At 42.3% G+C, this 144,179-nt stretch overlaps 3 protein-coding genes, 2 long non-coding RNA genes and 1 pseudogene across 10 annotated transcripts; 1 reads left to right on the plus strand and 5 right to left on the minus strand.

Moving 5' to 3' along the window:
* The first annotated feature begins 8,046 nt into the window (after window positions 1-8,046).
* Window positions 8,047-11,600, plus strand: LOC115518427. The gene is made up of 2 exons (XR_003970260.2): window positions 8,047-8,472; window positions 11,199-11,600. It is a non-coding gene; the product is annotated as an uncharacterized LOC115518427 (long non-coding RNA).
* Window positions 11,601-25,557: 13,957 nt separating this feature from the next.
* Window positions 25,558-28,263, minus strand: LOC115518666 (cationic amino acid transporter 3-like). The gene has a single exon (XM_032593922.1). The coding sequence runs from the start codon at window positions 27,734-27,736 to the stop codon at window positions 25,958-25,960; it is 1,779 nt and encodes a 592-aa protein (XP_032449813.1). The 5' UTR covers window positions 27,737-28,263; the 3' UTR covers window positions 25,558-25,957.
* A 6,891-nt stretch (window positions 28,264-35,154) lies between these two features.
* Window positions 35,155-35,948, minus strand: LOC115518425 (annotated as a pseudogene).
* A 25,344-nt stretch (window positions 35,949-61,292) lies between these two features.
* Window positions 61,293-101,438, minus strand: LOC116737740. Its single transcript, XR_004343868.1, has 2 exons — window positions 101,352-101,438; window positions 61,293-61,402 (listed from the first exon to the last, which is right to left on the minus strand). It is a non-coding gene; the product is annotated as an uncharacterized LOC116737740 (long non-coding RNA).
* On the minus strand, window positions 64,662-106,292 carry LOC115518420 (cationic amino acid transporter 3-like). 6 transcript variants are annotated; one of them, XM_032593924.1, is made up of 4 exons: window positions 106,250-106,292; window positions 94,322-94,416; window positions 83,671-83,801; window positions 64,662-66,929 (listed from the first exon to the last, which is right to left on the minus strand). In XM_032593924.1, the coding sequence occupies exon 4, from the start codon at window positions 66,668-66,670 to the stop codon at window positions 64,898-64,900; it is 1,773 nt and encodes a 590-aa protein (XP_032449815.1). In that variant the 5' UTR covers window positions 66,671-66,929; window positions 83,671-83,801; window positions 94,322-94,416; window positions 106,250-106,292; the 3' UTR covers window positions 64,662-64,897. The 6 variants fall into 6 exon arrangements, 4 of the variants coding, with proteins under 4 accessions (XP_032449815.1, XP_032449816.1, XP_032449814.1 ...); XM_032593925.1 differs by lacking the exon at window positions 94,322-94,416 and having other exon boundaries at window positions 106,250-106,289; XM_032593923.1 differs by lacking the exons at window positions 83,671-83,801; window positions 94,322-94,416; window positions 106,250-106,292 and adding exons at window positions 67,418-67,483; window positions 88,174-88,304.
* Window positions 106,293-129,388: 23,096 nt separating this feature from the next.
* Window positions 129,389-131,698, minus strand: LOC115518667 (cationic amino acid transporter 3-like). The gene has a single exon (XM_032593774.1). It carries the CDS (start codon window positions 131,696-131,698, stop codon window positions 129,935-129,937), a length of 1,764 nt encoding a protein of 587 aa, XP_032449665.1. The 3' UTR covers window positions 129,389-129,934.
* Between the last annotated feature and the right edge of the window lie 12,481 nt (window positions 131,699-144,179).

The raw sequence follows: 144,179 nt of genomic DNA on the forward strand, positions 1-144,179 counted from the left end.
GTATATCTACAGATCATGTATTTTTTTCTAGAAGAGGGTACTGGCATTGGAAGGTGGAGAAGGAGTTTCCTGTGCTGTGTCTGTCTTCAAACCACATTCAGGTTGGCCTGCCTCCTGCTTCCAGGAGCTTCCTGCTTCCAGGAGCTTTGCTTCTGGTTTTCTAAGGATGTAAACAAAGACATTTAAGTCTTCTTACCAGTTGAGACGCCTTTCCTAAGCCATCCTGACTGGTCCCCATCTCCAAACCCTTCCTATCTGCCTGCCAGAACTTAGTGCCCATCCTGACACTTAGCTGAAACTAATTTTCCCTTTCTGTTAGCTGGTATCCTGGGTTTGTCATTTAAATTCCTTTAATGTCTAAAAGCTTCCAGAAGGGACAGGATCCATACACTTCCGCCTTCTGAATTCCACACTCCCACCTCCAATTCTCACTACTCAGACAAGGATCTGCTCATATTTGTACCAAGCAACCAAAAGAGACATTTAAGACATAGAAAATGAATATATAGTTATGTTGATTGACTATTACATCTTAAGACTCCAAGAAGTAGGATTTTTTTTTTTTTTGGAAAGAGAAAAGATATCCTCATTATTTTTCCCTGAATGCCCTTTATAAAGAAGCTTGACATTACACTTGATTGGAGCTGAATCCCACCCTGAATGATCCAGCCCCAAATCAGGAACTTTAGATCAGAGGAGTAGGTGGGAAGATAGAACTCTCTTGGTTTTGATTTATAACCACAATTGTCAGCAGTAAAAATGCCTGGAGCACCAAAAATGGCTCATGTTACCACAGTTTTAAAAATTCCATATCCTTACTGCCATTTTGTGGGATGAAAACAAACTAATAAACCAGGGCCCTAGACTTCAAATCTAGAGTCATTGGGAAACACGTACAGATTCAGGAAGCAGAGAAAAACGGTATCTTGAAAATAGGAGTACCAGGTATATGTGCAAGATTTAGGGAAACATTGAGGGGGACCAAAGAGACCCAGTTTTTGTTGAGCTGCAAGTAATGCACATATGCTATTTTATTTAATCCTCATAACAACCCAATGAAATAATAATTATTATTCCACCTTACAGACTGAGAGGTTGGACAACAGTCCCAGGCTCATATAGCCAGTATGTAGAAAAGCTTGAATTTGAATTTGGTTCTTTGTTACTTCAAAGACCATAATTTTTCTCTTGCAGCACCCTACCTCCATAAAGAGTCAAGACTGACATGGTTAGTAAAGGAGTATTTGAGCCAGTTCTTATCTTTGTGCCCAGGTCACCCTATGCTGATGTATCCACTTTCTTCCCAAGTAGATACTGATGGGCCAGAGTTAGAAGCACTGGGATCATTAAACCTGAAAGCTCCATCTAAACCATGTCCTGCTAAAATCAAACCTAATCTAGGGTAAAAATGTCTTCAGGCCATCCTTGTAGATGCCAAGAAAGATTCTGAAGCATCCCTATACCTAATTCAGTAGTTTCCTAGAGATTATTTTACAGCTAGTTGTAATTCCTGCCCACAACATTAGCCCATTCCCTTTTGCTTGGCTTTTAGCGGAAATATAGGTAATATATCTCTAGAGGCCAAATATAAGTCACTTTCCTGAGATTTCTTCAATCATCCTATTCTTTGATCATTCTATTCCAAATATATTCTAGTTACAGCCTCATTCTTAATAAGAAATAAACCACCTTCAGTGCACTTAGGGAGTGCTAGAGAAGAAAATGAAACCTTGGTTCTCATTGTGCAAAGGAAGATGGGGGTGGTGAGTGGACATTTTCTAAAATGGGAGCCCAATGGCAGAAAGATGGTTGCAATTTCCCTGACAACCTAACACCACCAGTCTTGGCCTTCCCAAACCTCAGCTATCATTGATGGCCAGCATACACCAGCATACACCATTGGGAAACATCTGTAAAACAGGACTGTCCCAAATGGGATAAAGGAGGGTAGGAAGACAGATGGTTCCAATTTAAAGGAGATGGTTTAACAAAACATCTTTTTATTCTTTCTAATTCACTTGGCCATTTGCTCCACGATTTGGCTGCCAAAGGGGAGCAAAATGTAAATATTTGTCAGATAATGGCAATCTCCTCTTCATCCTTAAACCAGAAGAACCAATACTAGAAAAATGTCAGTTTGCCAGTAACTCTAAAATGTGATTAACTCAATTCCAGACCTGAAACGTCAGGGTCGTGCTGGAAAAAAATGACTTCAGCGATATCAGATTGATTATTATGTCTTGGTTATTGTTGACAACCAGAGACCTGACCTAGTATAATATAAAAATGGGCATTAGTGTTCCCTAATGTAACCCATGTCTGTGACCAGCTCTGACCTCACAGCACCTAGAGCAATGTCGAACATGAGCACAAAGGCATCAGGCATTGGTACAGACTCTTTGTATATTTTTGGATCTCCTCAATATTTTTTAAAGTTATTATGGGCATGAGATAAGGAATAATGGGTATTATGTACATGGTATTAGCATAGGAAGATCAACAAAGAAGATAAAGGTTTGTCTTTCTATTTTAGTTTCAGAAGGAGGAAAATCCAAATATGTCCAGAAACAGGGGAATGACAGAGCAGCCTCCAAGGATCCTAGGTTTAATCATGGATATTGAATAAAAATTAATAACGAATGTAAGATTTTTAACTGAAATCATTGGTTTCATATATTTGGGGATCACTAACCTAGCCCTCAATTCAATTAAGCTGACAGGAAATCACTTAGACACTTGGCACTTTGTCTACACTAGATCCCTACCTAGTAGATTCTTATGGTTTACAAATACTGCATATCCAGGGCCAGCCTCCTGCCATACTCCCTGGTCCACCCTCCTGGTCCATAAAATTAGTAACTGTAAACAATGAGATCCTCTCAGCTCTCACTCAGATTCACCCAGTAGCCATCAGAGTGCTGTCCTTAAAGTAGAACAAAACCCTAAATCACATTCTTCCTGATCACTACATGCACCAGATAACTGAAGTGTGAGTTCTCTCTACCCTCCTTCTGGAAAAAGACATTTTTCTCAAGTCTTAAACACACACACACACACACACACACACACACACACACACACACACTTCCAACCAAACTTGCATTTTTCTGCTCTCTACTAAATCCAAACTTATAATATTATAAGATTGTATTTCTAAATCTTTTTCACTGTTGTTTTACAATTTACTCCTACTAATAACTTTTTCTGTGTCTCCAGCTTGAACAGGACAAATAATTCCCTACAAATGCACATTTTGCTGGCATTAACATAGCCCTCACATAGACTTTCCCTCCTTACTTAGAACACATTCTTTCCAAATTTTTTTCAACATGACCCTCCTTCCCTGAGCTTCACTGGGCACACCTACAGAAAGATATCTAATCTCACCAGTATGCTCTCCCTGCCCTCTGCTCTCCCCTCACCCCTTCACCCCCTCATTAATGCCCAGTGGTATAACTCACTGACCTAGAACTTTGCACAAGAATATAGAATCAGGGTGGTGATAAGTTCGTTCCCATGAGCAGAGCTTCTGCCTGATGATGCTTGAAGCTTCCCTTTCCTACCCCAACTGAAGTCTGAGGTGCAAGGAGTTAATGGGTGATAGCCAAGAAGTACCCCAGGATCTACAGCCCAGTTTGGTGATGTCAGAGATCTGACACAAGAACTAAGGTCCAAGTCTTTCACCACAACACAGTGAAAGTACAAAGGCAGTAACCTAAGTCAGCTGAGATAAAGTACAATGTCTGTCATATTTATGATTTACTCCACTGTTATCATCTTGATGTGTGACAACTGAACAGACAACACAGATTTTTATTATCTTCACTGCTTTACATTATTTAGAAAATAATTCCCCCAATGCTTTGTCATTAGGCAACGTGACACGATACTCAAACTGTAAAAACTAAGGTTGGCCTTCAGAAGGGAGGAGTGGGACAATAGTCAAATGATTGAATGGTGTGTAGGATAAGATTGCACTTGTTTCAGAAGGATAGGGAAATATCCGTAAAATGTCCTTGTAATCTCCCAGGAAAAAAAAAATCTGCATTGGCTACCATTTTTTCTGTACTCTCTATAAATAACTACCCAGATTGGTATCAACTTCGGGTTGGATCTAAAGTGAGAAATTGGATTGTCCCTCAAGTAGAAACCACAAAAAGTTTCTAAGCGAGAAAGACTGGATTGAATCTATTCAACATCAGATTCAACTAAATATAAATGTTAACAAAGGAAAATTCCAAATTAGAAACTTCAGGCACCACACTGATTCTTTGTGCAAAATAACTCAAGAAAAAGCAACATTTTTCTTCTCCTAAATTATCAACAGTACCACCATTATCCCAAAATCATCACACACTCAGTTACACACACTGTAAGACAATGGTAGCAAATAGAGAATTCTCCTCTCTGGGAATTTACAGTTCAGAGAATTTCATAAACACTTCTCCACTTGCCAAGATAAATAAAAGATACATAAATTATTAACCAGGAAGGGTATTCCTACTCAGAAATGAGGAGTCACAGCAAAAACATGTCAAGATTCCAGATAGCTTTGTAGTTGATGAAGATAACAATAGTAATAACCTCATTTTCTGGTGTTGGCAAAACTAGTGAGTATCTTCTGTACACTCTGGGTCAGCCTGGGAAGGCCAAATGGAACAGGGGGGAATTACCCCATCTTGGCATTATGTATAACTGTTTCCTAGGAAAACATAATTTCAAGCTACATCTTCTGCTTGGGCCATAATCCAATAAATAGAGTCTCTTTTAGGCCGTCCTTTCATGCCTCCCACCAAAGACACAAAATAAACCCCATGACTATATGAACAAGTAAATCCAGTTTGCCCAACTAGACAGATCCAGTTAAATAATTGCAAAAGATATTAATACAGATCTATATACTAGGATGTGATAATAATGATGATAATATGAATGATAATAATTCCCAGTCTTTGTGCAGAAAAGGAAAAGAGAGAGAAACCATTGCAGTAGTAATAAAATTGTATCTTCTCGCCTAGGAAAAGAGAAGTATATGACAGATAGCTTCCTTGAAAGGTTGAAAAGAAAGCTGATGTAACCAAATTCAGCTCATACTAAAGAAAATAAACATCCAAACTTATTCCCAGGAGTCTTCTGAGAACAACCTCACCAAATGGATCACTTACCAGGCATCCTCCCACCTGTGATCTTACTTTGTACTATATTCTGTTTTCAAGTTACTGGGAAGAAGCCTTTGTCTCCCTTTCTAAAATAAAAACTACTTAGGTTAGAATTGGCTTCATCTTTTCTCAGTGAGGCTGGAAACCCTAATTCTTCAAGTAAATATTACTAGGTGCAACCAAGTCTTAAACTTGAAAGCATGGCAGCCTCCAAACATTCTGCTCGTTACACCAAGAGGAAACACATCCACCTCCTCCAACTCACCTATCTACTTACTCTACAACCCCAGCTTGCACCTCTCAAATCCCATTCCAGTCTGGCAGAGGCTGAATTCCAAGTCACTGAAAACCCATCCTGATGCAAACTAACATGCTTCACACCAGTTGTATGTAAACCATATCCATCCAACCAAATATAGACCAAAATTTATGTAGATGTAGAGCAAAACATGTTTGCTTCCTTCTTACAATACCAAGAAGTCCCTGTTACATACACATACTTTACTAGTATCATTGCACCATTATTTAGGTAAACAAGCAGATAGCCAGAGCTTCTCTAGAGGCTGTATAGACTCCATATTATGTAGTATCATTCTGGGATGGTTGTGAACAAAGTACTTTTTTTAGTCCCTTTTGGATAACTCTGGAGAAGACACAGTTAAATGCAACATTCCTCATTCATGATTTGACACATTGACAGGTTTAGTTTCAGTCATAATCCAGTTTTGGAAATTCCTAATATTTCAATCACACTAAAACAAGATGATCAACTTGACAAACCAGAAAAATCTGAACTTCTGCTTCTAGAGTTATTCAGAAACTAGATGGGCTACCAGGAAGAATCAGAATTAGATTTTTCAAATGATAAACAGAAAGTCAGGAAATGTGTGCCATTAAGGGATTAGAAAGTGATATGATACATCAATGTCAACAGTGAAAATCAATTACTTCTCTATATTCCCCTATGATTCTCTACTGCCTTTTTTCAACCCTGAATCCTGTCAAACAGAATACCTAATAAAAGTCCTCAGGACAAAGCACTAGAAGGAAGTCCAAGTGTCTCACTACATTATTTTCCAAACTACAGCTGTAACATAGTTTTTGTCTACAGTAAACACTGATTTTCTCATATTTTTTCCAAGAAGTTTTGATAAAGAGCTATGCTTCTTTCCCCCCAAAATCCTTCCTTGCCTTGTAAAAAGAGAATCTAGAAGTCCATCCATTGGTCCCATGTATCACCAATACCCTGTCTCCACTTTTAGTCTAGCAGTTGTGCGAGGTCAGAGCCTACGGCTCCATCTTCCATGGACCTTCTCCCAACACACACCCAGAGTACTACACTGCACACAAGGTAGCTTAGGAAAGGCCAACTATGTCGCTGGTTATCATCTTTCATATCTTTAAATGTGTCCTTCTGTTTCCTGTGTAAGTACCAGGCTGTATTTTTCTCTGTTCACTCTCACCAGACTGTGCTCTTTTTCCTCTATAGACTCTAGGTAGATGCTCTACACTACCACCTGTTCCCTTTGAAAGTTAACTGTTTCATTTTGTTTTGTTGCAGGAAAGACACCAGATCATCTAAGTCATTTGAAAGCTGTATCATGCTTCAAAGTCCTGATTTCTTATCCAAATATAGATCCATATGACTTCTCCACCAAGACCCATCTGCCCCACTCAGATGGCAACATAATCTACCACAAAGAGCTTCAACCACCACTTTTTAAGGGACAATCATTATCCTTCTTCCCTCATTATTTCTAATCCCTACTCTGCTTTGCAATTTCTATGATACTGAAAGAAAAAAGGGATGCTGATAAATCAAAAGAATACAATCCCAGCTCATATTTATGAATTCAGGATATACTTAGTGAAAGAAATTGTCCTTTCCACATAATTTTGCTTAAATTAAGGTTACAATGAATCTATCTTCCGGAAGCATGTAACATTTGTCAATTGAAAATGTAGAGAAGTTACCCAAGAACTGCTAGAGGGCAAGATAAAGACAATTTAGGAATAAACATTTGCCATATATAATCAATAAAACAGGTGTCATGCATGGATAAGTGTTGTCTGGGCTTCTAGTATTGGGGTACAGCCCACAGTATACATGGCAGTGGGGAAAGGAAGAGGGTTGAGAACAGTTTAATACTCCAAGGACCTTTAAATTTAAAGAGTTACAAATATATTTTGTGATAACAGCAAACTGCCTCTTGCAGACCCAGTGTTTCTAAAGACCACTAGGCAGCCACACTCCGAGGAATTTGGTAATCTTTTTCTACAGCTTGAACTAGACTCTAATCAATCCCCACCACAACTTTTTAAAATTTGATAAAAAAAAGCAAGGAGATACCTTCAGCAGCTATAAAAATAGATATCTAGCTCCTTGAGCATGGAGAAAGAAGACCCTCAAATTCTTTCTGATGATGGGGGCACCACCGTATCAAACTGGACCTGCTATTCTGCAGATTCCACACCAATGTCCTCCTTAAGAAGATGTGACACACTTTCAGAATCTCCAGTGAGAAAGTGTGGCAAAACATGAAAGAGGAAAGAAGAGCCAGGTGGAAGAATCTTCATTAATTCAAAGAACATGTCTAAGCACACTATGTGCTGAGCCTGTGGGAAAGACAAAGATGAATAAAGCAAATTCTGTATTCAGCCAATAAGGAAAGGCCAGGAAGGAGGGCAGGGAAAAGAGGTGGGAAGGATGCTGGAGAAGTGCCAAGGAATAACCTCCCCTGCTTCATATTTTCCTCAACAGAGCTGATAATTTCTCTGGTGTGGAGGACCAAGTTACTGTGACCCCTGCAAACGTACCTGCCCTTCCCAACTTGCAGGGCCTCTGGTCTGCAACCCCAATCCACAGTCTATTTATGGTGCCAATGAAATACCTCCTGTCCAAATCCTACAGGGCTTGGACATCCAGGTGCACTTCGTGCCCGGCCTTCTTCCTCTCTGGCTCTGTCTCAGTTTTATTTCCAACCTCAAAAAGGAGAAATCACTTACCCATGGTCTTTTCCTACCTCAGAGGAGAGAGACCTGAGTAGAAAGTGCAAGTCAAACCCAGGGACAGGTAAGGAGGTTGGCCAAGCAGAGTCAGGAGTTGGAGTGGAGCTTAGAGAGTGTCAGACAGTTGGGGCCCTCAGGAGGTGGGGCCCTGGGGAGGCAGGACCCTAGGGAGGTGTGGCTTCTGGGGTTCCTATCTTGCTAAGGCCAGGGCAAGGAAAGGATGGGAGATGATGGAGGTGGCTTAGCTGGAATCCTGGAGGAAAGCTGGAGGTGGGCAATGGAAGACTAATGGGATCCTGTCTGGGTAAGTGGGTGGAGTGAGGACTTAAATGGGACTTTGTTCAGGACTTTGTGACAGCAAGATGTGAATTTAGAAGTAAGAAAGCTTCCTGGAGTCCGGGGTATGGAGGAGGTCCTGGTTGGCAGGAGGAGAGTGTAGGGAGCTACTTGGAGTCAGCCTGTGGTGATTTGGAGGCCAGTTCTATATCCAGCTAAAGAGAACACTCAGGAGTCCTTTAAACAAGGATAGAAGCACCCTCCCCAGCCATCTCTTCCAAAATCTCCTACTAGGTTCCTCTACCAACACCATTTATCCTACTGCCTCACCCATGTTTCCCATCACTGTATGAATAAAACTAAAAGAGAATTGGCTTAAGATTCACTAGGAGGTATTTCCTGAGACAATCTCTCAGTATTCATAGCACATTCTAACTGAATATGCATTGAGCATGGTGCTGGAGGAATAAAGAAAAAGATACAGTCCTTGCCTAGAGAGCTTCCTGCTCTAGGCATTCAAAACATAGAGCTTCCAAGACCCTGGAATAGTGACCAAAGGAAGGTACCTCCTCCTTCCCATAACATTAATCTTCAAATGGAAGCAAGACTTATCAGAGATGGAGAAGATGGAGCCTACTTAGAGTCTGGACTGAATACACAAATGATGGACCCAAGAAGCCATTAGTCTCAGGAAGAAGGGGCACTACTGCCTCTACTTGACAGTGTTGAAATCCCTCCCATACCAGAAATTACATCCCAGATAGGTCCCCTATACCATAAATTATCTCTGAGAAGTCAGCAGAATCCTTGACTCTGCAGATTCTGCATCCCACCTTTTGCAACCTCTATCTGTCCCTTCTCACTGCCTCCCCCTGTGGTCCCCACCACCTCCTTTTCTTTCTCTGTCTGCCTTTCCCTCCCTCTCTGTGTGCACTTCCCTGGCTATTTCCTCAGCCCTGGCCTCATGTTGATGGATCTGTCTTTGGCTCTGGGTGTATGGCTTTCAGACCCCCTGAGCCTGGGTCTAACTCTTGTCTCTGAGACAGTGTCTGTCTCTAATATCTCTGGCCTCTGGGTGTCACTTTGTATCTGTCTTTGATCTTTCACTCTGCTCTCTGGATATTCCTCTTTTTCCTCTCTTTTGTCTCTGGGTATGTCTCCCTGTCTTGTTCCACTGCCCACTGTCTCTGTTGACTCTGTGTCTTGATCTATTGGACTCTACAGGTGCTAAGACTGGCTCACCTTATTGATCCCATCTGTCAGTCTTGGCTTGAATTTACTGGACATTTCTGTCCCTGTATCCATTCTTCCTTCTTCTGCCTCCCCCTGCCACCCTGTGGTTACAGGTGTAGGCTGGCATGGAGGGTGGGAAGGGGACTTTGCCGGCAGCACTTTGAGTGGAAGATGGCTGGTTGGCAGGTTAGCCTGTAGCTTAGGCTCTGACTGAAGCACTCTCCTCACAGCACATTCTCTAGGACTCCAGATGTGGGTTGCCTCCCTTCCTGCCATGATGGCTGGTCATTTCTTGAGGTTTTGTCCTCCCCCCTCCCCCAGCCCATCAGTTGGGAGCCACTGGAAATTCTGGAAGGGCCCTATAGGTCCCCTTTTACTTGGTATCAACGTGTCTGGAGCATTCTGTAAGAAGAGAAATGAGGAGAGGCAGGAGGCCCACTGGAGGTGCTTTGCTGGAGGGGAGTGGGATGTGAATACAGAAAGCCTGTAATCTTTGCCTCTGCACCCTGGACAACAATTGCCCATGGGCTCCTTGCACCCCTCATATAGGAACACATGGGCAACCAGTCTAGGGAAGAGATAGGAAAGGGACCAGAAATTATGTGTGTCCCTCTTTTATTCCCTCTCAGCACCTATAACCCTTCTTATACATAGGAAGCTCTCAAAGTCATTGGATTTTATTTCACCAGGTCTCTCAAAACTAAAGCAGTGGAACCCAGTCTCTTTCAATATTCCCTCCCCTCCCCACACTTGCTCACTCCCCCAGCAATTAGTATCTGTTGCCAGGACAGTTTCCCCTGCCAAACTTTCAAGCACCCCAGTGACCATGGGTCCCCAGCTCTTGCCTCAATCCCCTCCTCTTGCCTCCTTTACTTGGTGCCTACCCTCCACCTCCCTCCTCTTGCCCACTCAATGCAACTTGACCCCATGGGTGTCTCCCCAAAGTCAGGAAGTCACTAATGAGCATTGAGTAGTAGAAGGGGAGGGCCAAGGGCAGCCTGGTGGGTGGGAGGGATTCCAGAGCTAGTAGATAAGAAGTCCTGTCAGCATTTTTCAAATATGCCTTTTCCCTCCATCATCCCTGTCTCTAACCTCCTAGCTCATGCTAATCCATCTCACTGCTGAGGCTGATGGACTGAGTTTATCTGCAAATTTGCAGAAGCCTAGATGAATAATGCCTGTTCTACTCCAGATCTATTTTCTCCAGGAATGCCATTAGCCCCTGCTGTCTGTGTTTGAAAACTCCCAGGTAGTTTTCAAAGGGTATCTAAGGCTGTAGATGGAACCCAAGGAGAAAGAGAAATTGCTCTTTTGGGTCAATATCTTGATCTCAGCCCTTGTCTCCACTGCATATCCCCCAAAGCAGAACTTAAAATGTCAGGTAATGGCAAAGAGGGTGAAATCTCAAGAAGACTCCCAGCCTTAGGAGGTCACGATGGCTCCAGAAACCAGGTGAGATGGCGAGAAGATGAGGTAGAAGAAACAAACATTATTTCTCCTGAAATGTGCCATTTCCACCAGCGGGGAAGGACCACTATGCTATGGGCTTGAGCAGAACCTTGTCAGCAGTGATGTGGGAAGAGCTCTGCATCCACAAGAAGCTGGCAGACAATGGCTCTCCCTGCAGAGCTGGCCCTGGGTCCTGGGGCTGCCCAGGCTGGGGGAGTCTTTGGCTCCAGCAAGAACCCATGAATTTCTGAATTCAGGAAACTCCTCTTAGAGTTCTTTCCACTGGCATCCCTTATTCCCTTTGGCTCCTGAAATGCCATCGCCCACTCCAGCCCCCTTCCCTTTCCTAGTCCCCAACACTGGAGGTGCTGGCATAGAAGGGTCGTGTGGCTTTTTGGTGTCATACAAAATGTTTTTTAAATAGCTCTTCTTAAAAATGTGACCCATACAATAAATGACCTCACCTGAACCAGACCACAAATTGGTGGAATTTATGTCTTCCAAGTCTAAGGACAAGATGCAAATTTGCTCTCACTTTTAGCTTGATGTGTTTGAGTTGACATGTTCAATGTCAATCATTGTTGCTACCAAAGATGATTTAATTGAAGATCATTTTGACAGCTGGAATTCTAAAGTAAACCTGAAAATATTTTCAACATTAAAAAGGAGAAATTTTCTAAAATTTTCATATAAATCTATCTCAGGTTAATGTGAACTTAAAAAAAAATAATGGGTAAGATGATGCAGTATTTGCAGTATTTTTTGAAACAAAATATTTTTTTTCTTTTTAAAACAGATAAAATTCTTTGATACAACATATTTCTAATGTCAGTATTTTATAACTAAAATAAATTATCCACATCTGTTTGATACCATAATTTAGTCTTCCTTTTCTTTTGCAAGAAAATGTGCTTTATTTTTTATACCTTCATTTTATGGGAACTACAAGAAATTTTAATAAACAAAAAGTATAAATACAAATTGTTGTTCCTTTCTTTTCCCTTAGTATAATAACTAGCTGTGAGAAATATTTTATTTATTTATCAGAAAACAATCTGAATTTTTCTTATCTTCACTATAACTGATGTTAAAATGTTGCTAAACTAAAATGGAAATTAGTTAAACATCAAGATAATTAAACAATAATTCAATTAATGACCTTTCCCCATTTCCTCTGGGACCTTGAGTTCCAGTCTGTTCTTCACTTTGCCTTCCCTAAAGGGAACCTAACTTTCATAATATACAGGAAGATCTTGACCCTGGAAAATGAATGAAAGGTCTTTAGGGGACTTCCAGGTAGTCTCATGATCCACCTAGTTGCTAATTCATTCAGGGCATTTACATTAAGCACTCATTATTAACTGGAGACTGGGGATACAAAGGGAAGCTAGTAATAATCCTTGAGATTAAGGAGTTTATGGGTTGGAGGTGGGGGACAGGTTGATATAAATCTAAATCCAGGGAATGACAAGGTGTTACTGGAACATATAGAAAGGACACATAGGTCAGTCTTAAGGACATTCAATAAAGATTCTTAGGGGAGGTGATGGCTTGTTGAAACCAAAGGTCTGTGAGGATTTAGCTAAGGGAAATTAGTTGGAGGAAAAGCCTCACAGAAAAAGTTATGTGCAAATGTTAAGAAAGAACATACCATATCCTGGGTTCTGCCAGTGTAGTTCAATGTAGATAGAGCACAATGTGAGTGAGATCATGTGAAAATAAGAAGCTACAGAAATAAACAATGGGCTGAAAGCACTAGTTCCTCCTCCCAGAAACGTTTTGTTTGGTTGTCCAAGCTAGAAATTAGGCAAAATTGCCTACTATTTTCAAAGCACAATAATTATTAGGGTATCAGTAAATATCAATAATTACATGGTAGGTTTTCCCATTTATATAAAATGGCTATTTCCAGAATTTAAAGAATTAAAGGGGGGTTGTAATTACCAGTTTTAGAGTGAGCCATTTAGAGAAATTGTACCTTCTTAATATTATAATACAACCCCAAGGGAAAATATCATTTGAGACAGTAAATGCAATAGTAAATAGCAAAATAATGAAAAATAGTGAATAATGAGAATATAGTAAAAAACATTTCTTAAAAAATTAGCCATTTCTTAAAACAAATGAATATTACAAAATGGTATTAGCAGTTAAATTAATATTGGGAATATTTAATTCAGCCTTCACACATGCTATTTACTGGAAACTTGGGAGGAATGTTCATTTATTTTGACAAAATGGCAAGCAACTTGCTATAATACTGGGAATTTTAGCAGAGGTCAAAATTGTAAATGGAAATAACTTCTCAGTGAATAATTCACTAGTATTGCTTTGTTTTAATATGTCATGAATAATGTGCTTCCAAAATATACAATCTTGGATTGCTAAGCAAAAGGTGGGGAAAGATAATATTGCCTAAAGCATGAGAGTTTAAAAACTGTCCCTATGCCAAATTTATCTCAGGAATGAATAGTGAAAACTTTGAGGCAGTTCATTTATTCTGAGACTGCTCTGTCCTGTGAGAACTCTGGTCTGTGTTTAGACAATTTGCCAACCTTCTCTTGGTAATCCATCTTCTTTACTTTGTTTTGATTTCTTTCTTTCTTTCTTTCTTTCTTTCTTTCTTTCTTTCTTTCTTTCTTTCTTTTTCTTTCTTTGTCTTCTCTTTATCAAATCTACATGGAAAAACTACATTCAGGTGTAGTGACAGTAAAATAAAACCTTGGAATCAGAGACATGTTTATGCTTCTGAATCACAGCCCAAACCAGTATGCAAGGACACTAAGTGTAAGCTGCTGGGCATCTGTAGTTCACATTCTCAGGATCAGGCACAGGCTCAGGACGCAGTCTCTCGGCTTGACTTCTGCTGGCAGAGTACAAACTCTCCCAGCTGGGCCACCCCTAGTCAGTAAACCACTAGGAGAGTGAGAGCATGGAGGTAGTGCAAATTCCTTTCACAGTGGGAAGTTTGTGGTGTTGGGGGTGGCTTCGTGGGTATTACCTGTGCTGAGCAAATAGGCTAGAGCACAGAGTTCCACCTCTTTCCCAACCCCAAAGACAGTGGCTCTGTAGGTACCCTGTCACCTCTCTCCATGTCCTTCTTCCAGATCCATCTTTAGCTCTTACTAACCGCCCCTCACCCCCACGTACTTTTTTTTTTAATTTAAATTTTAGTTAATATACAGTGCAATATGGGTTTCAGGAGTAGAATTTAGTGATTTATCACTTACATACAACACTCAGTGCTCACCCCAACAAATTCCCTCCTTAATACCATCACCCATCTACTAAACATCTCCTTCCATCAACTTACAGTTTGTTCTCTATCATTAAGAGTATCTTGTGGTTGGTTTACCTCTCTTCTTTCCCACCACCCCCTTCCCATATGTTCATCTGTTTTGTTTCTTAAGTTCCATATATGAGTGAAATCATATGGTATTTTTTTCTCTCTGATTGACATATTTCACTTAGCATAATGCATTCTAGCTCCATCCATATCATTCCAAATGACAAGATTTTATTCTTTTTGATGGCTGAATTATATTCCATTTTATATGTATATATATGTGTGTGTGTATATATATGTGTATATGTATATATGTGTGTATGTGTATATATGTGTATATATGTATGTGTGTGTGTGTGTGTGTATATATATATATATATATATATGCATACCACATCTCTTTATCCATTCATCAGTTGATGAACATTTGGACTCTCTCCATAGTTTGGCCATTGTTGATGATGCTGCTATAAACATCAGGGTGCATGTAGGCCTTTGAATCTATATTTTTGTATCCTTTGGGTAAATAACTAATAGTGCAATTGCTTAAGGATAGGGTAGTTCTACTTTCAGTTTTTTGAGGAACCTCTATACTGTTCTCCAGAGTGGCTGCACCAGTTTGCATTCCCACCAGCAGTGCAAGAATGTTCCCCTTTCTCCACTCCTTGCTAACACTTACTGTTTCTTTTAGCCATTCTGACATGTGTGAGGTGGTATCTCATGGTTCTTTTGATCTGCATTTCCCTGATAATGAGTGATGTTGAGCATCTTTTTGTGTGTCTGTTATCCATCTGGGTGTCTTCTTTGGAAAAGTATCTATTCATGTCTTCTGTCCATTTCTTAACTGGGTTGCTTGTTTTTTGGGTATTGAGTTTGATAAGTTGTTTATAGATTTTGGATACTAACTCTTTATCAGATATGTCATTTGCATATTTCTCTCATTCCATAGACTGCCTTTCAGTTTGTTGATTGTTCTTTTTTTTTAACCTTTATTTACTTTTGAGAGAGAGAAACAGAGAGAGAGGGAGACACAGAATTCAAAGCAGGCTCTGAGCTGTCAGCATAGAGCCTGATGTGGGGCCCTAACTCTCGAACTGTGAGATCATGACCTGAGCCAAAGTTGGATGCTTAACCGACTGAGCCACCCAGGCACCCCAGTTGATTGTTTCTTTTTCTGTGCAGAAGCTTTTTATCTTGATGAAGTTCCAATAGTTCATGTTTGCCTTTGTTTCCCTTGCCTTTGGAAACATTTCTAGTAAGAAGCTGTGGCCAAGATCAAAGAGGTTACTGCCTATATATTCTGGGATTTTGATGGTTTCCTATCTTACGTTTAGTTCTTTCCTCCATTTTGAATTTATTTTTGTGTATGGTGTAAGAAAGTGGTCCAGTTCCATTCTTCTGCATGTTGCTGTCCAGTTTTTCTAACACCATTTGTTGAAGATACTATCTTTTCCCACTAGATATTCTTTCCTGCTTTGTTGAAGATGAATTTCCCATATGGTTGTGGACCCACTTCTGTGTTTTCTATTCTGTGCCATTGATCTATCTGTCTGTTTTTCTGCTAGTATCATACTGTCTTGATGATTATAGCTTTGTAAAATAACTTGAAATCCAGAATATGATGCTTCCATTTTTTTTTCAGGATTGCTTTAGCTATTTGGGGTCTTTTGTGTTCCATACAAATTTTAGGATTGTTTGTTCTAGGTGCCCCCATACTTTTCTTGCTTTCAGATATTAGAGACTGTGTGGTGCCCCTTGGACCAAGTTCTTAGTACCTCACAAGTTTCACCTTAGGCATAGGGAGGAGGAGGGGAGAACAAGTTGTTAGGAGGAACCCCAAAACTGCCTGAACCAAACTCTGGTCCTAGTTATGGCAGAGCAGACAAGAGGACTTAAAACTAGTGATACTTGGTCAGAAAATTCACCCTCCTTTCTTAATTAGTGTATTGAATTCAGCTTCCAGATAGATGCTAGGTCCTTAGTTCATTTTAAATAATTGATAAGACCTTATGTTGTTTCCTATGTCTAGTAAGAGACATAGATAGATTAAATGCAGTTGGGGAATGCTTTTCTGATTATAGTGAATAATCAGACAAAATATATACATATATACATTCCAAAAAGGACTATTCTGTTGATATAAAGTAAACATAAGTTATCACTGAAGTCACAGAAATAGTGCAAGAAGTGCGAGAGTTGTTTTCAAACTTGTAATCCTTAGGTGTGTATTTTCCATTTTTGCACTAAGCAAACACCTGTGATCTAGACTGTACTAAGGGCTGATTAGTCAGTTATAAACAGACAGATAAATATATGACAGAGACCATAAATGCCTTTCCTAACCTCTAAGAAAAATTTCCTGGGCATCTGGGTAGCTCAGTCGGTTAAGCATCTGACTCTTGGTTTCAGCTCAGGTCATGATCTCACTGTTCATGAGTTCAAGCCCCACATCGGGCTCCACGCACTGACAGTGCAGAGTCTGCTTGGAATTTTATCTCTCTCTCTTTTTCTCTCCTGCTTTCTCTTTCTCTCTCTCTCTCTCTCTCTCTCTCTCTGCCCCTTTCCCATTCACTCTCTCTCTTTCAAAATAAATAAACTTAAAAAAATAAAAATAAAATAAGGAAAAATCCCTGTTATTCCTTTTCATAAGACCTTGTTGTTTTTTTTTTTTTCAGGCGTTTATCACACTCTGTACTTTTTCAACACTTGTCATCTTCTTTTTTGTCTATTTCTCACTAAGAAAAACTATATTTGAATGAGGAAAAGAATTAATGCTAAATAAATACATTATATAGGAATAAATTTACTGGTGGGACAAAAATTTCCTAATAATATGATCTATACCTGAAAGTATCATGTGGAGACCTATGTTAACAATATATCTTTAATTAATATTCATAATGCTCCTACTTCTACATGTCTACCCATGGCCTCTTTCTCTACAACTGTATACCACGAATGAAAGTTATTTAACAGTTCTCTAGCTCTGTGTTAAGCCCTGTGGAGAGAATATAAAAATATACAGGGCACAGTCTTCCCACCCCAGAAGCTTACAGTTGAGTGAGGGAGAAAGGGAAGACACAGGGTAACCACAACTGAAGACAGTGTGGGAAAAGACAGCTATGGTTAAGACTGAAACAAAGGATTAGAGGATATCAAAGGAAATAAATTGCTTCTGATACAGATTACCCAGGAAGGTGTGAACAGAGGTAACATTTAAACTGGACTGTGATGACTGTGTAGGATATCAGTACTCACAGACTGAAAGCATGTTTTTCCAAGGGAAAAACACAGTTACTAGGAAGGATTTCTTGACTTTGGGCATCATTTGATACTGAATTTCTGTTCAACATGAGAGACTGAAAAGAAAAGACCAGTGAAATTCAAAGTAAAACTGCAGAAGCTGGAGGTTATGAATACAGAAGACAGGAGCCAGGACCTGTGTCCCATATCAGGTTCCATTTATTCCCACTTCTCTTGTACCTGGTCTTCTTGAAGGGGTATGGGGTTCAAATGGTACAGGGTACCCATTATGCCTCCATCTATTTGCCTCTCCTCTCCTGTCTCCCATCTACTAAGTCCTTTCTTAATGAAATGATTTCTTAATCTCATTAATGAGGAGAGAGCAAAATACAGACAAGCATTAAGTACACAAATTAAGTCAGGAAATTTGCATACCCAGGGAAAGGGAGAAACCCTTTTTATGTCCATCACTATAGCAAATGTTCCTCATCTTCTGATGCTGTATGTCAATAAATATCTGTATTTCCTCCTTCTCTGGAAAAGAGATGTTGTGAAATATCAGATGTAAAGTAAAGTTTGTCATAAAAATCCCTCATAAAAAAGTCTCCCAGGTACTGGTATGGGAAGGTAGGGGAGGGGGTTCCTGTGTTCTGTCTGCTTTTAAACCAAGTGCAAATCATCCTGTCTCCTACTTTCAGGACTTTTGCTGAAGATTTTCTAAAGATGTAAACAGAGACACTCAGCTCCTCTTACCATCCCAGCTTCTGTCAAAGTTCATTGTTTTTTTTATGAAATTAGTTCCACAAATGACCAGTTTTTCACAATCTCAACTCTAGATTCCTAAATTAGTATAATATTTAATTCTCCTCTTTCTGAGATGGCTCAAATAGAGTCCCACTTGAAAGCAAAGAAGTAAATAAAATGTCTTCTCTTAGTACCTTCCATGAGGGGTTCTAGGAGAGAGGAGGCGGTTACATGAGTGGTGTGCATGCAAGGGCAGCTGTGAATTAGGCTAGAAAGTAAAAGACAAGAGATGATTGCCTTGAGGCTGCTGTTTCTCTTCCTCTGCAAACCTCTTTTGATTGTAGCATATTTATAGGGGCTCCAAGTAACCCAGAATCTTAGCCATAATCTTCCAAGAAAGAAAACTCATTGATGTTTCCTAGAGAAGTAATGAAAAGTGAATATCAGGGTTTGGTATAAAAAGACCAACCATGGCCAAGAGTGGAAGGCAGCTAGTTCTTTGTACCCCATTGAACTCCTTCAGGATTTGTACACACGCACACACACACACACACACACACACACACACACACACACATGTACATACCATACCCAAAAAGTCTAACAAACATCCTCATGTGTATAGACCTACCGAGAAAAACATACCCACTACTTGGTGCATATTCCATTCAGATTAAAACACATATGTCCATATAGTAGGCACACACACATGACTTTGGCTGTGGTACTTTATGAATATATTTACCCAGTTGCACTCTTTCCAAGCTCTTGACTGCAGGGTAGTGCACAGTGAAGGTGAATAAGAGAATGTTTGAATATAATCTTACATGTCTCATTGAGTGTGTGTCTGACTACATGCCACAAAAGAAATAGAAATTGTTTTCTAATTATTCACTATTTGTAATTATCCACTGCCTTTAAATTATCTCTATGCCATCAAGTTTCAATGATCATCTATCCTTACTGATCTGTTACTCTATGCAGACTATGTATAGCTCAGGGATTGACAACAGGAGACTTTGCTCAAAGTTGATACAAATCCTAGCTTCACTACTCACTTGGCACAAATTACTTAACCTCTCTGAGCCTTATTTTCAACTTTAGTAAAGTAAGCATAACAATATTCACTCATAGAAATTCTGTATTTAATAGATGATTATGTACAGTATTTGGAGAAAAGTATAGGGCATAGTACTGAACAAATGGTAACTGTTACTATCATCACCATTTTGGGGGCATTGGAGATATAAAGAAGTAATACATAAAAAAGTTTTTCTTTTCCCTTAAGAGGTTTTAAACCTCATCAATGAGACAAGATAAATACATGGAGAGAGAAGCACATGGAAACCTAAAGCTCTTATTTCAATCCTAACATACAATTTATTCCCCTAAATTCAAGCCCTATTTTAAAATTGTTAGCAGATTTCAAGGGCACCTGGGTGGCTCAATCGGTTAAGCGTCCAACTTTGGCTCAAGTCACGATCTCACTGTCCGTGAGTTCGAGCCCCACGTCGGGCTCTGTGCTGACTGCTCAGAACCTGGAGCCTATTTCAGATTCTGTGTCTCCCTCTCTCTCTGACCCTCCCCCGTTCATGCTCTGTCTCTCCCTGTCTCAAAAATAAATAAAACGTTAAAAAAATTTAAAATAAAATTGTTAGCAGATTTCAATGCTCTAAAAAGATTTTTTTTTTCCTTCTGCCACTCATCATCTCCATACCTCACCACCTTACATACACCACATATCCACCTCAGACTTTTATTTTGAGAGTTGACTGAAGATTTCTTGGGATAAAAAAAATTCAATAGTTCATTTTTTAGATTTCCCTGTTTCTAGGTAGGAGCCCATCTTAGTATTCCAAAGCCAAGTGAGACAGCCATGTCCTCGGTCAAAGATGCTGCACCCTCTCATCTCCCCCCATTACCCTCTAATCTCAGAAAATTCTTCCTTATGTTCAATCTCAATCTATTTTCCTTCAATATTGGTCTCTCTATCACTTATTCTGATTGTGAATGAGGTACACAGACCCTCAAAGGCTGAAGAAAATTCTCAAATGACCCCTGGTAACATTATTACATTGCTTATCAGTCCAGGGGTCTGGAATTATGTTCTCATATATTTTGTTATTAACTCATTAAAAATCATCAAAAGATCCCTTAAAAAGCATTAATTTGGTTGTTACCAGGGTATGCCACTAACACAATCATCTGGTCTCTCCTTAAACTTTTGAAAGATGAAAGGATCCTAATTTCTATGACAGTAAGTTAAGAACTCCTATTTCAATCCCCCCAACCTCCATAGTCTCTTCAATCAGTATCATCGCCTTATCACTCATTTCATTAAGGGACAGTACAAGCTGAGGTTGGGCATGACTGATATGACCTCCACAGACCCTTTCGGGCCATCACATGAAGTAGTGGTGTAACAGAATTGGCAGCAGTGGACCCATGCAATGCTCACCCCTGGGTAGCCCCTGAGGTCCAGTCACGCTCCAGCATGGGCACAGCAGAGATTTTCCCAAAGTGGGCATAGTGCCAAACCCTGGCACAGTGACTGTTGTGGGAGGCCAGGAGACAGGAGGGCAGCCAGGGCCCACATTTCTCCCTCTTTCCCAAATTAAATTTCCCTGGCCTAGGTGTCTCCTCTTGTGCTCCCAATTCCAAAGTTTTCAAACCTTCCTGAGTGCTCCTCTGAGGCCACACACCTATCATTGATTATCTAAGGCCTGTGCTTCTCACACCCCAAAGAGCATACAAATCACTTGGGAGCCTGTTAAAAGCACACATTCTGACTTAGTCGCTCTGGGTTGAGGTCTGAGATTCTGCATTTCTATGAAGCTCCCAGGTGACACCCACGTTGCTGGCCCATGGACCATTCTTTGAAGAGAAAGATCTAGATGACTGTAGAAGGTGCTACAACTGTCTCCCCAAAAGAGTCTGTCTGTCCACACCCTTCTGTCTGTCTGTCCTCCAGATGGTATGATAATCATATCTTAGCCCTTCCTGATTTAGGAATCTTGCTCCATGGCACAATACACAATACAAACCTAACTCATAAACACCCTTCATGTGTGAAAACACACATCCCGCACAATATTCTTATTCTTTCATGACTCTTAAAGGTGCCTGTAGCATAGAATTACTGTCCCTTTTATTTTCCAATTCACCTGACCCTCTTTTATTTGCCAATTTTCTCCATAGGCATCCTCCAACAGAAAGTGTCTCTTGATCGATACCTCTTTCTCAGTTTCTACTCCTACCTTCCCTTCCAAAGTAATGATGTCTCCATCCCTGTCCAGTTTCTAACTCCTTCTATTTTCATCTGTTTTTCTCCCCATTTGGGGTATAAATTCTCTCTTCCTAAATAATCTTAGATTCTCTCACAAGATTTTTGCACCAGTCTCAAAAAAGCATGTAAATTTAAAAAAATAAAAAAGTAAATTAAAAAAACCCAGAAAATTAACAGACAAACAAACAAAAAAGCATGTAAAGAAGTTGGTAAGTATATGGTAATCCTGCCTCTAGCAGGCTTCCCTGGAATCACCTACTTGGTTGAGAAAATGAGAAATTCTAAAGTAAGAAATTAGTTTCTTATTCCTCACTCCCAGGGCAGGCCCCATACATAAATACAATAGATAAAAACTGGCCTTCCTATGCCAACCATAAATCTCTCCTTCAAGAAAGCCTGTTATACCCACACTGGACCCAGTCTCATCTTCAGGGATCCCCTGGAGGCAGCTAGAGCTAGTTGGGCCTCCTGCCAATTTCACTACTTCTGGCCCCACCCCAGATCCCTTGGGAATAGATGGACTGGGACCAGGGGAGCGCATTTCAGGCATTCTCCTGCCCCAGAGCTGTACTTTCCTTATTGCTCTTTGAATGGACAACACTGTTCTTACTGTTGGATCTAGAGAAAGGGGAGAAAATATTCCTTGCCCTGTGCAAGATTCCACTGTGACAGAAGAGACAGTATAATCACCAAACTCAGAAATAGCCCCAAAGGTAAAACTACAAGTGCCTGGGAACAGGTCTAGATGCTGGGTGCAGATCTGGATACATTTCTAGATATAGTTTCAGATGGAGAGAAATGCTGTTTGTCAAGGAAGTCTCCCAGAAGATAATTTTATTTATTTATTTATTTTTTAGAGAGAGAGAGAGACAGAGCATGAGCAGGGGAGGGCAGAGAGAGATGGAGACACAGAAACCAAAGGAGGCTCCAGGCTCTGAGCTGTTGGCACAGAGCTTGACATGGGGCTGGAACAAACCCTGAGATCAGGACCTGAGCTGAAGTCAGAAGCTTAACCGACTGAGCCACTCAGGCGCCCCTCCCAGAAGATAATTTTAAAGAAGTAAGTAGCACAGTGCTAGCCTGAAAGGAAGGAGAATTTTCTGTGCCAAAAAAACAAAATGTGTAAGGCTCAATTCAATTTAACATGAATTTATTAAATGCTCATTATGTGCCTGGTCCCCATGTAGATGCTCTGGGGGAATGAACAAGATATACCCCTTACATATAGTCTATAATCAGGAAACAAAATGAAAAAATATACAAATAACTGTAGTATTTTTTTTTTAATTTCAGCTTTATTGAGGTACACTGCCATATAAAATTGAAAGATATTTAAAGTATACATTGTGGTGATTTGATATACATATATATTGTTAAATGATTCACTGATTTCCCCACTGTGAAAGGATTAACCATGATATTTTAATCTAAATCTTTCATTTAAAGAAGGCAAGTGATAGGGTGCCTGGGTGGTTCAATTGGTTAAGCATCCGAAATTTGACTCAGGTCATAATCTTGTGGTTTGTGAGTTCAAGCCCCAAGTTGGGCACAGAGCCTGGAGCCTGCTTTGGATTCTTTGTCTCCCTGTCTCTCTGACCCTTTCCCCGCTCATGCTCTGTGTCTTTCTCTCTCTCAAAAATAAACACTAGAAAGAAAGAAAGAAAGAAAGAAAGAAAGCAAGCAGGCAAGTGTTACAAGGGCCCTTTCATTTCCCTCCTTTAATTTTTACCTGTGGAGGGCCTTCAACTGGAGCTTTGGCTTTTAAAGTGGGGTGCCTGGACCAGCAGCCTCAGCCTTACCTGGGAACTTGATTGAAGGACAAGCCCTGGACCCCACCCAGAGTTACTGAATTCCAAACGATGGGGGCAGGGTTCAGCAATCTGTGTTTCCACAAGTCCTCCAAGGGAGGTGGCACCCAATAAAGTTTGAGCACCACTGAGCAGAGTACTAATCCAGTACTAATCCAGTCCTTCCTACACCCACTCTTTACTGTGACTTTAATTAGTGAGTCAAAGAGACATGCTCGCTTCAAGGGCTTCCGCGTTTTTGGAGGACTCCTTTTTTTATCCAGAACCAATCTGCTCACAGGACACATGTATTCCAACTTGCTCATACAGGAGAAAATTTAAGAAAAATCAGGCTCTCTCCTGTGATGGGAGGCAGGGGGTGCTCAGCACAACTTGTGATGAGGAATAAGTCTATCTAATTTAGTGATGTGCGATTGGCAAGCCAATTAGGCTGCAGATCTAAAGCTGATGGTTTGATCATCTGTCTCTGTCTTGATTATCAATTGGTTCCAAACATAGGAGAGGGAAATGGGGTGTTATTTATTGGACATTTGTAGCTTCAACAATGGGCTGTAGTGAAAAGTGGGCAGGATGTAGGTTCAGATTGCATTCAGTAGAGAGACCTGGCTGAGAGAATAACAGGACAGAATAACCAGAGGAAATCCTAGACTTTTTTAAGTAAAAAAAAATTGACCTCTCATATTACAGATAAATAAGCAGAGTATTGAGGGCACCAAGCAGCTTGCTCAAGGTCACATGCTAGGCTAGTGGTAGAAACAAGACCAGAACCCAGGATACTTGGGTCTCAGCTCTGCACTTTCTGAGCAGGTGGACCAAAGCAGACAATAATACAGAAATTTAAAGTCCAAGAATACAGATATTGCCAAGTAGATGAACCAACACCATGGATTTTCAGCATATGTAGTGGGTTCACAACCAAAATCCTTTCTTCTCAGAGGAAAGCTCTGGCTCCAATCCACCTGTGTGCGTTCTGTTGCTCACCCCCCCTTCACAGCAAGGCTCAAGCTAACAGCCTGTTCAGTGTGTTCTGAATACTGCTTCATTTTTCTGGGCTTTTCCTAGTGTTGTTCTCTGTGTCTACAATCTCTCCTTGCTGCCCACATGTAGCAAAATCCTATCTTTTCTTGGAGAGAGCCAATTTAAATGCCATTCCTCTACAAAGTCTTCTGATTTCACCAATCAATCCTCACCACTGTGCCAGCCACAAAACATCAACCTCCACTCTGAATTCCCAAGGCACTTTATTTGTATATTACTTATGATACCACACTCTTTTGTGTTACAGCTATGCTTTCCCTCCTGTACTAGAATATAAGCTCCTTAAGGGCACAGTTCATATTTCATCTTTTTATTTCATCTTTTTCTCTTTCTTATTGAAGAATAGTTAAGATACGGTGTCATTATATTACTCTAGGTGTACTATATAATGATCCAACACTTCCACACATTTCTCAGGAGCATCAAGATAAGTGCACTCTTAATTCCCTTTATATATTTCACCCATTTTCCTACCCACCTCCACTTTGGCAACCACCAGTTTGTTCATTGTGTTTAAGAGTCTTGAATTTTTTTTATTTGCTTGTCTCTCTTTTTTGTCTGTTTGTTTGTTTTATATCTTAAATTCCATATAAAAGTTAAATCATATAGCATTTGTCTTTCTCAGACTAACATATCACTTACACTTGTATACTGTATGTACATTCGTGTTGTTACAAATGGCAAGATTTCATGTTTTTTATGGCTAAGTAGTATCCCGTTGTTTGTATTTGTACATATACATACATGCACACACACAGAGACACACACACACACACAAGCCAATTTTAAACCGGGAAGAAGAATTAAATAGAAATTTTTGGAAAGAAGACAAACAGATGGCCGACAGACATACGAAAATATGCTCAGCATCACTAATCATCAGGGAAATGTAAATTAAAACTAAAATGAAATATCACTTTATACCGTCAGAATGGCTAAAATCAAAACACAAATAAAAAGTGTTGGAGAGGAAGTGGAGAAAAAGGAACACTTGTACACTGTTATTGGGAACGTAAATTGGTGCAGCCACTGTGGAAAAGAGTATTGAAGTTCCTCAAAAAAGTAAAATAGAACTACCATAAATACACTATTTCAACAACTGAATATTTATCCAAGGAAAACAAAAACACCTTTTCTAGTTTATTTTAATAATATTTTCTAAAGCCGGTAAGGAATTATGGATGCAACTGATAATGAAACAAGTAAAAAAAAAAAGAGGAAGGAAATGTAAAGACATATTCTTTGCTCCACAATAAATACATGACTCTATTCATGTTCCCCCAAACAATATGCCATGGGAGGCCTAGCTTTCCATGTGCCCAAAAGTATTCACCATTATTGTGCAGGGGACCGGACTGCATTCAGGTGTGATGATGTCAAAACAAATATGTACTGCATTCCTGAGTACAAGTTCTACAGTTTAGCGCTAACTTAAGTGGGATTCAGCAACCAGGCTGTATTGGATCCCATAGCTAAAGTAGATAGCAAACCCAATCAGCATCCAGAAACCAATTGGGGCCCAGGTGCCAGCTGTCATCCGCATCATAAGGTAAACATTCACAAAGACACTCAGTAGTGGGAGGAGAGGCAGAGCAGGGACCTTAAAGGGAAGGGGACTGGAGCTCTGCGGCTGTCTCCAGATGACCCCAGTGATCCCAGTGATGAGCACCAGGAGCAGCACAACCAATGAAATCCACACTGCAGTTCCAGAATGCAGAACTGGCCACTGGGCCAGCACCAGGCAAAGAAGAGTAAGCAGCAGAGCAAGCAGTGAGGAGCAAACATAGACAACCCGGCCAGAGAGTGGAGTGGGGGTGGGGCTGCATGGAAAAAGTAGTCCCTGTAGAGTCAGCTTCTCTTCTGCAGGTCCACTCTCATCCTGCACGTCTGCTTCATTTCCCCCTTTCTTCACCTCAGGCTGATACCTGAGGATGAGAACACAAAAAGCCACCAGGGAGTAAGCTAGCCGTGTCCCAATTGACATGAAGTCCAGAAGATCAGTGAGTCCAAAGAAGAATGCCATGATTGCTGCGATAATGCCAAAGATCACAGTGGCCATTATGGGGATGTATGTGCCAGTTTGGATCCTGGCAAGGACAGAGAACAGGAGGCCATCCTTTGCCATCGTGTATATCAGCTGACGTATGGGGAACATATAGCCCAAGAGGCTGGCAGAAAGACTACAGAAAAATCCAAAAGCTACTACATAGTAGGCAGGGGCCCAGCCAATATGGTGAAATACCTCAGGCAAGGGGGTCCCAGGTTGAAGCTGGTAGTAAGGAACCATAAGTGTAAGTGTTGAAGAGACACCAAAATACATCAAAGTGCTGATGAACAGTGAAATCACAATGCCCATAGGGATGGAACGCTGGGGGTTCTGGGCTTCTTCAACTCTGGTAACAATGTTGTCAAAACCTATAAATGCATACAGACAGGTAGCTGCTCCATGGAGAATCCCATTGAGGCCAAAAGGCACAAATCCTCCAGTGCCCAGAGGCCCCAAGCTTGAGGTGTCATTGAGTCCAGCCTTTACGTAGTCCTCTTCTGTGAGCTTCCAGTTGTGCAGGTCCCCCTTAATGAAACCAGAGATGATGACAAAACTGAGAACTAAAAGGCTCACCAATGTGACTACTTTGGTAAACAGTCCTGACTCTCTAGCCCTCAGAGTCAGCAATCCGATGAGCAACAACACAAGGGCCACAACACAGAAGCCTAGAATTTCTGCAAGGACCTGGGGAACATGCAGTAAGATGTTTTCATGCAGGGTCTGAGAGATCTGGTTCCCAAACAGGTTGTCAAAAGCTAAGCTCCAGGCAAAGACCACAATGGCTGTACCAGCAACATAGGAAAAGATGAGGTTCCAGCCAGTGATGAAAGCCCAGAGTTCACCTATAGTGACATAGCTGTAGAGATATGCAGAGCCAGAATGGGGAACACGGGCACCAAACTCTGCATAGCACAGCCCTGTCAGCACAGAAGTTAGGCCGGCCACCAGAAAGCAGATCACAATGGATGGTCCGGCTTTATCTCTAGCCACTTCACCAGCTATGACATATATAACTGCACCCACTGTAGAGCACACACCCAGGGCCACTAAATCCAGAGTGTTCAGTCTTCTGCATGGGACATCCTCAGTCACCAAATGTTCCAGCTGATGTCTGCGTAGCAGCTTTTGACCAAATCTGAAAAGTGCCTGACCCAGCATTGTAGCTGGAGTTGAAGATTCTAGGATCAGAGAGCTGCAGGAAGTGTGGAGAGCCGAGAGTCTGGAGCTGGATTCACTGAGTCTCAGTTAAGCCAAGTTGGGTTGTCACTGCTGAGTTCTATTGCTCAGGCTTGAAAGCTGATGCTTCATATTTCATCTTATATGTGCTATTCTTCCATAATGCCTAAGTAAACAATAAGTATTTACTGAACAATGGTGTACAACCAACGCTTAGAAGTCTCAGGTTACCTGTTGTAGCCCATTATCACAGAAACTGACACTAAAGGACATCACAGAAAAACCAACCTTGCTTTCCCCCAGAAAAGTGCCAAGTACTTCCCAACATTCTGCTTTTAATGAACTACATGACATATTTAAATTTGGGTACATCTCATGTAGCTTCGTGTACTAATTGAGCTATAAGACACAAGATGGCATGAATTTATTGTGCAACAATTCACATGTGGGATGTTGGGCCATGCTTGAGCATGAATTATGGCACATTAATTCATTGATTAGAGGGCCTGATTGCAATCACAGAACTATATTTTCAAATATCACCTGAGTTTAAATTACAAATATTGGCCCCCCAGTATTTTTTTTGATGGTTTTATTTTTGAGACAAAAAAAAAGCACCAAATGCAAAGGGGCAGAGAGAGAGGGAGACAGGAACTTAGTAGGCTCTGTGCTGACAGCAGAGAGCCTGATGCGGGGCTTGAACTCACAAGCCCTGAGATTATAACCTGAGCTGAAGTCTGACACTTAGCCTACTGAGCCATCCAGTTGCCCCATTGATCTCCCAGTCTTAAAATCTTTAGCCCCAAAATCAGCTAGCCAAAGTCAGATGTCACTTTGTCCCCCTTCCTCCTCACTCTGCATCTTCCATTTAACTGCAGTGATGACAAAGGATGTATAGTCCAAACCCTTCCCTTTACCCACCTAGGCCCACAGGGTGTTGTGAGAAGAGAGGAAGAGGGAGAAAGGGGCAAGACCTTTATAACTACTTCCAAAAAGGAGAGGAACAGGCTGTTTAGTAAGGAAACATTGGAGAGATAGGTGCAGTAGCCAACCAACAATCCATTTCTAAGAAGGGAGAAGAGATATAAAGGTGCTTTTATGAAGCAACCAGGCAAAATGTACTACAATTTTTACATCCATAGTTATGAAAGTATGATGGGTAGGAAGGAAAGAAGTAAGTCACTTAGCTCAGAAGCTCACAACCTAAACAATTTCTTCTGTCTCTTCCCTCTTTGGATTCCAGTAAAGAAGATGAGCTCATTTCTGCAGGAACTCTGCTCACTGGTCACACTATGCTCTGTAAACATCCTGCACCATCTGTGATGTCAGCTGCCAGCAGCCTGGAGAATCTACCCTGCTCTGTGAGCTTATATTAAATCACTCACTTGTAACTCCTATTAGTTTTTCATAAGTAGTTATTTTTAACTCATTCAACCAGGCTTTCAATATGCCAAATATATTTTCTTAATGAAGGAATTTGCATGAGGTTCCCTCTCCTCCCCTGCTGCTATTCAAATGGGCCCCTCCCCAATGGGAAGCAAGACTTTGAATGAAAAATTCATAGTGAAACCCTGGAAACGAATGGTGGAGAACAGAGAAAGCAAAGTCATGCAGCCCCCACTCTCCTCCCTACTCAGACTTGGTTTGAGAGAATTTTAGGAAATGTTGTCAGATGTCTCTAAAGATAGAAAAATCAAGTCAAAATTGAAAAGTCTTCTCTACAGATTATCAAAAGGAACTCCTGGGTTATGGATCAGACCTTTCATGTACAAATCCATCTACACTCCTTATTTGCCACCACCAGTTCCAATTTTATGATTTAATAACAAGTACATGAGATAGATAAGGGGAGTGGTCACTTCTTAATTCATGGAACTTTTCTACACTGTGAATGTGATTGACATGTCCCCCACCCACCCCCAGGCTTCAAATCCTTCAGTGATTCCCACTGATCTTCCTTCCTAGTCTTCCTTCCTTCATCATCTGACCTGTGATTATTCCTTCAACTTCATCACCTGCCCAGTTCCTGCTCTAGTGGTGATTTCTACACTCACCATGTTCCCTTGTCTCTAATGCCCTCTTGGCCCCTTCACATACTAACCTCAGCTTCTTCTTCAGCCCTCAGCTCAGAAGTTATTTCCCCAGGAAGCCTCCCCTAACTCTTATGCTACCCTCCATATGTGCTCTCATAGCACCCAGGCTTCCCCCATGTGCCATTGATCCTAATGAATCAAAATTCCAGGTCAGCTTCCTGTCTCCTCAATTAGGCTGTGAGTTGGGTGCTCAATATATATTTGTTGAACAAATACACAAACTGAGAAAAGAAACCTGAAAGAGCACATAATCCAGAATTCCTATCTACTTGACTTTGAGATACATACTTTGTAGCCAAGCAACATTTATAAACCTGGTTCAGGTAAAAATATAAATGGTATTACTTTCCTTGTAGAATGCAAGCAAAATGAAAAGTATGAAAGGAAAACCAACTGTGATAAAACCTTGACTGTACATCATTCATGGCAGGTATAAGGCACATGGGATGATAAAGAATTGTTTGCCTTTGGGGCGCCTGGGTGGCGCAGTCGGTTAAGCGTCCGACTTCAGCCAGGTCACGATCTCGCGGTCCGTGAGTTCGAGCCCCGCGGCGGGCTCTGGGCTGATGGCTCGGAGCCTGGAGCCTGTTTCCGATTCTGTGTCTCCCTCTCTCTCTGCCCCTCCCCCGTTCATGCTCTGTCTCTCTCTGTCCCAAAAATAAATAAATGTTGAAAAAAAAATTAAGAATTGTTTGCCTTTGAGGACACTTGTTTAAAAAAGATCAGGTTGCCTTGAGTTCTACACAGCCAACCACCAACACTCAATTAGAGAATTCTTACTTTTTGGAAGGCATCACACCCAGGCCCTATAATCTAGGTGGGATATCCTAAGGCAGAGGTTCTCACTTCAGGGAACAGAGGGAGGCATAATGAAGATACCTGCGCACATTTTCAAACATCCTCTCCCTCTGGAGATTCTTGTCCAACTAGCCCCATACTTCCCATGACTGCTCTAAACTACCCAACTGATAAGAAATTGTCCTCAATTTCAAAGGGAAGAGATTCTAAGAGCTTTCTTTTCACAATAAGCAAGCACATTTTGGTAGTTAGGAGTAAAGGCTCTGCAGGTAGATGGTTCAGGTTCAAATCACAACTCTACCACATACTGGGTGACTCTGGACAAATTTGTTCAGCCCTCAGAACTTTAGTTTCCATGAGTCAAAAGGGAACAAAAGTAATACTTCATATGGTTGTTGTGTGGAGTAAGTGAAACAATACCTGTAAAGTAGTACTTAGCTCAGTTTCTAACAAACAATATATACTTAATATACTCTACCTGTTTAATATTAAAATCTGACCCAAGTGTCCAAACTTTAAAATCAATTAGTCTTTATAAATGTCTAACCTTGAAATCATCCACTAAAACTCAAGTCTGTTAGCTGGTCCTCCTGAGACAATGAAAACAGTTTTATTCCATATACTTTGCCTTGAAACTTAATTAGACACCGGCATAGATGTTAGTGCTAAACACATGGGGGTCGTAGGCTTACTGAATTAGATCAAAAAGATCTAATCAAAAGATGCAAAGTTCAAATACAATGATAATAATAAGTATTATTACATAATTACAATAATTGTGATATAGAATATTATAACATATATTATGATAATTATAATATATTTATATAATATAATTATTATAATTAATATTATAACAATATCTTTGTCTACAGATGCTTCATATTATTTCTGGAAGAGGCAGTGCTGGGTGCTATAGTGGCAAGAACAAGGAACATTATGTCAGAAATTTTGGATTTCAGCCCTGGCTCTTCTTCTTGTCTATATAAACCAGGGTGATTTGTCTAATCTCTTTAAGCTTCAGTTCCAGGAAACTTACTTGACCTCCCTTACTGGATCAACATGGGAATCTGATGAGAAAATATAAACTATCATTCACTGTTGGTAGGAGTGTAACTGGGCCCACCATCCTGAAGTACAACCTGAAGTACAACCTTGGAATTAAAAATGCACACATCCTCCCACCCCACAATCCCTCTCTGAGGTAGCACTTAAAGGAAACTCCCAAGTTCATAAGGAGACCCACATGAGCACATTCATCACAGGACTATTTGTGGTAGCTGGAAGTTGGAAGCTATGCAAGAGTCTGTTACTAAAGGAATATGTAAGTAAAATGTGTCCTATATGCATAATAAAATATTATACAGCAGGTCAGAGAAATAAGCAAATTTACAGACAGCAACTTGGGTAGATCTCAGAAACAATGTTAGGTAGGAAAAGTAAAAGGGGAATGAGGTGTAAGGCACAATGCCATTTATGTACATTAAAAAAAAAACAGCCATGGATTTCCTGGGTGTCTCAGTAGGTTAAGTATATGACTCCTGATTTTGGTTCCGGTCATGATCTCACGATTCTTGGGTTTGAACCCCAAGTCAGGCTCCGCACTGACAACGTGGAGCCTGCTTGGGATTCTCTATTTCCCTCTCTCTCTCTGCCCCTCTTGCACTTGCTCTGTATCTATCTCAAAAATAAATAAACTTTAAAATGAAACAAAACAAACAAACAAAAACAGCCCAAAAAATATTGTATGTTGGTCAAGGATACACATATATCTGTTAAAAATGTCACATAATTCTTGTGCTCAAAACCTTCCACTGTTTCCCTTTTTATTCAGAGTAGAAGCCAATATCTGCATTTACAATGGCCTACAAAATCCTCCAGTATTTGTCACTGACCCAGCTACCTCTCAGTATTCTGTTTCTCTCTTCTCCCACTCATTTTTTCTCTAGCCACTAGCCTCCTAATATACCAGGCAAGCCCTAACTCAGACCCTTGGTACTTGATGTCCCCTATAACTGTACCACTTCTAACCTAGATATTTGGATAGTTGCTCCCTTAACTGCATTTTGTGAAAAAGTACATTTGTAGCACAGCCTTCATTAGTCACTCCACTCGTAGCCACCCACAACATACCTTATTCACCACCCTTTTTTTCCATAGCACTTAATATTTAAGGTGCTATATGTTTTACTTATTCATTTGTTCATGATTTGTTTCACTCCAAAAGAAAGTAAGTTCTATTAAAGCAGGCCTTTTTCTTTTCTCCTGGCTGTATTCCCTGTACCTACAGCTGTGTCTGACATATAGTTGGCACTGTGTAGTTGTTGAGTGGATGAATGCATCTAAATACACATATAGACCATGGATTGAAAGAGTATTTGCTAAATACACTAAAGCAAGTGCCTCCAGTGAGGAGGAGAAATAAGAATAGAGATAAGAATGAAAGGGGGAAAAATGCATTTATATACGGCCTAACAGGAAGTGATGGTGCTAACAGTCCACGACTGAGGGAGGGTGGACTCCACTCTGTACTTCAGATTCAACAAAGGAATTGCATGAGGTGATGTTGTGAGAGGACCTAGTTCATTGCCTAATAAATGGCAGGAACTCAGTAGATTTAAATTGAAGGAACTGGAATCATGTAATTGCCAGGACTTGGAGAATACAGAGAAGAAATACCTGCTAGAAAGAGGGTGGAGAACAAGGAATGATGGGACACCCTTCCTACCAGTTCCCTCTGAACCCATTTCCTTTTCCCCAATTCCTCTTTCTCCTCCAGCTCCTTTAACTGTTTCTGTATGCTTGTACCACATTTCTCCGTCTGTGGAGCTGTCTCCAGCCACCTACCTCCCAACAAAGACACAACAGTGATTCTTAACATTTGTTGAATCACACACCCTTCTGAGGTTGACCACCTCAAAAAAATGTTCTACACTCTCCTGAAGTCTATCCATGGACCATGAGCCAGAATCCCAGAGGAAGACCATCTAAACGGCAGGGTGAGAGAGGGGTAAGGCTTTTGATCATTTGTTTCCCTCAACTGTGTTGTGCATGGTGGTCTTTGTGCTCTTCCCACTTTTACTGAAGATGAGGGAAAGAGGGCTACAATAAAGTATGTAAATACCAGAGAAGCATCCCAAAGAACAAAACATCTGGGAACTAAATAATAATATTTTATGATTCCAACAGAAGCAGACAGAACAAGAGATGAACAAGCAAACTTATAGAAGGGAAAGCAAATCCATGACTGGGAATCCTGAGAAAGCCTACCACAAATCCAGTTGATAACAACAGAGAAACATCAGCCTCAAATACCATGATCAGAAATGCTCTTGCTCCGTGCAATAACCTGTGATTATTCCAATAGCTTATATTCAGTCCAGACTCTCTGACCCAGCTGTCAGAGCCCCACATTAATTCTCCCCCTACCCTCAGGTCCATCACCTCCTTCCTAACTCAGCTCCTCACATCCTTGTTTACTGTTCCTGGAATGAGCCTTTGGCCTAGGTAAGTTACCTGCCCTGCCAGGGATGCCCTCCTCAGTCCTGTCTAGTTATTACAGGACTATCCCTTCTCAACCTCATCTTACATTTCCCCCATTCCATGTCTAAAAAGACTTTCCTAAACTGATTCCCATCTCCAACTAACCTCCCCTTCCTGCCAGCACTTACAGCCCAACCTGATGCTCAGTTGAAACTAACTTTCCCTTTCTGCATGTTAGTGTCCTGGGTGTGTTGTTTAAATTCCTTTATTGCCTAAAAGTTTTCAGTGGGCAGGACCAGGATCCATATACCTCCTCTTCTGAATTCCACACTTCCAGCCCCAATATTCACTACACAGGACTAGGATTTGCTCATAATTTTGGGAAACAACCATACAAGGCACTTAGGACAGAAAAAAAATGAGTATATAGATGTATTCATTGACTAGCATATCTTGAGATTCCTATAAGTAGGATTTTTTTTTGAGAGAGAGAAAAAGAGAGATTGAAAAGGGCATACCCAGGTGGAAACAGGAGATTATAACACGCACTATCATAAACATTAAAAAATTTTAAAAAGGGGCACCTGGATGCCTCAGTCCATTAAACATCTGACTTCAACTCAGGTCATGGTCTCACAGTTTGTTCGTTTTGAGTCTCACATTGGGCTCTGTGCTCACAGCTCAGAGCCTGAAACCTGCTTCAGAATCTGTGTCTCCTTCTCTCTCTGCCCCTCCTCTGCTTGCATTCTCTCTCTCTCTCTCTCTCTCTCTCAAAAATAAATAAACATTAAAAATTTTTTTGAAAAGAATATGCACCATAATTTATTTCAAGAGCAATTCCTAATGAGGGCCCTGGGTCTGTGAATCTCAGTTTAATTAGGAAACTGTCTCTCCCAAAGGTGGTACTTCCTTAGGGGGGGTGCTTAAAGAATTGCAGAGAGGGACCAGAGGACATGAAGCCAGGTTGTATGAAATAATACCCCAGGCTTCCCCTTTCCTCCCTCTCCTCCCTGGGTTTCTCTCAGTATCTAAGCAACTTCCAAACTCCAAAACAAAAGTTCAATCCCATGTCCCCAAGAAGAACCACTGTCAAATCCAATATCCATCCACTAAATTAAGGCCTTTTTGCTTTCCCAGCCAACCCTACCCACTCTTCTTTGTCCTGGAGGTCATGTGTACACTCCTCTAAGAAGGGCACTGCCCTCACTCTGGACCTTTCCCTTTCAAAACATTTTTCCAAAGCAGTAAGTTCCACTGGTTCCCGTGGTTGGATGTTAACACTCCTGCCAATCAGGGAGTTGGCCTTGTGGCTTCTGAATAGCTTCAAAGAGAGTTTGGATACCAGCTGCTTCACTAGAAGTTTGATAAAGGCAAAAAAAAGTCATGAGACATTTTTTGTTTTGTAATAAATAAGGCAGTGGCCAACTATTACTCCTTAGTAGCTTTTTTGAGATAAGCTATCAAGTCTGCTCTTTCCCCTGCCTTCTAATGCCAGTGAAGATCATTTTTGTTCCAGGGATGTACTTCTTGGGATTTTCCAAATACTCCATCAGTGTCTCCTCTCCCCAGGTGATGCCTTTGTTCTTGTTGGCATCCATGTAAGAAAATCCAGGGGCTTGACCTGTCTTTCACCCAAATAAACCATGGAGATTTGGCCCAGTGTTGTGCTTGCATCCCGTTTCCACAGTATGGCACTGGGCACACTTCTGAACAAAAATCTTCTTGCCCTTCTCAACATCACCCATTTTTAAATCAGGTTCTGGCTGGCCGAAGTCCGGGGTCTTCACTTCCAGGCCTGCTGCACCCGCGTGGGCCCCACTTGCAGCACCTGGGCACTAACCTCGGCCCTAACCATATACCCACCAAGGCAACTGTGTGCCCCTATGGCTGAGCTTCCCCTGCCCCTGCTTCAGCCTCCCTTCACGGCTTTGCACTCACTGCTCTTTGGTTGTGCGCAAAGTGAAGGTGCCTGCTCACAAGCCGGAGGTCCAACTCTCTCCAGTAAGTGTGGTTTTAAATTCTAGTTCAGACATCTTACTTATATCTGTTGATTAAATCCTGGCCATCATTTCTTCCTATTCTTTGTTTTGGCATGAATTCCTCCATCTTCTCATTGTGGAGGAAGAAAAAGATTAATAAAAATTAAAAAATGAAAACAAAAAAATAAAATAAAGGAAGCTAGATATTAGGTGTGTTTTGGTCTGCTTATTGAGAAAAGCTTGATAGAATAGAGAAAAAAAGAGAAAGGGAAAATGTTAAAAAAATAAAAAAGTTTTCAACCATAAAGTAGAATAAAATAAAGAAAATGAAATAGAATAAAAATTAAAAAGTTAAAACAACAAAACCATAAAAAGAATTTTCTCTTTCTTTATACAAGAAAGAAAAAGAAAATAAAGAAAGAAAAAGGAGAACAACCTAACCAAAAATGGAAGTAAAGAAAATGAACAAATAAACAAAGGATCCAGCACACAGAATGAAACCTAAATGAAGTTACATCCAGTTTCTTCTATAACTGAAACTTTGCAGCACACTATAGTCTGCAGACTAATAAGTCTGTGAAAGGGGTTTGTGCTGGTCTTCTGGGGCTGTGCCTGGAGGGCACAGGTGGATGGGGCTTTGTGTGAGGGCTCCTTCTTCACTTGGTGGCACTACTTAGCTTACTAGGGTCATCTGTGTGTGTGCACACATGCACATGCTAGATGTGAAAATGGCTTCACCCAGCTCCCTAGTCTCTGGCACAGGAACCCCTTGCCCTCACCGACCTGCAAACTCCCTCCTTTGTCTCAGGTTTTCATCTGCTCCCCACCTCTTCCCTGTCAGTGTCCAAACTGTCTGTCTTCCAGGTGGCACCTTCCTCCAAAGTTTTATCTGAGATGGAACTGTGTTTCAAAAACCCCACACTTCAGAGACCACTCCACTTGGACCCATCCCAACTCTCTGGGAGATTGGTCTTGCCCAGCAATGTCCAGGTGCCAGCTTGTCCCAGAAAATATTAATGCAATTACACTGTGGCTCAGTGTAATCTCTGAGGTTCAGAGATTATGACACATCACAACACACAGCCTGTGCAACACACAGCGGGCAGTTTTGCTGTCCTTTGGCATCTTTGTTCCAATACCACAGCAAACATGGCTGCTCTCTGGGGTCAGCTTGGGGTTTTGCTAGTGGGGAGGCCATATAACCTCTATCAAATGCACTCTAATCAGGGAAAGTACTTCTCATGTGGCACCCCTCAGAACACATTGCCTGCTCCAAGGAATTCATCCTACTTCCTCACCACAGCACCGCCAGGCACTGAGCTCTGAAACTTCACACTCTGCACTCCACTGTTTATAGAATCCTGGCAGCAATGAAATCCTCTCCTTTTTCCCTGTCAATCGTTTCTGGGAACAGATTTTTTGTCCAGTCCCTTGCGAGTGTTTTCACTTTTTCTCTCCAGCTACTTCCAGGAGAGTGCTTTACTTGTGCAATCCCGATGTGCTTCACTCTCCCCCTTTCTCTCTGTCTTCTCTCCATGAAAATGCCTCCCTACACTCCAAGGCTCTGCAGCTTTTCTCTATACCAAATCACTTCTCCATACCACATACCTGGCAAGTTCTCTGGCTCCAATTATGCAGAATTAATTGTTCTGTGAATCCTCAGATCAACTTCTTAGGTGTTCAAAATGGTTTAATGCTGATATAGCAGTGTTTCAGGGATGAGACAATCTCAGGGTCCCTATACTACTCTGTCATATCAACATCTCCGTCATGAAAACCACCTATTTTTGAGAAATAACAAAGAGGCATGTGGGGCCAGGACAGAATAAGTAAGGGGGAAGCAGGAGAGGATGATCAAAGAGAGACGCAGGAAGCCTGATCCTTCACATAGGGTCTGAGAGTCACCGTGAAGACTTTGGCTGTTACTTTGGGTGTGATGGAAACCCTAGAAAAGCTGATAGTTTTACATGTTGCCTACTGATTTTAATGTTTGGTGAGCTAAGTATTGGGTTCTCAGTTTTAAAAAGGTTTTGTGAGCTAAGTATTGGGTTCTCAGTTTTAAACAAGGCATGAAAATAAGTTTTGCAGAGCTCTCAATAGATAACTTGTGGGTCTGAAACAAAAAATGAGGGTTGAACATGCTGTGTTCTTGCATCCGCCTCCCTGACTAGATGCCAAAGAAGAGATTCCATTCACCAGCATGGGAGAATAACATGATGAATTGACTTGACTGAAGCTGTTCACTTTCTGGATTATCTCTAGACAGGACTCCATCACTTATAAATCAAACAAAAGTCATTTTAGCATCACTCACTATTTAATGTTATTCTCTAGCATTATTGTGGATAATCAGGAGCTGATGTGAAGATAAAAAGATGTCTTTCTGTAACCTGGTGAAAATAAGGACTGCAAAGATAAGGGTAGGTAGACTCTCAGAAAGAGGGTAGGAATCATGTGAATCAGGCACTGCAAGCCTTGAAGAATTACATTCATGAATCCAGTCCCAAGCCCCAGATGCCTCAGGTAGAACTGTCAGAAATGTCTGAGATGCTCAGAGCTGGAGAGAGAAAGGGCCCCAAATGGAGGCCTGAATACACATTTCTGAAAACTAAAGAGTAACTTTCATAACCTCATTTCCCCCCAGGAAACAGGGATGAAAGCTTCTATATCCAAATGGTAAATCCAAAAGGTTATATATTTTCTTAACACAAATCAAGAAAGAATGGCCACCCAACCACCATTTATAAATGTTAAAAAAAATACACACTTGTGTGTGGGTGGGGGAGAGATGAAGTGTAGAGAAGGAGAGAATTATGGGGTTGTCCCAGCTGGGAAAGTAGGAGAGACAGAAGTCCGTTTTCACTATGGCATTCTTAGGATTCTAATGGGGGTGAGGGGAGGGAAATATAGTAAAATCTGGAAATGTAAATAACTAATTTCTCTTGGCAAGGAAACATGCCAGGTACTCCTAGTTTCTGTGTGCTGTGTTTTCCCAGCTAAGGACCATCTACTCATCCTCCACTCTCAGCACACTATGGTCACCACCCAGTTCTAGGGTAAAGAGACTCCACAGATTGCCTCACATCATAGTCCCAATCTCATTTCCCTTCTCTCTGGGATCATTACAGAGGTCCTGTGTTATCTTTAAGACTTCAAACATGTATAATTAAAATGGGAGTAGCCCTCAAGTAGCAAAATAATAGACCTAAGTGGCAGTGAACATCTTAGGTCATTCATTCATTTAATAAACATTAAGCACCTTATAAATGCCAGTCCTAGTGCATGATGCTACAAACACAATGGGGAAGAAAAAGATGTGCCCTCTGCCGACATGGCACTCATTGTTGTCAACAATGTTCTTATATAAATTGTGTAACCTGAATCTAATGATAAAAAATGATCAGTGTACAAAGCAACCTTCCAAAGAATATTGATTTGTTATAAAACTGACCTGTACTGTTCAAAACTGTCCATGGCAGGAATGACAGGCTGAGGAACTGTTGCAGATTAAAGGAGAATAAAAAGACATGACAATCAAATGCAATGCAGAATGCTGGACTGCACAGGGATTAGGCAGAAACATTCTGCTATAGAAAAACTGGACATTTAGTAAACTTTGAATATGGGTCATATTTTGTTCACACACACACACACACACACACACACACTGGAGATAGCAAACAAATGTGGCAAAATATTAATAATTGCTCAGCCTTGGTAAAATATAAATGGGTGTTAATTATACTATTCCTGCAACATTCTGTAAGTTGGATATTTTTCAAACTAAAAGGGTAGAAGAAAAACAAGAATGTCCCCATAGGAAACGTTATGGATTCTTTTTCCCTGAATGCCCTTTATAAACAATCTTGCCATTATACTTGTTTGGAATCGAGTCCCACCCTGAATGATCTAGCCCCAAATCAGGAACTTTAGAAGAGAGGAGTGGGTGGGAAGATAGAACTCTCTTGGCTTTGATTTACAACCAAAACTCCACAGCAAAAATTACTGGAACAAAACCACAACCATGGCTCATGTTAGCACGGTTTTTAAAATTCCATATCCTTACTGTCATTTTGTAGGACGAACACAGACTAATAAGCCAGGGCCGTAGACTTCAACTCTAGAGGCATTGGGAAACACGTGAATGGGCATGAGGCAGAGAAAAATGGGATCTGGCAAATAGGGGTACCAGGTATATGTGCAAAATTTAGGGATACATTGAGGGGGGACAAAGAGAACCAACATTTGTTGAGCTGCAAGTAATGTACACATGCTATTTCATTTAACCCCTATAACATCCCAATTAAATAAGTATTATTATTTCATTTTACAGACTGAGAGGTTAGACAGCAGTCCCAAGCTCATATAGCCAGTACAAAGAAGAGCTGGAATTTGAATTTTGTTCTTTATTATTTCAAAGATGATAATCTTTCTACTGCATGCAGCATGCTACCTCCACAAAGAGTCAAGACTTCAGGGAATAACTATTAAAGGAGTATTTGAGCCAGTTATTTTATCTGTGCCAGGGTTACCTTCTGCTAATCTCTTCCCTTTCCTCACAAATAGATACTGATGAGCCAGAGCTGCAAGTACTGGGACCATCAAATCTGAGAACTACAATTAAATCTTATCTTGCTAAACTCCAAACCTAACCCAGGGTCAAATGATCTCTAGACTATGCTTTTAGACGCCAAATAAGATTCCAAAGCATCCATGTAGCTATTCCAATAGTTCTGGGATACGATGTTACAGATAATTGTAATTCCTACCCGCAACTTCAGCCCATCTCCTTTCACTTGGCTTTTTGTGGAAATACAGGGTATTAGATCTCTAGATGCCAAATATAAATTGTCCTCCCACGACTTCTTTCATCATCCTATTCTTTTATCCAATTTTTTCTAGTTATTACCTCATTATTAAAATGAAATAAACTGCATTCATGCAGTTAGGGAGCGCTGGAGAAGAAAATGAAACCTTGACTCTCATTGTGTAAAGGAAGATGGAGAACAGACATTTTCTAAAATGAGAGCCCAATGGCAGGAAGATGGTTACAATTTCTTGGACAACCTAAATATCTCTAGTTTGGGATCCCAAACCTCAGCCATCACCCAAGTCTTCCAGACAACAGTCTGTTGGCACATAGTGTTAGGAATAATCTGTTACAAAGGACAGCTCCAACTGGAACATAGGAGGTTAGAATGCAGATGGTGACAGTTTAATGACTATAGTTTAACAAAACATTTTTTTAAGCTTCCTAATTCACCTGGCTATTTGCTCCCCAGATGTGGCTGTCAATCAGGCAGACTAGGAATGTGTGCCAGAAACTGAAATGTCCTCTTATCCTTAACCCAGAAGAACCAGTACCAGAAAAATGTCAGCTTGCTGATCATTCCAAAATTTGATTAACCACTTTCAGAGCTAAAATGGCAGAGTGTTGCTGCAATAGGACTTCAGCTATTTCAGAGTGATCATTCTGACTTGGTTGTTGTTGAAAACAGGAGACCTGATCTGGTAGAAAATATAAAATGGGCATTAGGATTCCCCATTGTGACCCATGTCTGTGACCAGCTCTGAGCTCACAGCACCTAAAGCAAAGTTAGTATTTATTAATCACCCATGGACATCAGGCACCAGTAAGACCTCTTTGTCTGTTTTTGGATCTCTTCAGTATTTTTTTAAGTTATTAAGGGATATGAACTTGAGATAAGGAATAATGGGCATTATGAACATGATATTGGTACAGGAAGATCAACAGAAAAGATAAAGGGTTTCCTTTCTATTTTAGTTTCAAAAGGAAGAAAACTTCAAATATATCCAGAAACAAGGGGATTGACAAAGCAGCCTCTAAGGATCCTGACCTTATTTGGGGAAAGTGCATAAAAATTTGGAACAAATCTAAAGAATTCCATCTGAACTCATTGGTTTCAGATATTTGGGGATCACCAACCTAGACCTCAGTTCAATTCAGATGACATGAAATCACTTAGACATTTAGAACCTTGTCCACAGTAGACCTGTATCTAGTAACTTCCTATGGTTTGCGAATACTGCGTGTCTAAGGCCAGCTTCCTGCCATACTCTCTGGTTCACCCTCCTGCTCCATAAAATTGGTAACTCTGAACAATGAGATGCCCTCAGCTCTCACGAAGATTCACCCTGCTGCCCTTGAAGCAGGATAAAGCCCTGAAATACATTCTTCCTGATCGCTACATGCAGCTGATAACTGAAGTGTAAGTTCTCTCTACCCTCCTTCTGGGAAATGACACTTTCCTCAAGTCTTAAAAAGACACACACACACACACACACACACACACACACACACACACCCAACCAACCTGCAGTTTCCTCCTCTCTACTAAGTCCCAACTTCTAAGATTGTATTGCCAACGTTCTCTTTTCACTGTTCTTCTACCACTTACTCCTACTGTTAACTTTTGTGGCTCCTGCTTGGACAGGACAAATCTTTTCCCACACATGCACATCTTGCTATCATTATTATCAGCCATCACAGAGACTGCCTTTCTCTGCCTAGAACAAGCTTTTTCCAAATTTACTCAACATGACCCTCCATCCCCAAGCTTCTCTAGGCACACCTACACAGAGATACCTGATCTCTCCAATATTCTCCAGTATGCTCTCCTTGCCCCCTGATCTCCCCTCATTAATGTCCACTAGCCAAGAACTTTGCCCTAAGTAGACACCCAGTTAAGGAAGAGGGTAGGAATAGTGGGTGGTGAGGTGGTACTGGGAGCAGAGCTTCTGCCTGATGGTGCTTCTGCTTGCCTTTCCTTCCCCAGCTGAAGCCTAAGGTACAGAGAATTAAACAGTCACATCCAAGGAAGTCCCAAGATTTACATCCCAGTTTGGTTATGTCAGAGATCCAACACAACAACTGAGGCCCAAGTCGCTTTCACCACAACAAAGTGAAAGTACAAAGGAAGTAACCCAAGTCAGTTGAAACAAAGTGTATTATCTGTGACCTTTATGATTTTCTCCAGTGTCATCTCTTTGATGTTTGACAATTGAACAGATAGACAACACAGTTTTATTACTTCCACTGCTTTACTTTATTTGGAAAATAAGCCAACTAATGCTTTGGCCTTAGGCTACATGACATAAGACTGAAGCTGCATAATTGCATTTAAGGCTAGCCTGAAGAAAGGAGGAATGTACAATGCTCAAATGATTGAATGGTGTGTAGAACATGATTTCACCTGTTTCAGGATTTTAGGAATGTATCTCTGAAATTCCTTTAGATTCTAAGTTCCTGGAGAAAAGAATTTTCTCTATTTGCTACCATTTTTCCTGTACTGTCTGTAAATAACTACACAAATGGATTCAATGTACTTTGAGCTGGGTCTGAGTGAGAAATTTGATCGTTCCTCAAGTAGAAGCCACATAAAATTTCTAAGTGAGAAGGACTGGATTCAATCTTTTAAAGATAAGATTTCAACTAAGCATAAATGAATACAAGGGGAAATTCCAAGTTAGAAAATTTAGGCACCACACTGATTCTTTGTGCAAAAGAACTCTAGCAAAATCAACATTTTTCTTCCCCTTAAATTATCAACACCACCACTATTATGCCAAAATCATAATGCATTCAGTTACACACAGTGCAAGAACAATGGTGGCAAATACAGAATACCCCTGTCAACCAAGGGCATTTCGTGAAGACCTCCACCCTGCCAAAATAAGTGAAAGATACATAAACTGTGAACCAGGAAGGGTATTCCTCAGTCACAGCAAGAGTATGTCAAGATCCCAGATGGCTTCCTAGTTGATGGAAGGTAAGAGTAGTAAGGACCTCATTTTCCAGTGTTGGCAAGACTACTGAGTATGTTCTGTGCACCATGAGTCAACCTGAGAATGCTGCATGGAAGAGAGGGGAATTACCCCCATCTTGGCCTTGTGTATATCTGTTTCCCAGGAAAACATCAGTTCAAGCTACATTGTCAGCCTTGGACTTACTCTAATAAATAGACCCCCCCCCCACCAAAAACACAAAACAAACTTCATCACATCTTGAACTAGTAAATCCATTTTGCCTAACTAAACAGATCCAGATAAATATTTGCTACAGATATTAGTAAAGATCTAGATACTAAAATATAAGAATAATATAAAAATATTCTCATTCTTGGTCTGTGCAGAAAAGGAAAGGAGAACCCATTGCAATAGTAATAAGTGTGTTTCTTCTCCTCTGGGGATAGAGAAGTAAAGTTCAGGTAGCTTCCCTGAAAAGTTGGAAAGAAAGCTGAAATAACCAAATTCAGCTCTTACTAAGGAAAATAAATATCCGAACTAATCTCCCAGGAGTCTTCTGAGAACAACCTCACCAAATGGATCACTTACCAGACATCCTCCCAACTGTAATCTCACTTTGTGGTATACTTTGCATGTTACTTGAAAGCAGCCTTTGTCTCCCTTTCTAAAATAAAAATTCCTTGGGGCGCCTGGGTGGCGCAGTCGGTTAAGCGTCCGACTTCAGCCAGGTCACGATCTCGCGGTCCGTGAGTTCCAGCCCCGCGTCAGGCTCTGGGCCGATGGCTCAGAGCCTGGAGCCTGTTTCTGATTCTGTGTCTCCCTCTCTCTCTGCCCCTCCCCCGTTCATGCTCTGCCTCTCTCTGTCCCAAAAATAAATAAACGTTGAAAAAAAATTTTTTAAATAAAAATTCCTTAGGGTAGAATCTGCTTCATTTTTTTTCTCATAAGTCTTGAAACCCTTATTAGGCAAGTAAATATTACCAGGTGCAACCAAGACTTCAGCTTGAAGGCATGGCAACCCCCAAACTCATTAGACCAGGAAGAAACACATCCACCTCCACCTACTCATCTACCTACCCTAGCACCCCCAGGCCTACACCTCTCAAATACCATTCCAGTCTGGCAGAAGCTGAATTCTGAGTCAGTGAAAACCCATCCTGATGCAAACTAACATGATCCAAACAAACTCTATGTAGATCAAACACATCCAGCCAAATATAGACCCAAATCTATATAGATGTAGAACAAAACATGTCTGCTTCCTTCCCACAATGACAATGGAGACCCTGGTACATGCACACACCACATTAGTATCATTTAACCATTATTTGGGTATACAATCAGAGAGCCATAAGTTTTCTAGAGGTTGTGTAGACTCCATATTTTCTAGTATCATTCTAGGATGGTTGTGAAAAGGCACCTTTTCATAGTCATTTTGGGATAACTGCAGAGAAGACAAAGTTAAAAGCAACATTCCACATTCATGATTTGACACATTTACAGGTTTAATTTCAATCATAATCCATGTTTTGAAATTCTTAATATTTCAATCACACCAAAACAAGATAATCAACTTGACAAATCAGAAAGCTTGAGCTTCTGCTTCTAAAGGTCTTCAGAAATTAGATGCACTACCAGGAAGAATCAGAATTATAATTTCCATACAAGAATAAGAAAGAGATCTGGGGAATGCCAGTCTGCACATGCAGTTAAGGGATTAGAGAGGGATGTGATACATTGATGTCAGCAGTGAAAATCAACTTCTTCTCTTCTTCCCCCTATGCTTCTCCATGCCCTTTTCTCAGCCCCAAATCCTGTCAACACAGAACACCTAATAAAAGTTCTCAGGAGAAACCAGTAGAAGGAAATCCATCTGGCTGTCTACCTTATTTTCCAAACAACTTAATGTAGGATGGCCTTTATCTACAGTGAGCACTGATCAAAAAACACTTTTTCCAAGAAGCTTTGTTGAATACTTTGTTTTTTCCCCCAAGCCCTTCCTTTCCTTGAAGGCACAGATTCTAGAAATCCATCTAATAATCCCATCTATCACTATACTCTTGTCTCCACTTTTAGACTAGTCATTTTGAGTGGTCAGAACCACTGGTTCTTTCTTCTGTGTCCCTCTTCCCAATATACACTCTCAATAATATACTGCACACAAGGTGGCTTTGGAAAGCCAACTATCTCTCTGGTTATCTTCTTTCATATCTTTAAATGTGTCCTTCTGTCCTCCCATGTAAGGACTCAACTGTCTCTTTCTCTCCATCCACTCTCACAAGACTGTGCTTGTTTCCCCTCATAGCCCTGCTGTACATCTTCAATATCTCCCTTGTAATATTAATTTGTTTGGCTTTGTTTTGTTTTAGGAATGTCACCAGATTATCTGAGTCATATGAAAGTTGTATCATGACTCAAAGTACTGTGTTCTTATCCAAATAATGGTCAATATGATTTCTCCATCAAGACCCATCTGTCTCACCCCAGCTCAGGCATTATAATCTACAACAAATAACTTCTGCCACCACTTTTCAAGGAACACTCTATCTATTTTTCCTTGTTCTTTCTAATCCCCACTCTGCTTTGTGATTTCTGCAGTAATAAAAGAAAAAAGGGATGAGAATAAACCAAAAGAATATAATTGAAAAACTATTTTGATTAGTTTGGAATATACTTGTTGAAGAAAAATGGACTTTCCACACGATTTTGCTAAACTAAGGTTAAAATGAATCTGCCTTCTGGAAGCACATATGTCTCAGTTGATAATGGACAGAAGTTGCCCAAGAATTGCCAGAGGGTAAGAGAAAGACAACCTAGAAATAAACATTTGCCACATATAATCAATAAAACAGGTGCTGTGCTTGGATAAGTGTTATCTAGGCTTCTGGTGTTTGGGTACTGTCCACATGTACATGGAAGTCAGCAGGAGGGTGGAGAACAATTTAATATTCCCATCTCCTTTAAAATTAAACAGTTGCAAATATATTTTGGGATAACGGTAAACTGCCTTTAGGAGACCCAGTGTTTTAAGACCAATAGGGAGCGAAACCCCAGGGGAACTTGGTAAAATTGCCTGCTACAGCCTGAGCTTGCCTATAATCAATCCCCACCACAACTTTTGAAAATTAGATAAGAAAGGCAGGGAGAGACATTCAGCAGTTGTAAAAATAGATACCTAGCTCTTTGAGCATGGAGGAAGAAGTCACTCAAATCCTCTGTCATGGTGGTGGAACACTTTATACAGCTGACCTACTACTCTGCAAAGTCCACAACAATGTCCACCCTAAGAGGATATGATACAGAGACTTAAAATTTCCAGTGAGAAAGCATGGCAAAACACGAAGGAAGCAGCAAAGCCAGATGGAAGAATATTCATTAATTCAAAGAACAGGTCTAAGCATACAATGTGCTGGGCGCTGTGGGAAAGACAAAGATGGATAAAACAAGCTTGGCACCAGGTCAGAAAGGAAAGGCAAGGGAGGAGGACAGGGCAAAGAAGTAGGAAGGATGCCAGAGAAGGTCAAAGGAATAACTTCCCCTAATTAATATTTTCCTCAGCAGAGCTGAGAAGGTTTCTGGTCTGGAGGAGAAGAGAGTGCAGGCTTCTAAACCACTCTGACCCCAGCAAACCTACTTGCCATTCCCAAACTCTCAAGGTCTCTGATCTGCACTGCCCTCCTCCCATCCAGAGTCTGGTTCTGGCGCTATAAAATACCGTCTGCTCTAAAGCCCAAGTCCACAGTCGGTGGAACTCCAGGCCAGCCTTCTTGCTCTCTGGCTCTGTCTGCATTTTCTTGCCAAACTCTGTAAATAGGAGAAATCACTTACCAGGTGCTTTTCCTACCCCAGAGGAGGAAGACCTGAAAGAAAGGGTAAGTAAAACCCAGGGAGAGGGAAGTTTACCCAAGCAGAGTCAGGACCAGGAGTGGAGCTTAGCTAGGCCCACAGGGAGTTGGGGCCATCCCAAGGCAGGGCCTTCTGGAGGTGGAGCCTATGAGAGGCAGGGCCTTAGAGAGGCAGGGCCCTCGAGAGGCGGGGTCCTCAGGAGGCAGGGCCCTCAGGAGGCGGTCACAAGGGAATGGTAAAGAGTGAAGGAAGTAGATTAGGCAAAATCTAGAGGAAAGCTGGAGGAGGGTGATGGAAGACTAGTGGGACCCTACATGAGTGACTTGGTGGACTAAGAGCTTAAGTGGGACTTTGTGGGGAGACTTTTTGGAGGCAAGATGGAATTTAAAAGGAAACAAGCTTCCCAGGGTCCTGGGTTTGGAGGAGGTCCTTGTTGGCAGGAGAAGAGTGAGGGAAGCCATGTGGAGTCCAGCCTATGTCATTTGGAGGCCACTCCCAGATCCAGCTAAAGAGTCCTCTAAGAAGCTCTTTAAAAAGGATGGAAGCACCCCCTAAAACTGCCTGTTCCAGAATCTCCTACTAGGTTCCTCTATCATCACCATCCATCCCCGCCCTCTCACCCATGTTTCCCATCATTCCAGGAATAAAATTAAAAGAGATCTGGCTTAGGCTTCACCATAAAGGACTTTCTGAGATAGTCATTCAGAGTTTGTAGCATATTTTAACTGAATATACATTGAGCATTGTGCTGGAGAAATATATATATATATATATTTTTTTTTCCCTGTCTAGAGAGCTTCCTGCTCTAAGTAATCAAAACTAGGGCTGCCAAGACCCTGAATGGTGACCAAAAGAAGGTGCTATCTCATTCCCCTTATTTGTCTTTCTCTGCCTGACTTATTTCCCTTAGCATAATACATTCTACTTCCATACACGTTGTTGCAAAAGGCAAGATTTCATTGTTTTTGATCGCTGAGTAATATTCCATTGTGTATCTTGCTGAGCAATGTCCTGGTACCAGCTTGTCCCAGAAAACATTCACCCAATTGTGCAGTGGCAAAGGCTCAGAGTTTATGGTAAATCACAACACACACCTGGTGCCAGGCTTTGCTGCACTCAGCTGGTATCTTTTCACTATAGCAGAAACGTGGCAGCTCTCTGGGGTCTTCTGTGACTTTTGTCCACAGGGAAGCTGTATGGCCTCTACCAAAGGCAGTCCAAGCAGGGGAACCACTTCTCCCCATGTGGCACACAGACCACTCATACCAAGCTGCCTGCTCCTGAGGATTCATTTTCCTTCCTCACCAGAGCATAGCCAGACACAGAGCTCTGAAACTTCAGACTCTGTGCTCCACTGTTTATAGAATGCTGGCAGTAATGAAACCCTTTCCATTCTCCCTAACAATGGTTTTGGGGAACAATGGTTTGGGGAACTTCCAGTTCCCTGCAAGTGTTTTCACTCTTTCTGTCTAGCCTCTTTCAGGGATAATGCTTTGCTTGCATGATCCCAATGCACCTCACTTCCCCCCCTTCTCTTTCTCTCTCTGTCCTCTGTGAAAATGGCTTCCTACACTTGGCAGCTCTGTGGCTTTTCTCTCCCCCAATTCACCTCTCCACACCACAAAGCTGTCGTGTTCTCTGGCTCAAATTATGCAGATTTTGCATTAATTCTCAGGTCAATTTCCTAGGTGTTTATAATGGTTTGAGGGGCACCTGGGTGGCTCAGTCAGTTAAGCATCTGACTTGATTTTGGCTCAGGTCACCATCTTTTTAGTCTCTGAGTTTGTTGTATTCCTTACCACAGCGCTAATTCTCACTACATTACCATGCATTATATCCTGAAGCTCCTATATTATTTCCCACATTTTACAGGTGAGTAAGTCCAGATGAAGAGGCTACATGGGGAAGAACATGGCTGGTATTCCAACTCAGCCCAAGACCTCTTGCTTCACAACCAGGGAGGTCCTGGCAGAGACTGGGAGCCAGAAGGCAACACCTGAACCTTCACAACAGGAAGGAGAGGAGGAAATAGGTCGAATTGGAGCTCTGGCATGTCCAGAAGAGCCCCCATGGAAGAGGGTGGGGGCAAAGGCCAGCAACCACACCTGAAACTGAGCAAGAAAAGAGAGAATCTGATAAAGAATCAGGGCAGAAACACAGCTAGGACTGGGACTGAGACTGGGAGGCAACATCAGCCTCAGGCAGAATGCAGAAGGGTGGAAGGAGGACCTGCAGGGGGAGACCAAGGCAGAGGTGACTTGGAGGAACCAGCCTACAGAGTCTAGGGTGCCAGGGAGGGAGTGATAGCCGCAGAATGGGGGAGAAATATAAAGTCCAGGCAAAAGTGTGAAAAGCCTGAGTGAAGGAGAGACCATGTGGAAGTGATGTGGGACTGAGGCAGGTAGAGGAACCCAGGGTGAGAGGCAGTGCTCAGAGAGGGGGAAGCAGGAATAAGCCTCAAAGAGCACAGAGGAGAGGCATAGGATTTGGGAAGGAGTGAAGACAGAGAGAGGGTGTGTGTGTGTGTGTGTGTGTGTGTGTGTGTGTGCATGCGCATACACACACACACAAACACACACACACACACACACACACACACACACACACACGAGGCTCTTATCGCACTGTACTCCCAGATCCTGAGAGAGCAGTAGAACCCTTGAAGCAGAGTCTGCATCCCAACCTCTGCAACCTCTACCTGCCCCTTCTCACTGCATTCCTCTCTGGCCCCCACCTCCTCCTTTCCCTTCTCTGTCTCCCTCTCCTCCCTCTCTGTGTGCACTTCTTTAGGCTATCTGCTCTGCCCTGGCCCTATGCCCATGTATCTGTTTGGCTCTGGATCCATGGCTTTCAAACCCTCTGAGCCTGATTCCAACTCATTTCTCTGCATCCATGTTTATCTCTACTATCTCTGACCTCTGGGTGTCTCTCTGTGTCTGTCTTGGACCTTTCTCTCTGCTCTCTGGATGATCCCCTCTTCCCTCCCTCCCATCTCTGGGTCTGTCTCCTTGTCTCTCCATTCCACTGTGGACTGTTTGTCTCCTGTTAGTCTTGGCTTGAATTTATTGGGCCTTTCTGTCCCTGTCCCTGTGTCCATCTCCCCCTTCTGCCTCCCACATGCTGTCCTGTGGTTCATGGGGTGGGCTGGCACAGAGGACATAAAGGGGATGCAGCAGGCAGCCTTTTATGAGGAAGATGGATGGCTGGCAGATTAGGATGAAACTCAGGTTTCCACTGGAACATTCTGTTCCACCCCTAACATTCTCCACAACTCCAGATGCGAGTTGCCTCCCTGTCTGTTATACTGGCTACTCAGGCACTGAGGCTTGACCCTATCCCCTCCCTAGTTTGTCAACCAGGAGTCACTGGAAATTCTGGGAGGGCAGTCAATGTCCCGCCTCATCCAGGTATGTATGAGTCTGGAGAATTCTGTGAGAAGAGGAGTGAGGAGAGGCAGAAGGCCCACTGGAGGTACTTTGCCAGAAAGGGGTGGGGAGTGCAGGACAGAAAACCTGGGAGTTTTCCCTCTGCATCTTGGGTGAAATCCCCCAAGTGCTCCTTGCACCTCTCAGATAGGCACACATGGGACAACCAGTCCATGGAGGAGATAGGCAGGTCTTCAATACTCAGAGGAGAATAGAAAATGTGTGTCCCTCTTTTATCTTCTCATGGCAGCTATAACCCTTCCTTGTACATAGGAAGCTCTCAATAAAATCATGGCTAATTTTTATCAGGTCTCCCAAAATAAGTGGAACTCAATATCTTTCAGTATTTCTTCACACCTCCACCCTCACCCCAGTTACTCCTCTTCAGCAACTCAGCATCTGCCCCCAGGAAAGATTCCCCTGCCACGTCTTCCAAGCTCCTGAGTGATCCTCAGATAGCAGCTCAAATTTCAGTTATTTCAACCCCTCCTCCTCCATCACTTACCTGGTGTCCCCTTTTCCCTACTCATCCTTCTTGCCCATCCAATACAATGTGGCCCATTGGATGTGTCCCCAAAGACAGTCACTAATGAGCAGTGAATACTAGAAGGGGAGTCAAGGGCAGCCTGGTGGGTAGGAGGGGACTCCAGAGCTAGTAGATAAGGAGTCCTGTCAGCATCTGTCAAATACGCCATCTCCCTCCAGCATCCCTGTCTCTTGACTCATGGCTTCTGGCAATCCACCTCCCTGCTAACTTGGGTACAATTTCACAGAAGCCTAGATGCATAACCCTGGTCTGCTCCAAACCCATTTTCTCTAGGAATGTCATTAGCCCCTAAATGTTTTCAAAAATTCCTACTACCTGGGAAGCTAAGGTTATAGATGAGGTTATAGATGGAACCTAGAGAAGAGAAGTTGCTCTCTTGGCTCAGTATCTTAATTTCAACCCCTTGTCTCCACTGCACATCCCCGAAAGCAGAACTTAAAGCCTCAGGAAATGGAAAACAGAGATAAATCTCAGACAGACTTAAATCTTAAGGAGGTTGTGAGTGCCTCCAGGAACCAGGGGAGTTGGGGGGAAAGATGAGGTTAGAGGACCAAAGGTCCCTTTTCCTGATATAGGCAATTTCCACCAGGGAGCAAGGGAAGATGCCCTATGGGCTAGAGCAAAACCTTCTCAGACCTACATAGTACTCAGCAACCACAAGAGGACGGCAGAGAACGTCTCTGGCTGCAGAGCCATTCCTCCATGCTGGGTGCTGAAATAGGGCTGGGTTGCCCAGACTGGGGAATCAGTGGCTCCAGCAAGAACCCATGAATTTCTGAATTCAGGAAACCCCTCATGCAGCCCTTTTCACTGGCATCCCTTATTCCTTTTGGCCCCTGAAATGCCATCACCCACTCCAGTCCCCTTCCCTTTTCTGGTCCCCAGCACTGAGGCTGCTGGCACAGAAGGAATTTGTGGCTTTTCCTTTATTTTTGGACAGCAGATGACATCCCATCTCAGAGAAGTGACACGTCATAGGGTCCCAGCTGATAACTAGGGCCAGAACTGGAACCCACATTTTCTTGATTCTCATGCCAGGGGTCTTCCCATTGGTGCTGACTGCTGCTCCTAACAGAAAAGCTTACTTTGCAGGCCCCAGTGAAAAGCCAGATCACAATTCTTGGTTTAAAAAAACCATGTCAAAGCTGAGCCCTTTCCCATGTGATTCATGTTTATGTACATGACTTGTGCCCATGGGATTGTTAACCACAGAGCACAGACATGTACACCACAAACACTGTGCTGTTCACACCCTCACCTTCAGCACACACACCCCTCTGCCCCTCAGAGTCCCACAGCCCCGGCACCTCTTTTCCTACTTCCTGAGCTGCAAGAGGAACATTTCTTCTTTCATAATTTGCTATTTATCCTGTGTTTCCACAGGCTTCTCAAAGCTGTAGTCAGGGAAACACATTCCCTTTCTAATCTGGTCCCTCCTACCATAGCCTCTGTTTCTGCTGCTTCCCCTGGCACAGCTTGGAATAACATGGGAAACAGGAAAAACTGTTGATCTCTAAGCTCCCGTCTCTGAATCTGCCCTGTTGATCATGGCCATTCTGCCCAGGAGAGTTCTGTGATCCACCAGCTTTAGCCCCACATCCTCTTAGTGTCCATATACTCTGACCCACTTCCCTATCCAGAAGAAACTACTTCTATACTTTTGGCTGAAGGTGATTGGCTCCAACTTAACCAACTTAGCCTGGGATTATGGGGCACAAAGTACAACCAGAAATTTGAGTTTAAACTCTGTAAGAACTTCCCAGCACAAGTGGTCTGAAGCCTTAGCTTGTATGAAATTCAGTAATAATGCATATTTGGCTTACCAGGTGCCTCCAAGAAACAAGGACTTGTTTTGGACCTGTCTGGGTAGTACTGACTAGAGACAAGTCTTCACTGTGATTTTGGTCATCCCAGCCTCAGAAGGTGGCACACAAAGAGTTCTGGAAACTCTAAGGCCCTTGGGAAGAATGGGTGGGGCCTAGAGGTAGGAATAGCAGCCTGGTTACGTCATTCCCAAATCCTGGGGGTGTGGATGGGGGAGAGAGTAGGCCTGAACCCTCCACTGTCTGGCCACACTCCCATCCTGACCCCACCTCTTTATGGCCCTCCCTGGTCAGAATAGGGTGTCTGAGTTCTTCCAGTGCAAGTCCTGAGTGAAGGCCTCAGGACCCAGTCTCCACCCAGCCTCAGACCTGGAATCCTGATGCCATCCCTCTGTACCTGCCAGGGCAGAGGCACCCATTGCTCAGATTACCCAATCCCCTCACACCCCAAGCACAGACAGCCTTCCTCTTCTGCCCTCCCAACTCACCCCATTCCATACCACAGCCTGAATCCTGCAAGAAGATTGTACAAATCACATCAAAGACATCTTCAGCTATGAGTCTTCAGCTCCCCTGCGACAGCTTGCACACATACACATATGCACACTTGCACCTGCACACATGCAGATACTACACACACCCAGATGTTCACACTCATACATACACACAGACACATACCCTCAAATACACACATATACACACCCATTTATCACAAACATTCCCACATGTTTCCAACACAAAGACACGTACTCACAAACTCCTACCTTTACAGACAGGCATGCACACCCAAACTTACACACTGTCATACTCTTATCAAATATACTGTGCACACATACACTCCACTCTATTCTTTTCTTGTAAGGAGCCAGTGCCCAGTCCTCTAGAGTCTAGAGATCTAGAAATGCCCAGGAAAAGGATGGAAACCCACAGGAAACCCATTTCCAGTTTCCTGGCCCACACTGGAACTCCTTTGCTATATTCTCCTTCCTGACACAGAGTCTCTAGAACTTAGGCCCACACAATGGAAGGTGAACCTGCACAAGTAATTCATTCCTTCATACAACAAACACTTTTGAGCATTTATCAGCCACAACCCACCTTGCTCTCCACCCCCAGGCCTGAAGCTGAGGCAGACACATAACAGAGTAAGACTTTCTGCCCAGTGGTGTTATGGAAGGATCAAGAGCTCAGGAGTCAAAGACCTGAGTTCAAATCCAGATTTGCCTCTTAATAAGCTCTGTTATCTTGAGTCATTGACATAGCCTCTCCGATACTCAATTTCATCACCTGTAAAGTTGGATTAATAAAATATACCTAATAATTGTGTGAAGATTAAGACAGTCCATCAGGACTATGTCTACCTGTGAAAGCCACCCCATTTCAATCCCCAAGCCTCTGTGGTGCATCACCCCAACACCCTTCCAGTCTTGTGTCCATGAAATAGAAACCCAGTCTCCTTCAGGGTCAGACCACCAAGTCCTCACTTGATCTCAACTTGGCAGGTTCTATCCCATTCCCCTTTCCCCACACCAGCCCCCACTCTTCTTGTTCCTTCAGTCTCTTGCTCATTTGCAGATTGCATTTTCCATAATAAACTTTATTTTATTTTATTTATTTTTTAATGTTTATTTTTGAGAGAGGGAGAGAGATGGAGCGTGAGCAGGAGGTGGGGGTGCAAAGAGAGAGGGAGACACAGAATGCAAAGCAGGCTCCAGTTTCTGAGCTGTTAGCACAGCTGAGCTGTCAGCACAGAGCCTGATATGGGGCTCGAACCCATGAGCCGCGAGATTATGACCTGAGCCGAAGTCAGACGCCCAACTGACTGAACCACCCAGGCACCCCGTCTTTATTTTATTTTTTAACATCATAATGATTTATTGATTCTTTATGTAAATTTAAAAAAGAGAAAAGAATAATGTAACACGCATATACCTAAAAGTTGAAAATATGAACATGCTATCAGATCTATATTTTAGATAATATAGCATTAGGGATCCAACTGAAACTCCTCTTTGATTGCATATTGTTTCTGTAATCAGCATACAGCATTGTTGTGTATCTGTACATGTTGGCAGTTATTAGACATTAGTAAATCTTTTATTATAAAAATTAAATATCTCTATAATTCTCTAAACAGTAAAAACATCATTTCACAAGCCATAGCAGGGTGGACATTCAGTACTAGAACTGAGTGAGACCTCTTGAGTTTCAAACTTCTGATCCCATTCCATAATAACCTTTAAAGCGACTGACAAAAGCTCAAATGTTCCAAATGGAGTGCTGGGCCGATGCATGAGATGGACATGAAGGGTTAATCATCCCCCATGGAGCCCTCCTGTAGAAAGTCATCATTACCTTCTCTGATTACTCCAATTCTGAAACATTCTTCATGGACAGTACTATGGACAGTTATATGACAAGACTAGCTGTGACAAGCAAATGTGGGAGAGATTTCTTAAACTCATGAATACTAAACAGTTGCTCCAAAGAAACCCCACTGGATTCTGAGCTCAGAGCTGAGAAGCAGCCCAGCCCACCCCCACCCTGATGGGCAATACCTGCAGGTTTCTTGGGGTAAAGGGAGCAGGAATTGCACCCCTTCTCCTGCTGTTCAGGTGGTTTCCTCAAGTCCATTCAGAATCAGGCCTCAGTCTGAGTGGGAAGTGTCTCTGGAGGTCTTTCCCTCGCCTTCTTGGGATCCTCCAAGGACCCACAAACATCCTTGTTTCCATGACACAGGCTTACTCTCTACAATCCTCCCAGGCTCTGACTGCTTCTGTACTGCTGTCTGCCTTCTCCTCTTCCCAGTGGGATCCTCCTCCAGTACTTCCAGCAACCTGCCACCCTGACCATCTCTGAGTATCCATCTGGCATTGTCCCATCCTGGTTCCTCCACCTCCCTGCCCTACCCACCTCCCATCCCTCTGACCCTCTGCACTGCCCACCTCCTTCTATATCCCTCCCACATTTACAACCTTCCACCTGACCCAGCCTGCCTCCCTCCCCTCCTTGCTCACCTCCCCCAGAAAACCTCAACTCCTAAGTGAGCTCCACTTTCCAATTACCTCCATCTCTCCAACCCACTGCATCCAACCATTTTGTCCCATTTCAAGTCATTTCTACATCTGCTTTCACACCTCTCCCACCCTTCAGAATCTAGGGAGAAAAGCAGGGCTCAGAGCCCAATGAAAGGAAGGACATTGCCCCATTCTCTCTCCTTCTGCCCTCTGCCTGCTGTCCCCCCCCCCCATCTTCCTGTAGGCAGACCCTGTCAGGTGTAAAGGAGAGCTGAAGAAACATCTCTCCATCAGCAAAGTGATGGGCGGGGGCTCACAGAGGAACAGGGTGACCAGGAGAAAACCTGGCAGGCCAGGGGATGCCCTGCCCAGCGCAACTAGACCCACACTTGTATAAAATGGAAATTCTGCTCTTCTCTCCATTAGAGGACAAAGTTTATTTGGATTTTTGGTCTCCTCTGTATAAGAAATTATAAAGTAAGGGTTCTTTTTTCTTCTTTTCCTTGCCCAGAAAACCAGTTTCCATGTTTTATCTTTATCAGGTCTTTGGTTACTTAAGAGAACTAAAACTTCTCAATGTTAAAGGAACTAAGTTTTTCTAACAACTATGACCTTCTGTAGAATCTTATTGCCAGCTTAAGTAAATAATTACATATTAAGTTTTTGCAAAGATCTGTAGTTATATTTAGGTGTTTGCTTTAGAACTTTCTGAGATTTTGGAGAAGCCAAGATGGTGGAACTGCATGGAAGTTTTTTTGTGTCTCACATCAATGAAATACAGCCAGGTCAACACTAAACCAGCCTGCACAACTGGTTTGCACAACTAGCAAACTGATTTGATGATTAACACAACAATCTTCACAACTTGAACCACAGCACTCAGCAAGTACATGGCATGGAGAGGTGAACTGGGGGAGAGAAGCCGCCGAGGGCAGGGAGCTATTTTTGCTTGTGGAGAGAGGATGGAAATGGCGGCGGGGGGGGGGGGGGGATATGCGAAAAAGCAGCTTTTTTTTTTTTTCAAAAAATAGAAATGGAAGGAAAACTTCCAAATTCTTGCTATGAAGCCAGCATTACCTTGATTTCAAAACCAGACAAAGACCCCACTAAAAGGAGAACTATAGACCAATTTCCCTGATGAACATGGATGCAAAAATCCTCAACAAGATATTAGCCAACTGGATCCAACAATAAATTAAAAAAAAAAATTATTCAACATGACCAAGTGAATTTATACCTGGGATCCAGGACTGGTTCAATATCCCCAAAACAATCAATGTGATATATCACATCAATAAAAGAAAGGACAAGTACCACATGAGCCTGTCAATAGATGCAGACAAATCATTTGACAAAATACAGCATACTTTCTTTATAAAACCCTCAAGAAAGTAGGGATACAAGGATCATTCCTCAAGATCATAAAAGTCATATATGAAAGACCCAATGCTAATATCATCCTCAATGGGGAAAAACTGAGAGCTTTCCCCCTAAGGTCAGCAACAAGACAGGGATGTCCACTCTCACTACTATTATTCAACATAGCACTAGAAGCCTTAGCCTCAGCCATTAGACAACACAAAGAAACAAAAGGCATCCATATCGGCCAGGAGGAGGTCAAACTTTCACTCTTTGCAGATGACATGATACTCTATGTGGAAAACACAAAACATTCCACCAAAAAACTGCTAGAATTGATTCATAAATTCAGCAAAGTTGCAGGATATAAAATCAACGCATAGAAATCGGTTGCATTCCTATACACCAACAATGAAGTGACAGAAAGAGAAATCAAGGAATCAATCCCATTTACAGTTGCACCAAAAACCATAAAATACCTAGGAATAAATCTAACCAAAGAGGTGAAAAATCTATACACTGAAAACCATAGAAAGCTTATGAAAGAAATGGAAGAAGACACAAGAACGTGGAAAAAGATTCCATGTTCCTGGATAGAAAGAAAAATACTGTTAAAATGCCGATACTACCCAAAGCAATTTACATATTCAGTGCAATCCCTATCAAAATAACACCAGCATTCTTCACAGATCTAGAACAAATAATCCTAAAATTTGTATGGAACAAGATCTCGAATAACCAAAGCAATCTTATAAAGAAAACCAAAGCAGGAGGAATAGCCAAAGCAATCTTATAAAGAAAACCAAAGCAGGAGGCATCACAATCCCAGACTTCAAGCTATACTACAAAGCTGTAATCATCAAGACAGTATGGTACTGGCACAAGAACAGACACTCAGATCAAGGGAACAGAATAGAGGATCCAGAAACAGACTTACAAAAGCATGGCCAACTAATCTTTGACAAAGCAGGAAAGAATATCCAATGGAATAAAGACAGTCTCTTCAGCAAGTGGTGCTGGGAAAACTGGACAGCGACATGCAGAAGAATGAACCTGGACCACTTTCTTACACCATACACAAAAATAAACTCAAAATGGATGAAAGACCTCAATGTAAGACAGGAAACCATCAAAATCCTTGAGGATAAAGCAGGCAAAAACCTCTTTGTTCTTGCCTGCAGCAACTTTTTACTCAACACGTCTCTGGAAGCAAGGTAAACAAAAGCAAAAATGAACTACTGGGACCTCATCAAAATAAAAATCCTCTGCACAGCGGTGGAAACAATCAGCAAAATTAAAAGGCAACTGACAGAATGGGAGAAGATATTTGCAAATGACATATCAGATAAAGGGTTAGTATCCAAAGTCTAAAGAACTGATCCAACTCAACACCCAAAAAACAAATAATCCAGTGAAGAAATGGGCGAAGACATGAATAGATACTTCTTCAAGGAAGACATCCAGATGGCCAACTGACACATAAAAAAATGCTCAACATCACCCATCATCAGGGAAATACAAATCAAAACCACAATGAGATACCACCTCACACCTGTCAGAATGGCTAACATTAACCACTCAGGCAACAACAGGTGTTGGTGAGGATGCAGAGAAAGAGGATCTCTTTTGCACTGTTTTTGGGAATGCAAGCTGGTGCAGCCACTCTGGAAAACAGTATGGAGGTTCCTCAAAGAATGAAAAATAGAACTACTCTATGACCTAGCAATTGCACTACTGGACATTTATCCATGGAATACAGGTGTGCTGTTTCAAAGGGACACATGCACTCCCATGTTTATAGCAGCACTATCAACAATAGCCAAAGTATGGAAGGAGCCCAAATGTCCATCGATGGATGAATGGATAAAGAATTTGTGGTATAGGGGTGCCTGGGTAGCTCAGTCGGTTGAGTATCCGACTTCGGCTCAGGTCATGATCTCGTAGTCTGTGAGTTCAAGCCCCGCATTTGGCTCTGTGCTGACAGCTCAGAGCCTGGAGCCTGCTTGGGATTTTGTGTCTCCCTCTCTCTCTGCCTCTCCCCCGCTCATGCTCTCTCTCTCTGTCAAAAATAAATAAACGTTACAAAAATTAAAAAAGAAAAGAAGTTGTGGTATACATATATATAATGGAGTATTGCTCGGCAATCAAAAAGAATGAAATCTTGCCATTTGTATCTACGTGGATGGAAGTGAAAGGTATTATGGTAAGTGAAATTAGTCAGAGAAATACAAAAATCATATGACTTCACTCATATGAGGACTTTAAGAGATAAAAACAGATGAACATGAGGGAAGGGAAATAAAAATAATATAAAAAACAAGGAGGGAGACAAAACAGAAGAGACTCATAAATACGGAGAACAAACTGCAGGTTGTTGGAGGGGTTGTGGGAGGGGGGATGGGCTGAATGGGTAAGGGGCATTAAGGAATCTACTCCTGAAATCATTGTTTCACTATATGCTAATTTGGATGTAAATTTTTAAAAAATAAAAAATTTAAAAAAATTCTTAAAAAAGAAAAGTAAAAAAATATATAAAATAAATAAACATTAATTTGTTTAAAAAGAAAGAAAGATGACTTTGGCAAATTCTTGAGTTCATCTGCAGGGACTCCCTTGAGTCAGGTTAAAGCGGGTGGGCCTTCTATCAATTTTACTACTTCAGGACCCTCCCCCAATCCCATGGCAATAGTTTTTCTTTGAATGAACAGCACTGTTCTTACTGTTGGGCCTGGGAGAAGGGAAGAATAACCTCCTTCCCTGAGTAAGATTCCACTGTGATGGAACAGACAGGACAGTCAGCAGAACTCAAGCATAGTCACAAAAAGGCAAAATCAAAAGTGCCTGGGCACAGTTCTAGATGATAGATATAGAGATGAAGAGATGATAGAGATAGAGATAGAGATGATAGAGATAGAGATAGAGATGATAGAGATAGAGATAGAGATAGAGATAGAGATAGAGATAGAGATAGAGACAGTTCTGAATGGAGAGAAATGATGATTGTTAAGGAAGTCTTCTAAAACTGAAGATAGTTTTAAAGGGTTAGCACAGTGCTAGCCTGAAAGGAAGGAGCATTTTCTGTATCAAAGAACAGTGTAAGGATCAAGTCAATTGAACATGAATTTATTAAAAGCTGTTTATATGCCTGACCCCCAGTTGGATGTTCTGAGGGAATGAACAAGATACACTTCTTACCTAAGATATAAATCACCAACAAAATGAAGAAAATAAAGACACCCAGATAACTGGTATTTTTTTATTTCAGCTTTATTGAGGTATAATTGACATATAAAATTATAAGATATCTAAGTATACATTGCAGTGATTTGATAAATATATACATTTTGAAATGATTCACCATGATTTCTCCACTGTGAAGGTATTAAGGATGAAATACTAACCTACATCTTGATTAAATAAAGGTAAATGTCCAAAGGGCGACTTTATTTCCAACACTTCATCATACATGTGAGGGGCTTCAGCTGGAGCTTTGCTTTTCAGTGTGTGGTCCCTGTATTAGAAGCATCAGCATCACTTGGGAACTTGTTAGAAGTAAAAGTTCTAAGCCCCACCAGATCTACTGAATTGTAAACCCTAGGAGTGAGGGCCAGCAATGTCTGTTTTCACAAGCCCTCCAGGTGAGGTGACACCTGCTGAAGTTTGAGCACCCCTGAACAGAGTACTATTCCTGGCTTCTCTCCCCTCCCCTCACCCACACTTTGACTTTGTTTAGTGGGTTGAAAAGACAGCAACTGAGAATAACCAGCTTAGACCATAACATGATCCAGTCTGCTGTGTTGTTGTTGTTGTTGTTGGTGGTGGTGGTGGTGGTGGTGGTGTGTGTGTGTGTGTGTCTTATCCAGAAACAACATGCCCACAGGACATTTTCATTCCAAGCTATTCATACATGAGAAAATCTAATAAATGCAGGCTCTCTCCTATGGTGTAGGGTGGGGGTGCTCAGCACTATTTGTGATGAGGAGTAAGTCTAGCTTATTTAGGGATGCAGTATTAGCAAATCAATTAGGCTGCAGATCTAAAGATGAAGGTTTAATTATCTGTCTCTATCAATAGGTTCCAAACATAAGAGGGAGAGATGGGGTATGATTTATTAGATCTCTACAGCTCTAAGAATGGGTTGTAGTGAAAAGTGAGCAGAATACTGGTTCAAATCACATGCAGTAGAGACTTAGTTCAGAGAATGAGAGGACACAAGAACCAGAGGAAATCTTAGAATTATTTAAGTAAACAAAACTTTAGAAATGATCAGTTCTGACCTCTCATGTTACAGATAAATAAGGAGAGTGTTGAGGGAACTGGGAGGCTTGCTCAAGGTCACATGGCTACTTAGTGGTGGAAACAAGACCAGAACCCAGGACACTTGGTTCTCAGCTCTGTGCTTTCTGAGCAGGTGGACAAAAGCTGACAATTGTAGAGAAACTTTCAAGTCCAAGAATGCAGATATCGCCAAGTAGAAGAACCAGCCTCAGAGATTTTCAGTATGGGTAGTAGGTTTAAAGCCAAAGTGCTTTGTGGTCAGAGGAAAGCCCTGGCTCCAATCCACCTGTGCATGTTCTGTTGCCCTCTCTTACAGACAAGGCTCAGGCTACACTACATGCTCAGTGTGCTCTGAACACTCCTTCCTTTTCCCATGCTTTTCCTAGAGTTGTTCTCTCTTCCTACAATCTCTCCCTGCTTCCCATGTGTGGCAAAAATCCTATGTGTCCCTGGGGAGAGCCAATTCAAATGCCATTCCTCTACAAAGTCTACTCTGATTTCACGGATCAACCCTCACTACTGTGTCATCCACGAGTGATCATCCTCCACTCTGAATTCCCAGGACATTTTATTTGCATATTACTTAGGACAACACTTTCTACCTTATGCTACAGCTAGGCTTTACCCTTTGCATTAGAATTTAAGCTCCTTAAGGGCAGGGGCCATATTTCATCTTTTTCTGGCCTCTTGTCTCCCCTTTATTATTTTCTGAAGTATTAATTAACATGCAGTGTCATTCTATTATTCTCGGGTGTACTATATAATATTTCTATGATTCTACACATTTCTCTGCTCATGAAGATGAGTGTGCTCTTAGTTCCTTTATTTATTTCACCCATCCTCCCACCCACCTCCCCTCTGTCAACCACTAGTCTGTTCCTTGTATTTAAGAGTCTGGGGGAGGTTGCTTTTTTGTCTCTTTTTGTTTGTTTGTTCATTTGTTTTATGTTTTAAGACATAAGTTCAATATATGAATGAAATCATATGGAATTTGTCTTTATCAGGCTGACTTATTTCACTTAGCATAATACCCTATAGGTCCATCCATGTTGTTACAAATGACAAGATTTCATTTTTATGGCTGAATAATCTTCCATTTGTGTGTGTGTGTGTGTGTGTGTGTGTGTATCACATCTTTTTTTTATCTATTCATCAATTGATGGACATTGTGTTGTTTCCATATCCTGGCTATTGTCAAGTAACACTGCAATAAACATAGGTGTACATATATGTTTTCAAATTAATGTAACTAAAAAGCTTTTGCACAACAAAGGAAACCATCAAAAATGAAAAAACAACCTACAAAATGACAGAAGATATTTCCAAATGATATATGTAATAAGGGGTTAATATATGAAATACATAACGAACTTACACAACTCTACACCAAAACACAAATAATCCATTTTAAAAATGGAGGTCAAGAGGGGTGCCTGGGTGGCTCAGTCGGTTAAGATTCTGACTTTGGCTCAGGTCATGATCTCATAGTTTGTGAGTTTGAGCCCCATGTCGGGCTCTGTGCTGACAGCTTGGAGCCTGGAATTTTCTTCAGATTCTGTGTCTCCCTCTATTTCTGCACCTCCCCTGCTCGCTCACTCTCTCTCTCTCTCTCTCTCTCAAAAAAAAATAAACATTAAAAAATTAAAAACAGAAGTCAAAGCACACATGAAAACATGCTCAGCATCACTCATCATCAGGGAAATGTAAATTAGAACTACAATGAGATATCACATTACACCTGCCCCATGGCTAAAATTGAAAAGACAAAATAGGGGCGCCTGGGTGGCGCAGTCGGTTAAGCGTCCGACTTCAGCCAGGTCACGATCTCGCGGTCCGTGAGTTCGAGCCCCGCGTCGGGCTCTGGGCTGATGGCTCAGAGCCTGGAGCCTGTTTCCGATTCTGTGTCTCCCTCTCTCTCTGCTCCTCCCCCGTTCATGCTCTGTCTCTCTCTGTCCCAAAAATAAGTAAACGTTGAAAAAAAAAATTAAAAATAAAAAAAGAAAAGACAAAATAACAAGTATTGGTGAAGATGTAGAAAAAAAGGAACTCTCGTGCACTCTTGTTGGGAATGTAAATTGGTGCAGCCACTATGGAAAAACAGTATGGGAGTTCCTCAAAAATTAGAAAATGGAACTGCCAAATGATCCAGTATTTCCACCACTGGATATTACCACAAAGAAAGCAAAATACTTTTTAGTTTATTTTAATAATCATTTTTTTAAATCCAGTATAGAGCTACAGAGACAAATAAAAAGTACACAATTGGGGCGCCTGGGTGGCGCAGTCGGTTAAGCGTCCGACTTCAGCCAGGTCACGATCTCGCGGTCCGTGAGTTCGAGCCCCGCGTCGGGCTCTGGGCTGATGGCTCGGAGCCTGGAGCCTGTTTCCGATTCTGTGTCTCCCTCTCTCTCTGCCCCTCCCCCGTTCATGCTCTGTCTCTCTCTGTCCCAAAAATAAATAAACGTTGAAAAAAAAAATTTAAAAAAAAAAAAAAAGTACACAATTAAAAAAAAAGGAGAAAGAGCAAAGACACACCCTTCACTTCACAATAACTACAAGCTCTATTAGTGTTCCCCCACATCAACATCCCATGGCAAACCTAGATTTCCATGTGCTAAGAGTACCCTACATAATTGTGCAGGGGACAAGACTGCATTTCAGTGTGATGACGTTAAATCAAATATGTACTGGAACTGCTGAGTTCAAGGTTTATAGTTTTGGAACTAACTTAAGTGGGGTTAGCAACCAGGCTGCCCTGGAGCCCATAGCCAAAGTAGATGGCAAAACCAATTAACATCCAGATACCAAATAAGATCCAGGCGTCAGCTGTCACCTGCGTCATAAGGTAAACATTCATGAAGATGCTCAGTAGTGGGAGGAGAGGGAGAACAAGGACCTTAAAGGGAAGAGGACTGGGGCTCTGGGGCTGTCTCCAGATGACCCCAGTGATCCCAGTGATGAGCACCAGGAGCAGCACAACCACTGAAATCCACACTGGGTCTCCAGAAAGCAGAACTGGCCAGTGGGCCAGCACCAGGCAAAGAAGAGTGAGCAGCAGAGCAAGCAGTGAGGAGCAAACATGGACAACCCGGCCAGAAAGTGGAGTTGGGGAGTAGCTGCCTGGAAAAAGTAGTCCTTGTAGAGTTAGCCTGTCTGCTGCAGGTCCATTCTCCTCCCGCATCTCTGCTTCATTTCCCCCAGTCCTCCTCTCAGGCTGATAACTGATGATGAGAACACAAAGAGCCACCAGGGAGTAAGCTATCAGGAAAGTAAGTGACCAGAGGTCCACAAGATCAGTGAGTCTAAAGAAGAAGGCCATGATTGGTGCAATAATGCTCAAGATCACAGTGGCCATGATGCGGGTGTATTTGCCAGTTTGGATCCTGGCAAGGACAGGGAACAGGAGGTGATCCTCTGACATCCTGTATATCACCTGACGTATGGGGACCATAAAGCCGAAGATGCTGGCAGGAAAACCACAGATAAATCCAAAAGCTACAACATAGCAGGCAGGGGCCCAGCCAATATTAAGAAAGGCCTCAGGCAAGGTGCTGCCACGTTGAAGCTTGTAGTGAGGCACCATAAGTGTAAGTGCCACAGAAACACCAAAATACATCAAAAAGCAGATGAACAGTGAAATCATAATGCTCATGGGTATGGAACGCCAGGGATTCTTGGCTTTGTCAACCCTGGTAACAATACTGCTGAAACCTATAAATGCATAGAAACAGGTAGCTGCTCCACGGAGAATCCCCTCAAAGCCGAAAGGCACAAATCCTCCAGAGCCCAGAGGGCCCAAGCTTGAGGTGTCATTGAGTCCAGCCTTTACGTAGTCCTCTTCTGTGAGCTTCCAGTTGTGCAGGTCCCCCTTAATGAAGCCAGCGATGATGACAAAAGTAAGAACCAAAAGGCTCACCAATGTGAGCACTTTGTTAACCAGGAAAATCTCATCCACCCACAGAGTCAGCAATCCCATGAGCAACAACACAAGGCCCACAACAAAGAAGTCTAGGTATTCTGAAAAGACCTGGGAAACATATGGTGCAATGCTCTCATGCAGTTTCTGAAAGATCTGGATCCCAATCAGGCTAGCAAAAGCTAAGATCCAGGCTTGGACCACACTGGCTATACCACCAACACAGGAAAGGATGAGGTTCCAGCCAGTGACGAAGGCCCAGAATTCACCTATAGTGACATAGGTGTAGAGATAAGCAGAGCCAGAATGGGGAATACGGGCACTAATCTCTGCATAGCACAGCCCAGCCAACACAGTAGATAGGCCAGCCACCAAGAAGCAGATCACAATGGATGGTCCTGCTTGATTGCTGATCACGTCACCAGCTAAGACATACACACCTACACCTACTGTGTGGCCCACACCCAGGACCACTAAATCCAGAGTGCTCAGGCTTCTGGATGGGTCATCCTTAGCCACCGGTTGTTCCAGCTTACGTCTGCATACCAGCTTTTGACCAAATCGGCGAAGTGCTTGATGCAGCATTTTAGCTGCAGCTGAAGAGGATTCTAGGGTCAGAGAGCTGCAACAAGGCCAGGGAACTGAGAGTGTTCAGATAGGGTTTGGAGAACTGAATTAACCCAAGTTGATTTGGGGCTGCCAAGTTCCAAGTCTCAGGCTTCAAATCTGCTGCATCATCTTTCATCTGGTATGTCCTATCCCTTCATAATATCTAAATAAACAATAAATACTTCTTGAACAATGATGCTCAACCAACCAATGCAGCTCAGATATCTCATGTCACCTGTTACAAAACAAATATCACAGAAACAGATATCAAAAGACATCATAGACAAATCAACACTGCTTTCCCTGCAGAAAATGTGTCAAATACCTCCCAACATTGTCCTGTTTTATACATCACATGACATTATCCCATTTAGGTTCATCTAACTCATGTAGCTGACTAATTAAGCTGTAATACACAAGAGAGCATGAATTTATTGTGCAATAATTCACATGTGGGTTGTTTCTGTGGTGTGTATGATGAGCATGAGCTATGACACATTAATTCATTGACTAGACAGCCTCGTTGCAATTGCAGAACCATTTTTAAAAATATCATCTGAGTTTAAAATACAAATATTGGTCCCCTGGCCTTAAAACATTTATCCCCAAAATCAATTATCCAAGGACAAATGTTACTTTGCCCCCCTTTCTCCACATTCTGCATCATCCATTTAGCTGTACTGATGGCAAAGAATATACAGTCCAACCCTTTGCTTTACCCACCTTGGCCCACAGGGTCACTGTGAGAAGAGAGGAAGAGGGAGAAAGCGGCAGGGCCTTCATAACTACCTGCAAAAAGGAGAGTGACAGGCTGTGTAAGGAAACACTGAAGAAACAGGTACAGCAGTCATTCAAATGTCCATTACTAAGAAAGTTGAAGAGTTTGAAAGGTCATTTTAGGAATTCTGACATTGAATAAACCTCACCCAAACAATCAGACAAAATTTACTACAATATTTATGTCTACAGTTATGAAAGTGTGCTGGATAGGCAGAAAAAAGTTAGGTCACCTACATCACAGTAGCTCCCAGCCAAAATAATTTCTTCTGTCTCCTCCCTATCTGGATCCTGGAGAGAAGGTGAGTGCACTTATGCAGACAGTCTCCTTGCTGACCACACTGTGCTCTGTAAACACCCTGGGCCATCTGTGATGTCAGCTTCCAGGAGCCTGGAGAATTTGCCCTGCTCTGTGAGCTTTTGTTGAAACACTTACTTGTAACTGCCTACTAATGTTTCAAAAGGAGTTATTTTTAACTGGATAAAACAGTGGTCTGAGGAGGCCAAATATATTTTCCCATTGAAGAAACCTGGATGTGGTTCCTATTTACCCCTACTTCCCTGCTCCTATTCAAATGGTCTCCACCTCAAGAGGAGCAAAACTTTAGATGAACAATTAATTCACAGAAACTCCCCAGAAATGAGTAGGGGAGAACAAAGAAAACAAAGCCATTAACTCCCCTCTCTCCTTCCTACTCAAGCTTTGAATTTAAGAGAATTTTAGGAAATGTTGGTAAAGCTTTCAAAAGAATGAAAAGTCAATTCAAATTTTTTTAAGTTTATTTTTTTCAATATATGAAGTTTATTGTCAAATTGGTTTCCATACAACACCCAGTGCTCATCCCAAAAGGTGCCCTCCTCGATACTCATCACCCACCCTCCCCTCCCTCCCACCCCCCATCAACCCTCAGTTTGTTCTCAGTTTTTAAGAGTCCCTTATGCTTTTAGAGTGGGAGAGAGCCAAAGCATAAGTTTATTTATTTTTAATATTTTGGAGAGAGAGAGGGAGAGCAGGGGAGGGACAGAGAGGGAGAGGGAGAGAATCCCAACCCTATGCTGAGCCCTATGCTGTCAGCTCAGAGTCCAATGCAGGGCTCCATCCCACAAACCATGAGACCATGACCTGAGTCAAAATTAAGAGTCAGAGTCTTAACTGACTGAAGCACCCAAGTGCCCCTCAGCAATTCCATTTTATGATTTACTCTCAGCATGGGAGAGAAATAAGGAGTATCAATTCTTAACTCATGGACACTACACTATGAATGTGATTGATGTGTCCCCCACCCATCCCCAGGCTTCACACCCTTCAGTGGTTCCTGCTGCCCTTCCTTCATGGTCCTTCCTTCCTTCATCATCTGACCTGTGCTGGTTCCTCCAGCCTCACCCCCTGCCCAGTTCCTGCTCCAGCTGAGAAATTCCACACTCACCCTGTTACCTGTCTGTAATATCCTCTTGTCCCTTCACTTAGCTAATCCCCACTTCTCTTTCAGTTCCCAGCTCAGAAGTTGCTTCCCCAGGAAGCCTCCCCTGATCCTTATGCTTCCATTCCTGTGACCTCTCATAGAATCTGAATTTTCCTCATGTGCCATTTATCCTAATGTATCCAAATTCCAAGTCAGCTGCCTGCCTCCTCCATTAGACTGTGAGTCAGGTGCTCAATAAATATCTGTTGAACAAATGTGCAAACTGAGAAAAGAAACCTGAAAGAACACAAAATCAAAAATTCCTATCTCTTGACTTTGAGATAACTACTTTGTAGCCAAGCAGCCTTTATAAATATGGCTCAGGTAAAGATATAAATGGTATTATCTTCCTTGTAGAAGGAAAGCAAAATGAAAATATAATGTGAAAACCAACTTTGATATAACCTTCACCACACATCATTCATGGAATGTATAAGCCACACATAGGTGATAACCATTATTTGCCAGAAGACTTGTTTTAAAAATACCAGGCTGCCTTGGGTTATAGGCAGCCAACACCCACACCCTGTTATAAAATTCCTATTTTTTTGAAGGCATCATTTTCAGGACCTATAATCTAGGAGGGATGTCCTAAGGCAGAGGTTCTCACTTCAGGGGACAGAGGGAGGCATAATGGAGACAACTAGAGATATTTTCAAACTTTATATCCTCTCCCTCTGAAGATTCTTGTCCAGTAGTTCCCATGATTGCTCTAAACCACCCAACTGACAAGAAGTGGTCCTCAATTTTAAAGGGAAGAGATTCTTTTTTTTATGTTAATGCTAAAAGGTACATGTTAAATCTATGTAAAGTAGCATTAATATGTATTCAATATACATTATTGAGAGAAAAAAAGAAGTTGCAAAATTATATGTACAGTACAACTCTATGTAATATTACATAATTTCCATGGAATCTATCTCTATAAGTATATAGTTATAGATGTATATTCAAAAGCATGGGCAAATGGTCTCTAAAGAGGTATGCCACATACTGGGATATCTGGATATAGGAAAGGATTGAAGTTTTGTTGTTGTTGCTGTTGTTGTTGTTGTTTAATGACAAAGATTTCTTGGGGCTCCTGGGTGGCTCAGTTGGTTGAGCGTCTGACTTTGGCTCAGGTCATAAGCTCACTGCTTGTGAGTTCTCTCTCTCTCTCTCTCTCTCTCTCTCTCTCAAAAATAAATAAACATAAAAAAATTTTAATGACAAAGATATCTAATTTATTTAACATAAAATGTTATTTACAAGTGATCTGTTCATTCTGGCATAGCAAGATAGCATGATACCTTTATCACACAATAATAAATTTACTTTTGTATTAATAATTGACATTTTGAAAGACAGTTAAGAAAAGAAGCCCAAAACTTCCTGCTGAGTCATGACGACTGAGTTTGTCATGCTTGCCATGCAGGTCAGAGTAAAATCGATCTTTCTCTTTCTTTCTTTCTTTCTTTGTTTCTTTCTTTCCCTCTTTCTCTCTTTCTCTCTTTCTCTTTTTCTTAATTCAAGTCAGTTAGCATAAAGTGTAGTCTTGTCTTCAGGAGTATAACCTAGTGATTCATTTCTTACACATAACACCAGGTGCTCATCCATAAAAGTGCCCTCCTTATGTTCATCATCCATTTACCCCATCCCCACACCCACTACTCCTCCAGCAACCTTCAGTTTACTCTCAGTATTTAAGAATCTCTTATGATTTGCCTCCCTTTCTGCTTTTTCTTTTTAATTTTTCCTTCCCTTATGTTCATATGTGGACTTTCTCAGATTCCACATATGAGTGAAACCATATAATATCTTTCTCTGACTGACTTATTTTGCTTACTATAATACCCTCTAGTTCCATCCACATTGTTGCAAGTGGCAAGATTTCATTCTTTTTCATCACTGAGTAGTATTCCCGTGTGTGTGTGTGTGTGTGTGTGTGTGTGTGTGTGTATCACATTGTCTTTATCCATTCATCAGCCGATGAACATTAGGGCTCTTTCCATACTTGGGCTATTGTCGATAGTGCTGCTGTAAACATTGAGGTGCATGTGCCCCCTAAAATGAGCATCTTTGTATCCTTTCAATATATTCATAGTAGTGCAATTGATGAGTTGTAAGGTAGTTCTATTTTTAATTTTTTGAGAAAACTCCATACTGTTTTCCAGAGTGGCTGCACCAGTTTTCATTCCCAACAGCAGTGCAAAAGTGTTCCCCTTTCTGCACATCCTCATTTCCTGAGTTGTCAATTTTAGCCATTCTGACAGGTGTGAGGTGATATCTCATTGTGGTTTTGATTTGTATTTCCCTGATGATGAGTGATGTTGAGCATCTTTTCATGTGTCTATTAGCCATCTGGATGTCTCCTTTGAAAAAGTGTCTATTCATATCTTCCTCCCATTTCTTCACTGGATTATTTGTTTTTTGGTGTTGAGTTTGGTAAGTTCTTTATAGATTTTGGATAGTAACCCTTTATCCAATATGTCATTTGTAAATATCTCCTCTCGATTCTGTTGGCTGTGTTTTAGTTTTATTGATTGTTTCCTTTCATATGCAGAAGATTTTTATCTTGATGAGGTCCCAATAGTTTATTTTTGCTTTTATTTGCCTTGCCTTTGGAGACATGTCAAGTAAGAAGTTGCTGCTGCCTAGGTCAATGAGGTTGTTGCCAGTTTTTTTTTTTCCATAGGATTTTGATGGTTTTTCGTCTTATATGTAGGTCTTTCATTCGTTCTGAATATAGTTTTGTGTATGGCGTAAGAAAGTGTCTAGTTTCATTCTTCTGCATTTCACTGTCCAGTTCTCTCAGTACCATTTGCTGAAAAGACTGTCTTTTTTCCACTGGATACTCTTTTCCTGCTTTTTTTGAAGATTTGTTGGCCATGTATATGTGGGTACATTTCTGGGTTCTCTATTCTATTCCATTGATCTATGTATCTGTTTTTGTGCCAATACCATACTGTCTTAATTATTACAGCTTTGTAATACAGCTTTATGTCCAGAATTGTGATACCTCCACCTTTGGATTTCTTTTTCAGCATTACTTTGGCTGTTTGGGGTCTTTTCTGGTTCCATACCAATTTTAGGATTGTTTGTTCTAGCTCTGTGAAGAGTACTGGTGTTAGTTTGATAGGAATTCCAATGAATATGTAGATTGCTTTGGGTAGTATAGACATTTTACCGATATTTTTTTTCCAATCCATGAGCGTGGAATAATTTTTCATTTCTTTGTGTCTTCTTCAATTTCTTTCATAACCTTTCTATAGTTTTCAGCATATAGATCTATTTCCTGTTTAGTTAGGTTTATTCCTAGGTATTTCATAATTTTTGGTGCAATTCCAAAAGGGATTGATTCCTTCATATCTCTTTCTGTTGCTTCATCATTGGTATATAGAAATGTGTCCAATTTCTATACATTGTTTTTATATCCTGAAACTTTGCTGAATTCATGTATCAGCTCTAGTGGTTTTTTTGTTTGTTTTTTGTTTTTTGTTTTTTGTTTTTTTTTTGGTGTAGACTTTAGGGTTTCTATGTAGGGCATCATGTCAGATGTGAGCAGTGAAAGTTTGATTTCTGCTTTGCTAATTCAGATGGCTTTTATCTTTTTTTGTTGTCTTATTGCTGAGGCTAGGACTTCCAATACTATGTTGAATAACAGTGGTGAGAGCGGACATCCTTGTCATGTTCCTGATCTTAGGGGGAAAGCTCTCAGTTTCCCCCAATGAGGATGATATTAGCTGTGGGCCTTTCATATATGACTTTTATGATGTTATGGCATATTCCTTTTATCCCTATTTTCTCCAGGGTTTTTATCAAGAAAGGATGCTGTGTTTTCTCAAATACTTTTTTTGCATCCATGGAAATGATCATATGGTTCTTATCCTTTCTTTTATTAATGTGGTGTATCATACTGATTGATTTGTGAGTACTAAACCAGCCCTACAGCCCAGGAATGAATCCTACATGATCATGGTAAATAAAAATTGTAAAAATTTATACTCCCAACTTAAGCACATCCAAATATATAAATCAATTAATCACAAACATAAGCAAAATTATTGATAATAATACCATAGTTGTGGGGTATCTTAATACTCCACTTACATCAATAGACAGATCATCTAAGCAGAAAATCAATAAGGAAACAGCTCTGAATGACACTTTGGATGGATGGACATAACAGATATATCAGAACATTTCACCATAAAGCAGCAGAATATGCATTCTTCTCGAGTGCGCATAGAACATTCTCCAAAATAGATCACATATTGGGTCACAAAACTGCCCTCAACAAGTACAAAAAGATCGAGATCATACAGTGCATATTTTCAGATCACAATGCTATGAAACTTGAAATCAACCACAAGAAAAAAAATTGGAAAGACCTCAAATACTTAGGAGGTTAAAAAACATCCCACTAAAGAATGAATGGGTTAACCAGGATATTAAAGAAGAAATTTAAAAATACTGTACATGGAAGCAAATGAAAATGAAAACATGACAATAAAAACCCTTTGGGATTCATAAAAAGTAGTCATAAGAGAAAATACATTGAAATTCAGGCCTATCTCAAGAAGGAAGAAAGTTCCCAAATATACGTAACTTTATACCTAACTTAATACCTAAAATATACCTAACTTTATACCTAAAGGAACTAGAAAATGGACAGGAAATAAATCCCAAAGCCAGCAGAAGAAGGTAAATAATAAAGATTAGAGCAGAAATAAATGATATAGAATCAAACAAAAAGAAACCAAAAACAGTAGAACTGATCAATGAAACTAAGAGCTGGTGTTTTGAAAGAATAAACAAAATTGATAACCCCCTAGCTAGACTTCTCAAAAAGAAAGGACCCAAATAGATAAAATCATGACAAAGGAGGAAAGACCACAAACACACCACAGAAACACAATTATAAGAGAATACTATAAAAATTATATGCCAACAAACTGAATAACCTGGAAGAAATGGACAAATCTCTAGACACTCACACACTACCAAAATTCAAACGGGGAAACACAGAAAATTTGAATAGGCCCATATCCAGTAAAGAAATTGAACTCGTTATCAAAAATCTCCCAAAAAGTAAGAGTCCTGGGCCAGATGCCTTCTCAGGGCAATTCTATTAGACATTTAAAGCAGAATTAATAACTATTCTTCTCAAACTCTTCCAAAAAATAGAAATGGTAGGAAAACTTCTGGACTCATTCTCTGAAGCCAGCATTACCTTGACTCCAAAACCAAAGACCCCACTAAAAAGGACAATTACAAGCCAATATTTCTGATGAAACTGGATGCAGAAATTGTCAGCAAGACACTAGCAAATTGAGTTCAACAGTACATTAAAGGGAAGAAAGAGATTCTGAATTCTTTGATCACAGGAAGGCAACGCAGTTTAGGAGTTAGGAGTAAAGGCTCTGCAAGTAGAGTGTTCAGATTCAAATCACACGTCAACCTCACACTGGGTGACTCTGGACAAATTAGTTCACCTCTCGGGGATTAAGTTTCCACAACTTAATCAAAAGCCTCAGTCAAAAGACAGTAAAAGTAAATATTTCATATGGTTTATGTGTGGAGTAAGTGAAATGATGCTTGTAAAGTACTTAGTTCTGTGCCTAACATACAATATGTACTTAATATAATCCACCTAATGTTTACTATTGAAATCTGATCCAAAGTACCAAAAATCTGGTAATTAATTGGTCTTTATAAATGTCTAGTATCAAAATCACCCACTAAAACTCAACCCTGTCATCTAGCCCTCATGAGAAAATGAAAGTTTTATTCCATATATTTCTCCTTGAAACTCTAAGGGCTCTAATTAGATACCTTTATACATGCTGATGCTAAACACTTGGTCCTAGACTGGCTGAGTTAAACCAGGATTGAAAAATTCAAGGCTCAAATACAGTAACAACAACAACAACAACAACAACAACAACAACATCTTTGCCTACAGATGCCTCATCTTATTTCAGGGGCAGTGGTGGGTACATTAGAGGTAAGAGAAATGAACATTATGTCAGAAATTTTGGATTCCAGACATGGCTCTTCTGTTTCATAACATAAACTAGGGTGATTTTTTAATCTCTCTAAGCGTCAGTTTCCTTATCCACAAGGAAGCTTACCTGACTTCCCTTATTGGATCCACATGAGAATTCTGTAAGAAGATATAAACTATCTGACACTGCTGGTGGGAGTGCCACCATCCTGAAGCACAGTCTTAGTGGAATTATAAATGTACACACCCTCCTACTTCTCCCAGGTAAACACCGCAAGGAAAGTCTCTCCTGAGTCCATAAAGAGACTTATATGAGTGAGTTCATTACAAGACTGTGTAGAAGCAAAATGTTGGAAGCTTTGCCAGCATCTGTTACTAGAGGAATGTATAAGTAATATGTGCTGTATATGCATAATGAAATACTACACAGCAGTCAGGAATAATACTGTAGATTTATAGAGCATTACTTGGGTAGATTTCAGAAACAATGTTAGGTAGCAACAGTAAAAGCAGGATGAGGTGTATAGCACAATGTTATTTATGTACATTTAAAAACAAGCAAAAAAATTCTGTACATTTTTCAAGAATACACATGTATCTGTTAAAAACGTCACATTGTTTTTCTGCTCAAAACCTTCCACTACTTTCCCTTTTTATTCATAGTATAAGCCAAAGTCTGCACTTATAATGGCCCCCAAATCCTACAGTATTTGTAACTGACCCAGCCACCTTTCAGCCTTCTGTTTCTCCCTGCTCCCACTCATTGTTCTCTAGCCACTGGCCTCCTAAACATTCTGGCCTCCTAACATACCAGATAAAAACCTTTGTACTTGCTGTCTCCATAACTGCACCACTTCTAGCTCACATATCCACATGGTTGATTCATTAACTGCATTTGGTGAAATAGCACATTTGTAGCACATCCTTCCTTAAGCAACCCATAAAAAAATGCAGTCTCCCACTAACCACCCACAAGGTACCTTATCACCCCGCCCCTTTTTTTCCCATGGTACTTATCACTACTTAAGGTACTACATGTTATATATTTGTTCATGATTTTTCTCATTCAAAAATAATGCAAGCTCCATGAAAACAGGATTTTTTTTATTGTTTTGCTCCTGACTGTATTCCCTGCATCTACAACTGTGCCTGACACAGAGTCAACACTGTGAATTTGTTTGAGTGGATGAATGTATCTAAATACACATATAGATCATAGATTGGAAGAACGTTTATACATACGCTAAAGAAATTATCACCCCCCCCCCTTGAGGAGGGGATACGAGAATAGATCATAATGAAAGGGGGAAATAAAATCCATTGATACAAGGCCTGACAGGAAGCGATGGTGCTAATAATCCATGATTAAGGCAAGGTTGACTCCACTCTGTGCATTTCAGGTTCAACAAAGGAATTTCATGAGATGATGATGTGAGAGGATGAGGTTCAGAGCCTGAGAAATGTCAGGCACTAAACAGATTTAAATGGAAGGAAACCGGAATCCTATAATCTCCAGGACATGGAGAATACAAGGAAGGAGGGTGCTAGAGGAGGGTGGAGAACGACTGAAGATCAGGCATACCTCCTACCAGTTACTCTAAACTCATCTCCCTTTTCCTAATTCCTCTTTCTCCTTTAGTCCTTCAACTGTCTCTGGAGGCTCCTTAATGGACACTAAGAATGCTTGTACCATTTTTCTCTCTCTGGGGAACCGTCTCCAGCCACCTACCTCTTAACAAAGGCACAACTGTAGTTCCTCACATTTGTTGAATCACAGACCTCGCTGACACTGGTCACCTCAAAGAAATGTCCTCCACTCTACTGAATCCCATCCATGGACCCTAAGTAGGAATCGCAGAGGACGACCATCTGAATGGCAGGATGGGAAGGGGTAATGCTTTTGACAACTTCTGCTTCCCTCAACTGTGTTGTGCAGGGTGGTCCTTGCGCTCTTCCCACTTTTACTGAAGATGAGGGAAAGTGGGCTACAAAGTATGAAGATACTAGAGAAGCAACTCAAAGAACAAAACACCTGGGAACTAAATAATTATAGTTTGTGACTCAAACAGAAGCAGTACGAACAAACAAATGAACAAATAAACATACAGAAGAGAAAGTAAACCCATGATTGGGAATTCTGAGAGAATCTACCACAAATCCAGCTGATAACAGCACAGAAACATCACCCTTATACACCATATTCAGAAATGCCCTTTCTCAATGCAATAATCTGTGATTTTTCCAATAGTTTATATTCAGTCCAGACTCTCTGACCCAGCTGTCACACCCCCACCCTAATTGTCCCTCTACCCTCAGGCCCATCACCTTCTTCCTAACTGAGTTCCACACATCCTGACTTGCCCTTCCTGGAATGAGCCTTGGGCCTGGGTAAATCACCTGTTCTGTCAGGCATGCTTCATGTGTAAAGGAAGATGGGGGTGGGTAGCAGACATTATCTAAAATGGGAGCCCAGTGGCAGGAAGATGGCTGCAATTTCCCTAACAACCTAAATACTTCCAGGATTGGACTTCCCAAACCTCAGTCATCATACAGGGCTTCCAGATGCTGCCTGCACAAACATTTAGGAAACACCTGTCGCAAGAGACTGCCACAAATGCTACAAAGGCAGGTAGGAAGGCAGATGGCACCAGTTTAACAAGGATGGTTTAACAAAACATCTTTTTAAGCTTTCTAATTCATATGGCTATTTTCTCCCCAGACTGGGCTTCCAATTGGGAGCAGACTGTGAATGTTTGCCATGGAATGAAAATATCCTTTTCATCCTTAATCCAAAGAACCAGTGCCAGAAAAATGTCAGCTTGCCAGTCATTCCAAAATATGACTAACCCCGTCTCAGAGCTAAAATGTCAGGGTGATACTGGGAAAACGGACATCGCCTATGTTAGATTGATCATTCTTGCTTGGTTCTTGTTGACAACCAGACATCTGACCTAGTAGAATATATAAAATGGGCATTAGCGTTCTCTATCGTGAGCCATATCTGTGACCAGCACTGAGCTCACAGCACCTAGAGCATTGTTAGTATTTATTAATCATCCATGGAAATAAACATAAAGACCAATGGGCTTCAGGCATCAGTTCAGACCTCTTTGTCTATTTTTGAAGCTCATTATTTTTTTAAAGTTATCAATGAATATGGATGTGAGCTAAGAAATAATGGGTATTCTGAACATGCTATTAGTCAACAGAAGACCAAGAGCAAAGAGAAAGGATTGCCTTTCCATTTTAGATTCAAAAGGAAGAAAACCACAAATACATCCAGAAACAGAAGAATTCACAAAGTAGTCTCTAAGGATCCTGACTTTATTCATGGAAACTGCATAAAAATCTGGAATAAATCTAAGAAATTCCAACTGAACTCATTGGTTTCAGATATTTGGGGATCAGCAACCTAGCCCTCAATTCAATTCAGCTGACATGAAGTCACTTAGACATTTATCACCTTGTCCATACTAGACCTATACCTAGTAGGTTCCTATACTTTACAAATATAGCATATCCAGAGCCAGCCTCCTGCCATACTTACTGGACCGCACTGCTGGTCCTTAAAATTGGTAACTCTAAACAATAAGATTAGGTCTAACTCTAGGGTCTAACTCAGATTCACCCAGAAGCCTTCAGAGAGTACTGCACTTGAAGCAGGATAAAGCCCTAAATCACATTCTACCTGATCACTACACTGCATCAGATAACTGAAGTGTGAATGTTCTATAACCTCCTTCTGGAAAAGGACACTTTCTTTAAGTCTTAAAAAGATACACACACACACACACACACACACACACACACACACACACACACACACACTTCCAACCAGACCCACAGTTTCCTGCTCTCTATTGAGCCCAAACTTCTAAGATTATATATATATGGCTTACTTTTCACTGTTTTTCTACCACTTACTACTATATTAACCTTTTCTGTGGCTCCTGCTTGAACAGGACAAGCCTTTCCTCACACATGCATATCTTACTGGCATTAATATCAGCCCTCACACAGACCATCCCTTTGCCTAGAACACACTGTTTCCAAACCGTGTTAACATGACCTTCCTCCTGGAAGCTTCTTTGGTCACACCTACAGATAGAAATCTGATCTCTCCATTGTGCTGTCCTTGCCCTTCTCTCCCCTCATTAATATCCAGTGGCATAACTCTCTGAACTAGAATTATCTACTGGGAGGGCACCCAGTTAGGGAAGAGGGTAGGAGTAGTAGGTGATGAGGTGGAGCCAAGGAGCAAATCTTCTGCCTGATGATACTTCCAGCTTGCCTTTCCTTCCCCAGCTGAAACTGAGAAGATTAACTGGCCACAGCCAAGGAAGTACCCCAGGCTCTACATATCAGTTGGTGATGTCAGAGATCTGAAACAAGAACTGAAGCCCAAGTCCATTTCACCACAACAAAGTGAAAGTACAAAGGAAGTAACCCAAGTCAGCTCAGACAAAGCACAGTACATATGACATTTATGATTTGCTCCAGTGTCATCCCCTTGACGTGTGACAACTGAACAAGACAGAAAACACACAGTTTTATTACTTTCATTGATTTAATTTGTTTGGAAAATAAGTCACCTAATGCTTTGACATTAGGCAACATGACACAATACTCAAACTGCACAACTATATTTAAGGCTGGCCTCCAGAAGGGAAGAGTGGGGCAAAAGCCAGTAGATTGAGAGGTATGGAGAATAGGATTTCACTTTTTTCAGGAGGATGGGGAAGTACCCATCAAATGCCTTTATGTTGTAAGCTCCCACATAAAATAATTTTCTCTCTTTGCTACCATTGTTGGTGTACTCTCTGTAAACGGCTACATAGATGGTTTCTGGGTAGTTTGGATTATGCCTAAAATGAGAAAGGGGGGGCGCCTGTGTGGCTCAGTTGGTTAAGCCTCCAACTCTTGATTTCAGGTCAGGTCATAATCTCATGGTTCATAAGTTTGAGTTCAGCTTCAGGCTCTGCACTAACAGTGTGGAGCCTGCTTGAGATTCTCTCTCTTTCCCTCTATGTCTCTTTTCCTCCTCTGCTTGTGCTCTCTCTTTCTCCTTCAAAATAAATAAATAAAATAAAATAAAATAAAATAAAATAAAATAAAATAAAAATCACAAGTTTTCTAAGTGAGAATGACTGGATTCAATCTATTAAAGATCATATTTCAATTAAGCATAAATCACTACAAAGGTAATTTCCAAATTAGATAATTCAGGCACCACAGTAATTCTTTCTTCAAAAGAACTCAAGCAAAAGCAACATTTTTCTTCCCCCTAAACTATCATACCAACATTATTATCCCCAAATGATCATGCACTTAGTTACACAAAGTGAAAGACAGTGGTGGTGAATAGAGAATTCTCCTCTCTGGGAATGAATAATTAAGAGCTTTTCATAAACAACTCCAACTTTCTAAAATATGTAAAAGATACATAAACTATGAACCAGGAAGGGTATTCCTAAATGATAACGAACAGTTGAGGCAAGGGCATGTCAAGATCCCAGATGGCTTCCTAGTCAATAAAAGGTAAGAATAGTAAGGACCTCATTTTCCAGTGTTGGCAAGAAAGTGAGTATCTTGTGCGTACTGTGAGTCAGCCTGAGAGGCCTCATGAAAGAGGTGGGAATTAGTCCATCTTGGCATTATGCATAACTGTTCACTGGGAAACTATCATTTCAAGCTACATGTTTTGCTTTAACCATGATCTAATAAATACAGCCTCTTTGAGGCCTTCTTTCCATGACCCCCATGAAAAAATATAAAACAAACTCCACCACACCCTGAGCCAGTAAATCCAGTTTGCCCAGCTTTAACTGGATTTAACAGATCCAGTTAAATAATTGCTAGATATTAATACAGATATAGATACTGAGATATAATAATAGTAATACTACCACTACTACTACTACTACTACTACTAATAATAATAATAATAATATAATTCTCAGGGTTTTTTTTTTTTTCTGTGCTGAAAAGGAAAAGAGAGAAAAACCACAAAGGTGTAAGTTATTCCCTGGGGAAAGAGAAGTACAGCTCAGATAGCTTCCCTGAAATGTTGGAAAGAAAGCTGAAGTAACCAAACTCAACTCATGCTAAAAAAATAAATATCCAAACTTATCTCTCAAGAATCTCCTGAGAACAACCTCACCAAATGGATCACCTGCCAGGCATCCTCCCACCTATAATCTTACTTTGCACTATATTCTGCTTGCATGTTACTTGGAAGAAACCATTCTCTAAGTTTGTAGGATAAAAGTTCCATAGGATAGAACCTCTTTCATGGTCTCTGAATACAGCTAGAAACCCGAATTCTGCAAGCCAATCATACAAGGTGCAATCCAGACTTAAACTTGAAGGGATGGCAACCTCCAAACTGTATGCTCTTTAGACCAAGCAGAAACACATCCATCTCATCCAACTCACCCACCTACCCTACCACCCCCAGCTCCACACCTAAAATTCATTCTAGTCTGGCAGACCATGAATTTCAAGTCACTGAAAACCCATCCTGCTGCAAACTAACACACTCCATACCAACTGTACGTAGACCAAATCCATCCATCCAAATGTAGACCAAAATCTATATAGATATAGAAAAAAAATCTATGTAGATGGAAAACAAAGCATATTTGCTTCCTTCCCACAATATGTATGAAGTCACTGCTTCATGCACACACCACACTAGTAACTTGAACCATTATTTGAGTAAAAAGCAGATAACCAGAGCTTCTCCAGAGGCTGTATAGACTCCATATCATCTACTACCATTCTGCAATGGTTGTGAACAAAGAGACTTTTCTGAGTCTCTCTGGGTAACTTCAGAGAAGACAGAGTTAAATACAATGTTTCTCATTCATGATTTGACACAGTTACAGGTTTAATTTCAGTTAGAATCCAGTTTTGGAGTTTCTTAATATTTCCATCACACCAAAACAACATAGATGATCAACTTGAGAAATCAGAAAAGACTTAGTTTCTACTTCTAGAGGTCTTCAGAAATTAGATGGGCTGCAGGAACAATCAGAAATAGAATTTCCAAAAACAGAATCAGAAAGAGAGCTGGGAAAACCCAGGAAGGGTGTACAATTAAGAGATTAGAAAGTTATGTGATATATTGATTTTAATGGTAAAAATCTATTTCTTCTCTACTTCCCCCTATGATTCCCTACTCCTTTTCTCAACCCTGAATCCAGTCAACACAAAACACCTAATGAAGTCCTCAGGAGAGAGCAGTAGAAGGAAATCCAACTGGCTGTCCACTCTATTTTCCAAATTACAACTGTAATGTAGGACGGTCTTTGTCTACAATGAGAACCGATCCAAACTTTTTTTTTTTCCCAAGAAGCCTTGCTTAACATCTGTATTTACACCCAAATCCTTTCTTTCCTTCTCATCAGAATCCAGAAATCCATTCAGTGGCCCCATTATCACCAAACCCCGTGTCCTCTTTTAGACCAGCAGTTGTTAGTGGTGGGAGTCCATTGCTCCTTCTTCCATGTACCTCCTCCCAATGTACACCCTCAGTAATACACGACATACAAAGTGGCTTAGGAAAGGACAACTATCTCTCAGCTACCTTCCTTCATATCGTTAACTGTGTCCTTCTATCCTCCCCATGGATGTACTCAGCTAACTCCTTCTCTCTGTCTTCTTATAACACCCCATGCTTGCTTCCTCTCATTCACCAGGGAGCTGCTCCATTCTGCTTCTTGCTCCTTAGGAAAATTAATCAGGTTTTTTTGTTTGTTTGTTTGTTTGTTTTTTTGTAGGAAAGAAATCAGATCATATGAAAGTTGCATCATGCCTCAAAGTCCTGTGTTCTTATCCAAATATAAATCCATATCACTTCTCCACCAAAACCCCTCTGCCTCACCCCAGCTCATGCATCATAGTGTATAACAAAAAGCCTCTGCCACCACTTTTTTTTAAGGGACACCCTTTATCCCTATCCCCTTGTTCTTTCTAATCCCCAGGATGCTTTGTGATTTCTGTAATAACAAAAGAAAAAAGGACAAAGATAAACCAAAAGAATATAATGCAAAACTCATATTTTATCAATGTGGAATATACTGGTAAAGGAAACTTGCTTTTTCACATGATTTTGCTTAAACTAAGGTTAAAATTAATCTGCCTTTGGGAGGTAATAACACATGTCAATTGATAATGGACAGATGTTGCCCAAGAACTGCTGGAGGGCAAGAGAAAGACAACCTAGACATAAACATTTGCTACATATAATCAATTAAACAGGTGTTGTGTATGTATAGGGTAGTCTGGGCTTCTAGTGTTGGGCTACTGCCCACAGCGTACATGCCCGTTGGGGGTAGGGAGTGTTGAGCAGACAACCATTTAAGACTCTAACAGCCTTTAAATTAAAAAGTTGGAAATATGTTTTGTGCTAAGAGCAAATTGCCTCTTAGAGATCCAGGAAGGCATACCCATTCCAGGCTTCTCCTCTAAACCTTTATTGATAAATAAACATAAACATCTATCATGAACATAAAATTTATAGATTAAGAACAGAGCCATCAGGTTTCAAGGTTTATTCAAACCTTGAAAGAACTGACTCATTTATAAAATACTTGGGACCTCAGAGAAGCCTTCATAAAATGTTTTAAAGACTTCTAGGCAGCCACACCCCAGGGGATTTTGGTAATCTTTCCTCTTACAGCCTGTCCTGACCTATAATCAATACCCACCACAACTTTTTAAGTTAGATAGTACACATAGGGAGATACCTTCAGCAGCTGTAAAAATAGATATATGTCTCTTTGAGCATGGAGGAAGAAGACTCTCAAATCATCATGGTGACAGGGGACCACCTTATCAAACTTGACCTGCTGTCCTGAAGTCCACACCAGTGTCCTCCCTAAGAAGATAGGACACAGAGACTTTCAGAATCTCCAGTGAGAAAGTGTGGCAAAAAATGGAAGCAGTAGAGCCAGGTGGAAGAATTTTCATTCATTCAAACAATGTGTCTAAGCATACTATGTGCTGGACCCTATGGGAAAGACAAAGATGAGTAAGGCAAGCTCTGCACCAGGTCAGAAAGAAAAGACCAGGAAGGACAGCAGGACAAAGATGCGGGAAGGACTCTGGAGGAGAAGTACCAAGGAAAAACCTCCCCTAGTTTCTATTTTCCTCAGCAGAGCTGAGAACCTTTCTGGTCTGGAGGAGAACAGAGTGCAGGACTCAAATTCCTCTGACCCCAGAAAACTTGCCTGCCTTTCCCAAACTCACAAAGCCTCTAATCTGCACTCCCCAATCCAAAGTCTAGCTCCAGTGCCATTAAATACCCTCTGCTCAAACACCAAAAAGTTAGACAGCCAGCAGCACTCCATCACAACCTTCTTCCTCTCTGGTTCTGTCTCAGTTCTCTTGCCAACTCTATAAACAAGAGAAACCACTTACCCATGGCCTATTTCTGCCAATGAGGAGAGAAACATGAGAAGAAAGTGTAATCAAAACCCAGTGAGAGGAAAGGGCTTAGCCAAGTAGAGTCAGGGCTTAGAGTGGAGGTTAGCAGGGGACCCTCAGGGATTCGGCCCTTGGGAGAAGCAGGCCTTCTAGGAGTTGGAGCCTTCAGGGATGCAGGACATGGGATTGGTGGGAAAGGGGAGGGAGGTGGCTTAGAGGGAAACCAGGAAGAAAACTAGAAGTGGGCAATGGAAGACCAGTGTGTCCTTGCATGGGTGAGCAAGTGGACTGAGGACCTAAATGAGACTTTGTTGGAGACTTTGTGGGCAGCAAGATGTTGTTCATTTAGAAGTCAACAATCTTGGGGCGCCTGGGTGGCGCAGTCGGTTAAGCGTCCGACTTCAGCCAGGTCACGATCTCGCGGTCCGTGAGTTCGAGCCCCGCGTCAGGCTCTGGGCTGATGGCTCAGAGCCTGGAGCCTGTTTCCGATTCTGTGTCTCCCTCTCTCTCTGCCCCTCCCCCGTTCATGCTCTGTCTCTCTCTGTCCCAAAAATAAATAAACGTTGAAAAAAAAATTAAAAAAAAAAAAAAGAAGTCAACAATCTTCCCCTGGTCCTGGTTGGCCCAAAGAGAGTGTGGAGAGCCAGGTGGAGCCCAGCCTGTGGTGATTTGGAGGCCATTTACAGATCCAGTTAAAAAGCCCACTGAAGAGCTCCTTAAACAAGCATAGAAGCACCACCACTCACCTGCCTCTCCCAGAAACTCCTACTGGGTTCCTCTACCACCACTATTCATTCTAGCTCCCTCACCCATGTTTCCCATCACTCCAGAAGTAAAACTAAAGGGGATTTGGCTTAAACTTTACCACAAGGGATTTACTGAAACAGGCATTCAGCATTCATAGAAAATTCCAACTGAGTATGCATTGAGATTCTGCTGGAGAAAGTAAAGAAAAAGATGTACTCTCTGCCTAGAGAGCTTGCTGCTCTAGACATTCAAAATGTAGGGCTTCCAAGACCCTGAAACATGACCAAAGGAAGGTACCACCTCTTTACCAGAATGATAATCTTCAAACAGAGGCAAGACTTCTCAGAGATGGAGAAGATGGGGCCTACTTAGAGACTGAGGGCTGAATGCACAAGTGATGGCCCAAGAAGGAATGGGTCTCAAGGAAAAGGGGAACTACTGCCTTCTCTTAGTAGTGCTGAAATGCCTCTAAACCCTAAATTAGGTTCCTTAAAGACTGGAGTAGAGGTGGAGGGAAGGATTCAAGGGTAGTGGCATGTCTCTAAAGTGACAAAGTCTATAATAACTACACTAAGACAGAACATTAAAATTAGAGCAGTGATAATTGCTCCAAATCTTAAGTTCTAGTCAGAATCCAGTTTTGGAAATTCTTAACATTTCTATCACACCAAAACAAGATGATCAACCTGGTAAATCAGAAAAAACCTGAGCTTCTCGTTCCAGAGATCTTCAGAAACTATATCAGATACCAGGAAGAATCAGAATTACAATTTCCAAACAGGAATTATTAAAGAGAGCTGGGAAAATCCAGGGAGGGAGTAAAATTAAGGGATTAGAAAGCAATGTGATACGTTGATGTCAAAAGTAAAAATCCATTTCTTCTCCATTTCTCTCTACAATTCTATATCCTTTTTTTCTCAACCCTCAATCCCGTCAACACAGAATACCTAATAAAAGTCCTCAGGAGAAAGCAGTAGAAGGAAACCCATCTTCCTGTCCACCTTATTTTCCAAACTACAAGTATAATGTAGGATGACATTTACCTATAATAAGGAGCGATCCACACTCATTTTTTTTTCCAGAAAAGCCTTGTTAAACAGCTTCCCCCCTCCCCCTCAAATCCTTCCTTCCTTTTATGCACAGAATCCAGAAAGCCATCTAGTGTCCCATTTATCACTATACTCTATATCCACATTTAGAAAAGCATTTGTGAGTGGTCAGAGCCCATGGCTCCTTTTTCCATGTACCTCCTCCCAATATACATCCTCAATAATACAGGGCACACAAGGTGGCTTGGGAAAAACTATCTCCCTGGTTATCTTCCTTCATGTCTTAAATGTGTCCTGTCCTCCATGTAAGGACTCACATGTCTTCTCCTCTCTGTCTTCTTTCACCAGATTTTGCTTGGTTCCTCTCATAGCCCTAGGTAATTGTTCCACACCTTCACCATCTTCCTTATCAAGTTCATTGCTTTGTTTGGCTTTGTTTTGTTTTGTTGTAGTAAAGACAGCAGATAATCTGGTTCATACGAAAGTTGTATTATGTTTCTAACTCCTGAGTTCTTAGCTAAATATAGATCAATATGGCTTTTCCACGAAGATCATCTGCCTCAACTCAGCTCAAGCAACACAAATTATAACAAAGAGCCTCTACCACCGCTATTTAAGGGATACTGTATATCCCTCTTCCATAGTTCTTTCTAGTTTACAATTGGCTTTATGATTTCTGTGATAATAAAAAAACAAGGGACAAGGACGAACCAAAAGAATATAATCCAAAAATTATATTTATCAATTTGGATGTGTTTGGTAAAGAAAAAAATGAATCTATCTTCTAGAGGCACTTCCACATATCAATTGACAATGGAGAAAATTTGCCCAGGAAATGCTAGAGGGCAGAGAAAGACAACCCAGAAATAAACATTTGCCACCTATAATCAATAAAATAGGTGTCACACATGGATGAGTGCTGTCTGGACTTCTGGTGTTGGGGTATGGTGTACATGGCAGTGTGGTGGCAAGGAGAATGAACAACAGTTTAATACTCCAAGGGCCTTTAAAATTAAAGAGTTGCAAATACGTTTTTCAATAATACCAAATTACCTTTTGGAGACCCAGAGAGCCATACCTATTTTAGGCTTATCCTTCAAGGCTTTATCAATCAATAAATATGCCTATCATGAGCATAAATTTGATAGATTCTAAGAGAAAGAATCTCAAGTTTCTTGGCTAACTTAACACTGGCTCCTTTACAATACACTTGGGACCTCAGAGAATCCTTCATAAAGTGTTTTAAAGACCATTGGGAAGACAAACCCTAGGGAAACGTGGTAATTATTGCTTTTACAGCCTGACCTACCCTACAAGCAATCCCCAACACACCCTATTTAAAAATTAAATGATAAAAGGAGAGAGATACCTTCTGCAGCTGTAAAAATAGATATGTCTCTTTAAGCATGGAGGAAGTACCTCAAATCATTATGGTCAGGGGGAGCACCTTATCATACTGGACCTGCCATTCTACAAAGTCCACATCAATACCTTCCCTAAAAAGATATGACACAGACATTTTCAGAACTTCAAGTGGGAAAGTGTGGGGAAACATGAAGGACGTAGCAGAGCCAGGTGGAAGAATCTTCATTCAAAGAACATGTCTAGCATATTATGTGCTAGGCCCTGTGGGAAAGACTAAGATGAATAAAGCAAGCTCTGAACCAGGTCAGAAAAGAAAGCCAAGAAGAAGGGCAGGGCAAAGAGGTGAGAAGGACCCTGGAGGAAAAGCACCAAGAAATAACCTCCCTTAACTCATATCTTACTCAGCAGAGCTGAGACATTTTTGGTCTGGAAGAGAAGAGAGTGTAGGCCTCCAAATCACTCTGACCCCAGCAAACCTGCCTGCTCTTTCCAAACTCACAAGGCCTATAATGTGCACACCCAATTCACAATCTAGCCATGAAATAACCTCTGCTCAAACCCCAGAGCACTTGGACACCCAGCAGCACTCCAAGCTCAGCCTTCTTCCTCTCTGGCTCTGTCTCAGCTTTCCTGCCAACTCTACAAATAGGAGAAATTACTTACCTATAGGCTTTTTGGAGGATAAGACAGGAGAAGAAAAAGAAAGTCAATCCAGAGACAGGGAAGGAGCTTGGCCAAGGAGAGTCAGAACGAAGAGTGGAACTTGGAGGGTGCCCTCAAGAAGGTGGGGCCTATGGGGAGGCGGGGCCATCAGGAGACAGGGCCATGGGGGAGGCCACAGCCTGGAAGGGTGGGAAAGGGTGAAGGAGGTACCTTAGATGGAATCCTGGAGGAAAGCTGGAGCTGGGCAATGGAAGACTAGTGGGACTCTGTCTGGGTGAGGAGGTGGACTGAGGGCTCAAATTGGACTTTGCTGGAGACTTTATTTGCAGCAAGATGTGAATTTAGAAGTAAATAAGTTTCCCAGGGTTCTAGGTATAGAGAAGGTCCTAATTGGCAGGAGAAGAGTATGAGGAGCCAGGTGGAGCCCAGCCTGTGGGATTTGTAGGCCAGTTCCAGGAGCAGCTAAAGAGCACCCCTATAAACAATGATAGAGTCACATTCCCAGCCACCTCTCCAACAATCTCTCACTATGTTCCTCTACCAGCACCATCCATCCCAGCACCCTTACCCACATGTCTCAAAACTCCAAGAATAAAACTAAAAGGAATTGGCTTATGCTTCATCATTAAGGACTTCCTGAGTCACTCCTTCGTCATTCATAGCACATTCTAACTGAATATACATTGAGTATTGTGCTGGAGAAAGTAAAGAAAAATATATAGTTCCAGGCTACAGAGCTTCTTGCTCTAGACAATCATAACATAGTGCTTCCAAGACCCTGAAACAGTGACCGAAGGAAGGTGCCACCTCCTTTCCAGGATGGTAACCTTCAAATAGAGGCATGTTTGTCAGAGATGGAGAAGATGGGGCCTACTTAGAAAACAAAGGATGAATGCAAAAGTGATGGTACCAAGAAGGCATGGATGTCAAGGAAAAGGGGCAATGATTCCTCTACTTCACAGTGTTGAGATGTCTTTAAACCCTAAATTAGGTTCCTTAAAGAATTGGGTGGAAGTGGAAGGAGGGGCAAAAAGAGTAACTTCAGGTCCCCAAAGTCTACATTAAATATACTAAGACAGATCATTAAAACTGAATCAGAAAAAATTGTTCCAGATCTCATGATGAGTCTCCAACTGAGAAAAAAACTACAAATCACATTGGCCCTGCCCTAACACATCTCCAGTAGGCAAGACCAAGGGTGCTAATTGAGCATCTGCTTTGTTCCAGGTGCTATACTATCTGGTGGATGAGTGGCCCAGCCAGACTACAGAGCCAAGATTCCTAGAGGCAAAAGAGACAGGCAGGATTTGGAAGGATGGCTGTCATGACAGAACAGTAGGGGAGGGGCACCTGGGTATTTGATTTGTGTCTGTTACAATATTAGGCTGTCTTACCCTGCCCCAAACTGGGATTTTTCCCAGATGTGCATCTGCTTTGAGGGAAAGAAGGGTATAAGAAGAGGGTCTCTTTGTCCTTGCATCTGGTCACAAACACAATCCTTTCAACTTTCTCCCTATGCTACACACTGCCTCCTCAGTAGAGGCTAGGGGAAATACCAGGACCCTAGACAATCACCAGAGAAGTAAGACAACTTGTCCAGGGCTGAGGGAATGCAGAGGATGCAGAGTTGGTGCCATAAGTGTCTCCTGGTGGGGAGGGGGGGGGACAGAATGGGGAACCTGGAAGTTAGAGCCCATCCAGGTGATTTCACATGAAGTGTCTGAACTCTGAGGGGTTAGAGGAGGGAAGAGGAGAAGAGACAGGGGTGTGAGTCAGAGACAGGGGAAGAGGTGAAAGACACAGAGATAAGAGAAGGAAGAGAGATGGATTAGAGGGCAAGAGAGAAAACATGGATGGAGAGACTGCAAAAGGAGACAGATAGGAGGAGATGTGGGTGGAGAAACTAAAAGGCACACAGGGTGAAACTCACAAAGATGTGACAGAAGAGACACCTTCAGAGACTGATAGAGGGAAGCAGGGAGGGAAACAGCCAGAAGGAAAGCTAAGGGCAGACTCAGTCTTGGAATATCTCAGCACAAACTATATGGAGTCAAAGAGAAAGGCCCACAGACAGATTTGCCTGACAGAGGTGAAGGTAAAGGAGGCAAAGTAGGAAGGAAGAAGACAGGGCTGCAAGGAGGGAGGAAGGAAAATGACAAAGGGAGAGAAGGAGGCAAGTGTGGAGCAGGAGGAGGGAGCCAGGCCAGGGAAGGGATGTATATTTGCTTTATGATCCTCTTCCACTGCACCTGATCCCTGCTGAGCCCAGTCCCCTCTCAGGTGCTGCTGGGTGGTGGGTGTGCCCAGAAAGAAGCTGAGAGGGTGAAGCTGCTGCCATCACTGCCCCATGTTCCCTCCCAATGCCAAACTGGGGATCCCAGAGGCCCCTACGTGGATGTGAAAACTGCCTCCCTTACCCTCTCCACAATGTGTGTGTGTGTGTGTATGTATATATATATATATATATATATATATATATATATATATATATTGCAATCAAAAGAGGCCTGAAGCTCAGCCCTAAATTTCTCAGAATAAGTGCAGCCTGGCACAACTGTAGAAATGGAGAGTTTGAGCCAATGAGAAGGAGAAACAGAGGCAGGCATGCAAGTCATGCTGACAAGCTCTGGAGTAAGTGTTGGGGACAGACTAGTCATGGATCCCATGGAGAAAAGTGAGGAGAGGTTAGAGAGGTTAAGGACTGGGACAATGTCTGTATTGAGAACTAAATAAGCACCATGCACAGTATAAGCAAAATAAGATATTCGAGACCGTCCATTAATGTGGAGTCAACAATGTAGACACTTCTGAGCAGTCACGATCAATGTCTTCAAGCAGCTCTGAACTAAAGGGCTCCCACAAACATACACATGAAATCCACAAAAGAAGAAACTCAGGCAGATAATAGAGACTTTGAGGCCAATGTACATGCTGAATCTAGGTTATAAGAGACAAGTGATGAACAACCATCCAACTGTGTGAAGATGCAAGACTTAGCATGGCAGGCTGGACTCTGCCTTTTTCCCAAGGCTTTCTTGGGGCTCTGCAAAGACTGGCTCCTCCATCTCCTCTCAGGGCCAGGGGAGACCCTAACAACATTAACTCAAGCAATCTAAAGGGGAGTTGTTCTCCCAGTCACCATCCCTGGCAGCCATATTTGAAGGTCCCAGGTACCAGATATCTGATTATAACTAGAGTCCAAGAAGGCTCTTTAGCAGCAGGAGGGAGGGTTGAGAGGGAAACTTCTGGAGAATCCTGCAGAGAAAAGACCAGGGAGCAAAATCTACCAGGTCCATTCCACCACATGGACACTTATAAGTTTAATAAAGTTCAAAATACCCAGGTTTCCATTTAATTAAAGCCCGGAACTAGGTAATTATATTTCTTCTCCAAGTTCTACCCTTTACCCCCCACCTCACCCATGGACACACATCTTCTATAGAACACACTAAACCAGAAACTGGACTTTAAAAACTTCCTCCACTAGAGAGATGGCCTTAATTTCAGCAAAGAAATTTACAAGACAATTTGGAAAGTATTTCCTTAGACCTAGGGTTGGAAAATACTAGAACCAGAGAAACACATGTGCGCGCGCGCGCGCACACACACACACACACACACACACACACAGTATCCAGTATAAGGGAAACCCTCTCTTGACTGGTATTCCTTTTTCTGTGGTATTTACCTCAAGATGATGTATCCCAATCAGGGAACAAAATATAGTCTCCCTAAACATTAGGAAATTAATTCCCTTCTAACCCTTAGTTCCTGGAGGGAGATGATTGTTTCCCTCCCCCAGTCATGGAAAACACTCTGAAGAAGGATCACACAGCCTATAGGTAGGAACCACACATGCAGATGCCTAGATTGCTGTTATATACCCCCAAGGCCTCCCTCTCCTGTTTTATCACAATCTTTCTGCTCCCTGTAGTGTCTATTCTTTGGACTCACACTGTGACTCAGCACAGAGGGAAGCAAAGCATCCCAAGGAAAGAGAACACAAGACCCTTTATTCTGGGATGTGAGAAGAAAGACACACAAGACAAGAAATCCTGGCAGAGAAAAATGCATATAGATTGATAGAGTAGGTCAGATTCTACCAATACTGAGGTACCTATGGAAAGGAGGATAGAAATAGAGATTGAGAACACAAAGCAAGATCAGAGGAAAGGAAATGCTAGATTTTGAGGATGGGGGCATGCAAAATACTAGGCAGACGAGAGGCTGCTGTGTTCAGCAGGTGTGGAGAGAATACACTGAGAAGACATCAAAGATGAGGATGATGATGGTTTAAAATGCCTAATGAATTCAGATTTATAAATATAAATGTACACAGGTCTTTGGCATAAATTTATTTTTATCCTCAATAACAGGCTACAGAAGCAGGTATCAGAGCTGCTATTTTACAGATATGGAGACTAAGGCACAGAGAGGTTAAATAACTTGCCTCAAGTCACAGAACTGGTAAGGGAGGATCAAAGAATCAAATAACTGTACTGTGGTACCCCCTCCTGCAGGCTCTGCACTGGGAAGCACCCAGGATTGGGACCTGTTGTGTGAGGGAGAAGTTACTCCCCAGAGGGCAAAAGACCTGCCTCCTGGGGCCCTTCTCAACATGTTCTGCCCAGGAGAGCTTGGCCAAGTTGAGGCCTCATCTTGGAAATGGGGAAGTCATGCTTTACCCTCTGAAGATGAAAGACTAAACCAGGTCATTTATTGAAGACTTTTAAGCTTTAAAACACAGAATTCAGTCCATGGAAAGGGTGGGTAAGGGGATAGCCAGGATAAAGGTCTCAAAGACTTCAGTATTCCCATTACCCCTCCCCATCCCCAGTCCTGTCTCCCTCTCCCTCTTTCTGTCTCCTGACCCCCAGGAGCCTCTGTCCCCACTGTCTAGGCCCTGGCAACTGTCTCTCCCTACCATGGCTCACTAGCCCATGCAGTCCAGACTTAGCCATCCTCACAGTCTAAGAGGTCAGAGACATCAGCCTAGCTTCCCAGCCCAGAGCACTGGGCCTCTCTGTCTTGGCTCTCAGCCTCATCTTACTAGCTGCCCAGGGCCTCCCACAGGACAGAGCCCTGGTTCTCCATCTGGGTTTCAACTCAGTGTGCAGCACACATAAAGGGTAGAGTGTGTGACTCACTGTATTTTTTTTCGTGATCTGTACAATTTATGCACAAGACAGGGACCAAGCCTGGGACCCTGCATCCCCTAAAAATATAGGTATATCTACAAAATATAGGCAATGTATCTCCCCATAACAGGTAGAAGACAGTTAGGGAGCCTCTGAGATCAGTGTGTGTGAGGGGAGAGGGTTCATTAGTGTAGGGGCTGAAGACACCACTGGTAGGGATGGGGGTTGCATAAGAGACTTAGAAATAGGTCAAGAAGATGGAGGAAAGGGTGACTTCAGGCCCTAGGAACCCAAGAGCCAAGTGTAGAGGACAGGGCATAGAGCAACAGAATGAAGGCCACATATAAGAGGATGAAGCTGTCAGACCAGAAAGGGCCAGAGGGGTGGGGAGGAGCCCAGCCCTCTACCCACTTCACAGCCTCCAGGGTGGTCCACAGCCCCTGTGGGGACTGTGGGGAACTAAGAAAGAAACCCAAGGGACATCATTTGAACCTAAACTGTACTGTGAGGTTTAGTGTCAGGAAAGCAGGCAGCTGGAGGGAATCCATCTTTAGTGGGGCAGTGCTTTCCTTTAGAGATCCCAGGGCCCCTGAAGGAGCCAAGATGGCGCAACTGCATGGAAGTTTTTTTGTGTGTGTCTCACACCCATGAAACACAGCCAGATCAATAGTAAACCATCCTGCACATCTGGAAAACCGATTTGATGATAAACTCAACAATCTGCACAACCTGAACCACAGAACTCAGCAGGTATGTGATACAGAGAGGTGAACTGGGGGAGAGAGAAACCACAGAGGGCAGAGTGCTGTTTTTTGTGGAGAGAGGATGGAGATGGGGGAGAGTATGGGAAAAGCACCCCCCCCCCAAAAGCAGCTGGAGAGAAAGTGGAAAAGTGGAAATAGCTGCAGGGATTGAACTAAAAATGGAGAAAGGAGAAAGGAGAAGGTTTAAATTCCATTAAGACTCTATAAACAGGGGAGCACAGAGTCTGAAACACCACATCTCATTACCTGGTGTGCTCTGGAGGGAAGGGTGTATCCCCAGGAGCAGAAAGTGAGGTCCGAGGGGTCCTTGGGTCACACAGGGAGAGGTGGTGGCTCCTCTGCTGGGAGGACATTTGGTAGAGGCTGGGTAGCTACCCCACAGGCAAAGGTGACAGCAAACCCCAGAGAACAACCACATCAGCTGGTGCTGGAACAAGGACATTAAGGGGGAAGCCTGGTGACAGATGTGTCTTGTGATTTTCCATAATCCCTGAAATGTTGCTGCTACACGATCATGCAAACTTTTTCTGGAGTGGCTGGCACCAGCCACAGTCTTGGGATTGGCAGCAGCATGGGCCTGTGAAAGTTCCTAGGTGCAGCCAGCACTTGGCCATTGCTCTGTGAGACACTCCTACAGAGGGGCAGAACGGGTCAAAGCCACAGTCCCTCAGAAGTAAGGGGGCGGGAAAAACAGCTGCTTCTGAAAAAAAACTCAGGAGGGAGGTGCTGCCTGGGAGCCTGACTGCTTGGTCATGGACAGTGTAAAAGTGGGGAGTGGACAAAAGCCAGAGACAAAGGATGGGTGTCCGATTGCTGATTGGGAGAACAGTGTTCCAATACTAGAGAATGGGTAGCTGGGTGACTCCATTTTCACCCCTCTCATGCATGCCATGCGCACCTACAAACACCACAACAATCCACCCCAATAAGCTAAGCAGCGCCATCTCTTGGAGAATGGAGCCAATTACACTAAGACCTGCACAATGGGGTCAACCTCACACTTCAGGAACACCATAAGTCTCTCCATCTGCTTCACTTATGGACTATAAAGTGCTTCATAGTTTGACATCTAGGGGACAACGATGCAATACAATCATATTTCAGTCTGTTCAGTGGTCCCTCTCTTCATTTTTTTTCTTTTCGTTTTCTTGAATACAGAAATAGAAAAAAATATTTTTATTTTCAGTTTTTATTAAAAATATTTCTCCTTAATTTTTACTGTTTTTGTCAATTTTTCAAATTCTCTTTTACTTCCATCATTCCATATTATTCTACTTCATTGTATTCATTTATTTTTCAAATTTTCATTTTCCTTTTTTCCCCCTTTTGTTCTCTAATTTATCAAGCTCCTTTCAACGCCCAGACCAAAACACATCTAGGATCTACCATCATTTGTTTGATTTGTGTGTGTGTGTTGTTTTTAAGTTTTTAATTTTAATTGGTTTTACCTCATTGATTCCTTTTCTCCCTTCAAAATGATGAAACAAAGGAATTTACCCCAAAAGAAAGAGCAGGAAGAAACAACAGCCAAGGACTTAACCAACACAGATGCAAGCAAGATGTCTGAACCAGAATTTAGAATCATGATAATAAGAATACTAGCTGAGGTCAAAAATAGATTAGAATCCCTTTTTGTGTAGATTAAAAAAAGTAAATCTATTCATGATGAAATAAAAAATGCTATAACTGAGCTACAATCTCGAATGGATGTCATGGTAGCAAAGATGGAAGAGCCACTGCAGCAAATCAGCAATATACAGGACAAATTTATGGAGAATAATGAAGCAGAGAAAAATAGGGAGATTAAGGCAAAAGAGCATGATTTAAGAATTAGAGAAATCAGTGACTCATTAAAAAGGAACAACATCAGAATCATAGGGGTCCCAGAAGAGGAAGAGAGAGAAATAGGGGTAGAAGGGTTATGTGAGCAAATCATAATGGAAAGCTTTCATAACCCGGGGAAAGACACAGATATCGAAATCTAGGAAGCAAAGAGGACCCCAATTAGACCAACAAAACCCAACCATCAACAAGGCACATCATAGCCAAATTCACAAAATACTCAGGCAAGGAAAGAATCATGAGAGCAGCAAGGGAAAAAAAAATCTTTAAACTACAAGGGAAGACAGATGAGATTTGCAGCAGACCTAGCCACAGAAACATGGCAGGCCAGAAATGAGTGGCAGGATATATTCAATGTGCTGAATCAGAAAAATATGCAGCCAAGAATTCTTTATCCAGCAAGGCTGTCATTAAAAACAGAAGGAGAGGGGCGCCTGGGTGGCGCAGTCGGTTAAGCGTCCGACTTCAGCCAGGTCACGATCTCGCGGTCCGTGAGTTTGAGCCCCGCGTCGGGCTCTGGGCTGATGGCTCAGAGCCTGGAGCCTGCTTCCGATTCTGTATCTCCCTCTCTCTCTGCGCCTCCCCCGTTCATGCTCTGTCTCTCTCTGTCCCAAAAATAAATAAACGTTGAAAAAAAAAAATTAAAATCTGTTTAAAAAAAAAAAAAAACAGAAGGAGAGATAAAAATTTCCCACACAAACAAAAATTAAAGGAGTTTGCGACCACTAAACCATCCCTTCAAAAAAATTTAAGGGGGACTCTCTGAGGGAGAAAAGATGAAAATACATACATACATACCAAAAGCAACAAAGACTAGAAAAAAACAGAGAACACAACCAGACATTCCAACTCAATGAGCAACATAATGGAAATAAATTCATATTTTTCAGTACTCACTGTAAATGTCAATGGACTAAATGCTCCAATCAAAAGACGTAGGGAAACAGAATGGTAAGAAAATAAGATCCATCTATATGCTGTTTACAAGAGACCCACTTCAGACCTAAAGACACCTTCAGATTGAAAGTAAGGAGATGGAGAACCATCTATCATGCTTAATGGTCAACAAAAGAAAGCTGGAGTGGCCATACATATATCAGACAATCCAGACTTTAAAATAAAGACTGTATCAAGAGATGTGGAAGGGCATTATATCATAATTAAAGGGTCTATCCACCAAGAAGACCTAATAATTGTAAATATTTATGCTCCAAATGTGATGGCACCCAAACATATAAATCAATTAATCACACACATAAAGAAACTTATCGACAGTAATATTATAAAAGTAGAGGACTTCAACACCTCAATTACAACAATGGACAGATCAGCTAAACAGAAAATCAACAAGGAAACAGTGGCTTTTAATGACACACTGGACCAAATGGACTTAACAGACATATTCAGAACATTTCATCCAAAAGCAGAGGAATACATATTCTTCTCCAGTGCACATGGAACATTCTCCAGAATAGATCACATACTGGGAAATAAATCAGCCCTCAGAAAGTACAAAAAGTCAAGATGATACCCTGCATATTTTCAGACCACAATGCTATGAAACTCAAAATCAACTACAAGAAAAAATTTGAAAAGATAACAAATACTTGGAGACTAAAAAACCTCCTACTAAAGAATGAATGGGCTAACCGAGAAGTTAAAGAGGAAATGAAAAAGGACATGGAATCCAATGAAAATGATAATACCACATTCCAAAACCTCTGGGACACAGCAAGGGCGGTCATAAGAGGGAAGTATATAGCAATCCAGACCTTCTAAAACAAGGAAGAAAGGTCTCAGATACACAACCTAACCTTACACGTTAAGGAGCTGGAAAAAGAACAGCAAATAATACCCCAAACCAGCAGAAGACAGGAAATAATAAAGAGTAGAGCAGAAATCAATGCTATCAAAACAAATAAACAACAACAACAACAAATAGAACAGATCAATGAAACCAGAACCTGGTTCTGTGAAAGAGTTAACAAAATTGATAAACCTCTAGCCAGTTTGATCAAAAAGTAAAAGGAAAGGACACAAATGAGTAAAATCAAGAATGAAAGAGGAGAGTTCACTGCCAACACAGCAGAAATACAAACAATAATAAGAGAATATTATGAGCAATTATATGCCAGTAAAATGGGGAATCTGGAAGAAATGGACAACTTCCTAGAAACATATACACTACCAAAACTGAAACAGGAAGAAAGAAAATTTGAGCAGACCCATAACCAGTAAAGAAATTGATTAGTAATCAAAAACCTGCCAAAAAACAAGAGTCCAGGGACAGATGGCTTTCCAGGGGAATTCTACCAAACATTTAAGGAAGAGTTAATACCTATTCTCCTGAAGCTGTTCCAAAAAATAGAAATGGAAGAAAAACTTCCAAACTCTTTCTATGAAGTCAGCATTACCTTGATTCCAAAACCAGACAAAGACTCCACTAAAAAGGAGAACTATAGACCTGGACCACTTTCTTACACCATACACAAAAATAAACTCAAAATTGATGAAAGGCCTAAACGTAAGACAGAAAGCCATCAAACCCTCGAGGAGAAAGCAGGCAAAAACTTCTTTGACCTTGGCCACAGAACCTTCTTACTCAACATGTCTCTGGAGGCAAGAGAAACAAAAGCAAAAATTAACTATTGGGACCTCATCAAAATCAAAAGCTTCTGCACAACAAAGGAAACAATCAGCAAAACTAAAAGGCAACTGATGGAATAGGAGAAGATATTTTCAAATGACATATCAGATAAAGGGTTAGTATCCAAAATCTATACAGAACTTACCAAACTTAACACCCAAAAAACAAATAATCCAGTGAAGAAATGGGCAAAAGATACGAGTAAGACACTTCTTCAAAGAAGGCATCCAGATGGCCAACCTACACATGAAAAAAATGCTCAACATCACTCATCATCAAAGATGAATGGGAAAGACAAATCAAGACCACAATGAGATACCACCTCACACCTGTCAGAATGGCTAATGTTAACAACTCAGGCAACAACAGATGTTGGTGAGGATACAGAGAAAGAGGATCTCTTTTTCATTGTTGGTGGGAATGCAAGCTGGTGCAGCCACTCTGGAAAACAGTATGGAGGTTCCTCAAAAAAAAATAAAAATAGAACTACCTTATGACCCAGCAATTGCATAACTAGGTATTTATCCAAGGGATCCAGGTATGCTGTTTTGAAGGGGCACATGCACCCCAATGTTTATGGCAGCACTATGGACAATAGCCAAAGTATGGAAAGAGCCCAAATGTCCATCAATGGATAAATGGATAAAGAATATGTGGTATATATATATATATATATATATATATATATATATATATATAATGGAGTATTACTTAGCAATCAAAAAGAATGAAATATTGCCATTTGCAACTACGTGGATAGAACTTGAAGTTATTATGCTAAGCAGAATTAGTCAGAGAAAGACAAATATCATATGACTTCACTCATGTGAGGACTTTAAGACACAGAACAGATGAACATAAGGGAAGGGTAGCAAAAATAATATAAAAACAGGGAGGGGGACAAAACATAAGAGACTCTTAGATATGGAGAATAAACAGAGGGCTACTGGAGAGGTTGTGGGAGGGGGGATGGGCTAAATGGTTAAGGAGCATTAAGGCATCCACTCCTGAAATCATTGTTGCACTATATGCTAACTAAATGGGATGTAAATTTAAAAAATAATAATAAATTAAAAAAATAAATAAATATAGGCTTTAAAGAATTCATTAAAAAAAAAAAAAAGAAATACCAGGGGCCGTGTGTGTGTGTGTGTGTGTGTGTGTGTGTACCTGATATGCAGGGAGTGAAGAGGAAGATGTGAGTCTGAGGCTTCAGAAGTCCAGGTTCTGTCTGGAGGTAAGACTATTGGGGGAGATGTACTCCCAGATCGCCTGCAGCCCCAGCAGACAAAGCCCATGACTGCAGGGACAGAGGGTGGCCAGCACTACCACCACAGGTAAATGCAGGCTGGACTTTGGGCAGCCTCCATCTTTCCTGGGATTGACTTTGCTTGGTCCAGTCCACAATTCACATGGCTTCCTGTGTTCTGGGTTCAGTCCAGTACCCACCCTCCCTTCTTGTCCACACTCATGGACATTTCCTGTGTTCAGAACTTAGAGCACTTGTTAGGCTGAACCATATGAAATTCCTGATATTTAGTTGGATTTGGTTTATACTGTCTATTAATTTTTCTTTTCTCTCTTCTTAATATCTTTTTGACTCCAGGCTAAGGCGACAGGGGAGCAGACTGAGGAAGGACAAATAACAAAAGCTAATGTTTATTGAGTGCCTACTATGTGCCAAGTATGTTGCATCCTGACCACAGCGCTAATTCTCCCTACAGTCCCAGGAACTATTTCCTGTTGCCCCTGCAGTTATTTCCCATCTTTTACAGGTGAGTGAGTCCAGGTGAAGAGGCTCCATGGGAGTAACAGGGCTGGGATTCCAGCTCAGCCCAGGACCTCCTGCTTTACCACAGCCCCCCACCAACCAGGGGAGTCCTGGCAGAGACTGGGAGTCAGAAGGTAATGCAGGCAGCTACACAACAGGAAGGGGGAGGAGGAAACAGACCAAAATGGAACTCTGGATGGGGCAGAAGAGCCCCCATGGAAGGAGTGGGGGCAAAGCCCAGAGATCACACCTGAAACCAACATGAAAAAGGGCAATCTAAGGAAGAACCTGGGCAGAGACACACCCAAGCCTCTGACCAGAATTGTAGGTAGTGGCAACCATGGGCAGAATGCAGTAGTGTGGACAGAGGACCTGTGGGGGGAGGCCAAGGCAGGTGTAGACAGAGCAGAAGGGTGGTCACAGAAGGAACTCTGCTATAGAGTCTAGGGCACTAGGTAGAGATTTACAGTAGAGGCATGGGTGACAAAGATAAAGTCCATGCAAAAGGATGAAAAGCAAGAGCGGGGAGCAGAGACCCTGTGGGATGGATGTGGGACTGAGACACAGGGTTAGAGACAGTGCTCAGAGAGGGGGAGCAGGAGTCAGCCTCAAAGAGCACTGGGGAAGGTGAGGATGTGGGAAGGCTTGAAGGTGAGGGTGGGCATGCGTGCAGGCACACACACACACACACACACACACACACACACACACCCTTCCAAGAAAGGAGCAATTGGCTCCTAAATCCCAGTGAGCATCCCCAGCCCCATATCCCCAAACCCTGGGAGGCTTTTGGAGGTGATGAAAGGCAGGGCCACAGTGCTTGGTAGAGGGTGGGGAGAGGGACATCATGAATGTGTATGTCCTTCTGTGCCTGGCAGGCCTGTGGATACCTGAGAGTGTGTGTGCATGTGAGTGCACCTGCTCCAAGGAGCAGCCTGTGCCTGCAGGACTCTTTGTCTGCCTGTTGGCCACCTGGGTCTTCTTGAGCCCCCTCTCCCCCCAGGGGGACTCTGTACCTGGTGTACAATTTTCTGGCCTCTCTGGACGTAGCTGTTTCCCATTTTGTTGTTTGCCTTGTCAGGACCTCAGCAGGGATGGATGGAGCCAGTGGAAGGAAAGAGACAGAAGGTGATGCTTGGGCAGCCAGGTCTCCCCCATCTCCTGCAGACACATGCACACACACAAACACATACACAACATACCCCCATGCACACATGCTTCCCTCCACTGCGTGCAGCCAAATAAAATACACAAGATGCACCTGACATACCATTCACATGTTACCATAAGGAGACACACAAATGAACAAAGGCGCTCAGACATACTGACATACCAAACACCCACACAGATGGAAAGACAGGCACCTGGGACACAAAGCCACTTGGCAGAAAGTGACCTGATATATATCTTGCCCCCACCCCCAACACACACACACACACACACACACACACACACACACACATACACACACACACATACACACACACACACACAGAAGACATACAAACTTGGGTACTCCTCCATGCCATTGTGCCAATACACATCTTAGGGCACCCTCCAGAGCGCCCCAACACCTCTCCCAGCAAATTCAGAACCTCTAGCCTAGCCATAAGATCTGCGCCTCTCCACTCCCTTTCATGCTGGTTCCCAATCCAATTTATTCCAGACCACCAATACAATCTTCTACTTGCCTTATGGTTTGCTCATCCTGCTTCAGAATCAACAAAGAGAAGTTCTCTTCCTCTTTTCCCCCCTCTGTCCAATGTCCTGTTAGGTTTCTCTTTCTATACCCCACTCTAGCGTCCCCTCCTCCAGGCAGCCTTCCCTGATGAACTAACTGGCCTTGATTCTGAATTTGTCTTTGTCCTTTGCATTTGTTGGTCTGTGCTGACTGTCATTAGGTAACTTTGCATATCAGTTGGCAGGGAGGGAACTGTAAGCTCCTAAAGGGCAGGACCACTAGACCCAGTATTTCAGGCAAATGCAGTTCTCACCCTCCAGTACCAGGCTGGGAATGTTCCCGGAAGCATTTCACAAATGGACAGGAACATTAATCTGGGCTCCAGCAGCCACCAGGAATGTCTCCCTCTGTCACATGCTGCAAGCATCTCCTTCACAATGACCTTTCAGAGCCATTTTGGGGGAGGGCATATCCTCCACTCTGTCTTCCTACATTCACCTGGTTTTTAACTAGAAATATGGCTTCCCAGCTGGGTCCTCACCTTATTCTCCAGCCTCGGAGAAAACTTGGCAATTCTGAAAAATCAGATCCACCCCAAGGACAAACATGTGTCTCTGGTGAGGATGCTCAGGGCTGTGCTGCAGGCTGTGAAGCCAATCCCCGCAGAGGATACCAGGTGACCAGGCACCTGCAGCAGCAGTTGTAAGTGCTCCCATGAAGAAGATGCTTGTGTGGAATAGGTTCACTGTACTTAAAACATGAGAGAGAGAAGGTCACCCTAAAAAGCACTCACTGCCCACCTCCCCACCTCCCACAGGGTTGTTTCATCCAAACCCAGCCTCTCTGGGAAGACAGGTGCCCTGCTTTCTCCCCCTTTCCCCTCATCTGATTCTCAATGGCCTCTCTCTCCCTGCCTCTCTCTCCCTCATGCAGTGAGAGGCTCCCTCCCTTTCCCTGTGTCTCTATACACCAGCCTCCATCACATTCCTTCTCCTGATCTGTCTCCCTCTGTCTTCTGCCCACTTCTCTACTCCCTGTTCCACTCTCAGTTTCTCTGCCTCTGATCTCAGTCAGGGCTCTGCCAATTCTTCTCCATCTCAGTCTTTCTCTAACTCACATCTTGTTTCTGTTCTCCCCCCTCCACCTCCACTGCTCAGAGCAATCTTGCAGAGGGAGGGTGTGGGGTCTCCTTCAGCACCACAGGACTAGGCCATATTGTATGGATCTCTAAATTGTTGTGTTCCTGTCACACACACACACACACACACACACACACACACACACACCAGCAGCAGCAGAGACCTTGACTCAGAGTCTGTATCTCACTCTCTTCAACCTCTACCTTCCCTTTCTCACTGCCTTCCCCTCTGGCCCCCACCTCCTTTCCCTTCTCTGTCTCCCTCTCCCTCCCTCTCTGTGCACTTCTCTATTGCCTCAGCCCTGGCCCCATGTCCATGGATCTGTCTTTGGATCTGGGTTCATGGCTTTCCCACCTCCTGAGCCTGGGCCTACTCATGTATCTGTGACCATGTGTATTTCCACTATCTCTGGCCTCTGGGTGTCTCTCTGTGTCTGTCTTGGATCTTTCAATCTGCTCCCTGGATGTTCCTCTCTTCCCTCTCTCCTGCCTCTGAGTTTATCTCCCTATCTCTCTATTCCACTTTGGACTGTCTACCTCTCTTGACTCTGTGTCTTGGTCTCTTGGACTTTCCAGGGTTCCCAGACTGTCTCTGCCTTCTTGGTCCCACTCTGTCAGTCCTGCTTTGAATTTATTGGGCCTTGCTGTCCCTCTCCCTGTCCCTGTGTCTGTCTGCCCTCTTCTCTGCCTCCCAGTGCTGCCCTGCAGCTCCTAGGGTGAGCTATTCAGAGGGAGCAGAGGGGACTGTGCATGCAGCCCTTCATGTGAAAGATGAAAGGCTGGAAAATTAGGATGCAGCACAGGCTCTGACTACAGACCTCTGCTCCTCATCAAATATTCTCCAGGACTTGAGATTCGCCTCACCTCCCTGCCAGTTGGCCTTCACCCTCCCCAGTTTATCCACTATAAGCCACTGGAAATTCTGGGAGGGCACTTAAAGTCCCCGTAGGCCAGGTATCTATGAGTCTGGAACATTCTGTGAGAAGAGGAATGAGGAGAGGCAGGAGGCCCATTGCAGATGCTTTGCCTAGGGGGGGAGGGTGTGTGTAGAACAGAAAGACTGAGAGCTTTGCCTCTGCATCCCAGGTGAGAACTGCCCAGCTGCTCGTTGCACCCCTCAGACAGGCACATGTGGGGCAATGAGTCCAGGAAGGAGATGTGGATGGTCTTCAAATAAGGGAAGGGGAACAGAAAATGTGTGTCCCTCTAAAATCCCCTATGACACCTGTAACTCTTCCTTGTACATAAGAATACTCAATAAAGTCCTTGGATCATATTTTACCAGATTTCCCAAAATAAGTGCCTAAATCAATGGAACTCAATCCCTTTCAGTATTCCTTCCCACCCCCACCCCCACTCACTCACCCCCAGCAAGTCAGTATCTGTCCCCAGGACAGTTTCCCCTGACAAGCCTTCCAAGCACCCCAGTGATCATGGGATCCCAGCGACAATCCCAGTCATTCCAATCCCTCTTTCTCCATCACTTACCTTCTGTCCCTCCCTCTTCCTCACCCCCTTACCCACCCAATGCAACTTTGCTCCCTGGATGTCTCCCCAAAGACAGGCAGTCACTAATGAGCACTAAGCACTAGAAGGGGAGGGTCAAGGGCAGCCTGGTTGGTGGGAGGGGACTCCAGAGCTAGCAGATAAGGAGTCACGTCAGCATCTGTCAAATACATCATCTCCCTCCAGCATCCCTGTCTCTTGTCTCCTGGCTCCTGCCAATCCATCTCCCTGCTGAGACTGAGGGACTGGGCTCAGGTGCAAATTCTCAGAGGCCTAGACACATAATTCCTGGTCTGCTCCAGACCCATTTTCTCCAGAAATGTCACTAGACCATGTTGTCTTTCTTTGAAAACTCCCAATGACCCTGGGTAGCTAAGGTTATAGATGGAACCCAGGGAGGAAGAGAAATTGCTCTCTGCTCAATATGTTGATCTCAGCTCCTTGTCTCTACCACATATCCCCAAAAGCCAAAGTTAAAAATCAGGCAATAGTAAGGAGGGTGAAATCTCAGGAAGACTTCCCCAGCCTTTAAGAGGTTGTGAATGCCTCCAGAAACCAGGGGACATGAGGGGGAAAGGCACTCTTGGAGGACTATAGATCACTTCTCCTGATTCATATGTAATTTCCACCAGGTGGCAAGGAACAGGGCCTTGAGCACTTGAGGGGAACCTTCTCAGCAGGACCTGAGAAGGGCTTGATGGCCACAAGAGGGCAGCATAGGACAGCTCTCCAAGCAGAGCCAGCCCTGGGCCCTGGGTCCTGAGATAGGGCAGGGCTGCCCAGGCTGGGTAATCCTTGGTACCAGCAAATTCCCATGATTTTCTAATTCAGAAAACCGTCCTGCAGCACTTACCACTGGCATGCTTTATTACCTTTGGCTCCTAAAACACCATCACCCACTCCAATCCCCTTCATTTTACTGGTCCCCAGTATTTGGGCTGATGGCAAACAGAATGGCTTTCCTTTTATGGTTGTACAGCAGGTGACATCCCAGCTCACACAAGTGTTGCTTCACAAGGTCCCAGCTGATAACTAGAGCCAGAATTGGAACTACGTTTTCTTGATTCCTAATCCAGGGGTCTTCCAATTGGTGCTGCTACTCCTAAAAAAGCATACTTCATAGACACCAGGGGGAAGCCAGCTCACAGCACTTGGTTTAAAAAACTCACATCAAGGGAGGACCCAAGATGGCAGAACAGCATGGAAATTTTCTGTGTGTCTCGTGTCCATGAAATACAGCCAGACCAACACTAAACCATCCTACACACCTAGAAAACTGAGTGGAGGATTAACACAACAATCTGCACAATCTGAACCACAGAATTCAGCAGGTACGTGGCGCAGAGAGGTGAATTTGGTGAGCAAGAAGCCACTGTCGGTAGGTAACGGCTTTTGCGGGCGGAGAGAGGACGGAGACTGGGTGGGGGGAGAATACGGGAAAAGCACCCCTCCCCAAAAGCAGCTGGAGAGAAAGTGGAAAATTGGAAACAGACACAGGGACTAAACTAAAAAGGGAGAAAGGAGAGGGTTTAAATTCCATTAAGACTGTAAACAAGGGGAGTGCAAAGTGCAACTCCACAGCTCAATACCTGGTGGTGCTCTGGTGGGAAAGGCGAATCCCCAGGAATAGAGTGGAGTCCGGGAGGTTCTCGGGCCACATGGGGAAAAGCGGTTCCACTGCTGGAAGGACGTTTGGTAGAGACTGTTGAAGCCACCTGGTCCCAGCAGACCCCAGAAGGCAGCCACATTCGCTGGTGCTGGAACAAGGTCTTAAGGGTGAAACCTGGTGCCAGATGTGTGTCGTGATTTCCCATAATCCCTGAAATGCTGCTGCTACACTATCTCGCAAACTTTTCTTGAGTGGGCTAGCACCTGGCCACAGTCTCGGGGCACCAGCAGCAGCAGCAGCAGAGTCCAGCAAGCGTTTCTGGGTGCAGCCATTGGGCCATTGCTTGGTGAGACCCTCCCACAGAGGGGCGGAACGAGTCAAAGCCACAGTACTTCAGAAGTAAGGGGCCGGGGGGAATACAGCCTCATCTGAGACAAAACTCAGGAGAGAGGTACTGCCTGGGCCCTGGTCACGGAGAGTGAAAAAGTGGGGAGTGGATGAAAGCTGAAGACAGAACGGATGCGCGATTGCTGATCTGGGAGAACAGACTGGATAGCTGGGTGGCACCATTCTCCACCCCCCACTCCCACGCATGCGCATAGGCACCTACAAGCTCTGCAACAATCCACCCCGGTAGGCTAGCAGCGCCATCTAGTGGAGAGCAGAGCTGTTACACTGAGCCACGCCCAACTGGGCCAACTTCGCTGTTAAAGAACGCAAGTCTCACTGCCAGCTTAGCTTATGGATTATAAAGCACTACATAGACTGACTTCTAGGGGAAATGAAATTTCAGTCCTACTTCAATCTGTTAGCAGGTTCATCTATTCAATTTTCTCTCATTCTTTCTTCTTTTTTTCCTCTTTCACACTTTTTCTTGAATACAGAAAGAGAAAAAAATCATATTTATTTTCTATTTTTAATAAAAACATTTTTATTTAATTTTTATTGCTATATTTTTTACTTTTGTGCATTTTTTTCAAATTCTATTTTACTTGCATCATTTTATTTTATACTCCTTCAATGTATTCACCTTTTCAACTTTTCAAACAATTTCCTTTTTTATTTTTTCTTTTTTTCTCTTTTTCTTGAATGCAGAATGAGAAAAACTTCATTTTTACTTTCAATTTCTATTAAAATATTTTACTTAATTTTTTACTATATTTTTTGCATTTATGTAAATTTTTTCAAATTCTATTTTACTTCCATCATTCTATTTTAGTCTACTACAGTGTATTCACTTTTTTCAAATTTTCAAATGATTTTCTCGTTTTTCTTTTTTCTTTCTTTTTTAATATTTTTTCTCTTTTTCATTTCTTTTTTCTTAAATACAGAAAAACAAAAATTCATATTTATTTTTAATTTTTATTAAAAATATTATTCTTTAATATTTTTCTACAATATTCTTTAATTTTGTGTATTTTTTTTCAAATTCTACTTTACCCCCATCATCTCATTTTAGTCTACTTCAGTTTATTCATTTTTTCAAATTTTCAAATGATTTCCTTTTTTTTCTGCCCCCCCCTTTCTTTTCCCTCTAATCTGTCAAACCACTTTCAATACACAAACCATAACACACCTAGGATCTAACATCATCTATTCGATTTTCTGTGTGTGTGAGATTTTAATTTTTAATTTTAATATTTTTATTAATTTTAATTTTTAATATCAATTGTTCTACATGAATTCCTTTTCTCCCCTCAAAATGACAAAATGACGGAATTCACCCCAAAAGAAAGAAAATGAAGAAATGACAGCCAGGGATTTAACCAACACAGACACAAGTAAGATGTCTGAACCAGGATTTAGAATCACGATAAGAATACTAGCCGGAGTTGGAAGTAGATTACAATCCCTTTCTGCAGAGATAAAAGAAGTAAAAAATAGTCACAATGAAATTAAAAATGCTCTAACTGAGCTGCAATCACGGATGGATGCAGCGGCGGCAAGGATGGATGAGTCAGAAGAGAGAATCAGCGATATAGAGGACAAATATATAGAGAATAATGAAGCAGAAAAAAAGAGGAAAATTAAGGCAAAAGAGCACAATTTAAGAATGAGAGAAATCTGTGACTCACTAAAAGGGAACATCAGAATCATAGGGGTCCCAGAAGAGGAAGAGAGAGAAATAGGGGTAGAAGGGTTATGTGAGCAAATTATAGCAGAAAACTTTCCTAATCTGGGGAAAGACACAGACATCGAAATCCAGGAAACACAGAGGACCCCCATTAGACTCAAGAAACCCGACCATCAACAAGACCTATCATAGTCAAATTAAAAAAAATACTCAGGCAAGGAGAGAATCAGGAAAGCAGCAAGGGACAAAAAGTCCCAAACATACAGGGGAAGACAGATCAGGTTTGCAGCAGACCTATTCATAGAAACTTGGCAGGCCAGAAAGGAGTGGCAGGATATATTTAGTGTGCTGAATCAGAAAAATATGCAGCCAAGAACTGCTTAGCCAGCAAGGCTGTCATTGAAAATAGGAGAGATAAAAAGTTTCCCACACAAACATAAATTAAAGGAGTTTGTGACCACTAAACCAGCCTCCACAAGAAATTTTAAGAGGGACTCTCTGAGGGGAGAAAAGATGAAAGATATATATATATGTGTGTGTGTGTGTGTGTGTATACACATGTAACGTATATACATATATATACACATATATATACATGTATATACACACATATACATATATACACACATATATAAGCACATACATACATATATACATGTATATACATATACATGTGTATATGTATATATATGTATATATATGTATGTGTATGTATGTATATATGTATGTGTATGTATGTATATATATGTATGTGTATATATATATATATGTATGTATATATGTGTATCTTTCTAACAAAGATTAGAAAGGACCAGAGGACCAGAGAACACCACCAGAAACTCCAACACTATAAGCATCATTATGGCAATAAATTCATATCTTTCAGTACTCAATCTAAATTTCAATGGATTCAATGCTCCAATCAAAACACATAGGGTAACAGAATGGCTAAGAAAGCAAGATCCATCTATATGCAGTTTACAAGAGACCCATTTTAGGCCTAAAGACACCTTCAGATTGAAAATAAGGGGATGGAGAACCATCTATCACGCTAATGGCCAACAAAAAAGCCGGAGTAGCCATACTTATAACAGACAATCTAGACTTTAAAATAAAGACTGTATCAAGAGATGCAGAAGGGCATTATATTATAATCAAGGGGTCGATCCACCAAAAAGACATAATAATTGTAAACATTTATGCACCAAATGTGGTAACACCAAAATTAATCACAAACATAAAGAAACTCATCGATAGTAATACCATAATAATAGGAGACTTCAACACCCCACTCACAACAATGGACAGACCATCTAATCAGAAACTCAACAAGGAGGGACTCTTAAAAACAGAACAAACTGAGGGTTGATGGGGGGTGGGGGTGGGTATTGAGGAGGGCACCTGTTGGGATGAGCACTGGGTGTTGTATGGAAACCAATGTGACAATAAATTTCATATTTTAAAAAAATCAACAAGGAAACAATGGCTTTGAATGACACACTGGACCAGATATCTTCAGAACATTTCATCCTAAAGCAGCAGGATATACATTCTTCTCCAGTGCACATGGAACGTTCTCCAGGATAGACCATATACTGGGACACAAATCAGCCCTAAGTAAGTACAAAAAGATCAATATCATACCATGCATATTTTCAGACCACAATACTATGAAACTTGAAAGCAACCACAAGAAAAAATTTGGAAAGGTAACAAATACTTGGAGACTAAGAACATCTTACTAAAGAATGAATGGGCTAACCAAGCAGTTAAAGAGGAAATTAAAAAGTATATGAAATTCTATGAAAATGATAACACCACAACCCAAAACCTCTGGGACACAGCAAAGGTGGTCATAAGAGGAAATTATATAGCAATCCAGGCCTTCCTAAAGAAGGAAGAAAGATATCAGATACACAAACTACCTTACATGTTAAAGAGCTGGACAGAGAACAGCAAAAAATACCCAAAACCAGCAGAAGACAGGAAATAATAAAGAATAGAGCAGAAATCAATGCTATAGAAACCAAAAATCCAGAACAGATCAATGAAACCAGAAGCTGGTTCTTTGAGAGAATTAACAAAATTGACAAACAACTAGGCCAGTTTGATTAAAAAGGGAAAGGAAAGGGCTCAAATAATTAAAATCAAGAATGAAAGAAGAGAGATAACAACCAACACAGCAGAAATAAAAGTAATAATAAGAGAGTATTATGAGCAATTATATGCCAGTAAAACGGGTAATCTGGAATAAATGGACAAATTCCTAGAAACATATACACTACCAAAACTGAAACAGAAATAAATCGAAAATTTGAAGAGACCCATAACCAGTAAAGAAATTGGATTAGTAATCAAAAATCTCCAAAAAAAACTAGAGTTCAGGGCCAGATGGCTTTCCAGGGCAATTCTACCAAACATTTAAGGAAGAGTTAACACCTATAATCTTAAAACGGTTCCAAAAATTAGAAATAGAAGGAAAACTTCCAAACTCATTCTATGAAGCCAGCATGACCTTGATTCCAAAACCACACAGAGACCACACTAAAAAGGAGAACTACATACCAATTTCCCTGATGAACATGGATGCAAAAATCCTCAACAAGATATTAGCCAACTGGATCCAACAATACATTAAAAAAATTATTCACCATGACCAAGTGGGATTTATACCTGGGATGCAGGGTTGGTTCAATATCCGCAAAACAATTAACATGATTCATCACATCAATAAAAGAAAGGACAAGAACCATATGATCCTCTCAAAAAATGCAGAGAAAGCATTTGACAAAATACAGCATCCTTTCTTGATAAAAACCCTCAAGAAAGTAGGGATAGAAGGAGCATACCTTGAGTTCATAAAAGCCATATGTGAACAACCCAATGCTAATATCATGCTCAAAGGGGAAAAACTGAGAGCTTTCCCCCTAAGGTCTGGAATAAGACAGGGATGTCCACTCTCACCACTGTTATTCAACATAGTATTGGAAGTCTTAGCCTCTGCAATCAGACAACACAAAGAAATAAAAGGCATCCAAATCACCCAGGAGGAGGTCAAACTTTTACTCTTCACAGATGACATGATAATCTATATGGGAAAGCCAAAAGATGCCACCAGAAAACTTCTAGAATTGATTCATGAATTCAGCAAAGTTGCAGGATATAAAATCAATGCACAGAAATCGGTTGCATTCCTATACACCAACAATGAAGTGACAGAAAGAGAAATCAAGGAATCGATCACATTTACAGTTTCACCAAAACCCATAAAATATCTAGGAATAAATCTAACCAAAGAGGTGAAAAATCTATACACTGAAAACTATAGAAAGCTTATGAAAGAAATAGAAGAAGACACAAAATAAATGGAAAAAGATTCCATGCTCCTGGATAGGAAGAACAAATATTGTTAAAATGTCAATACTACCCAAAGCGATCTACATATTCAATGTAATCCCTATCAAAGTAACACCAGCATTCTTCACAGAGCTAGAACAAATAATCCTAAAATTTGTATGGAACAAGAAAAGACCCGGAGTAGCCAAAGCGATCTTGAAAAAGAAAAGCAAAGCAGGAGACATCACAATCCCAGACTCCAAGCTATTCTACAAAGCAGTAATCATCAAGACAGTATGGTACTGGCACAAGAACAGACACTCAGATCAAAGGAACAGAATAGAGAACCCAGAAACAGACTCACAAAAGCATTGCCAACTAATCTTTGACAAAGCAGGAAAGAATATCCAATGGAATAAATACAGTCTCTTCAGCAAGTGGTGCTGGGAAAACTGGACAGCGACATGCAGAAGAATGAACCTGGACCACTTTCTTACACCATACACACAAAAATAAACTCAAAATGGATGAGAGACCTCAATGTAAGACAGGAGGCCATCAAAATCCTTGAGGAGAAAGAAGACAAAAACCTCTTTGACCTTGGCCACAGCAAATTTTTACTCAACACGTCTCCAGAGGAAAGGTATACAAAAGCAAAAATCTACTGGGACCTCATCAAAATAAAAAGCTTCTGCATAGCGAAGGAAACAATTGGCAAAACAAAAAGGCAACCGACAGAATGGGAGAAGGTATTTGCAAATGGCATATCAGATAAAGGGTTAGTATCCAAAGTCTATAAAGAACTTATCAGACCCAACACCCAAAAAACAAATAATCCAGTGAAGAAATGGGCAAAGATATGAATAGACCCTTCTCCAAGGAAGACATCCAGATGGCCAACCGACACATGAGAAAATGCTCAACATCACTCATCATCAGGGAAATACAAATCAAAACCACAATGAGATACCACCTGACACCTGTCAGAATGGCTAATATTAACCACTCAGGCAACAACAGATGTTGGCAAGGATGTGGAGAAAGAGGATCTCTTTTGCGTTGTTGGTGGGAATGCAAGCTGGTGCAGCCACTCTGGAAAACAGTATGGAGGTTCCTTAAAAAATGAAAAATAGAACTACTCTACGACCCAGCAATTGCAATACTAGGCATTTATCCACGGGATACAGGTGTGCTGTTTCGAAAGGACACATGCACTCCCATGTTTATAGCAGCACCATCAACAATAGCCAAAGTATGGAAAGAACCCAAATGTCCATCGATGGATGAATGGATAAAGAATAGGTGGTATTTGTATACAATGGAGTATTACTCAGCAATCAAAAAGAATGAAATCTTGCCATTTGCAACTACGTGGGTGGAACTGGAGGGTATTATGATAAGTGAACTTAGAGAAAGACAAAAATCATATGCCTTCACTCATATGAGGACTTTAAGAGACAAAACAAATGAATATAAAGAGAGGGAAACAATAATATAAAAACAAGAAGGGGGACAAAACAGAAGAGACTCACAAATATGGAGAACAAACAGGGTTACTGGAGGGGTTGTGGCAGGAGGGATGGGCTAAATGAGTAAAGGGCACTAAGGATTCTACTCCTGAAATCATTGTTGCACTATATGCTAACTAATTTGGATGTAAATTTAAAAAAATAAAAAATAAAATTAAAAAAATACAACAACAACAAGAAAACCCTCACATCAAGGGGCACCTGGGTGGCTCAGTCGGTTACGTGTCTCACTCTTGATTTCGGCTCAGGTCATGATATAGCTGTTCATGATGTTGTGGTTCATGGGTTCGAGCCTCACATGGGGCTCTGCTGACAGCATGGAGCCTGCTTGGGATCCTCTCTCTCCCCGTCTCTCTCTGCTCCTCCGCTGTTTGTGGACTCTCTCATTCTCTCTCTCTCTCTCTGTCTCTCTGTCTCTCTCAAAATAAACAAACAAACAAACAAACAAACAAAAATAAAATAAAAAACCTAGGTCAAAGCTGCACCCTTCCTCATGTGATATGTTTACATACATGGCTGGTGCACACAGGACTGTTAACCATGGAGTACAGACATGTATACCACAAACACCATGCTGTGCACACCCTCACCATCAACACATATACTCCTCTGCCCCTCGGAGTCCCACTGTCCCTGCCCCTCTCCTCCTACTTCCTGAGCTGCAAGAGGAACTTCTCTTCATCCATCATTTGATCTTTGTCCTGTGTTTCCAGAGGCTCCTCAAAGCTGTGGACAAGGAAGTACTTTTCCCATTTTTTTTAAGTTTACTTATTTATTTTGAGAGGGGGAGTACAATTTGGGGAGGGCCAGACAGAGAGGGAGAGAGAGAAAGAATCCAAGCAGACTCCAAACTGACAGCACAGAGACCAATGTGGGGCTCAAACCCATGAGCCATGAGATCAACAGCTGAGCCAAAACCAAGAGTCGGGTGCTTAACCAACTGAGCCACGCAGGTGCTCCAGCACTTTTCCCATTTTAATCTTGGTCCCTCCTACCACAGCCTGTTTCCAGTTTCCCCTGGTACTATGTGGGGTGACAGGGGAAACAGGGAAAAGTGGTGGTCTCTAAATTCCCTTCTCTGAATCTGCCCTATTGATCATGGCCCTCCTTCCCAGGAAAGATCTGACCCATCTGTCATCCACCAGTTTCACCCCACATCTTCTCAATATCCCTACACTCTGACCCACTTGTCTGTCTATCCAGAATGACTACTTCCATGCTTGGGGGAGGGGCACTGGGATCCATTTTCGCAAACTCAGTCTGGGCTTATAGGGCATGAAGTACAACAAGAGGATTTGAGTTAGACTCAGTAAGAACTTCCCATCATAAGGGGTATGAAAGCCTCGGTTTGTGTGAAATTCAGTAAGAATACATATATGGTTTTATCAAAGGCCTCTAAGATACAAGGACATGGTTTGGACCTGTCTGGGTAGTATTGACAGAGACAGAAGTCTTCACTGTGATTCTGGTCATCCCAGCCTCAGGAGGTGGCACACAGAGACTTCTGGGGACTCGAAGGCCATCAGGCAGAATGGGTGGAGCCTAGAGTTAGGAATAGCAGCCTGGTTACATCATTCCCAAATCCTGAGGGTGGGGGTATGAAGACAGTAGGCCTGAACCCTCCACAGTCTGGCCAACCTCACATCCTGGCCCCACCTCTTTAAGGCCCTCCCTGGTCAGAGCAGGGCCTCTGAGTGCTTCCAATGCAAGTCCTGTGTGAAGGCTTCAGGACACAGTCTCTACCCAGCCTCACACCTGGGACCCTGATGCCATCCCCCTGTGCCTTCCAGGACAGAGGCACCGACTGCTCAGGCTACCCAACCTCTCACACTCCAAGCACAGCCAGCCTTTCTCTTCTGGCTTCCCACCTCCTTAACCCCATACCACAGCCTGAAACCTGCTGGAAACTTGCACAAACCACATCAAAGACATATTCAGCTATGAATCTTCAAGATCCCCTGGGACAGCACACACACATACATGCATACACACACACAGACACTCACACTCATGCACACCTGCACACATGCAGATAGACACACATATGCTCACACCTTATACATATACACAGATACATACCTTCAGAATACACATGTATACACACCCATACATCACAAACATTCTCACATGTATGCAACACAAAGACACATACTCACAAGCTCATACATTTACAGCTAAACACAGGCAAACTTACATACTCTCATATACTCATCAAACACACTGTGCACACATACATCCCACTCTATTCCTTCTTCTAAGGATCCAGTGCCTAGTTCTCTAGATTCTAGAGATCTACAGTGTCCAGACAAAGCATAGACACCCACAGGAAATCAATTTCCAGTTGATGGCCCACACTGGAACTTTTCTATATTCCCTTCCTGCCTCTAGAGTCTCTAGGACTCAGACCCAACCATGAAATGGGAACCTGCACAGATAATTCATCTGTTCATGCAACAAACACCTGTCTTCAAACACCTACCTCACCTCCCACCTAAGCCAAAGCGGTCACATAACTGGGTAAGACCTTCTGCCCATTGGTGTGGTGGAAAGAGCGAGAGCACAGGAGTCAAGTACCTGAGTTCAAATCCTGAATTTCCTACTAATAAACTGTTATCTTGGCCCTTGACACAGTCTCTCTGAGCCTCAGTTTCATAACCTATAAAGTGGGATTAGTAAAATTTGCCTAATAATTGTGTGAAGATAAAGACAGGTAAAGCTTCCATCTGCCATGTGTCCACCTGTGGAAAGCCATGCCATTCTATTCCCAGCCCCTGTGGTAAGCATCTCCCCAAAACCCTTACAGTCCTGCTCTCTTTGAAACAGAAACCCCATCTCCTTCAGGGTCAGATGACCAGGTGCCCACACCTGAGGAAATTTGATCTCAGATTTGGCAGGTTCCATCCCTCCCCCTTGCCCTTACCCCATCCCCTCCTGGGGCATCATGCCTCTTGCCCGTTTACAGGTTGCATTTTCCCTAAAACCTTTTATGCAGATGACCCATGCCCCAATGTTCTCAATGCAGCACTGGGCTCGCCCATCAGATGAACATGAAAGGTTAATCATCCCCAAGGGAGTCCTCCCAGCAGAAAGTCCTTAACTTCTCTGAATTACTCCTACTCCAAAACATTCTTTATGGACAGAAAGAACAGGAGACAGTTATAGGAAAGGACTTGCTGTGATAAACAGATGTGGGTGAGATTGTGTCGCCATACAAATACTAAAAGATTGTTCCAAAGAAACCCCACTATATTCTGTGCTCAGAGCTGAGAAGCAGCCCAGCCCACCCCACCCTAATGGGCACACACTGCAGGTGTCTTGGGCTAAAGGGAGCAGGAATTGCACCCCTTCCACTGCTTCTCAGGTGGCCTCCTCAGCTCCATCCAGAGTCAGGCCTCAGCCTGAGTGGGAAGGGGCTCTGGAGGTCTTACCCTCACCTTCCTGGGACCCTCCAAGGACCCACAAACACCCTTGCTTTCCCTGTCACAGCCTGTACTCCCTACATTCTTTCCAGGCTCTGACTGCTTCTGAAGTGCTGTCTGTCTTCCCCTCGTCCCAGTGGGATCCTCCACCAGCCCTTCTTCCAGCAACCCACCACCCTGACCAGCTCTGAGTTTCCATCTGGCATTGCCCCATCCTGGTTCCTGGTTCCCCCAGGATGGGGATGGGGATTGGCTTAGTCTGGTCTCAGGAGATGTTCTTGTTTTCATCAATCTGGGTCCCTCTTTCTATCTCGTTCCATTCACAGACTGTGTTGCATTTTGGAGGATGGAGTGTCTGGGCACCTAGCCCACTAATTCCCACCCCAATGTGGCCATGGGCACAAGCCTCATGGTAATGGCCATCAGCCTGGCCTCTTGGCTATCTAGCATAGCGTCAGCTGCCACACTGGCACAGGTATTAAAAGGAACTTTTAGTAGGTCCCTCCCTCCCCCAGTTCTGTTCCCAAGGCTAAAGTGGTGGAGAGTCATGTGCAAAGAGCCACTCTGGGTTGGAAACCAATGCCAACATAACCCTTTGATAGTGGAGGGGGCTGTCCATGCCTTGAGGAGGACTGCTGGGGCATGAGGCTGTAGTCCATGGAGGAGGAGCACCTCAGTGTGCACTTGGGCCCCACAGTATTGGGAGGAAGCAGCAGTGGTTGCTGTGGTGTGAAGGAAGACTCCCTACCAGATCCCAAGGGATGTTTTTTCCTCTCCCTCCATGTATGTGCAAAGCCTGTAGACTTGTGTATGTTTCCTACTGTGTCTGTTTCCCCAGGTGAGAGTGTGGGCAGGGATAGGGAGAGGCCTTTAGCTATGCCCAGGCAGTCCCCAGGTGAACTCAGAGAGAATACTGTAGGTCAGGACATCTGAATCTGTCTTGTGGGGGGGTGGGTGATGGCTGTCATATTCAGGGCACAGGAGGAGCACAAGAATTGCTGCTGCATGGAACCTTTAGTCCCATGGTAGAGACATGCTGTATCTATTGTATGGGACACATAAGTACTGCATACACGGACCCCAGCTGTGGAAGACATGTGCCTTCCTTCCTGAGAGCATTGGCCTGGTCCTGGTGTAGACTGCATCTGTGTATGGGCAGTGAGGGTGGTCTTGATGAGTGGTATGTCCTTGGGGGGTGCCGGTCATCCCTTACTTTTGCATGTGAATTGTATGTTCAAATATGTGTATCCCCTGGACAAATGTTGGGTGGTGAGGGGGTGTGAAGTCTGAAAAAGATGGATAACCTGACATATTGGTTAGGAAAACACTAATTACTGTAAGACATAGAGCCCCAAATTTTAGAGTGGTAACAAACAGAAGTGGATGATGTATGGGGCAAGTGAAGTCCAAAACGCATGTTCCTGGTTAGCAAGCTGTTCTCTGTCAGGTGGCAATTCAGGGAACTAGGATCCTTCCAACCTGTGACCCTACCATCTTTAACATTTGGTCTTCAAGATTAGTGTGCTTAAGGACATATGCATCGGACCAAAAAGGAAAGAACATGAGGGATCTCCCTTGGGAGACTTCATGGGCCAAGCTTGGAAGTGGAACACGTTACTTACAGGGAAACTGGAAAGTGTGGTCCAGTTGTGTGTCCAAGAACAAGAAAGGAAGAGATTCTGATAAATACATAGCAAGCTCTGCCTCACCTGGCATTCAAGATTCTCCACATTCTGGCTTAAAGTTACCTTTTAAATTTGACCTTCCAAACATGATACCAATAACTTTTCAATATTGATACCATTATGCAGGTATGGCTATCGGTCAGCTTTGCTGCATTAACAACTAACCACAAAATCTCAGTGGCTTACAGCAACAAAGGTTCATTTCTGACCTATGTATATGCCTCTGACAGTTATGGACATTGCTAATTAATCCCAGAACTCTGTCCTCAGAATCCTTAAGACACTTCAGACAGTCACTGCCAATACTCTATGTTTGAAACAAAAAGCTGAAATCAATATGCTGTTATTATGTGACCTCCTAGGTTTCTGTAAATATCATAAATTCCCATCTCTGAATCTTTACTTCAGCCTGGAATAAGCTTTAGCCTTCCTACACTTTGTCTTGCCAAATCATCCAAATACAATCCATCCTTCAAACATCTGTATTTTATGTTCATTCTTTCAACAGAATGTATTGAATATCTAGCACAATACCTCACAAACATATTGGTTGAGTCAGTTTCACATCACCAATGCCTTAGACACAAATACTCACTGAAAATTTGTCCCTTGATTAATAGTCCTGTTCCTTGGAACAATGGGAGTTAGTATCATATGTAAAATGAAGATAATAATAGGGCCTACTATATAAGCCTATTGTATTAAATGGAAAAATTCTTAGTATAATCACATCATAAGCACCTAATACATGGAAATTTTTAACTCCAACTGAGATCAACTTTTCTTCCAGGGCTTTATTCTCAGTGTAAGACAAAACCAAGAACACTTGAGACTTGGGTCCCTGAACAGGCCTCACTCTTAACCCACCCCAGGACCTTGAGCAGGATCCTTATCCAACAGCTTGTTCCCTGACTCATAAATCCTGACTAATGGCATAGACATGTCACCTTAATGTTTGTGGAGCCCGGTGACTTTTTGTTAAATGCTTGGAGATCTTCAGATGACAGGCACCCAAGGGCAGGCACCAGACACCCTATTTAGTCATAAAAGGAAAATACTACCAAACAAATTGGAAGAGGCAGATGCATAACTTAGTGCAAAAGAGAATTAAAGCAGGCATCCAGGAAGAGCAAATCAATCCTTCCACTCTAATCTTTTAATACAGAGATAGGAAGAGAGATCATTTTGAATGCCTCAGACTAACTGGAGGATCTAGGAAGGGGGCTTGGAGTAGGTGGGGAGAAGGATGTCCAAGTCTTTAATTTAACTTCACCTCTCCTAAACAAAGACAGGAGGAGGTACATGTGATGTTACCCTAATTCATTTAAGCCAGTTCAAAGGCTTGGGCAAACCAGCTCCTCCAAGTGGCTTGTTTATGAGTTGTGACTGGTCCTGAATTATTACAGGCTCTCTTTTCAGCTTTATTCTTTGTTTACCTCCCCATCACCACCACTACCTCAGGCAATCGTTTCCCCTACTAGACCTAGAGGCCAGTCTAGGGAAGACCCCTCCAACTGCGTGAGTAGTGGTGGGCCCCTGACACAGCAACCAAGTTGGCATACATACATACATACATAAATATCATAATATATTATAATATTATAATATATAAATATATATAGCGGTGTACAACACACGGTTTTACAGGGACTGCCCCTGATATTGAAGCAAAGAAAAAACTGTTACCACAGCTAGTACTTCCCCATCCCCTAAATAGTAGGTAGCCATGATGGAGCAGGCAGCCCTGATGGAGATCTACCATCTCATACCTTTGATACTTTAGACCAGTTCCATAACCATTCTGGGCTTTAGTTTTTTCATCTGTAAAGTGTGGGCAGCAATACCACCTATCCCACAGCCTGTTGTGTAAAGCAAACAGGAGAGTGCACCACAAACACATCCTGCCCCTTTTAAGGCATTATGCAGAAGGCATTAGTACCCTAACTCCTCCCCCTACCAAGACCATTGTTTCATGTCTGATGAATGTTCACAACTGTTATGAATTTTATTTGTGGGAAGTATTTGAGCTTCCCTAGGCTTAAATATTTAGGAACAATCCATCCCCACTTAGAAAGCCAAAAGATTTGTATTTGGAGAAAACATGGACAAATTTTAACTAGGGGTTTTTCAGAGATGAAATCCCAAAGAAACCTTGTTCTCAATCTAATCCTTATTTTGGAGGAAAAAGTTGCTTCTTTAAAATGTAAAGGTAGTCCACCTTTCCTTATCTACTGAGTTTCTGTTATTTTTTAAAGCTCCTACCCAACCCCTTGACTTCAGCCTGGCATGCGGTTGTGATGTTTGGGGGTGTGCAAATGACCAGGGGCTATGGCTGATTGGACGCTGTCCACTGTGGTTGACAGAGGATGAAGACTAGTGGGCTGGAGAGGAGTGATGACACGGGCCATGTCACAACCCTGGACTGAGGAGTTCTGATTGTTGTTCTTCCTCACCCAACCCCATATTTCTCAATTAACTCTCCCCACAAAACTTGGAACACCTCTTTCTCTCAATCCCATCTTATAGTATGCCTCCAATTACCCATCCAGGCACTTAAAATTGAAGCTAAATGGGGCAGAGAGAAAATGAGGAGAGAAATACTGGAGCTGGGTTCACATATAGTCACACCAGCAGGTTTCTAGTCCTACTCTTGGCAATACCTGAAGAAAAGAATGTTAGGTTCTTTTTGAACTCTCTCCCTTCTCTTGATAGCCTATATGCAATTTCCCTTCTCAGGACCCCTTACTGCCCACCTTCCAGTCTATCCCCTACCAAGGTGTGGGACTTTCTCAGCTCCAAGTTCCCAAATTCCATCTCCCCACACCACCATGTCCTGATGAATGTTTCACTCCACTCTTGAAGCATCCTCCAGGATTCTTGACATCCTGGAATAACAAAGCTGAGAGACAGAACCTGTCTGTCCCTATATCTTCCTTTTCCTTTTGTCTCTTGGATGAGAGGTGCTTTATGTTTTTGTTTTTGTTTTAATTCATGAGATAGACAATTCAGAGATGGGAAAGAACTGAGACCTGCAGGGCCTGAGGATAGGGCTTTTGGTTCCCCCAGTCACTTTCCAGCTCTGAAGACTCAGTCATTACTTTCAGAGATTAGCTTGCTGTTTTCAGGTGTTTTAAGTCATTCCTGGATACAGGTGGAGTGCACAAGAAGACTTGTTCAGAATGAGCAGGTCACACCCTTCAGTAGGATTTTTAATTCAAGAACCAAAACATGTGGGGGATAGGATGGGAGGCTGGATGCTGAAGAATTTGGAATGCTTAAGGATGTTAGGAGGTAGTAAAGGAGGGACTGAGGGGGCAGACACTGGGATATTGAGACTTAGTCAATGGGACTGTAAAAAGGGAGTAGAAATAAGAGAGAACTTATCTTTAGGAAGAGCTTATGACTTTGAGAGGGTACAGTGTGAGACAGGATGGGGACTGACTTAGAAGGCCAGGCCTATGTCCTAAGACTAAGAATGACACCTCTAGAGGAGCAAAGATGGCAGAACAGCATGGAAGTTTTTTTGTGTGTGTCTTGCATCCATGAAATACAGCCAGACCAACACTAAACCATCCTACACACCTAGAAAACTGATTGGAGGATTAACACAACAATCTGCACAACCTGAACCACAGAATTCAACAGGTACATGGAGAGGTGAACTTGGGGAGCGAGAAGCCACAGGCTTTTTCGGGCAGAGGAAGGATGGTGGGGGGAGAATACGGGATAAGCACCCCTCCCCAAAAGCAGCTGGAGGGAAAGTAGAAAATTGGAAACAGCTGCAGGGGCTAAATTAAAAAGGGAGAAAGGAGAAAGGAGAAAGGAGAGGGTTTAAATTGCATTAAGACTGTAAACAAGGGGAATGCAAAGTCTGCAACTCCACAGCTCAATACCTGGCAGTGCTCTGGTGGGAAGGGCGAATCCCCAGGAACAGAATGGGGTCTGGGAGGTCCTCGGGCCACATAGGGAAAGTGGTTCCACTGCTGGAAGGACATTTGGTAGAGACTGTTGAAACCACTTGGTCCCATCAGACCCCAGAGAATGGCCACATTCGCTGGTGTTGGAACAAGGTCATTAAGGGTGAAGCCTGGTGCCAGATGTGTGTTTTGATTTCCCATAATCCCTGAAACGCTGCTTCTACACTATCTCACAAACTTTTTCTGGGTGGGCTGGCACCTGGCCACAGTCTCAGGGCACCGGCAGAACCAGGGCCCAGCAAGTGTTCCTGGGTGCAGCCAAAATTCAGCCATTGCTCAGTGAGACCCTCCTGCAGAGGGGAAAAACGGGTCAAAGCCACAGTCCTTCAGAAGTAAGGGGTCAAGGAAAACAGCCACCTCTGAGACAAAACTCAGAAGACAGGTACTGCCTGGGGCTTGGTCACAGACAGTAAAAAAGTGGGGAGTGGATGAAAGCTGAAGACAGAGGATGGGTGCTCAATTGCTGGTTGGGGAGAACAGAGTTCTGATACTAGAGACTGGGTAGCTGGCTGATGACATTTTCACCGCTCCCGCACATGCACATAGGCACTTACTTGCACGAGAACACTCCACCCCACTAGTCTAGCAGCGCCATCTAGTGGAGAACAGAACCTTTACACTGAGCCCTGCCCAACTGGGCCAACCTCCCTCTTCAAGAACACAAGTCTCACCGCCTGCTTAGTTTGTGAACTATAAAGTGCTTCATAGTCTGACTTCTATGGTAAAAGGAAGTAATTTCAGTCCTATTTCAATCTGGTAGCAGGTCCATCTATTCCATTTTCTTTCTTTTTTTTCTCCTTTTCACTTTTCTTTCTCTTGAATACAGAAAGAAAAAATTCATTTTTATTTTCAATTTTTATTAAAAATATTTTTCTTTCAATTTTTCACTATATTTTTACTTTTCTGTAATTTTTTTCAAATTCTATTTTATTTCCATCATTTTATTTTAGTCTACTTCAAGTGTATTCAATTTTTCAAATTTTCAAACAATTTCCTTTTTTTCCCTTTTTTATCTCTTTTGTTTCTTTTCTTTTTCTTGAATGCAGAAAGAGAAAAAAATCATTTTTATTTTTAATTTTTATTAAAAATATTTTTATTTATTTTTTCTACTACTTTATTTACTTTTGTGTAATTTTTTTCAAATTCTACTTTACTCCCATCATCTCATTTTAGTCTACTCAGTATATTCATTTTTTCAAATTCTCAAATGATTTCATTCTTTTCCCCTTTTTTTCCCTCTAACCTGCAAACCACTTCCAACACCTAGAGGAAGAGCCTTTGACTCCAAGAATGTAGCATCATTTATTCAATTTGTGTGTGTGTTTGTGTTTAAGGTTTTAATTTTAACTTTAATTTTATTTATTTTATTTTTTATTTTTAATTTTTCTACCTCATTAATTCCTTTTCTCCCTTCAAAATCACAAAAATAAGGAATTGACCCCAAAAGAAAGAACATGAAGAAATGACGGCCAGGGATTTAACCAACAGAGATACAAACAAGATGTCTGAACCAGAATTTAGAATCATGATAATAAGAATATTAACTGGACCCAAAAACAGATTAGAATCCCTTTCTGCAGAGATAAAAGAAGTAAAAACTAGTCATAATGAAATAAAAAATGCTATAACTGAGCTGCAATCACAGATTGATGCCACAGTGGCAAGGATGGATAAGGCAGAACAGAGAATCCGTGATATAGAGGACAAACTTACAGAGAAAAATGAAGCAGAAAAAAAGAGGGAGAATAAGGCAAAAAAGGATCATTTAAGAATTAGAGAAATCAGTGACTCATTAAAAAGGAACAACATCAGAATCATAGGGGTCCCAGAAGAGGAAGAGATAGAAATAGGGGTAGAAGGGTTATGCGAGCCAATCATAGTGGAAAACTTTCCTAACCTGGGGAAAGACACAGACATCAAAATCCAGGAAGTACAGAGGACCCCCATTAGACTCAACAAAAACTGACCATCAACAAGACATATCATAGTCAAATTCACAAAATATTCAGGCAAGGAGGGAATCATGAAAGCAGCAAGGGAAAAATGTCCCTAACCTACAAGGGAAGACAGATCAGGTTTGCAGCAGACCTACCCACAGAAACGTGGCAGGCCAGAAAGGAGTGGCAGGATATATTTAATGTGATGAATCAGAAAGGTATGCAGCCAAGAATTCTTTATCCAGCAAGGCTGTCAATCCAAATAGAAGAAAGATAAAAAGTTTCCCAGACAAACAAAAACTACAGGAGTTTGTAACCACTAAACCAGCCCTTCAAAAAATTTTAAGGGGGACTCTCTGAGGGGAGAAAAGATGAATAAATAAATAAATAAATAAATACCAAAAGCATCAAACATTAGAAAGGACCAGAGACCACCACCAGAAACTTCAACTCTACAAGCATCATAATGGCAATAAATTCATATCTTTCAGCAGTCACTCTAAACATCAACGGACTCAATGCTGCAATAAAAAGACGTGGGGTAACAGAATGGATAAGAAAACAAGATCCATATATATGGTGTTTACAAGAGACCCACTTTAGACCTAAAGACACCTTCAGATTGAAAATAAGGGGATGGAGAACAATCTATCATGCTAATGGTCAACAAAAGAAAGCCTGAGTAGCCATACTTATATCAGACAGTCTAGACTTTAAAATAAAAACTGTATCAAGAGATGAAGAAGGGCATTATATCATAATTAAAGGGTCTATCCACCAAGAAGACCTCACAATTGTAAACATTTATGTGCCAAATGTGGTAACACCCAAATATATAAATCAATTAATCACAAACATAAAGAAACTCAATGACAGTAATACCATAATAGTAGGAGACTTCAACACCCCACTCACAGTAATGGACAGATCATCTAATTAAAAAGTCAACAAGGAAACAATGGCTTTGAATGACACACTGGACCAGATGGATTTAACAGATATATTCAGAACATTTCATCCTAAAGCAGTAGAATATACATTCTTCTCCAGTGCACATGGAATGTTCTCCAGAATAGATCATATACTGGGACACAAATCAGCCCTATAAGTACAATACCAATTGTACAAGATCAATATCATACCATGCATATTTTCAGACCATAATGCTATGAAATTTGAAATCAACCACAAGAAAAAATTTAGAAAGGTAACAAATACTTGGAGACTGAAGAACATCCTACTAAAAATGAATGCGCTAACCAAGAAGTTAAAGAGGAAATTAAAAAGTATATGGAAGTCAATGAAAATAACACCACAACCCAAAACCTCTAGGACACAGCAAAGGCAGTCATAAGAGGAAAGTTATAGCAATCCAGGCCTCCCTAAAGAAGGAAGAAAGGCCTCAGATACACAAACTAACCTTATGCCTTAAATATCTGGAAAAATAACAGCAAATAATATCCAAACCAGCAGAAGACAGGAAATCATAAAGACTAGAGAAGAAACCAATGCTATTGAAACCGAAAAAAAAAAAAAAAAAACCAGTGGAACATATCAATGAAAAAAGAATCTGGTTCTTTGAAAGAATTAACAAAGTTGAAAAACCACTAGCCAGTTTGACCAAAAGAGAAAAAGGAAAGGACCAAAATAAAATCAAGAATGAAACAGGAGAGATCACAACCAACACAGCAGAAATACAAACAACAATAAGAGAATATTATGAGTAATTATAGGCATATAAATATGCAATCTGGGAAAAATAGACAAATTCTTAGAAACATATACACTACCAAAACTGAAACAGGAATAAATTGAAAATTTGAACAGACCCATAACCAGTAAGGAAATCGAATTGGCAATCAAAACTATGCCAAAAAACAAGAGTCCGGGGCCACATGGCTTTCCAGGGGAATTCTACCAAACATTTAAGCAAGAGTTAACACCTATTCTCTTGAAGCTGTTCCAAAAATTACAAACGGAAGGAAAACTTCCAAACTCATTCTATGAAGCCAGCATGACCTTGATTACAAAAGCAGACTGAGCCCCAATAAAAAGGAGAACTACAGACCAATTTCCCTGATTAGCATGGATGCAAAAATCCTCAACAAGATATTAGCCAACTGGATCCAACAATACATTAAAAAGATATTCACCACAACCAAGTGGGATTTATACCTGGGATGCAGGGTTGGTTGAATATCAGCAAAACAATTAACATGATTCATCACATCAATAAAAGAAAGGACAAGAACCATATGATCCTCTCAATAGATGCAGAGAAAGCATTTGACAAAATACAGCATCCTTTCTCAATAAAAACCATCAAGAAAGTAGGGGTAGAAGGGGCATACCTCGAGTTCATAAAAGCCATATGTGAATGACTCAACGCTAATATCATCCTCAATGGGGAAAAAATGAGAGCTTTCCCCCTAAGGTCTGGAATAAGACAGGGATGTCCACTCTCACCACTGTTATTCAACATAGTATTGGAAGTCTTAGTCTCTGCAATCAGACAACACAAAGAAATAAAAGGCACCCAAATCAGCCAGGAGGAGGTCAAACTTTTACTCTTCACAGATGACATGATAGTCTATATGGGAAAGCCAAAAGATGCCACCAGAAAACTTCTAGAATTGATTCACGAATTCAGCAAAGTTGCAGGATATAAAATCAATGCACAGAAATCGGTTGCATTCCTATACACCAACAATGAAGTAACAGAAAGAGAAATCAAGGAATCGATCCCATTTACAGTTTCACCAAAACCCATAAAATATCTAGGAATAAATCTAACCAAAGAGGTGAAAAATCTATACACTGAAAACTATAGAAAGCTTATGAAAGAAATTGAAGACACACACACACACACACACACACAAAGGAAAAAGATTCCATGCTAAAAATAGAACTACCCTACGACCCAGCAATTGCACTACTAGGCATTTATCCACGGGATACAGGTATGCTCTTTCAAAGGGACACATGCACCCCCATGTTTATAGCAGCACTATCAACAATAGCCAAAGTATGGAAAAAGCCCAAATGTCCATTTATGGATGAATGGATACAGATGTGGTATATATATACAGTGGAGTATTACTCAGCAATCAAAAAGAATGAAATCTTGCAATTTGCAACTACGTGGATGGAACTGGAAGGTATAATGCTAAGTGAAGTTAGTCAGAGAGGGACAAAAATCATATGACTTCACTCATATGAGGACTTTAAGAGACAAAACAGGTGAACATAAGGGAAGGGAAACAAAAATAATATAAGAACAGGGAGGGGACAAAACAGAAGAGACTCTTAAAAACTGAGAACAAATTGAGGGTTGATGGGGGGTGGGAGGGAGGGGATGGTGGGTGATGGGTATTGAGGAGGGCACCTGTTGGGATGAGCATTGGGTGTTGTATGGAAACCAATTTGACAATAAATTTCATATTTAAAAAAAAGAAATTTAAAATGCAAATTTTAAATAATCTACGTGAGTAAAAGGAACAATATTTTTTTTTAGGAAAAGAAGTATGCATATTCTTCCTAAAATACTCACAATATAAAAAATGCATACCAAAAAAAAAAAAAGATCACATTGCTAGTTGGTGGTGGAAGCAAGATCACAACTTAGCTCTCAGCTGTTCACCTTCTGTGCACCAAAAGCAAACAACCATACAGGAATTTGAAGTCCAAGAATTCAGATATTTCCAAGTAGGAGGACCAACCACAGGGATTTTCAGCATGGGTGGTATGTTCAAAGCCAAAGCATTTTGTGCTCAGAGGAAAGCTCCAGCTCAAATCCACCTGCTCATGTTATTTCCCCTCTCCCCCCCCCCCCCCACACACACAGCCAAGGCTCAAGCTACACAGACTTTTCAGTGTGCTCTGAACACTGCTTCATTTTCCAGTGCTTTTCCTCATGGTGCTTTCACTGCCTATCCTTCCCTCCTGCCCATGTGTGGCAAAATCCTATCTGTCCTGAGAGAGTCAACTCAAATGCCATTCCTCTACAAATTCTTCTCTGATTTCACCAATCAAATCTCTCTACTGTGCCAACCACAAATTATCTTCCTCCACTCTGAATTCCCAAGTCACTTTATTTGTATATTACTTATGACAATACTTTATACTTTGTATTACAGCTATGCTTTACTCCTTGTATTAGAATATAAGCTCCGAAAGGAGAGGGGCCATATTTTATCTGTTTTGGGGTTTTTTTTTTGGTCTTTTATGGTTTTTTATTTATTTTTTACTGATGTATAATTAGCATAAATGTCATTATACCATTCTCAGGTGTAGAATATAATGATTCAACACTTCCACACTTTTTCAAATGTTCATCAAGATAAGTATATTCTCTATTCCCTTTACTAATTTCGCCCATCCCTCTACCCACTCCCCCATTGGCAATTACCAGTTTATTCCCTATATTTAAGAACATTGGGCTATTTGTTTTTGTTGTTGTTGTTGTTGTTGTTGTTGGCTATTGTAAATAGTGTGCAATAGGGGTGCCTTGGTGGTTCCATAGAATAAGCATCTCACTCTTGATTTCCGCACAGGTAATGATCTCATGGTTCATGTGATCAAGCCCTACATCAGGCTGCATGCTGACAGTGTGGAGCCTGCTTGGCATCCTCTCTCTCTCCCTCTTCATCTGCCCTCTCCTGCTCATGCTTCCTCTCTCTCTCAAAATAAATAAAGTTAAAAATAAAGTAAACATAGGGGTGCGTATATCTTTTCAAATTTATTTAACCAAGAAGCTTTTGCTTCTTGTAAAAGGATGTAAAAGGAGACCATCGACAAAACAAAAGGGTAACCTACTAACTGGGAGAAAATACTTGCAAATGACATATCCAATAAGGGGTTAATGCCCCAAATGCAGAAAAAAAAAAACTTAAAACTAAAGAACTCAACACCAAAAAACAAATAATCCAATTAAAAAATGGACACAGGATATGAATACACATTTTTTCAAAGAAGACATAAAGATGGGCAGCAGACACATGAAAAGATATCCAACATTACTAATCATCAGAGAAACATAAATTAACAGAACGATGAGATATCATTTTATGCCTGTAAGAATGGCTTAAAAAGACAAGAAAAACAAGTGTTGGTGAGGATATGGGGGAAAAGTAACCCTCATGCACTATTGTTGGTAATGTCAATTGATGTAGCTGCTACGGAAAACACGATGGAAGTTCCTCAAAAAATTAAATATAGAACTACCATATGAACCAGTAATTCTGCTAGTCGATATTATTTTAAATAATTTCAGCCAACACCCAACAGGGGCTCAAACACACCACCCTGAGATCAAGTGTCACATTCTCTACCAACTGAGCCAGCCAGGAACATAACCACCCATGTTCTCCCAGTACTAAATATTTAACTAAAGAAATGAAGCACTTTTTCTAGTTTCTTTTAATAATGTTTTGACCCTGTTAGCAGTTACAAACACAAATGCAAGTAGAATAATTAAAAAAAAAAAAGGAGAAAGAGCAAAGACACATCCATTCTTTTGTAATAAATACAGAGCTCTATTAGTGTTCCCCCACAAACAATCCACAGGAGGCCTAGCTTTTCATGCGATCAAGAGTACCCTCCATTATTATGCAGGAGACCTGACTGCATTCAGGTGTAATGATGTCAAACTGAATGTACTGGCACTGTTGAGTTCAAGTCCTATAGTTTTGGCTCTAACTTAGTTGGGGTTAAGTGAACAGGCTGTACTGGATCCCATAGGCGAGGTAGACAGCAAACCCAATCAACATCCAGACACTAAATTGGGCCCAGGTGCCACCTGTCATCTGCATCATAAGGTAAACATTCACAAAGATGCTCAGTAGTGGGAGGAGAGGCAGAGCAGGGACCTTACAGGGAAGGGGACTGGAGCTCTGAGGCTGTCTCCAGATGACCCCAGTGATCCCAATGATGAGCACCAGGAGCACCACAACCACTGAAATCCACACTGGGTCTCCAGAAAGCAGAACTGACCACTGGGCCAGCACCAGGCAAAGAAGAGTGAGCAGCAGAGCAAGCAGTGAGGAGCAAACATAGACAACCCAGCCAGAAAGTGGAGTGGGGGTGGGGCTGCATGGAAAAAGTAGTCCCTGTAGAGTCAGCCTCTCTGCTGCAGGTCCATTCTCCTTCTGCATCTCTGCTTCATTTCCCCAATTCCTCCTCTCAGGCTGGTATCGGCAGATGAGAACAAAAATAGCCACCAGGCTATGAGTAAGCAGGATCCCAATTGAACTGAGGTCCAAAAGATCAGTGAGTCCAAAGAAGAAGGCCATGATTGGTGCAATAATGCCAAAGATCACATTTGCCATGAGAGGGGTACATGTACCAGTTTGGACCCTGGCAAGCGCCGGGAATAAGAAGTCATCCTGTGCCATCTTGTATATCACCTGACATATGGGGACCATAAAGCCCAAGACATTGGCCAAAAGACTACAGAGGAATCCAAAAGCTACAACATAGTAGGCAGGGGCCCAGCCAATATGGAGAAATGCCTCAGGCAAGGTGCTTCCACGTTGAAACTGATAGTAAGGCACCATAAGTGTAAGTGCCACAGAGACACCAAAATACAAGGAAAAGCATATGAACAGTGAAATCACAATGCTCATGGGGATGGAACGCTGGGGATTCCGGGCTTCTTCGACTCTAGTAACAATATTGTCAAAACCAAGAAATGCATAGAAACAGGCAGCTGCTCCACGGAGAATCCCCTTGAAGCCAAAAGGTGCAAATCCTCCTGAGCCCATATGGCCCAAGGTGGAGGTACCATTGAGTCCAGCCTTTAAGAAGTCCTTTTCTGTGAGCTTCCAGTTGTGCAGGTCCCCCTTAATGAACCCAGAGATGATGACAAAACCAAGAACCAAAAGTTTCACCGATGTGATCACTTTTGTAACCATGAAAGACTGACTAAATCTCAGAGTCTGCAATTCTATGAGGAAGTATACAAGGCTCACAACAAAGAAGTTTGGATGTTCTACAAGAACACGGGGAACTTGCTGTGTGATGCTCTCATGGAGGGTGTGAGAGTTCTGGTTCCCAAGTAGAATGTCAAAAGCTAAGGTCCCAGCCTGGATCACAATGGCTGTACCAGCAACATAGGAGAGAATAAAGTTCCAGCCAGTGATGAAAGCCCAGAGTTCACCTATAGTGACATGGCTGTAGAGATATGCAGAACCAGAATGGGGAACCCGGGCACTAATCTCTGCATAGCACAGCGCAGCCAACATTGAAGATAGTCCAGCCGCCAAAAAGCAGATCACAATGGATGGTCCTGCCTGACTGGCAGCCACCTCGCCAACCAGGACATACACACCTACACCCACTGTGCTGCCCACACCCAGGGCCACTAAATTCAGAGTGCTCAGACTTCTCCGTGGGTCATTCTCAGCCACCGGTTCCTTCAGCGTAGGTCTTCGTACCAGTTTTTGACTGAATCTACGAAGTGCCTGGCGCAGCATGCTGGCTGGAATTGAAGAAGATTCCAGGATCAGAGAGCTGTAGCAAGCTCAGGGAGCAGAGTCTGGGATCAGGTTTGTTGAGTCTGAGTTAAGCCAAGTTGTGTTGGGCCTGCATGTTTCCATGCTCAGGCTTGAAAGCTGCTACTTCATATTTCATCTGGTATGTGCTATCGCTCCATAATTCCTAAATAAACAATACATATTTACTGAACAGTGGTGTTCAACCAACCAACCAAAGCCAAGTCCCATGTCACCTATTGCAGCACAAATATCAGAAGTTGATATGAAAAATGTCATAGAAAAACCAACCCTGATTTCCCCTCAGAAAAAGTGCCAAATACCTTCCAACATTTTGCTTTTTACACACCACATGACACAATCTCATTTGGGTTCACCAAAGTCATTTAGTGTCATGTACTAATGAAGACACACAGGACATGAATTTATTGTGTAATATTTCACACGCAGTATGTTTGTGCCATGCTTATGTGTGAGTTATGTTACATTAATTCATGGACTAGAGGGCCGTGTTCCAATTACAGAATAATGTTTAAATATCATCTGAGTTTAAAATACAAATATTGGTCTCTCGGTCTTAAAACCTTTAGCTTCAATATCAGCTAGCCAAGGTCGGATGTCACTTTGGCCCCCTTTCTCTTCATTCTGTGTCATCCACTTAGCTGGACTGGTGGCAAAGAATGTGCAGTCTAATCCTTCCCTTTACCCACCTAGGGCCACAGGGGGCACTGTGAGAAAAGAGAAAGAGAGAGAGAGGGTCAGGGTCCTCATAACTACCTGTAAGAACTACAGGACAAGGCTATCTGATAAGAAAACACTCAAAAATGAGTGCAGAGCCAACAAGGAACCATTACTAAGTAGGGAGAAGACCCAGAAAGGTGGTTTTATGAATGCTGACATTAATAAACCTCACCCAAAGCTACAAGGCAAAATTCATTACAATTTTTACATCCATAGTCATGGGAGTGTGATGAGCAGGGAGAAAAAAAATAAGTCACCTAGCTCAGTAACTCACAAGCAAACAATTCCTTCTGTCTCTTCCCTCTCTGGGTTCCAGGAGAGAAGGTGAGCTCACTTCTGCAGACACTCTCCTCCCTGGCCACACTGTCCTCTAAAAACACCTTGCACCATCTGTGTGATGTCAGCTACTGTAGCCTGGAGAATCTTCCCTGTTCTGTGAGCTTGTATTAAACACTCACTTAGGGGCGCCTGGGTGGCTTGGTCGGTTAAGCGTCCGACTTCGGCTCAGGTCATGATCTCACGGTCCGTGAGTTCGAGCCCCGTGTCGGGCTCTGTGCTGACCGCTCAGAGCCTGGAGCCTGTTTCAGATTCTGTGTCTCCCTCTCTCTGACCCTCCCCTGTTCGTGCTCTGTCTCTCTTTGTCTCAAAAATAAATAAACGTTAAAAAAAAAACACTCACTTATAAGTAACAATTTTTTCGCAAGGAGTTATTTTTGACTCTCAAACCAAAGTCTGAATATGCAAAATGCATTTTCTTTTCTTTATTTTTTTAAATTTATTTTTGAGACAGAGAGAGCGCAAACAAGGGAGGGGCAGAGAGAGGGGAAACAGAGGAACCCAAGCAGGCTCCGTGCTGACAGCAAAGAGCCTGATGTGGGGCTGCAACTCATGAGCTCTGAGGTCATGACCTGAGCCAAACTCCAGTTAGTTAGCCTACTGAACCACCCAGGCACCCCTACAAAATACATTTTCTTAATGAATGAAACTGCATGTGGCTCCTCCTTCACCCTCCTCCCCTGCTGCTATTCAAATGGCCCCTCCTCAAGGAGAGAAAACTCTGGGTGAACAATTCATAGCCATGCCCCAGAAATGAGTAGTAGAGAACAGAGAAAAGAAAATCATGCAGCCCCCACTTCCCTCCCTATTCAGACTTTGGTTTTGAGAGAATTTTAGGAAATCTTGCCACAGATTTTTATTTTTTTTTTCAACGTTTTTTATTTATTTTTGGGACAGAGAGAGACAGAGCATGAACGGGGGAGGGGCAGAGAGAGAGAGGGAGACACAGAATCAGAAACAGGCTCCAGGCTCCGAGCCATCAGCCCAGAGCCCGACGCGGGGCTCGAACTCACCGACCGCGAGATCGTGACCTGGCTGAAGTCGGACGCTGAACCGACTGCGCCACCCAGGCGCCCCGTTGCCACAGATTTTTAAAGACAGAAAGAGGAAGTCAAAATTAAAAAGTCTTCTCTAATAGATGGTTAAAACGAACTCTTGGGAAATGGGTCAGACCTGTGTACAAATCCATCCAGACTGTTTATTTGCCACCCCCCAGTTCCAATGTTATGATTTACCAACCAGCTGACAAGATAGATTAGGAGAGTCAGTTCTTAACTCATGAAACTTTCTACACTATGAATGTGATTGATGTGTCCCTCACCCATCCCCAGGCTTCATCCCTTCAATGGTTCCCACTGTACTTCCTGCACAGTCCTTCCTTCTTTAATCATCTTACCTGTGCTAATTCCTCCAGCCTCATCCCCTGCCCAGTTCCTGTTCAAGCTGAGAAATTATACACTCACCCTGTTCCCTTCCTCTCATGCCCTCTTGGCCCCTTCACGTAGCTAACCCCCACTCTCTTTCCATTCCCAGTTCAGATGTTGCTTCTCATGAAGCAGTCTGGCAGAGGCTGAATTCCAAGTCAGTGAAAACCCATCCTGATGCAACCTAACATGATCCAGGCCAAATCTATGTAGACCAAATTCATCTACACAAATGTAGACCAAAATCTCTGTAGATGTAGACCAAAACATGTTTGCTTGCTTCCCACAATACCTATGGAATCCCTGTCACATGCACACAGCACACTAGTATTGTTGCACCATTATTTGGGTAAACAAGCAGATGCCTGATTCTCTAGAGGCTGTATAGACTCCATATAATCTAGTATCATTCTGGGATGTTTGTGAACAAGGTGGATTTTCTTAGTCCCTCTGGGATAACTGCAGGAAAGACAGAGTTTAGTGCAACATTTTTCATCATTTGATAAATTTTCAGGTTATATTCAGTCAGAATCCAGTTTTGGAAGTTCTTCACATTTCTATCACACCAAAACAAGACGATCAACTTGACAACTCAGAAAAGCCTGAGATTCTGCTTCTAGAGGTCTTCAGAAACTAGGTGGGCTACCAAGAAGAAATAAAGTTAGATTTCCCAAATAGTAATCAGAAACAAATCTTAGAAAAGCCAGGAAGGGTGTGCAATTAAAGGATTAGAAAGTGGTGTGATACATTGATGTCAACAGTGAAAATCAATTTCTTCTCTACTTCCCCCTACAATATTCTATTCCCTTTTCTCAACCCCGAATCATGTCAACACAGAACACCTAATAAAAGTCCTCAGAAGAGGGGCTTCTGGGTGGCTCCATCAGTTAAGCTCCCAACTCTTGATTTCTCATGAGCCCAGGGTCCTGAGATAGAGCCCAGAGTTGGCTCCATACAGATCAGGGAGCCTGCTTAAGATTCTCTCTCTCTGGGGGTGCCTGGGTGGCTCAGTTGCTTAAGTGTGCATTTGACACTTGGTTTCAGCTCATGGTCAGCTCAGGTCATAACACTTCATGAGACTGAGTGTCCTGTGGGGCTCTGTGCTGACCTACTTGGGGTTCTGTCTCCCCCCTCCTTCTTCTCCTTCCCTTCTCATGCTCTCTCTCTCTCTCTCAAAATAAATAAACTTAAAAAAAGATTTTCTCTGCCCCTCACCTCCCACTCTGTCTCTCTCTTTCTCTCTAAAATTAAAACAAAAAATTTAATCCTCAGGAGAAAGCATTAGAAGAAATCCACCTGTCTATCCACATTATTTTCCAAATTACAGCTGTAATGTAGCATAGATTTTGTCTACATTAAGGATTGATCCACACTCATTTTTTCCCAAGAAACCTTGCTAAACAGCTTTGTTTTGCCCCCAAATCCTTATTTTCCTTGTAAGCACAGAATCTAGATCCATCCAGTGTCCAATCTCTCACTAGACTCTTTCTCCACTTTTACTAGCACTTGTGAGTGGTCAGAGCCCATGGCTCTTTCTTCCATGTACCTCCTCCTAATACAACCCTCGGTAATACACTGCATATAAGGTGTGTTAGGGAAGGCCAAGTCTCTGTCTGATCATCTTACTTCATATCTTTAAATGTGTCCTTCTATCCTTCTTTGTAAGTACTCAGCTGTCTTTTTCTCTCTGTCCTCCCTCAACACACTGTGCTTGGTTCCTCTCACAGCTTCAGGAAGCTGCTCCACATCACCACCTGCTCCTTTGGAAAGTAAATTTGTGTTGCTTTGTTTTGTTGTAGAAAAGATACCAGATCATCTGAGTCATATAAAAGTTGTATCATACCTCAAAGTCCTGGGTTCTTATCCAAATATAGATCCATATGACTTCTCCACCAAGACCCATCTGCTTCACCCCAGCTCAGGCAGCAGAATATACAACAAGTATCCACTGACACCACTTTTTAAGGGATACTCTTTATCCCTCTTTCCTAATTCTTTTGAATCCCTTTTCTACTTTGAGACTTCTGCAATAACACAAAAAGAAGGGGTAGAGATGAGGATAACCCCAAAGAATACAATCCAGAAACCACATTTATCAGTTTGGAATACACTTGGTGAAGGAAATTGACCTTTCTGCATGATTTTGCTTAAACTAAGGTTAAAATGAATCTGTCTTCTGGAAGCACATAACACATATCATTTAATAATGGAGAAAAGTTGCCCAAGAACTGCTAGAGGGAAAGAGGCCAAGAAAAAGACAACCTAGAAATAAATATTTGCCACACATAGTCAATAAAATAGATGTCAATTATGGATAAGTGTTGTCTGAACTTCTAGTTTTGGGGTACAGCCCACAGTGTACAAAGTGGTTGGGAGGGTCGAAGGGTGGAGAACAGTTTAAGACTCCAGGGGCCTTTAGAGTTGTAAATATGTTTTGTGATAACAACAAACTGCCTCTTGGAAACCCAGTGTGTTAAAGACCACTAGGCAGCTACACCCCAGGGAAACTTGGTAATCTTGCCTCCTGCAGCTCGAGCTGGCATATGAATCAATTCCCACCACAACTTCTTAAAATTAGATAAGAAAGGCAGGGAGATAACTCCAACAGCTGTAAAAATAGATATCTAGCTCCTCTCTGGTGATGGGGAACCACCTTATCAAACCTGCCATTCTGCCAAGTCCACACCAATGTCCTCCCTAAGAAGATATGACTCAGAGACTCTCAGAATCTCCAGTGATAAAGTGTGGCAAAACATGAAGGAAACATCAGAGCCAGATGGAAGAATCTTCATTCAAAGAACATGTCTAAGCATACTCTGTGCTGGGCCCTGTGGCAAAGTCAAAGATGAGTAAAGCAAGCCCTGCACCAGGTCAGGAAGGAAAAGCAAGGAAGCAGAGCAAAGAGGTAGGAAGGATGCTGGAAGAGAGATGCCAGGAATAACTTCCCCTAACTCATATTTTCCTCAGCAGAGCTGAGAAAATTTCTGGTCTAGAGGAGAACAGAATATAGGCCTCAAAATCACTCTGACCCCTCACACTTACCTGTCCTTCCCAAAACTCACAAAGCCTTTGCTTTACATCCCCCACCCCAATTCAAAGTCCAGCTTTGGTGCCATGAAATTCCCTCTATTCACATGCCACAGGGCTTCCACAGCCAGCTATGATCCAAGCCCAGCCTTCCTGCTCTCTGGTTCTAGCTCAGTTTTCATGTCAACTCTACAAACAGGAGAAATCACTTACCCATGTGCTTTGTCTCCCTCAAAGGAGAGACACCTGAGAAGAAAATGCAAGTCAAACCCAGACACAGGTAAGGAGCTTGGCCCAGCAGAGTTAAGAATTGGAGTGGAGTTTAAATGGTACCCTCAGGGAATTGAGGCACTAGGGAGGCAGGGCCTTCTAGGAGGCGGAGCCCTTGGGAGGAGGGGCCCTTGGGAGGCTGAGAGTTAGCAAGGCTGGGCCTCAGGGAGTTGGGGCCATAGGGAGACAGGGGCATCCAAAGGGTGGGAAAGGGTGAAGGAAGTGGCTTAGCTGGAATCCTGAAGGAAAGCTGGAGGTGGGCAATGGAAGACTAGTGGGATCCTGTCTGAGTGAGGAGGTGGACTGAGGGCTTAAATGGGACTTTGCTGGAAACATTTTTGGCAGCAAGATCTGAATTCAGAAGTAAATAAGCTTTTCAGGGTCCTGGATATGGAGGAGGTCCTAGATGTAAGGAGTGTGGGGACCTAGGTGGAGACCAGCCTGTAGAGAGACTTGGAAACCAGTCCTAGATCCAGCTAAAGATAACAGACTCAGGAGTCCTGTAAACAAGGATAGAAGCACCCCCCACCCCTAGCCGCCTCTCCCGGAATCTCCTACCAGCTTCCTCTACCAGCACCACCCATTCTCAACCCATTACCTACATTTCCCATCACTCCAGGAATAAAACTAAAGGGAACTGGCTTAAGCTTCACCACAAGGGATTTCCTGAGATGGTCATTCAGCATCCATAGCATATTCTAACTGAATATGCATTAACCATTGTGCTGGAGTAAGTAAAGTAAAAGACAGTTCCTGACTAGAGAGCTTCCAGCTCTAGATATTCAAAACATAGGGCTTCCAAGACCCTGAACTAGTGACCAAAGGATGGGTCCTCTTCCTTCCCAGAAAGTTAATCTTCACACAAAGGCAAGACTTCTCAGAGATGGAGCAGGTGGAGCCTACTTAGAGACCTAGAGCTGAATGTAGGAGTGATGGGCCCAAGAAGCTATGGATCTCAAAGAAAAGAGGCACCACTTCTCCAGATCTCAGGAAGAACCTCTAAAGGAGGAAAACCTAAAAATCACATTGGCCCTTCCCTAACACATCTCCAGTAGTCATGGGCCAAGGACACTAATTCAGCACCTCTTTTGATACAGGTTCTATGTTCTATGTTACAGGTAGTGGATTATTGGCCCAACCAAGTCTACAGAGCCAAAATTCCTAGAGCCAAAGGAGACAGGCAGGAATTAGAAGAATGGCTGTAATGATAGAACAGTAGGGGAGAGGCATCTGGATGTTTGATTTGTGCCTGTTCCAACAGTCCCAGGCTGTCTTCCCCTGCCTCAATCTGGGATTTTCCCAGATGTTCATCTGCTTAAGGAAGAAAAGGGCAAGTGTGGGGGAAGGGTCTCAAGAGCATCTGGTCCCAAGAGCAATTTTTCCCTTCTCACTGCACTAGTCACTACCTGCTAGGTAGAAGGCAGGGGGCAGGTGAAATATCAGGGTCCCCAGACAATCACCAGGCAAGAAAAAGAACTGGCTCAGGGATGGGGGGATGCAGAAGATATAGAATTGGGGTCATAAGTCTATCCTGGAGGACAAGGTACAGAATGAGGGACCTGGCAGTCAGAGCCCATCCAAATGATTTCACATAAAGTACCTCAACCTTGAGGGGTGGGAGGAGAGAATGGGAAAGGAAGCAGGGATTTGAGCCAGAGACAAGGGAGGGGACTAAAAGACACAGAGATAAGAGAAGCAGGGAGGAGTGCCTGGTGGCCCAGTCTTTAGCTCACAGTCATGATCACAGGGTTCCTGGTTTGAGACCCCAATGGGCTTTGCACTGATAGCACAGGGCCTGCTTGATATTGTCTCCCTCTCTCCCTGCCCCCATCACATCCCTCTCTCAAGATAAATTTTTAAAAAGAGAGTGAAGCAGGGAATGAAATGGAAGGGAGGGCAAGAGAGGGAACAGGGAAAGGGGGGATGCAAAATGAGACATATGGGAGTAGATGTGTGAGGAGAAACTAAAAGGCACACAGGGTGAAACTCACAAAGATGTGATAGGAAGAGAGACCCTCAGAGACTGAGGGAGGAAAGCAGGGAGAGACAACCAGAAGAAAGAGCTGGTGGCAGACTCGTTCTGGAAAATCTCAGACCACAAAATATTTGGACTTGGAGAGACAGACAGACAGATCTGCCTGACAGAGATGAAGGTGAAGGAGGAAAAGTTAGAAATAAGTAGACAGGGCTTCAGGGAGGAGCAGAGGGAGCAAGACAAAGAGAGGAGGCAAGTGTAGAGCAGGAGGAGGGAGCCAGGCCAGGGAAGGGACATATCTTCGCTTTATGATCCTCTTCCATCTTACCTGGCCCCCTTCTGAGGGCGGTTCTGTCTCAGGTGCTGCTGGGTGGTGGATGTGCCCAGAAAGCTGACATGGTGAAGCTACTGCCATTGCTGTCCTAGTCTCCCTCCCAATGCTCACCTGGGGATCCCAGAGGCCCCCACATGGATATGAAAACTGCCTCACATACCATCTCCCTACAAATGCTGCAATCAAAAGACTCCTGAAGCTCAGTCCTAAGTTTCTCAGAGTTAATGCAGCCTGACACAACCAATGCGAGGGAGAGTGGGGGCCAAGAAGAAAGAGAAACAGAGACATGTGGACAAGGGAGCCTGACAAGCTCTAGAGAAAGTGCTGGGTCCCTTTCTCTGGTTAAGGGACTGGTTAAGGATCTCATGGAGTAGAGGGAGGAGAGGGTAAGGACTGGACTATGTCTGCATTGAGAGCTAAATAAGCACCATGCAAAGCATAAAAAAAATAAGATACTAGTGACTGTCCATTAATTTGGGGTCAACAACATAGATACATTCTGAGCATCACCATTAATGCCTTCAAGCAGCTCTCCATTAAAGGGCCCACAGAAATATACATGCAACCCACAAAAGAGAAACTGGGGCAGAGAATAGAGATCTTGAGGCCAGTGTACATCCTTGAATCTAGGTTTAAGGGACCAGCAGTGAAGCAACCAGACAAATGTGTGAAGACCTAAGACTTAACATGACAGGCTGGACCCTGCCTTTTCCCCCAGGATTTCTTGGGTCTCTGCAATGACTAGATCCCCAGCTCCTCTCAGAGCCAGGGGACACCCTAAGAACACTAACTCAAGCAATCTAGAGTGGAATGGTTCTCCTGGCTCCCATTCCTGCCAGTCACATTTGAAGGTCCTAGAGGCCAGAGCCCTAGGAGTCTCCTTTGCAGCAAGAGGGTGGGGAGGGTGGAGAGGGAACTTGCTAGAGAGGTCCTGCAGAGAAGATCAGGGAGCAAAATCCTCCAGATCCATCCCACCCCTATGGACACTTAGAAGTTTAATAAAGTTCAGAATGTCCAGAGCTTGCATGTAATTAAACCAAGGAGCTAGGTTTTCTTTGCCAAGTTCTTTTCTTCTCCAAACTACCCTTTACCATCCCTCTCCACCCTGTACATACATCTTTTATGAAACACACTGAACCAGAATTTGGACTTTAGAAACTGCCTCCTCTGAAGAGATGGACTTAATTTCTGCAAAATAAATTTAGAATATTCTAGAAAGTATTTCATCATAGCTAGGGTTGGCAAATTCTAGATGCAGAGACACACACACACATATGTGCGTGCACATACATGCGCACACACACACACACACACACACACACACAGAACCCAAACAGGAAAAGGAAAGACTTCTCTTGACTGCTATTTCTTTTCCTGTGGGATTGACCTGCCGATGATGTGTTGCACATCAGGGAACAAAATGTAGTCTCTCTAACCCTTAGCTCTAAGAGGGAGATAACTGCTTCCCTCCCCCAGTCATGACAAACATTCGGAAGAAATATCCCAAACCTTGTAAGTAAGTACCCCATATGCAGAAGCCTAGTTTGCTCTATGATTCCACAAGGCCTCCCTCTACTGTTGGATTTCAAACTCTGTGAACCTCTCCATGTCCATTCTTGGACTCACCCTGCGAACCCAGCCCAGGGGGAAGGGAGGAGGAAAGCCTCCCAAGGGAGAAGACAGGGCCCTGTTCTCTGGGATGTGAGAAGAGAGATACACAGGAAAAGAAAAGAAAAGAAAGAAAAGAAAAGAAAAGAAGAGAAGAGAAGAGAAGAGAAGAGAAGAGAAGAGAAGAGAAGAGAAAAGAAAAGAAGAAAGAAAGGGAGAAAGAGGGAGGGAGGAAAGAAGGAAGGGATAAACGAGAGAAAAGACAGAAAGAAAGCAAAGTTAAAAGCCCGATACTCTGCACCACAGCCCACTCCCTACACGCAATCCCGCCCCACTGAACTCCCGCCCGTCTACGCTTCCGCAGCTTCCACCCGGCCGTGCGTCGTGCGCTTCCCCCAGCCGTCCAAGTCCCGCGCTCCCGAAGACACGACACCTTCTTTCGGTCTATTTCTCTCCTTAATAGAGTGTATCCAGAAACTTGGAGTGCTGAGGTATCTATGGAAAGGAGGATGGAAACAGAGATGGAGAATAAAAAGTAAGATCAGGAGGAAGGAAATGGCAGACTTAGAGGCTGGGGATGCAAATAGCTTGGGAGACAGGCTGATGTGCATAGCAGGTTTGGAAAGAATAAGCTAAGAAGATATCAAGGATTAGGACAAGTATGGTTTAAAATGGCTAAGCACTTAGATTTATACACCTCTATGCCTGCACACAGTTCTTTTGTATAAATTTTATTTCATCCTGTGTAACAAGCTACAGAAGTAGGTATTAGTGCTGCTATTTTACAGATAATGGAACTAAGACACAGAGAGGTTAAGTGACTTGCCTCAAGTCACAGGGCTGGTAAGGGAGGAGCAAAGAATCAAATAACTGCACTGTGGTGCCTCCTCCTGTAGGTTCTGCCCTGGGAAGCAGCCAGGCTTGAGTTCTGTTGTGTGAGGGAGAAGTTACCCCCAGAGGGCAAAAGACCTGTCTCCTGGGGCCCTTCTCAGCATGTTCTGCCCAGGAGAGCATTGTCAAGTTTAGGCCTCATCTGGGAAGTGGGGAAGTCATACCTTACCCTTTGAAGATGAAAAACTAACCCAGAGCACTGATTGCAGGTCTTTGAGCTTTAAAACACAGAATTCAGTCCATGGAAGGGGTGAGTGAGGGGATCACCAGGATAAAGTTCTCAAGACCCCAATCTTCCCATCATCCCTTCCCACCCCCAGTCCTGTCTCCCTCTCCTTCTTTCTGTCTGCTGACCCCAGGGGCCTCTTCCCCACCTGTCTAGGCCCTGGAAGCTGTCTCCCCCCAGCCATGGCTCACTAGCCTATGCTGTCCAGGTTCAGTCAGCCTCACAGCCTATGAGGACACATCAAGGCCGTGGAGTCAACCTAGCTTCTCAGTATCATGCCCACCCAGCCGAGGATCTCCGTGGAGCTACAACCGATGCACATTTTACATTGCTGCCCCACGTCAGCAGACCCTGCCTCCTCTATCCCTCTGCCTCCCTGACATGTTTACCAACACACACACACACACACACACACACACACACACACACACACACGCCTACATTTTCCCTCCTCACCTGTCTCTAAGTTTCATACTCTCTACCCCAAGATCATGGACTTACTGAGAGCTCTAACTTATCTTATCTTCTCCTCTCCATTCTCCTGCTCCCTGCTAAATAAATGAATATCATTTTCTTTGTCTCCTAGGGAACCTTCTGGAGCTCTGTGTCTTCCTCCATCTTCCCTTCTTTGGTCACTGCCAGTCTCCCATCATCCAAGTCATGGGGCTTGGTTCAGTTGTCCTTGACCAACTCACCTCACAAATATTTGCTAAGGGAGCACCCAGAGCACTGGGCCTCTCTGTCTTGGCTCTCAGCCACATCTCACCATCTTCCCAGGAGCTCCCACAGGACAGGGCCCTGCTCCTCCCTCTGGGTCTCCCCTCACTGCCCAGCACACATATAGAGGGTAGAGTGTGTGACTCACTGATTCTGCTCCCTTGGAGAAAGGAGGGAACTGAGAAAGAAACCCAAGCAGGGACATCATCTGAGCCTACACTGGCCTGTAAGGTTTAGTGTCAGGGAAGCAGGCAGCTGGAGGGAATCCATCTCTAGTGGGGCAGTGCTTTCCTTTAGAGATCCCAGGGCATGTGAGTGCATGTGTGTGTGTGTGTGTGCACCTGACATGCATGGAGGGGAGAGAAGGATGTGGGTCTGAGGCTCCAGGAGTCCAGGTTCTGTCTGGAGGTGAGAGTATTTCAGAAGCTAGACTCCAGACCCTCTGCAGCCCCAGCAGACACAGGCCCATGACTGCAGGGACAGAGGGCAGCCAGTGCTACCACTACAGGATGAATGCAGGCTGGACTTTGGGCAATCCATCCCTGGGTTGGGATTTGCTCTGTCCAGTGCACAATTCACATGGTTTCCTGTGTTCTGTGGTTCATCCAGTCCCCATCCTCCCTTCTTGTCCACACTCATGGGCATTTCCTGTGTTCAGAGCTTAGAGCATTTGTTAGGCTGATCCATGTGAAATTCCTGACACTTGCTTTTGGCTTCTACAGTCTATTACTTTCACTCTTCCCTCTTCCAAACATATTTTTTTTACTTCAGGCTAAGGAGACAGGGGAGCAGACTGAGGAAGGACAAATAACAAGAGTTTATTGAGTGCTTACTATGTGCTGAGTATTTTGCATCCTTACCACCGTGCTAATTCTCACTACAGTCCCAGGGATTATTTCCTACAGCCCCTGCAA

This window comes from Lynx canadensis, chromosome B4 (assembly GCF_007474595.2).
Source record: "Lynx canadensis isolate LIC74 chromosome B4, mLynCan4.pri.v2, whole genome shotgun sequence".
Lineage (NCBI taxonomy): Eukaryota > Metazoa > Chordata > Mammalia > Carnivora > Felidae > Lynx > Lynx canadensis.

Excerpts from the sequence above, each read along its gene's own strand:
- LOC115518667 (XM_032593774.1), bottom strand. The coding sequence starts at position 131,698 with ATGCTGCGCCAGGCACTTCGTAGATTCAGTCAAAAACTGGTACGAAGA.
- LOC115518666 (XM_032593922.1), bottom strand. The coding sequence starts at position 27,736 with ATGCTGGGTCAGGCACTTTTCAGATTTGGTCAAAAGCTGCTACGCAGA.
- LOC115518420 (XM_032593924.1), bottom strand. The coding sequence starts at position 66,670 with ATGCTGCATCAAGCACTTCGCCGATTTGGTCAAAAGCTGGTATGCAGA.